General features: G+C 39.0%; 1 protein-coding gene across 11 annotated transcripts; it reads right to left on the bottom strand.

Annotated features, from left to right (window-relative positions):
• Positions 1–61583: 61583 nt before the first annotated feature.
• Positions 61584–118207, bottom strand: CYRIA (CYFIP related Rac1 interactor A). Of its 11 annotated transcripts, none has more exons than XM_036379494.1 (13): positions 118088–118207; positions 102109–102159; positions 100232–100300; positions 81156–81235; positions 73171–73292; positions 72156–72261; positions 70998–71134; positions 70836–70913; positions 70444–70560; positions 70271–70350; positions 68650–68776; positions 64927–65048; positions 61584–63798 (listed from the first exon to the last, which is right to left on the bottom strand). In XM_036379494.1, exons 4-13 carry the CDS (start codon positions 81223–81225, stop codon positions 63735–63737), a joined length of 1023 nt encoding a protein of 340 aa, XP_036235387.1. In that variant the 5' UTR covers positions 81226–81235; positions 100232–100300; positions 102109–102159; positions 118088–118207; the 3' UTR covers positions 61584–63734. The 11 variants fall into 11 exon arrangements, 10 of the variants coding, with proteins under 10 accessions (XP_036235387.1, XP_036235384.1, XP_036235390.1 ...); XM_036379491.1 differs by lacking the exon at positions 81156–81235 and adding an exon at positions 80890–80969; XR_004979873.2 differs by lacking the exons at positions 81156–81235; positions 100232–100300; positions 102109–102159; positions 118088–118207 and adding exons at positions 80890–80969; positions 83036–83286 and having other exon boundaries at positions 61584–62016; positions 62063–63798.
• Positions 118208–144179: the final 25972 nt, after the last annotated feature.

Raw genomic sequence — 144179 nt, 5'->3', positions numbered from 1 at the left:
ATTGATCTCCAAGGCAACTGGGGAGGAGTTGGGATAACTGGCAGCACAAAGGAGGGAGGGGAGAACCAGGGCAGAACCACCACATGATAGGGGGGAACAGAACAGTCCAACTTATACAGACACAACACAACATGAGGTGTAAACGTGAGCAAGTCACTTCAAAGGAGGGGAATATAAATTAGACTTTTATTTAAAAGCAAAGAAAATTGAAAGCTTTTGCTTTGAAGGGTGAGCACTGAAAATCCAGGGTGATTGATTCTTGGAGGTGATGTGAAACTATTTAGTAGATAGACAAATAGTCTTGCTTCAGACTGACCCATACCTGTGTCCATTGTGTTTGGGCATATTCAAACAATGGGACTTCATAGACAAACTGAAAGGACAGCAGCAGTTTAGGTCATAAAAAAGGCAAATAAATTAGAAGGGGAGTAATAAAATTACTTGAAAATGAAGAGTTGCAAAACTTTATTGTTGTTTCTGTCTTTTCTCCAATAAGTGATTTCCTCTTCCTGGTTCAGTCATTACAGATGCTGTTCCACTTCTCTCAATACCCTGACTCTCTCAATGTCCTCCTTGGTCCCCTGCCATGTATACAGCTTCTTCACGTCCTGGCTTTAGGATGCACCTGCATTTATCAAATAGTTATCTTCTAGATATGGTAACTGCTCCCAGGTCTGGTCCTCAATTTATTTATGTTTGATATATGCCAGGTAATGTCTCGAGTCTTCTGCTGAAATGAGTCAATCAGCTTTTTCCCAGATGAAAGATAGCTAGGAATGATAAAACTGTGCACAGCAAAGCATGTTCCAGCCAGATAACATGAATATTTTAATTATGCCAGGTTTAGCATCCTCTGATTAGCAAAATCCTCCTGGGTGGGTCTTGTCCTCTCAAGTACCTCACAGTGCTTTTTTAGCATAAGCACCACATATGCTCAGAAATGCTATAACAAATTAATTCTGGCAAAATCTCATATTATTTCATGCTCTCACCCAAAATAAGTCGCCTGGAATCCAGAGAAAATCCACAGACCATAGAACCTAGACCATAGAAAATCTATAGGACCATAGAATGGCTTGGGTTGGAAAGGACTTTAAAAATCATCTCGTTCCAACCTGCCTGCCATGGACCAGGTAGCTCAAATTTGGCCTTGAACACTTCCAGGGATGGGGCATCCAGAACGTCTCCAGGCAACCTGTTCCAGTTTCTCATCACTCTCACAGCCAAGAATTTCTTCCTTATACCTAATCCTAACCTATCCACTTTAAAACCATCAAGAGAGCTAACATGAGACTTCCCATACCAAATGAAGTTTGATCAAATAATAAAGCAAAGCAGAGTCTAAAAGACAATGTTGCCTAAAAGACAACTTTATCAATTAAGTTGTTAACTGAAGTCCTACTGTATATTAAAAATGGTTTGAAGAAGTAGGACTGAAGAACATTTTTCTCAGGACATTTTTCTCTCTGAAAGCAAATAGAAAGAAGAATGCATTTTGTAAAATTGAGCATAACACTCAAAAATGTGTTTTATTATTCAGATATTTATTATTCAGATATTGTGTGGTGGGTTCACCTTGGTGCTGCCAGATGCCCTCTGAGATGCTCCATCTCTCCCCTCCACAACAGGACAGGAGGAGAAAATACAATGGAAAAGCTCATGGGTCAAGAGAAGGACAAGCAGATCATTTACCAATTATCATCACAGGCAAACCAGACTCTAAGTAGAGAAATTAATTTATTTTCACTTAATAACAGAGTAGGATAGTAAGAAGCAGAAACAAAGCTGAAACCACCTTCTTCCTCACTTCTCCCTTCTTGGGCTCAATTTCCCTACTACTCTTCTGTCTCCTCCCCCAGAGTGGCACAGGAGGATGGGGAATGGGAGTTGGGGTCAGTCCATATTGCTTCATCTCTGCCACTTCTGCATCTAGATGACCTTCTCCATCCATCATGGGTGCTTTCCACAGGGTGCAGTCCCTCAGGAACAGGCTGCTCCAGTGTGAGTCCCCCATGGCCCACAGGTCCTGCCAGCAAACCTGTTCTGGTGTGAGCTCCTCTCCATGGGCTACAGAAGCTTCAGCAAGAAGTGCTCTGTGGGCTGCACTCTGCTCTGGCATGGACCCCCTCGGACTGCAGGGGCACAGCCTGCTTCACCATGGTCTTCTCCAAGGGATGAAGGGGAATTTCTGCTTCAGCACCCTCCTCCCCTTCCTTCTGCACCTCCTTGGTTCTGTTCCTTCTTGGCTCCTGAAGGCCTCTTTCTTTCCCATTTTCCCACTCCTTTCATAACTACTGTTCAGGTTCTCTATCACTTAGATGTGTTAGCATGTGGGTGCTGCCAAAATCACTGATGGGTGCCTGTGGATCTTTCTGGATCTTTTGCCAGTGACTGGTCCATCTTGGATCTGGCTCTGTATGACATGGGGGAACTTGGGTTCTCTATGGTCTGGAGTAGACGCAGTTACAGCCACCTCCTCACTACCAAAACTTTCGTACATAACCCCAGTACAAAGAGTATAGGTTGATATGATGAAAAGCAAAATTAATCCAGCCAGTTAACCAGCATCAGATGTTCACAAAAAGCCTGATAAATTTTAAAAAGTTTTAATATTTTCACAGCTTATTTCAAAAGTAACAATTTTCAATAGGAAAAAGATTTTGTTGTTCTTGCTATTTTCTAAATGTTTCTAGTATATGTAAATTTTTTTAACACCATTAGCACATAAATTGACTAGTCTACAAATGAACTATGAGGATTTTTTGTTCAGAATTTTTTTCTTGATTCATAGGACTGGTTATCAGTTAACAGAGATTAGAATTCAGATAGAGATTATTTATCTTCTCACCAAATTATTATATTTAATTTTATTTAAATTATTCAGTTCTTCTTCATAATTTAAACATTCTGCTTTGTTTTTCCATTATGTATTGCTTGTTGTGTTTTAGTTAATTTACTTTTAGCTTAATAATAATTAATTTTTTTGTGATCTCTCATTTCTATTTGCCTTTCTGGTTCAGATAATTCTAGTAACTGACAATGGTGAGATGCATGCAGTATATCAATACTAAGTAATTCCAAAATCTCTAATTTAGTTGTATAAATACTCCAAAAAATATTCCATTTTGCAAGCATTCAAGTAAAAAAATAATAGGAGAAATCAGTATGAAAATACAGATTTAATTTGAATTACTGATTGATCTTACTGGATTTGTAATGTATTGTTAATAAAAGCATGGTGTATCCAAAACCGGATCTCTTGAACTAACCTTCTATGAAAACTTTACTTCAAAACATTACATCACAAAAATTCTGACAATGGGGAAAAGGGCAGAACCTCCATGCATAGAAGTGTCTGTTGTCATGTTCATAGTAATGACTGATAATTAAATTGAGTTTGCAACAGATGGGAGGAATGTAAGTCAGTTTGTGGCAGAAGGCAGACATGCTAGCTAATGAGAAATCACAAAATTGTACTGCAAACAAATGCAAACTGAGGTGGGTAAGGGAGCTGCGTCTGTTACCCAAACTGTATTTCAGTTAAAGCTATGAATATTTGAACAGGAGGATTAGCAGTACCCTGCAGTTATTCAGGCATAATAGTATGTATAACTATTATGCACCTTTCTGATGTCCTCCAACATATCTCAAAGGGACTAAAGGAATCTGCACATGAAAAGTGATTAAAAAAATGCAAATTATACTCTCCCCAAGTAGGAGCTATCAAAGGAGTGTGATAACAGGTCTTCAAGATTTGATTGAAAAATAACGATATCTAAATAAACTTTATGATTTTGCCAGAATGTGAGCTGGTGATTGATTTGGTCGCTTATATTTGAACTCTAAAAAGTAATGGCTATTCTGTGGAAACAGTGAGCCTATTTCTTGAAATGATAATTAAACTATATGTATTTGAACAATGGAAGACAGCTCTGTAATTCACAAATGACTTTATAATGTAAATAAGAAAGAACTGTGGATTTATTTCTGTATCTACATAGAGATGATATTGGAACAATTCAAGAGGATGTCATAAAAAAAAAACCTCCTTGACAATGAGATGTATTTGATCATTTCCTGATTATCTGGCAAATGCCCTATTTCATTTGTGGAATGGTATAGGGAAGAGGTCTGTGAATGAAAGTTAAAACACTTGGAAGTCAGAGCCATCTCCAGCTCAAGACAAGGAGACATCAGCCTTCAGCCTGATTTATTGTGGGGACCAATGGTACATTTGCCTCTTACCACTCCTGCCAGAAGAAATATGTTTGCTCAAGAAAAAATACTTGACACACCACACACAATAATGGTTCTGATCAGACTGTTTGACATTCAGAAACACCAGAGTTGCTCATCAGGCATCTTCTGGTTGTGGTGGCCAGGCCTACTGAAAGCCCAGAACACAGTCACCCTGAGATCATTGCCCACCCTGATGCCTTTCAGGCTTGGTGGGATCAAATGCACAACAGATGATGCAAGTGCCCAACAAAGTGAGCTCCTCACATCTGTGCCAGATGTTCTGTGTACACTCTGTCCGAAGCTCTCTCCAGATGAGGTCCCTCATCACCTTACAAGTTAACAGCTCTTTTCACATCCCATTTTTTAAGTAGTTTGCTTTGGAGCTACACTTCAGGAGTAAAGAAGGAGATTTAGAAGGTCTACTAGATCCATGTCTTTTTAACAGTGTGAAGCCTCCTGGGTGATTTTTCAATTTTATTTGAAGACCTGACTAAAAAGAAAATATCTACATAGAGAATGATGGTAGGATCACTCTTAGCTCTGATCTGGAGTCTGGCATGGATTTAATTGACATTCCTTCATTTTTGCTGTTTTCTATATGTGGTAACGGGGTGTTGATTGAAGTGTCTCATATGGACTCTTTTGAATTTCTACAATGACACAATTTCCACAATCATACAGTCCTGCATGATTCTAACAAAATAAAAAAGGGTTGGAAAAATCAGTTTTCCCAAGTGAAAAGCACAGTGATTGTGATAAGTTATATACATTTTAAGTCAGAATGTTCAAAAGAGAACAAAGAGCAAGACAGTTGCATTTTGGCATCTAGAAATGTTCAAACAGAGGACAATAATATAGGACAAATGACAGTCGAAAACATTTTGATTCTGCACCTCCTATTTCTAAAGAAATTTGCTACTAAAATTACCTAAACTTTAGTATTACTCATAGAGTAAAAACATTTATCTTTTAAAGATAGCATATTATTCAATTGCTTTATCAGACATATTCATCAACTATATGGATGTGAAATGTTCTTTTTCCATACAAGTTTTTCTCTTGGCAAAGAGCTATCTATGAATTTGCCAATGAAAATTTAACTTCAGGGTTCTGAGAAAATTAGTAATAACTAGGAAAATTCTAAATGATTTAGGTCAACAAAGGTCTTCTATACCTAAATCTAATACAACATGAAGTAAAAGTTGACTTTATATTTATGAGACAGACTGTAGACAAAGGGACCATTGCTTACCAATACCATAAAGAAAATTATAGAAGCATTTGATTATAAACTTCAATGAGATGTTTAAAATATGAGTTGAGTGGAGGCAGAAGCCTACATGAATCATCTGGTGTTCCTGACTTCCCCCACTTCATTATATTTAAGCAGCTTTACTGTGCCTTTGAGATGGGAAAATACCAGGAATGTATATAAATTCCAGACTTATACTCATCTCTCAAGATCTCTGGAACTATTGACTCATTATCCAAGCCATTATCTTGCAGGCTTGTTTTCATGGAGGTTATTTTTAATACATAACTGGTTTAACAATACAAGATTTAAAGGCAGCATTGTTAAAGCAGCTGACCAAAGTTCTACTGATCAGCTTTACAGCTTTCCACATTGCTGTGGGGTTGTTGTCTGATCTGTGTGGGGAAGGTGGCCAGCAGCACTTGTGTAAGCACAGAGACTCCCATCACCCTGCCTGAGTCCAGCCCTGGGAATGTCTGCCCCTCCCAAAGTGTAATAGAGTTTATTTTATACAAGGCAGTGAGGAATGTGAAACAGAGAGTCAGCATCTGAAAGTCCATTTACTAAAAACTTATAAATAAGAACACATAGCATTACACTCAGACATCTTTCAAATGAATTTAAAACAGTTTTTTCAGACATGTATTTTTCCAATTAGTCTTTTTTGAATGTTTTTTATGTTAGCATTTAAATCATATAAGAAACAGGAGATGTTGCATTTATTAGAATAACAGACTCAGAACAGAACAGCAAAAGATTTCTTTTAATGTTTTACCCAAAGAGTATTAATATATACAACATTTTGAATGTTTTATAAAGACCAAATGGTTAGTTTTAAAGAATCTTTGAAAAATAACCAAAGAGCTAAGGAATCTGTCTAGACTTTGTCTGGTCCCCATCTCAAGTGTGTGGCTTGGCCTTGCTGGCAGTCAATGGTTCTTCCCTCCCATCCTTGGTTTCTTGGTTCCATACAAAAGAAACACAGGTGTGCTGCTCCATTAAGTGCCATCATGACCCAAGCATCATATGAATGAACAGGAGACCAGGATGAAGGGATAAGGGTGCAACATAAATTCTGCCTGCAAAGACACATGACTTGCCTTTCCTAGTAAGGAAGACTTCACTTGGTTGGGAGGTTGATTTTTTTTGTGTAAAGATTTGTAGTTATTACATTCCCTCAGAAATATCTCTCTGCCCTTCTTGTGCTGAGTTGTTTCTCTACTTTTTTTAGTTACATCTTTCTTTTGCTGTGAACTGGTGGAAAGAGGCCTTCTTAAAGAATTGGGTTTTATGCTTTTCTGTAGTAATAGGAATGCAATAAAGCAGATGGGACCAAGCTCTCTGTATCACAGAGCATGTTCTTTGTTCCAGGTAAATAAGTGAAAAAAAGGAGCTACACCAGTTTTTCTCTCTTTCTGGGGTTTTTCTCTCTTTCTTTGACCCTGCAAGGAGAATGGACAACTGGAGGGTGTCAAAACCCAAGGAGTGTGCTGCCTTCCAGGTCAGGGAAGTTTTGGGTGAAGCAGGTCAGCACCAAGTTTCCCAATACAATTATAGCCCTCAAGACCCTTGTGTACATTCAATGAATCCAATAGGCCTCCATTTGAGATGAAAGCTATCTCTTGAAGACCAGGCACTGGTAAGATTCTAGGTCTAGTTATAATAGTGTTCTTTTGCATGCCAGCCCACATTTTTTCCAAGAGATACGAATGAAACATATGTCTTCATGCTCCCAGGAAAAGAGTTCTCAGATTTACTCAGGCGGGATAATTTTGACTACTCTGTCACAAAAAGTGGGTTTTTTTCAGGTCAGCTCTGTATTTCTTTGTGAAGAATAAAAGGCTTGACAAAAGACATATGAGAAAGAAATGGAGACATATCTCTTTTGAAATATAAAAGCAGAGTGTTTTGAAAGTCATGTTTGAGGCTGTTATTGTGTCTGCTTGTGCATCTCCACAAATGAAGCCAGAACGCAGAGGAGTCAGCATTAAAAATTGTCTTCAGAGCCCATTGTACTGAAGTGTTCCATTGTAGATGAAAATAAAAGGAATTTGCTGTACTTAAAGCAACAAAGTGTATTTTTTTTTAAATTGCAGAATCAGATCACAAGTTTTTAAAACACTGCAACAATTCAATCCAATTTGAAGCCAATGTGTTGCTATAAAAATTAAGCATGTTCACAGCTATGAAAATGGTATTTTAAAATTAAGAACCTGGGACCAGTCTGCTGGCAAATAATATTCTGTGTAGCAGGTAACTGAGCTTTAACAGTTTGTTATCTGCCTCTGAGTCTCGACTGCAACACTGTTCAACACCACTTTGAAGTAACAATACATGCAGTGAGCAAAGTCAGCATGTTAACCATTCAGGCTTCTTTTTTGTTCAAATTCTGTACCGTGCAATTATATTTTAATTTTTATGAACTTTTATCAAAACTACTATATTTTTCAAATCTGGAATTTTCCTCTATTTTTAAGTACTCTTTTTATCAATGTGTTTCTTCCATTATGATTAATTTCCCCTGTATACTTAGTTTTCTGCATTGTTTGATTTCCTTCTCCCTTTTTTCCCACTGTGAAATATTTTTACATTTCTCTGCATTTCATTCCTTTGGATGGTTAGCTTGAACAACTACAAACTCCAAGTGGTGCTTTTTGAGGTTGTCCTCCCTACTGATGAGGTAGAAAGCAGCAGTGCTTTGGAGGGGCTGCTTTCAGTATGGTGCAGCATTAAAGAAAGACATTTCCCCTTGAAGGATATAAGTTTACTTTAAAAGTGGGAAGTGAAAATTTAAGCAAGACCTCTTTTTTTTTTTTTTGTGAAGGAGGGAAAAGTAAAGGCAAGGTGAGCTCATTAGGAGCATCCTGAGAGGAAAGCACACATAAAGCTGGCACATCAAAATTTTCCCAGCTGAAGGAAGCAGCTGCTTTGGTAAAACATTTGTAGAGGTGTCAGTGCATGAGACAGAGCTCCCTCAGTGCTGACCCAAAGTAGGAAATAAATTCCCACGGGAACAGAGTTACAACAAACCTCACCACCTCCTGCAGGAAAAGCAATCTGCACATCTCTCACCCTACCTGGAGCAGCAGAAGTACATGGGTGTGTTCTAAGTTGCTGCACAAGATTACTGCCTGGGAAGCAGAGGAATAAGCAAATCTATAATAGATGTTAGTCATGCCTTAGTGCACCCTGGCCTTAGATGCAGCAATGGTGAGGCTGAATGCTGAATGTACAGCACAGAAGAGCCTGTGGGTGCTTCACTTTTACAGGCTTAATCACAATAAATGCTTCCCATACACTAAGAAATGGCCTGGTCAAATTCTTTATTAGCTTACAGCACTTCAACATGAAGGTAGTTCCTTTGATGTCAGGAGAATTTTTTATCATTTTGACCAAAATGAGCATCAGTCTCTGTTCTTGCAAATACAAAAATAGAATAATGATGGTATTTATTCATTTATTTTTAGTAAATGCCATTATCCCGAGGGTTAAACTGAATTAATTCCATAAAGAAAGAGCTGCCATAAGGAGTCATTAAATGCCTTTGTTAAAGTGGTAGCCAAAAAAGCAGCTGTTGCAATGGCTAGGATGTACAGTTTGGGTTTTAACAAAGGTTGGAATCTAAGTTTTCTTTGTTGTTTGGTATATGTGTATGGATGTGCCCTCATGAGGGAAAAGAGAGGTAGAAATCTGAGCAGCAAAACAATACAGCAGGACAGACATTGAGAAAATTAAAGTCAAATTTCAGCTAGGCCTTGCAGCATGATAGTAAAAAAAAAAAAGCTTTGAGGGAGATTCGGAAATGTGAACAGAGAAAACTCCTAACTCTATCCTCCATCTCTTTCTTAAATCCTCCCTGCAATAACACAAATATTAGCTAACTGGGGCACTGGCATTGTGCCAGTGTCAAACCATGACACTGCCCAAAACAAAAATCAACTGTAATGGTATAAGTGTGGTCTATGTGATGGCTACTGCATTGACCTTATCAAAATCAGACAGGAGAATAAAAACCTGTTTAAAACTCATTACTGAACACTAGGTTATTCACATTCTTGTTCTGCCTGGAAATATTTGCAAGAGAATATTTCAGACAGGAACAGCGCGATTCTATTAATAAAATTGCTGGCAAGATATGAAAAAGCCCAAAGATTACGTGACTGCTCTGGTTAGGTGAGCTAAACAAACACTAGTTTAAGTAATTGCTTTGTATATAGAAAAATTCTCCTGAAAGAACAAGGATTAGCCCATTAAAAAATTAAATAAGCTACACCTAAATGAATGCTCATAAGGTCTACAGCATTGGAAATAAAGACACACTGTATGGGTCCATAGCTCCTACAGAGATGCATGTTAAATACACATTACCCTAAAACTCACAGATCATTCAAACACAGTTAAACTCAGGAAACTGAGGCTGTAGATTTTGAAGTTAATCTTTTGGTGAACACGTCCAATAGGTGCACAGTTCCCCATATGACTGAAATTCTTACGAGCTCTCTGCTGGCACTGCTGGTGGTGTTAAAATTCCTGCATGGTTTCCATTATAGACTCCTTTTCATCCAAGCACTATTTTCAATTTGACCATCACAATTCACTCCAGAGCTGCAATCAGACAGGAACTACTTACTCATTCTGTATGTCTGTGTTCCTGAAACCATCTTTTATTTTTAGAAAGAAATAGAGTAGTTTTCTGAACTGGGTGTTTTTCCCCCAACAGTAATAGTGAAATCTACCCCCAAGCTAAAGGTATGTACCTCAGTCTCACTTTAGCCCCACTTGGAACAAATCCTACAAACTATTATTCAAGACAGAGATTTCCAAATGTAAGTACTGTCAATGAGATGGATAGGTTTACTGATGCAGAAAAATTTATATTTTCAGGGTCAGACCATAGGCTCAAGACATTTGGATTGTCCTGCCTTTTAACAAAAAAATAAAAAACAGCTCTCCACTTATCCAAGGACAAAAATTCCTGAAAATCGAACAGTAAAAAAATTCCAGTTTTAATTTTTTTAACTTTTCCATTGCCATCTAAATAACCTGTCACATTTTGTTTGGTTGGTTGGTTTTGGTTTTTGGGGGGGGGGTTGGTTGGTTGGTTTGGAGGGGGCAGGGATTGGGGGGATTGGTTTGGGGGTGTGGTTTGGTTTGGGTGGGGGGGAGGGGATTGGGTTTTTTTGTTTCTTGGTTGTTTTTTTGTTCTTTTTCTACCCAAGGGAAACATTTTCTCAGATATTGTGTCTTGAGAAGAGGAGGGTATGTATTGGTGGGAGACCAGAGGCCTGAAACAATTTTAGAGGAGATTTTTTTTTCTGTTTTATGAAGAAAATGTAATTAAACAAAGCCACTGCTCATTCAGATCCTGCCTTTGACAGAAAAATACATGCAGTCAGTGAATGATCATGTGTTTTCATCACCACACTCACACAAGGTTCAAGCAATGTCTGGACCGCTGAAAAGCACCAACAGGAGCAAGACAGAGCTCTCTGCATTTCAGGGCTTTCCCCTCCTGTCCAGTCTATGAAGGACACAATTGAATTTTGGAAAGAAAATTTTCTTTAGGTGTTATGCAAATGAAATCATATTTATTGATGGCTTGGGTGTTGTCACATGTTTGATTCAGATTATTTTCTCACATCTCATCACAATAACTAATATTTCTAACCTCATTTAATTGGCTACCTTTCTTGCCAGCCTGAGCTGTTCTGTTGGGGGCATGTACAGAGGCACTCAGTTATGGCTTTAGGCTCCTTATGCTTCCTCTACAGTCACAAGAGAGCAATAAACACCTCAGCAAGGCAATTCAAAGCATCAAAGCAGACCCTTTAGTCAGCTGGGTCTCTCTGTAGACCTACAGGCTTCCTGGGATGAGTCTTTGCTGACTACAGGAAGAGTTTAAACACTTAACTCATGTACAGGCACACAGACTTACATCCATAAGCACAAGTGTCTTCGTGAATCTCCTGCTGAATGAGTGAGGTGAAGCAGCATAACTGTCTTAGACCCCCTTAAATTTGCAGTGTATTGACATAAGGAAAGATTTTTCTCAGTTTAAGGAAAAAACAAAACCCTACAATGTGTCAATTCTGTAATCTGCTGTTTTATTGTAATCCTTTGCTACATATAGGTTATGGATTTAAAGCTCAAAGAAATCTTGCAAAGCAAAAAAAAATTAAGTAGTGGGGAGAGATCAGTGCACAAGTTCATTTTCTCTTTATTACAAACCTGATTCAGGGCAAAGACACCCTTGTTCGTCAATGCAGAGTGTAAAGGAGTGAAAAGTTTCATGTGACACATGAAAGAAGAGCTTTTTTCTGGGGAGATGAATGTTTCTTCTCCTTTATTTCTCATTTAATATATCCCTGGACACTTTCTTCAGAAAGCAACTTTTCTAGGTATTACTCAAAATCTGCCTGTTAACATTTTTTAGGCATAATTCCTTCAGCTTCTCTGTTGAAGGCAGTGATCCAAGTCATGATCAGACCCTTGGTGTTCAAACAACAGGGCTGGGAACTGACTGCAAGTTCCTCAGGGCTTGTGTAGAGATCCATGGAGTGAAGCCTTTCTGCCATGTATTTAAGCATAGATAGCCTCCATCCCAGATGCCACAAAACCAATATTGGGACAGCCTGGGGTTTGAAATACTGAGGCTTGCTGAGAGCTACAGTATGTTAGAATGAGCACAGCATGGTGCAGACATGGCTATATGATTTCTACAGGGGATATTAACTCAAAAGGAGCATTCCATTAATGCAGCTACTTGGCTTCCCAACAGGAGCTTGCCCTCAGATTAATAAATAGGTATAATCTGTATGTGTCACTGGTTTCACAGGACAGTCTGCCTGTGCAAACTACTAGATAAACTCTGCCATGGATGAAGAAAATTTAACAAGTGTTATTAAATGTGCTCAAAAGATTTTTTTTTCTACCCATAATTATTTGAAATGTAAAATTACTGCATGCTTCATGTACAAAGAACATTAAAGAGAATTTTTAATATTCTTCAGGAGCTTTCCAAACTTGTCCACAATCCTTCAGATCTGAGATAAAAGACAGTCTGTACCTGCTGGCTTCACTAATAAATGATCTTCCATCCCATAAACTCAGAATGTTTTGAGGCATTTTACCTTTACACAGAAAATATTAAACCTCATATTTAATGATATTGGCCTCGTTTTCAGTGTCAGATCCTCAGCTAGTATCAGCTGATGCTGGATTCATTAGCTTCTTTGAATGGCTTAAATTTACACCAGCTGAGGATCTGGCTCCTATTCTTGAAAATCCAAGCCAACACAAAAGGACTTTCCTTCCTGCTTCTTATAGGTCTTTCCAGCATTACAGCTACTAATCCCAGATGTAGCTTGTGCTGCTGACAGATGTCCTCAATAATTATATTGTTGGGTCTTCTGCTTACTATGTTTAGCATGATACTGACATATGGCAGGGCTGCGACGATAGTGGGGCACGGAGCCAATGTTGTCATTTCCTATTTACAAAGTAATATGTTTGGGAACCAACACGAATTCAAATAGGAAGGAGCTTTCTGATGAGGACCCCACAGTCAGTGCTGGTTAGTGGGAGGCATAATATGTAAATGGAGAGATTAAGTGCTTTATTTTAATTAATCAATTACTTAATTAAAGGGGCAGGGCTGACAGCTGCATAATCACAGTTGGATCTTTGGAGGTTGAAACATTTTCTTTCTCTTTTCAGGCTTTCAACCTTCATGTCACCTTTCATTTCTTTCACCCCTTTTCCCACCCTAACGTCCTGCTGCTCCTTTTTCCACAGTACCAACAAAATCAGTCTCGCCCTCAACACCCCTGCTGCCCAGACATATTGCCCATTTGGCATAATTTCTCTTCTAGACTATATGACCTCCCTTCTTCCCTTATTTTCCACATAATTTCATATACAGCTGTGGTTGTTTCCTGCTTGTCTTGCCACTGTTGTGGTGGCTTTCCTGCTCTTTCATTTCTCTATTCTGCAGTGCCATGATTTTCCACAGGGAAAATTTAGCTATACCCTTTTCTGTTTGATGCTCAAGGATTTTGTGTCTCTTCTGAATTCCATTCCATAAAGGACTCTCTACAGTTCCTCTTGATATTCCTGGTTAGAAAACAGTTGAGCCTTGAAGCTAGTTGCACTTTACAGGAGGTGTGAGTGCTCCGCTCAGGTGTCTTGCCAGTCTCTTTTATTGACAGATTACACAAATTTCTGTTCAACTGAATTTAGGATGAAGCAAACAAGAGGAGATTTTTTCCTGTTAGAAGAGTTTCATGCCTTTTTCATCTAGCACTTTATCCCCCAGAAAAATCATCCTTGATAAGCTCTCTTTTATTTGTTTTGAGAACCAGGCTCCCAACACTTGTTTAGAGAGTGACCAGTGTTTCTCTCCTAAATCTTGTTTTTTGCACCTCAGTGTCCTGGACATAAATACATCTCTCCTAAGCCAGTATTCCCCCAAATCCTTTGTCAGCCTGAACATCACAAGGGCACTGTTTTTGATGCATGTACTTTACAGGAGGTTTTCTACAGATTTGGCCACCTGTTTGCAAGGTGTTTAACTTCATATTGTCTAAAAAGATCTTATAGGCTTCTGGTTGTGAGGCTCAGCTCAGACAATAGTTCTGAAACAAAATGTCCAAAGGCAAAGATTCTAGTTGGACAGGTCTAAGAGAAGGATCCCTTGCAATCAGATATTGTTCCCCATTGTTTGTGACTCACAACTACTGACAGCGTAGACACTTTTGTGGAACACAATATTCTTACCTGGTATCACCTAGGTTGTTTTATCTCCAGCTCAGGTTTAAAGGCAAACACAACACAGAAGGCTTTCTGGGCCTCAGTTCTTTTCTTGAGGGAACAACACAGAACTTCCCACCAGCCCTTTGTAAGGATGGTGATGCTCAAGTGGAGACAAGGGCATGGTTTGAGTCAGAGATTCTGCAGCCCCCAAACCACTTGCAACCTGTGTTTTATATGCAAAGAGACAGATTAATTCAACGACTTTTGACAGAATAAACCAACCATAAAATCTGTACCAATGCTTTTTCAGTTGTGCTGGTCCCAGCGTGAATAACTGGGCTCTCAGGGCCTGAAGTTGGCAGCCAATTAGAAGATGGAGCAGCCTGTCTTGCTGAGTTATTAACTAAGCTCCCTGGATTTAGTCCAGAAAATCCTACGTACCAGACTCCAGCTGGTTCTCTTGAATCCTGTCTCATTCCAACAGCAAATCTGCTGCAAGAGCACCATACCTAGATCAAAGAGTCTGAGTTTCATCCATTTATTTTTCAGGTCAATCAACCACACCAGTCAAAACTAGAGCATTAGAAGTCTGATAGATCACCCTGGAGAGCACAGGTACCACAGATCCTTCAGTGACAACCTGAAGGAACAGGAGATTATTGCCCTTGTGCTGTCCAGATTTGTGTGCAGACAGATTTGACAAGCCTAGGTATATTACTGGGGCTGTGGTTAGTTGGTGCTTTTGTGGTTAGCAAGGGAGAGAACACCTAAATCAACAGACAAACTTATAGACCTGAAAATGTGAAAAGAGATGCTTTCTGTCACATCCACAGAGTCAAAAAGGCAGTAAAGGACTTGGGACAAGGAGAGGTGGAGGGGCAATGAAAAAGACCACATGGGTTGGGCTGCCACAAACAGCTGTATCAGACTGAACTGGCAAATGTGAGGGCCAAGTGCTGCTCACAGACCTGGGGGTGTGTAGAGTGCAAATCAATGGGTGCAAATCAATGGGTGCAAATCACTGCCTTAATGAAATATGGCTCATATCAGCAGAGATTCACCACTTTCAGTCTGCTGAATTGCCAGTCCTCCCAGTTATTAACGGTTCTCTCCTGGAGTTCATACACTTTTGAGGAATCATACCCCTGGAGTACCCTGTGCCTCTGTGTGTATGTGTGTTCAGGCTGAGAACACAGCTGAAAAAATGGCTCTCTGAGTCCATTGTTCACAATGAATCAACTTTGGAATCAAAACAGTCTCCAAAGTTTGGTAGTGGCAGTCAAGTGTATCCTTCCCGCTCAAACATGAATTTAGCAATGATGGTGATCTTTATCTTACTTGAAATTTTTTACTATGTCAGGTATTTCCAGCTCTGTCTGTTGAACACTCAATAGTGATTTCAATGTACAGTTGAACCTCTATTGCCACAGACACGACTCTTTTATCCCAAAATCCTACCAGCCATGGTCTGTGGACTAAAGGTTGATTGAGGATTTGCATGAATCAAAAACTATAATTGAATGAAACATTGATGTTTTAGGCAGAAAATCAAGAATATCTCAATGACTACTTTGATGTCAGCTCACTTGTTAAGTTCATGATTATGGAGAACCCACACACTATGAATAAGAGTTTTTTTTTAGCTTGCTGTTCTGAAGATGTATTACAAACTGAACTGTGAAGAAATTTTTTGTTTAGGACCTTCTTTTCTCTTGCTTAAGAGAGCAATATATAAGCTGAGGGAGAGTTGACTGAGAGGAGACAATTGGTGCTCAGGGATGGGTTGGGCATTGGTCAGTGGATGGTGTCATGCATCACTTGCTTTTCTTGGATTTTTTCTCTCCATCTCCTTTTTATTAGTAGTATTAGTGTATTTTACTTTGTATCAATTATTACACTGTTCTTATCTCAACCCATGAGTTTTACTTTTTTGTTCCTGATTCTCCTCCTCATCCTGCTGGGGAAGTGGGGAGGACTGAGTGAGTGCCTGCACAGTGCTTAGCTTGCTGGCTGGGGTGAACCCATTATACCCTATCTTGTGATCCCTAGCAAGGCACTTCCTCCAGTTTAATGGCTCCTTCGAGCTTCTTGAAACATATCTCCAGTGGTTCCATATCACTAGGGGAGCCAAAGTAACTACAGCCTTTGAAACAATCAGGTTAACATGAAATGTGCAGAGAAAAGTCATGCAAATGTGTCTGTCTTTTTATCTCTGTAATATGAGAGGGATGCCAAAAATTGAGGGGCCTTTTCTTCATCCTCCCATGCCCTTTATTCTTATGCCCTCTTACTCTGTGGGTCTAAAGTTCACAATGTCTTTACAGCAAAGTTCCTTTCTGACAGAACAGGCAGGGGGCTTGGTGAGACCTGCCCTCTGTGATGGAGGCAAACTTCCCTCTGCAGGCTGCACCAGGACAAACTGCTTGGGAAGAACTGGAATCCCCTTTGCCAATGATGTAACCCCCTTGACTTCAGTGACAATAAAGATTTTGGCTACAGCATCATTTTTATGATGTAGTGGTTAAAAACCCTGTTATTATCATATAAAGAAATCAATTTAAATCACTCTGTTTCTTTGGCAAAGTCCTGAGCCCTCTGGATCTGATATTTCTAGGGCTTAGTATGTAGGCTGGTTACCATGCAACTGGAGCTTTTGTTTGTTTTGGAAATACAAGATTTCTTTTTTTCAGTGCACAGATTGGATGAAATTGCCAAGTGCAATAAAGGAAATCTGACACAATAAACAAAAAAATTATCCCATCACATATTTTCCTTTTATGAACCTGAAATAAAGGCATAAAGTGGGAAATGTCTGTGGACACTACTGCCCTAGGATAATCTCCCTACTTTCTTATCCTTTTCAGAGATCACAAATTAATAGATTAAATGTGCTATTATTGTAACCTCTAAAGTATTTTTTCTTTCAAAACTGTAATTTTCAGAAAAATTCTGTTTTTCCTGTCTAGAAACAGATTGATAGTGGACTGTTGCTTCTTCCTCTAGTATGCAGAGGAAGGCATTAGGCAATCATTGAAATTTTAACATAGCATATGCGTGAAATACATTGGTAGATAGCACATCCTGCTGACCCCATTGCCAGAAAGTCCTATGATGCAACAGTCTAAAATCTAGACAATCTGGAGAAGGGGTGGAAAACACACATGGGAGAGGAAAGTGCTGACAGCAGCTGGCTGATTCTTCCAGATGGAAATAGAAATGTATCTGAAAAATGTTCATCTCTCTTTGTCTCAAATTTTGCCATCCAATGTTTTCATCTAATTGATGTTTGCTTCTCAGTTAAGCCAGAATGCAGATCTTTGCTATCCTGTTTGTTTGTGAGCAGCTACAAAATCAGGTGTTTTGCTACCAATAACCAGAACAGAAGAAAGCCCTTCTTAGCTTAAGGGAACAGAATTCATATCTCTACTCTAAGAGGATAAACACAAGCTTATAGGTAAATTCACCACTCTTCAAGCAGTTCACATGGTAACCACAGTGTGGGACCAAAAATACAGCAACTGAGACAAGGTGTAATATCATTTTATATTCTGCTGCTGAGGATTGCTTCTGCATTTCCGTTGAAACAGACAAACACACATAAAATAAAAATATGTACAGAGCAGAACCAGCTCTGTTCTCTTCCAACAATGCTTAAATCACTGGGCTATAAAATTATGCTTTCTCTTGCCTGTTCTTTCTTTGATCTCACACCTTTTACATCCTTTGCTGCAGAGTTGCCCATTTCCAACAGCAAAGAAAAAAAAAAGATGCAGTTTGAAGTATGATATTTTAAATTAAATATACAAGTCAATTAATGCTCTGGAACCGCTTTTTGTTGTGTTTCACTGTGAAACTCATTGTTACTTTTATTTTATTTTGCACTTGGTGCTCTCAGCATGTGTTAAATCTGACTTAAGGGGTAGAACATACCCCTTAAGAAACATATACATAAGAAACTGAATACATTAAGAAACTACCAATGTCTAAACAGATTCAGGGCTTTAGATTAGACTGATGTCTTGAATTTAGAGGTCTATACTCTGTTTCAGAAACGTAAGTGGTATTTTGGGATTTTCACAATAAACTCATTTTCAAACTGTGGCAAGTATGAAATGTTATTTCATACATATTGCATGTTATTTATGGTCTTAAATATGATATCTTGGTTTTAGCAGAGCTCAGGATCTTCTCCTGGGTGTCATTAGAATTTTCTGTCACATTGCATGTCAGAAGAATAATTTTTTTTTATTTAGTTCTTAAATGAACTTTCAGGATTTTTAATGCTCGGAATAAAAATGGACATTTTGTCCTCAAAGCCCCTAGCTCCCAAATGCTGAGGAAGTGTCAGTGATGTTTTACACCCACTGACACTCTGACTCCAGATAGCCAGCTCACTGCTTTCAGAGCTTAAAATGACCATTTAGGCATTTAACCTTAGACATGCAACTTCAGGTCTTAACTGCTCAGTACTCATCTCCATAAGAGAAACACCTCCCTCAGGAAGATTTCACATGTTATCAGGTCTGGTTTTCATTTAATCAACAAGTAGCATAGCAACTGCCTTGTCTCTTATTAGCTGTGAGAGCCTAAGTAGATACTTCAAAGCCCCTCTTGAAATTATAATGAAAAACAATTTCTGGCTGAGAACAGTAGAATCATTTGCTTTATGTTCCCACGGCACCAGCAAAGACAGAAGAGCACAATGAAGCTGAAGAGTAATGTGTTGACAGAGAGAGAGGCTGAAGGCTATAAAGACATGTAAAACAATAAACAGTATATGTCATGCCAACAAAATATTTCACAGAGAAAAGCAGTTCAGGAAAACAATCTGCTTTGCAGCCTTACAGTTTGCTTTTTTCAAATTCTATTTATTGCAGTAAAACTATACTGGATGTCCCTTAAATTTCCATTGTAGGAAATGGCCAGCAATCAAATTATGTTGTTACCAAAAAGGCTACCAGAAATAGTTATTTAAATTTTGAAACATATTTTGCAGAACAGCCTTTATTACTGCAGGTGTTTAAGTCCTTCTTTTTTTTTTTTTTGCTTACACATTCATATTTTATGCATTCTGCAAGAATTGGTTTGGTTTTGTGCTCAGAATTTTCATATTTTCTTCTCATTAGTCCTGTTTATGTTTATTGTGATATTGCAGAAACCCAGAGGGAAAAGACAGCCTAAAGCCAAGCTAGAGAGTCCATCTCTCTAAAGCTGAGAATGCAGCTCAGTTCTCCTCTCCTCCCTGCATCTCTCTCCTGAGAATGCAGGGAGGAGAGGAGAATAAGGTCCCAAACATGAAATCCAACTTCTTGCTTTGCTGTGCCAGACATATGGCTGGGTCTGTGATGCCATTGCTCACAGATAAATCAGGTTTATGCTCCATCCTCTAACCTGGATTCACCAGGTGCCAAAACAGGCCTTTGCAGGACTGACCGCAGCACTTGAGGAAGCAAATGCTGTGAAAACTTCAGGAGAATTGGGGTGACACAAAAGAAGACCTGGAGACACCAACACTGTCTGAAAAGGCTGAGGAAACCTCATCCAGGAGCCATTTACTGAGTACATCAATCCTGCATCTTACTACTGAATGGAACACTGAGGTTGTAGCAATAGCCAACCCACATCCATGAGACCTCCACTCACTAACAAACTGGTGTTTAGTCCTCCCTGTGCCCACAGAATTGGAATATTTTGCCTTTTTTATATTCCTGTCATATTCAGACTTTCAGCATTATTCATTACTGAGTCTACACTTCACTTTTCTCCCGTATTCTTCACTTATCCAAACAGCTGAGAAACATTCTGCATTATTGTATTTCTCAACAGTTAATTTTTCAGCAACTCAAGCAATGGAGGAAAAAGGAGCTTCTATAGATTTTTACACAGCTAATAAAGATGTACTGTTTCTACTGTGTGTAGAAATAAGCACACCTATGCCTTTTCTCTCAGTCTTTGAGCACACGGTGCACAAACTGATGCTCCACCTTTATTCAATGGCTAATTACTCCTCACATAATGAACTCATTTACTTATGTCATGAACAGATGTATTTGCGCAGTTGCAGACTTAGGCTACCCCTCTGCATGGGCTGCAGGTTCCCCTGGTGGCTATGCCACTTTATTCAAATTTAGAATGAGATTCTGCATTTCCACAATAAACAGATCTAAACAGGCCACTAGGGAGTTAGGAAGTATGTTTAATAATTACTAACACTCTTTTTAGTACCCTTGGTAATATAAGTCGACAAAGTTTATTCATTTATGTGGGCCTCATTATTTATTTATCCAATATCTGCTACTTTTTAAGTTCTTAAATTTATCCCTTTACAAACCCAGAAAAAAATTCTTCTTTTTTCCCCTCCCAAGCACTACCCATTTTGATGTGATATTTCATTATTTCTATATTTCACTCACAAAATTCTATATAAAATCTCATTAGCATTTTCTTTTCTTTCTCACATTTGTATTTGACATGCTCAGTTGCTGAAGCATTTGTTTCTGGGCTGATAACTGGTCAAGCTGTTCCCAGGTCTGGAGCCAATCTGTAGGTCAGCCAGCTGGAGCAATGACAGAAACACTAAACTGTGTTTCATCCTTCAGAGGCCAGCCGCTGTCCTCTCAAAACGTGTTAATTCTTTTCTCATGTTCTGCTGGACAGTGGCCCTTTACTTGACATCCACTCCTTCACCTTCTGAGCTGGCAGTTCTTTTTTGGTTCTGCAGTAGCTACATCTGAGTAGCAAAGCCCATAATAGGAATGTTCTATGACAAAGTATTATTACAGTGTTTAAATAAATATTAAATGAATCCAACGTGTCGCGTTGGGTAAAGTTTATGCATTCAGGACAGCTGAAGTCTGCACATGTATGAAAAATCACAGCTGAAGCCTCTAGTCTTTGTACTTGTGCATTGCACCAAAGAGAACTCGTAAGTTCAAAGAGTTCTGCAAAGCTGAGTGCAATGAGGCAGTTGGGGGTACAGAGGAAAAGCTGCCATTCTGCAGCTATACCACCTTTGGCATTTAATGGTTCAAGTTAAAAATGCAGGGTTAATTCCTGCCCCAGGCGAGAAAGACAACAGTACAGTACAGCACACAGTGCTTTATTGAGCACAGAAATCTACAGTTCCAGGCAATGAAGAAGTGCTGTATGGAGGTGTTCAGATGAAGGTAGCCAGCAAAGACAGAATATGCTGCTATTGTTCACTCCTGTAAATGAATCTGCATGTGAGTTTTTGCCAGAGTAACTCTTTAGAAAGTTACAGCAATATAAGCCTGTGCTTATAGTAAAACATGAGTAGTGTTAAAACAGTAGTGTTCCAATTATTAAGGACTCCATTTTAGAAAACCTCTGAGACAAGAAGCAGAGCAGTTAATCCAATCCACACTGCAGAAACTAAGAAACACATTTGCTGAACACAACTTGAGGCAGCTTAAAGGTTTTTCTTTAAGGTCTGTCATAATGAGCCAACACATTCTCTTCCTTAAAGCAAAGAGAAATTCAGTGTCCACATCAGTAACACAGTGTAACAAGGAACCTTACACACAGTGTAACCTAGAACCTAAGTCTATCGGAATGCTTCAATCTTCTTCATGAAATCTTTTGTATATTCCTCTCCTCTGATGCATGAGGTTCTAGAGTTTAGCTTACTTGAGCAAATCAAAGGAGGATCTGACCTCCTTTAGAGAGACTATATAAATACCTCTAATTTGTCTTTATCAATTTCATTTCATAAATTCAGACTCATAGAATCATAGACTCATAGAATTATAGAATGGTTGGGTCTGGAAGGGACTTTAAAGATCATCCAGTTCCAACCTCCCCATCATGGGCAGGGACAATTTCCACTAGATGACATTGATCAGGACCCCTTCCAGCCCGGCCTTAAACACTTCCAGGGATGGAGTATTGCAGGTGTCTCTTCCACCTGTGTTTACTAACCTGAGGAAGACAGACTGGTAAACCCACAAAGAAGCAGAAGTAATCCCCCACTGTCATGGGAGAGGCTATTTTGGCTGCTCTCCATCCTCCTGATCAGCAAGCCTTGGAATGTGGATAGTAAACATATAATCCCCTTGGTATTTCTCATCAAGCAGTGCCTCCAGCCTATGACCACAGAATTGAGCGTATTGGCTGAGATTGGCACTGCAAAGCCAACATTATCCCAAAGGAGATTACTTGTGATGACCCTTAGAGGAAGAAGCACTAGGAGACACAAGCTGCTGCTGTACTGACTTTGGTGTTGGGAGAAACTGGCAATGTCATCTCTGTGATCTGAGTTTGAGCAGAGGTCTACATGCCACGTGTTGACTGTTAAAGCTACATTCCCACCTTGTATATAAATATCTGCTAATGGAAGGACAACTGATCTGGTGTTCCACTGGTAATTCCCACACATATCCCTCTGCTGCATCTGTTGGTTTCTGCCAACTTTCACTTTGGGCTCAACTTTTTAGATCTTTTAAAACTGAGTCAGGCACAGTCTTTTCATTGTGTGTGCATCACACACAGCATAAGAGAGTCTGTGAAGCACTGTGATGATGTCTGTAACGCTTGCTTGAGCAGTGTCACATCAAGCCAGGGCCTGAGCCAACCCTGCTGCACAGATGCATGGCCAGAGCTCCTATGTGAAACAGGATCCCCTGCCTGCAGACCTCTCCACCTGCCCTGGATAAGAGCTGGTCCATCAGGGACTTGGGGATCCAAGCTAACTTGACAAAAGAGACTTCAAGTGTGGTTTCACAGCTGCCTTGAGGTCACCTACCCTTCTGCTGACAGGCTAATCCTACTCCCTCCTTACCCCAATGTCTTCCCAATTAATACAGGTTCTCATACAGGTGCAAGTGCTTTAAGATGGAATCTACACTCCTTTTCTCAAAATTTGTTTTCCCTTAAAACAAATAAAGAATGTAAAAATTAATTTCAATTTCTTAGTCCTTGTAAACTCAAAACCATAAGTTTCTGTGCTGACTGGTGAAAGGATCCAAGGGAATGGCCTGAAGTTGTGTCAAGAGAGGTTTAGGTTGGATATTATAAAAAGGTTCTTTATTCAGAGGGTGGTTGGGCACTGGAACAGGCTTCCCAGGGAAGTGGTCACAGCACCAGCCTGACAGAGCTCAAGGAGCATTTGGACAGTGCTCTCAGGCATGTGGTGTCCTGAGCAGGGCTAGGAGTTGGAGTCAATGATCCTTGTGGGTTCCTTCCAAGTCAGCACATTCTGTGATTCTGTAAAATATATTATTCTTGACAGACACCACTGTGATAGTGAGTGGGAGCAGAAAGAGCCCATGGAATTCATAGGATCATAGAATGGTTTTGGCTGGAAGGGACTTAAAAGATCATTCAGTTCCAGCCCCACTGCCATGATTAGGGACACCTTACAGTGACCATGTTGCTCAAAGCCTCCTCCAAACTGTTCTCAAAACTTCCCGGGATAGGGCATTCACAACTACTCTGGGCAACCTGTTCCAGTGTCACACAGCTCTCACAGGAAAGAAATTTTCCTTAATACCTCATCTAAATGTGTCCCCTTTCAGTTTGAAGCCATTCCCCCTATTGCAATGCACACTTGTCAAAAGTCCCTCTCCAGCTCTCTTGCAGCCCCTTTGGGTGCTGGAAGGTGCAATTGGACCTCCCCACAATCTTCTCTTCTCCAAGCCAAACAGCCCCAGCCCTCTCCAGCTGTCTTCACAGGAGAGGTGCTACAGTCTTCTGAGCCTCTTTGTGGTCTCCTCCGGACTATCTTTAGGTCAATCCTTGCTTATTAAAATTGATGCAGGGCTATCAATTCTACATTTCTTTATCTCTTCGTCCGGGATTTGTAAGATATAATTTGAGTAGATTGTGTCAATCACACACAAGTGACAGTTCAGATGTTCCCAAAGCAGCTGTATCAGTGCTTTTTTATTTCTTACATTATTTTGTCTAGAAGGAAGGAGGATACCTCTTTCAATATTGTGGTCAATTGTTGCTGTTCTATTTCTAGAGTCCCATACTGTTGTTATCAGATTTCTAAAGTCCCATACCTCCCCAGGGCGCTCTCGTGGCTGCAGATCTTCACAGCACAGACTCCTTCTTCTGCACGTTGTTCTTTCTCAGCTCAGGGCTCCTTCAAGTCTCTCCCTAACTGGCTAATCCACTCCCTTTTATCCCAGTTATCCTCATTGGTCACAGCTGCAGCCCAATTAAGGACATCACAGCTGCAGCCCATCAAGGGCAACCGGGACCTCCTGGGGCAAAGCCTATATACAGGTATTCAAGTACAATACATTTCCTCTACTATATTTCCCTCTTTTCTTTTACTTACAGAACCAGATTTTACATATAATACTTCAAGTACAACACACATATTTCTCCATGACTCAAAGGCCATGTACAACACACATAGCTCCTTGCTCAGAGGCCATACTCTTTCACAGCTGCTTGACCCAAAGGCTACGTTCTCTTGCAGCTCTTGGCTGTCTTATCTTCTACCAGCTATCACATCGGGATCACCAATGGTCACTGTTCTATTTCTAGAGTCCCATACTGTTGTTATCAGATTTCTAAAGTCCATACCTCCTCAGTGCATTCTCATGGCTGCAGATCTTCACAGCACAGACTCCTTCTTCTACATATTGCTCTTTCTCAGCTCAGGGCTCCTTCAAGGCTCTCCCTGACTGGTTAGCCTGCCCCCTTTTATCCCAGTTATCCTCATTGGTCACAGCTGCAGCCCAATTAAGGACATCACAGCTGCAGCCCATCAAGGACAACCAGGACCTCCTGGGGCAAAGCCTCTATACAGATATTCAAATACAATACTTCTATTTTGCTAGGACTCAAAGGCCACCTCTACTATAGTCAATATTTAAATATTTGTATTCAAATCTTTAATGGGAGAGGATCTACATCCCCAAATAATTCACGGTGGAAAACGAACACTACCAGCAGCATGCTCCCCCAGTCAGCCCATCTTACAGCAACATTCCCTAAATGAAATTTTACTGAAGATGTACAACTATACACCATCTAAAAAATACGGAATAAGCTGTGATTTTTAAGGTCATTTTACCAAGAAAATATTTCAATATCACTCTTTCACTGCAAAGTACTGTCATTTTCCAAATCAATAATCTTTAATTTAAAGATCCCTGACAATTTTTTTGTCAGTCAGGATAAGTGATTCTACAGGAACTGAACTCCAGAAGGATTAGTTTCAGCCATGGGCAGAAGAAGAGTTACAAGCAAGTTAGGGTATTGACTACAGAATCTTTCTATGAAATTGAATTTAAAACAGGGAGTCTTTTCTATTTTGAGAAGTTTCATCACTTGGAACAGTAGTTGATCTCACTCTTCCTATTTTGCTGTTGAAATACAACTTTTCACACTACCTGGACTTACTCAGGGTCAGGGCACTCTTTAATCTTTGACTCAAACTATTTACAATACACAGATTTGAAGCCTGGAGTCTCTGAGAGAACAACACTTTTGGGGAATTTTATTTGGGGAATTTTAAGGATTCTTCTGGAAGAGTCCAAACATTCACAGGTTTTATGAGAAGCTGCTGTTATTTCCTTGCAATGCCTGGGATAGGGGGACCTCAGTTGGATTGGAAGTCATTTATGTTGTTGCTGGAAGGGCATTTTTTATACCTGTAAGTTTAACATTACTGGCATTTCATTTTTCTCTTAATCAGCTTTCAGTGGAGTTGATCTTGACTTAAGATAGGGGATGACCTCTGAAGGTCATACCCTTTCTGTCATCTGAAAAGCATTAAGCATGAGCAATCCAAGACTTTTTTCAATTGGCAGGCTTGTTGCCTGAGAGCAGAGCTTCAGATTTAACTTTTAGTGTATTATATGATTAACTTCCTTTTTCTTTACAGATTCTTCTGTACATATTATGTACTTTGCCTGTAAATATAAGATTTCAGCCCTTTCCCCTCCAAAATCAGTGTCAGCAAGCTACCTGTTCTAGCAATAAACAGAACTTGCCACCAGGTCTCTGTTTTTAAAAAACAATAATGAGAACGTTACACAGTCCTTTTTTCACCTAGGTTTCATGGATTGCCACCCCCTTTCACAAAATTACATGCTTCCAAAGGCACAGGCTTGACTAAAGCTGGACATTCCCCTGATAATTTCTTCCAGTGATGTGTATATAGGAACAATAATACATTTTAACTCAAATGAGCATGTCTTCAACTCCCAGACATTGGTTCTTGTTACTTCCTTCCTCTTAGATTGAAGGGTTATTTAATACCCATTACATTCTCCCTATGAAAGTAGTGTGATTGTGATCAAGGGCAAAATTACATCATGCTGGCAGAGGCATCCAAGGCATCTGAGCTGCTCAGTTCATAGAAACCAGCACAAGAGGAAGGGCAGAGAAGCGCAGCACAGACACCCCAGTGCTGATTGCACACTCAAGAGCCAGGAGCCAGAGAACAGCAGAGCTGCATTTGCAGGTAGACTGCAATTACAGATAATTACCAGCACTTTTGCCATGCTGGGACCTTCATTTTGATCCCTAGGTCTTTTTCAGGCTCCTGTTTATGAAAAGATCATCTTCCCTCATTGCCTTATCCTTGTGTACTATTTTACCAACTTGCTTTTCTTTTCTCAGTTTTAATTACAAATGTTATCATAAGTGATTAATTATTTACTTTCAAAAATAATTAGTGAAGTCGTTGAATGGTATCAGATCTGCTACTGATCCCCATGAAACTCCATTATAAGTATGTTCAGCTGTTGATAATTTCCTGGAGACAATCTCTTTCTAAGATCTATCACTTAACCAGTTCTTAATTCATAAAACATTTGCTTTATTAATAGTATATGATGCCAATGTTTAAATCAGAACATGCTGTGCTGCCAAATTCAAATACTTTACAAAAATCAGATTATTCAAACAAGCTTGCAATTTCATCAAAGAATAAAGTGAGATTTCTTTGACATGATCTGCTTTTCATAAAACCATGTTGTCTGGAAATAATTTTATTTCTATCCTTTAATTATTTCTCAGCTGATCCTCTTCCCAGCTTTTCTGTTATATTTTCTGGAACAGATGTCAGACTAATTGACCTACACTGAACTCCAGTCATCTTGTCAGATTTTTTTTTAAGTATTGGCTCACTCCAAACTCAATTTCAGTCTTCTGGAATTTTCCTGGTGTTCCAGAATTTGTTAAAAATGAGGATTAGAGATTAAAGATTTCCTAGAGCAATTTGTGTGCAAAACATCTGTTTCCAGTGAATTAGAATGTTTAATTCTACTTAAAGTTGTTTTGTATTTTCCTTAGACCATGACAAGCCGCAAAGAAATTTGTTGTTCTTGTATGGTAGAAGTACAGCATCTGTATTTTATTTCTAGGAATCCAGCTATTTTTATAGAATTTTAGAATATAATTTTAACTATTCTATGTCTTCTAAAAATAATTTGATTATTTGTTTCCAACATCATGACACTGATATTTTCCAACATCACTCAATCTTCAGATATAGTTTTATACCAGCATGCATTACAAACCTACATTTTACCATGCTAACATTTTCCTCCCTATTTTTAGTTTCTCACATTATTTTTTTCAGTATTTTTTAGCATGCAATTTACATATTGTATATTGTGTTTGGGGTTTTTTTCCTAACTGCTTACTTCTTAATGTAATCAAGTTTTATTTATTTATAAACAAATGAGAGACTTGGATGTGCATCATTAGAAGGTTTAGATATGTAGCAAACATGCATTAAAGCAAAATGCATTATCAGACTAAATTTCCAATCCAATCCGTCCTCACCATCAAGCTGGTTTTGCCTTTATAAACTGAACCCTTCTGAAGACACTTTGAAGAAAATACTAAATAATATTTGAGATATATATTCTTCACCTTAAATATTGCAATCACTGGTTTTTAAGCAGCATGTTTCCAGTCCAACACCATTCTTATCTTTATTGATCACTTAACACATCCTATTACACCACTATGAAAGCTTGAAAATGTAGAAAGAAGCTTCACTTGTTTCTGAAGAAATTTATCAGCAAAACTGACTTTTATGATTACATTAGTTTCTGTCCTGAAGACTAAAATGAAATTGTTCCCACTTCAGTGAAGTGGCCCTCCTCATTTCTTTACTAATTGTTCTAAACATGAACTCTTTTTGCAGACATGTTTGCCATGACTGACCATACAGCTAAAAAAAAAAGGGCAAATTTGGAAAAAATATAGCAACTTCACAGGTAAAGAGCCATTGAAAAGCGTCACAGAAAAAGAACATCAAGCCTGCCTGCAAAAGCTTCAGGTTTCAGCCAAAGCTGAGTTGGGTAATTTGCAAAATATTACAGTTGTTCATAAGATGTTTAAATGAACTTGTTTTCTGAGCATGTCATGACCTTTGCAACACTCCTGCAGGACAGAATTGTTTCCATATCTAAGTGCCATTTTTAGCTAATAGGAAATTTCAAGTGAATTATTGAAGATCAAAAAATGAGGGGGAGGGAAGAGAGATCAAAAAAAGAAGAGGAGGGATTTGAATCCTCTTCTCCAAAAACTTATGAGACATTAACTTATGGACTGAGCTTCCTTTCTGAAAAAAACTACAGCTGTTCTTTGGCTGAATGTACTTCTTGTGCAGTCAATTCACCCCCCAGCACCTCTCAGATTTACTTTCCCAGTTCTGTTATGCAGCTTTTTTGCTCCTAAACCCAAACAGCAGATAGAGAAATGGGCAGGTCTGGAAGGAACTTTGCGATGAAATGAATAATATAAATGTCAGCTAGCTAACTAAACTTTCATCAGTCTACAATGACAATAAGCTCACAATAATCTATATTCCCATCTTCATCTTTCATTGTTCTAGTTAGGTTGTTTGTTTAAGCCTCTTAACCTAATTACTGAGATTCATTGTTCTCATTAGTGCCATTTGTTGCCAAACAAGAAAACAAAAGAGTTTTCTGACAGAGCTGGAAAACTCCCAAAGTATGTGGCTGGCTCCAGCACTTCTCTCATTCTCTCAAGCTTAGGCCAGCACAGAACATCTTTGTTTTGCAGTTGTCAAGGCTCTAACCAGTTGTTGGGGTCTTTGCACACTTGTCATCATTTAAGGACAATGTAAAATATATTGACAGCAACATGGGTATAATTCCCATAAGGAATTACTGAAGGTAATCCTTCAGGAAATGGAAATACTGTGAACTGGTGCTAGTGTAAAGATTTACAAGAAGAGAACACAAACAAAGACTTCACTGTGTCAAATATCATTCTTGTATTGTGATAAACCTAACTAGATGTTGCCAGAGGACTTTGCAAGAATTACAGCTTGCATTCCTGTCCATCTCATTCCAGTTCATTGGCCAGACTCATTTTCCCACAGTATATCTATACTCATGACTGTCTTTTTGTACAAAATTAGGTTCATCTAAGAAGCTCATCCTCTACTTAATTGAAAACATGGGAAAAGTGAGGGTCTGTGAAAGCATTTCTTCAAGTCCCATCCTCAGGCTCTTGTGTTTCACTTTTCAGTTGCAAGCCAGCTTTTAGTACAGAATGTGGACATGGTATAAAATTTCAGTTGGCAGTGCAATTTTCATTCATGTAACAGGTGCACTGGAAATATGTGGTGTAAACCCTTGGCAATTATATTGGAGTGAGTGTCATTTTTTTGCATGTGACACAACTGAAAAAATGTGTACTTGTTCTTGTATACATTTTGAGAACTCCCTTGTAAAAAAATCTGACTTTTCAGGATGACATCACAATTTTCTAAACTTGTTGGATTTCAAGAGCTCTAGGACATGTTCATTTAGGCATCCACACCATATGTGAAAACCTGTTTCTAAAATACAGAATTGCTATGTTCTCTGTGTTTGAACACAGAAATGTGTTGCACCTCTATTTAGCAAGTCTGTGTTCTTTAAATTCTTTTTCTGAAACTACACTTTTGGACTCTTAGTTTTGAATCTATATTAATAGACACATTGCAACTTATTCACAAACAGAAATAACTGATCAAAAATTATCTGACACAAAATCATATCCTCATTATTCAAAGTTATTTTAATGAGGTTTAAGGAAACAGTTTAGCTAGGAAGTAATGTTTTAAGTAAAAGCTTTACCTTAAGTCATGAGAGAGGGAAGGGAAGGGAAGGGAAGGGAAGGGAAGGGAAGGGAAGGGAAGGGAAGGGAAGGGAAGGGAAGGGAAGGGAAGGGAAGGGAAGGGAAGGGAAGGGAAGGGAAGGGAAGGGAAGGGAAGGGAAGGGAAGGGAAGGGAAGGGAAGGGAAGGGAAGGGAAAAGAGAGAGAGGAGTTTGTTGCAAGTTCTGTTTTGTTTTACACTTCTGCCTGTTATCACTCAGCAAGGAGGGCATAGGTTTAAGAGTTAGAAAATCAGGTTTAACCTCCAGTCCTGCCAGCCTGTTGTCTGTCCATAGACAAGTTACTTCAACTTCAGATGTTTCTTCCCCTGATATTTGTTCATCTAAATTATAGATACTGCTCTCTCCAGCAGTGCTTGACACAGAAATAGTGCCAAGTCCCACCAATAGAATCATGTCATCCAGTGGGCCATGTGCACTCTATTTAATGTAAAATTACACCTTGGTCCTGCTTGAAAATGGAAAGGTGCTTGTGCCACACTGGTAGAATGTACCTAAAACACCATTGCTCATGAGATGTCCAGCACCAAATCATCTTGCAATGTAAATATGGACTAAAAAAATACAGTAGAGTTCCTTTTTTACCTCTCCTTCTCTTTCTCCCTTCCCTTTACCTCATCTTGAGCTTAGTAGTAGACACAATCTCTTCCTTTCTACCTTTCAAAGCTTCTATTATTCAGATCACAGGTCATAACCACACATTTCTTTCCTGAATTTTTTTCTTCTGTTGTAGTGAACAACCTGATCAGTTCTCACAGAAACATTCCTTCCTGACACCATGATGGATCACAAATCCTTTAGATACAAAGGAGACTTGAGTCAATTTCAGGGAGAGAATCCAGAGACTCTAACACTTCATCTTGTGAACAAGACCAGTCCTTCTAGTGTTTAAACCAAATATATTAGAAAAAATAAATTAGGAACCAGTTTAAATTAACTATACCTATAGAATATTCTTTTATTTCCTTTGTAAGAAAAAAAAGCATTGACTGCACTGAATCATGATCCTGAACTATTGTTATTTCAAAGTGTTAAAGCTAAGAGATAAGGAGATAGAATTCTTCAATATGATGAACTTAAATCCTAACTTCAGTGGATCAAGGGGATGGCAGCATTTATTTCAATGGCTGAGATTTCACCTTCTGTAGCAAACTCAGCAATTCTCTTTGCTTGCAAAGTGCTTGGATCTGGCCTCTAGGACATTGCAAAGACCAAAGCATTTTCCTCTTCAGAAGCTTTTCAGAAAGCCCTAGAAATAAAAGGTACCTTTTGATTTGGATGGATCTGTAGGGTGGACTCCACTGGAGCAGGAAGGTCACCCCTTCTTCCTTCCTGCAGCTCAGGGGAATGGGAAAGAGAGGATCCCCAGAGCACATGTAAGTCTCCCTCAGTAATGAACCACTAGCTTGTCACTAAGCAAGCATAGTAATTATATTATATCCGTCTGCAGCTTTTCATATTTGAATTAACTGACTTTTATTAGCACATTATTTGATTAATTTTGCAGTATATATAAATAAACCTCATTTTTTCAGGCTAGTTTTCCCAAGTTTTAGTATTTTATTTTGAACATTTATTTATTGCAGCATAGAAACAATGTTTGCACCAGTAAATTAAATTTGAGCCAAATTTAATTTGGCTGCCACTGAGGTCAAAGGGCAAAGTAAAACCTGAATTGAGAACATTGCACCCAGCATGAATACACAAATGGAAGCCATTCACCCAAAGGGTCTCCTGGAATTGGTATTTGCCCTGTGATGGCTTCTGAGGCATTTGAGATAGGGAGGATGGCTCTAGCTAAAGCTGTGCCAGGGATCTTCCTGAGTTCAATACCACAGGTGATGAAGTTCCAGTCTCTGGAACATCCAGTGGAGCTTCTCAATGTACATTAATACAAGACACAACCAAACAGCAGCAGGACTGAGCAGATCCATCCACTGAGACCACACAGCAACACACTCTGCCACTTTTCTCTGCCTTCTCCTGCAGGATTTGAAGGTGCTACCAAGTGTGGAGGAGGATGATGGCAGAGGACATAAGATAGATGCCCCACGAGAGCCAGCCAAATGACTAATTGAAGTGGTTCTGTGATTAAACACGGAGTTGACAGCTGATCTCCGACTGCAGGATGGGATGAGGTGTATTTAGCACTCTGAGCTAATTTCACCAAGTAGGTGCAAATCCTCTGCAGTTTTCTCTTCTGAGCTAGTTCCCTGACCCTTGATTAATAAGACTTGGTGGAAATTAGACAAGCTTAGAGCATCAACACAAACTGAAAATGCATTCTAGCCTCAAATCAATTGAATCAGCAGCTTATCTACATTTCCTGCCTTTTACAAGTGCCAGTATTTAGCTCACCACAGTGACTTCAGAGTGTCAGTATATTTCACAATTCAATTAGTCATTCCCAAGTGAAGTATTGTAATTGATTCTTTTTTGGTCTCCACGGGTGATAAAGGTAATGGATGTTTTCGTGAAGCAAATGGACTTCCTCTATATATCTGCTTCTCCATGTCACTGCTCTGAAGTAAATGATGAGATGTATTTCTATAAATAGGCAAGTAGCTGGCAAATGGGGGGAAAAAAAAGAAAAGGGGAAAAAAGCGTAGAGAACCATATATTTCCTGACACTGCACTTCCAGGACGGTTTAATTACCACAAACGTACATTCTTGAACCACTCTTATCTTAGGGAGCATGGCAGGAAGCAGAGAATAATATGAATGCTAACAGTTATTGCTTAAAAAACAAAAAGAAAATGAATCAAATGTGTCTGTACAGTGTCCAAGGTTTCAGTCTGGGGGAACTCATGCTCCCAGAAAAGGCTGAAGTAGCACCTTAGACTAAGAGCTGTGCCTTAGAGCAAGAATCGATGTAACATCTTCCAACAGCTGGTCTGCACTTGGAAAACAGAGCAAGCAATGCCTGAGAAAAGCAATCAATCAGCTGCATTTGCCACAGCTCTCTGAAGTCCCCAGCTATGGATATCATTAACTGAACAGAGTTTCCCTGCGTGCAGTGAAGGGCAATGCGCCAAGAGCAGGGGTAGGGTTACCTCCAGAAACACCCTGACTGCCAGGTTTTAGGGCTTTCCTCCTCAAAACCCTTCCTTTCACCACACAGAAAATACTTACAGATCTCAGAAACATCCTGAATCACATCAAAACCCCATCACATAGAAACTCTGGGAAGAATTTTTTCCTCATGGAAACCAAAACTGCTGATTCCTTGGCTTGGTGCCAGTGCTGCAATGTAACCAAACAGGAATACCTGGCATCTTGCCAGGAATATGCACATCTGTCAGTAGTGGCCATCTCTTTCCTGATATTCACATGAAGATATTAAAGTAAGAAATTATGGTATTCTATGGTTTCAAAAAATTCAAAGGTAATAGGAGTACTGTGGTCCCATCTTTCCATTTAGCTGATTTTATGAAAGAATATCATGCATCACACATAATGGAATATGCTCCACTGTAGTCATCAAACCTGTCAGATCTAACATAAATCAAGGACTTGTAGAACTGTACCTAGAGATGAAATATTTCAGAAAATTCTGATGATATTTTCCCTAAATTCTGTTGAAGCCCTCTATGCTTGTCACATGGTGCCCCTGTGTGACATAAAAAATGTCATGGAAGCTTTTGCATATTGCAGGGCCTGTTTTCCAAGGCAAAAAGATATTAATCTGCAGCCAAACTTGTTTGGGGATAGGCATTTTTCTCAGTTTTTTCAGCTACGTCAGAAAGTTTCAGCTGTTCTCCTCTAGCCTGTCCTAAAATCTGGAGTGGTACTGTCATGTACTTCCAATATACTGTAGGATTTTACTTTAAAAATGGATAAAGACATTAGTATTTTTTATAATTTTAAGAGCTATATATTACTGAAGGTAACTGTAGTACTGAAAGTAATAAAGTATAGTATTGAAAGTAATCTGAATCAAAAATCCTTATATGTTAATATAAAACAGGATTTATTATAATTAAAGATGTAATGAATTGATTAGATCCCATAAGGGTAAGATATAATTTTGAAAAAACATTATCTGTTGCTTTTCTTTGTAACCTGTATAAAGGGCCTGAGCATTTAGAGGACTTTGAGGGCTCATCTGATTTGAACCTGAGGATGACAGCTTAAGGGTTTTCCTCCTTTCATAGGTAAAGAGCACTACAAATAAAACATGACGTGGCCCCTCATGCTAACACCTGTATGAGTCCATTGTCATCATGGAGGATTGTGTCTTGTTGTCCTCTCTGGGGTGGAAATAGACTGACTTCACTGGCCTCTTGTCCATTTGAGTTGTCACTTTCTTGTGTGTCAGCATTTCTTCCCTGCTGATAGAGATGGGCATAGATAAAGTATGGCTTTGCTTGGCTCTTCTCAAGGTCACAGCTGCCTCCCAAGGGTTTTCTATCTAGTGAAAATAAAATACTGTTAAGTCCACTTCCTTAGTTGCTGTTTTATTACATGATCTTATTGATTTTGATGGCTGCTGATGTCAGTTTATTTCAAATGAGGATTGGGCTGTCACCAAAAAAATCACTTAATTTCCAATTGAGAAAGGAGGTTTGAAAATTATGTTCTGCTTTATGTTATGTGTGTGACAGGTTATAGTCCGTATATTTGGAGTAATATTTTGTGACATTTTCAACCCTGTTCAAGTTTAGATACCCAATCAAAGCTATTCATCAAGAAACTCCCCTCCTGCACATTAGAAATATGCACAGGCACTGTGAAGAAGTGCCTACAATATGTCCTAAAAACAGCTGGCCTGAATGTCCGCCTGCAGAGTTGCCTGCCTTTCTCTGTAGAGAGCAATCCTTTAAGCAATTCACACAGAGACGAAAATCTGCAGCTTACAGAGACAGGAAAAAACACTTTATTGATAAAAGGAGGTCGTACCAAGCTTGCTCAGACAACTGGATTTAGTTTAGGGATGAAGTACATATGCTCCAAAACCAACTCACTGTCTCCATTAGCAAACATTGGCATACTGGAGGTGGTCTTTTTGGAAAAAGAAGACAAATAATGGAGCTGCAGACATTTTTTTCCCCTGTAAATATAAGAGGGCTCTCTGTTAAACCTTCACTGATCCACAGCTGCCCTGTGATATAGCTCAAAGTGCTCAGAGATCAGAAAGGGAGCAGATGTGGCAGAATCACTGAAATGGCACAAGCCAGGTTTGCCAAGCAGCAGTCAGGGACCACATACATCCGTTCCTCAGAGCTCAGCAGGCCAGCTGTGATGGAGAGAGATTAGCTCAAATGAAATGGAACATGAAAAGTCTGATGAAATTGCCACAAATAAAGTAAAGGGTGGTTCCTGGAGAGACAAGCAGCTCCATCTGCAACAGATCTAATGAAGCTTGGGGTTTTTTAATGGATTTGTGCCTTGTGGTTGGATTCTTTGGTGTGAGTATCAATTAAAACTCTTCCTGTGGTTGGGGTAGTCATAATAGTTGTCTTCTGTGTGAATTCTGCAGTGGGTGGAGAGCACACTGCAACCTCACGATCAGGGAAGGTCTGACTTGATTAGACCACTAATAACACCTCTTTTTCCTGCTCTGCCACCTGTTCCTACAAAACTGGATACTTAATTCCTGCTCACTACTGCTATCCTGGGTTGAAACTAGTTAAGTGATTCAGAGTTTTTGGGATTAGATGAGCAGTATGGCAGAGCCACATGCACAGATTCCTGTATGTGCACAAGTGGTGTGTAATCTCACACTGCTTACTGCAGGAACCATCACATGGGCCTAGGATATTATCTCCTGGGTAATGCTGACTTGTGATTTAAATTACAAAAGCTGAAACATGCCTGTGTCAAGGTGATGATGTCTGCTGAGATGACAGTGAGTACAGATGTGTTCTTGAAGATAAACACCTTTTGGCTTGAGTCAGTCCAGGCTTGTGGGTAGAGCACTATGTGGGACAAAGGGAACATGAAATCTAACTTCATGCTTTGTTTGGAAAAGCAGCTACAGCTCCTGTTTGTAACAGAAAATATTAATTCCTTCCATCCACATTGTTAGCCTCTTAATTACTTTCACATCACATTTTAACTGTCCCTGCAAGCTGAGGAGTTCTCACCTTATACGATGATGATGATGATGGCCATGACTGTTGATTGCTGGTTATCCCACTTATGTGACTGTGGAGCAGATATTTCAGGTGACGGTCCTTTCATTTTTGGGAAGCAGAAGTCCCCTTTAAGAGAAAGTCCACAGCTCTAATGTAAAGGTCTGCAAAATTAAAATTAATTTTCTTTGCCCTCAGTTCTTCTTGGCAGTGAGACAAGTGGATCAGTTTCTTGAGCTACTTACTTAACTCTTATTTTTAGTAGTCATTAAAGAGTGACAAGAAAATAGAAAAGATGGTGTTATATTTGGCACTACCCTGACTTAATTTCCTGACTTGGTCACAGTCTTTCTTTGTGACTTGAAATCTTGTACCATTTTTTACCCTAAAAAATGGTCCTTCCTCTTTTTAGGTATAATGGTACAAAAGCATAAAAGTCCATATACACTCATGTAAACCTTCAGTCAAGATTAATATAATTCCAGAGCTATTTAGTCACTCACAGAGATAGGATAAACAACTGAGTTCAGAAAGAAGGCTAACTTTTTATAGACCACAGGAAACTATTTGCAGAATTCGTATTTTGTTCCATTACTTTAAACCAACAAAACAAATAAAAAACCTTCCCTCAGCTAGAGATTTAAACATTAAACAGAACATTTTTGTCAGGACAATTATTTCACATTGTTTCCAATTATTATTTTAATTATAATGCATTGCTCCAGAACTATGGCTGTGGATTTTGTTATAATAAGACTCTAAGAACAAGACCATTTCTTAGATCTAGTCAAAGTGGTGTTCTGGTTGCTGTCAGAGCTGGAACATAGACTGGAACCAACTCTTCTCAGGTGGCAGCAGAGAATTTTTATATATTAGTGGATTGTACTCTTGAGAAATATGCCAAGAACACCCCCACTTGGTCAAGGAAAGAAATGGAGTCAGAGAAAGACTGCCACATCTGAAATATATTGTACAAAAACCTGTACTATTCTGTGCTTATTTTTTGAAAGCTGCTGCCCATGAATGTCAGCATGAATGAAATTCTACAGGTCAATGAGAGAAAAAATAAAGGTATAAATGAGTTATAATAAATGTTTTTAGTGTTTTGGTATTGTTCATTGAAAATTTCTCACACAAACTACATATGTCTGTAGTGTAAATACTCAAGCCAACTTGCCTGGCATCAGCACCCAGGCTTCAACAACATCATCCTAAGTACAAACTAATTTCTTTTGTTGTTAGCAGAGAACACTTTTTCTAAAATAATCTCAACTCTACATGAATTCTTGTGTCCACAGGAACTATATCCTACTGTACACAGCCCAGACACAGTCATTAAAAGAATGCTGTGAATGTTAGCACCTTTTAAAAATTTTATTATCATTTTTTTCTTTCTTTTAGCATGAAGTTTTCAGCAGTGTTGAAGAGTCACAAGGAGAAGCCACCTACATACAGCCACATGTAAAGCACAACACCAACACAAACATTTTTTCTGCAGCCACTCTCAGCTTTCCCAGAAGAGTAGAAAAGAAAGTCAAGAATGCCTATTTTATTTTCTGTAGACAATCATCCCTACTTCATCCAACTTTGAATCATCCCTAATTAGCTTCCAACAAGATGTCTGGTTCCAGTCCAGAAGTTCTTAATTAGTCTCTATAGCCATTGATTTCAGGGAGTTTTACCTGAGTGAGGATTTTGAATGAGGTCATGAGGTGTAAGTGAGCCCTGAGGAAGAGAATGGAGCCTCACCCTTGTGCAGGTGTGCAGGTGAAATTTCAAGGAGCTTCACCACTCCTTCTAATATTTTTAGTTCCCTATAGGGAAAGGCTGCTGTTTTAGCATGGCACTACAGGAATTTAGAAGCATCCAGACAGGGTCAAATGTGCCTCAGAAAAGGAAAAGATCCCAGAAAAACTGAAGGAAACAAATGTAGGGAAAAGGAATCCACAATAAAGTTCACAAACAGCAAAGCTTTAGGAATATGAACTGAGGGTTTGAACTTGGCACTGTGTTTCTGTGAGAAAAAAAACAAAAAACCAAACAACAAAACAACCCAATAATAATAATAAAAATAACAATAATAATAAAGCAGTTTGTGGCAGGAGACGGGGAGGAAATTGTGAACAGGATGTGAGGAGCTGAGGCTGGGCAGAGAAACAGAGGTCAAAGCAACTTCCTGGGCTGGGCCTTTGGGAGGTCTCTGCCCAAGCTCCCACTCATGCACAAAAAAAGCCTTGGCCTGAGAACATGTGGGTCTGTAAAAGTGCAGACAATGAAATGAGAAAAGGAATGACTTTACAGGAAAAATGTGGTGAGACGTGCTGCTGCAGGGGGAAGATGAAGACCAAAATGTTGTAAAATGCACAGTCGCCCCCTTTTCCATATTTAAAGTCTCATGCATGTGGGTAGCTCAATCACTTAAAGTAAATCACCTCTCTGTAACAGCTATAAAAACATATTTTTCTTAAAACTCATGTAGTAGTTTTCAGAAACAGCTGAAGAATTTTCAATAAAAACTTCCGTGCATATGCACTGAATCCCATACAAGACAGACTCTTGAATTTAAAAAAAATAGCCAAGAAAATAGGAAAACTTCTAAACAACTGAAATTAGTTTCCTGTATGCAGAAATTCCTCTAGCCTTAATACCTAGTAACCTTAACAATATCCTTAAATTGGTCCTCCTCTAAGACTGAAAAAGGAAAGATCTGGCAGACTTGTGTGTGCATGTAAGAGTAGATAGATGATGAAGGTCAGTAAACACAATTGCAGCAATCAATAGATATGTATTGGCTTTGTAATTATCTTGCTCTTAATGCTAAATTAGCTAAGGTATATTTCAGGCATCTGTTATAATTTAAAGGATTGCCAATAATTCTTATCTTATTGAAAAATAGATTACTCCTTATTGGAAAGACCATAAAGCAAACCTGAAAATCTTTATTTATGGAGTTTGTCTCACAGTGTGTGGTGTCATCAATAAAACATCTCATGGTCCACTCACTACTGCTGTGCAGACTGAGGACCATTAAAAGTACGAGGTGTTGATAATTTTCTGTCCTGACATAGCCTAACACATGTTTTAATGGTGGTATTGCTCTTGCATCCTATCTCACTCCTTTAGGACATGTCAGTTCATCAGCCAGCCGACCTATCCAGCATTCCTGGCATACCTTCAGTCAAGTGCCATGACCTGATATCCATAAAAATCCACTTTAGCTGACAGGTGAATAATATCCTGAGTTTAATAGCCTGTTTTTAAAAATATGCTTAGTAAAACTTATTTTTGACTGCCTCCCCACCTTACCCCCAGCTCAGGGTGTTTTTGACACTTCAGGCAGCTGCTTGTATCTTCCCCTCTAGCCCTTACTAAACAATCTGAGGAGGACAAGGCGTTGGTTAAATATCTCACAACCCAAATGTTAACTCTCACAAATCACCTGTGGGGGGAAGAGTCTGCCTTTCCACACACTCTTACATATTCTGTGCATGATGCAGTTTCTCTCCTCTGCAGCCCTGGCAGCTTTCTCAGGATTATGTGATTTACATTCTGCACAGGCCTATGTGGATCCATACAGCTCAGCAGGAGTGATTTTTACAGATTTACTGCAGCAACCACAGGCCAGGGTAGGATTTGAATTTTTTTCTGACTTAGATGTGATTCACAGCAAAATCTCAAGAGCAGAACACCCTCCAGCTGCTGCATGCTTAAACTCCTGGGAAAACCATACCTGTCCAAGGTGGAAGGTACTTCCCAAGGTACAATCCTTGCCTAAGACTTTTTAAAGGAGCTAAAGAAAATAGAAGGCTCTGACACATGATCAAGTTACTGAATATTAATGAATTACCTTGCATCAGCTGAACCACAGCAGCTCCTGTGTACTTAATCACAGCCCATTGCTGCCACCAAGGATAACACACAAGTATTACCTTTTTCACTGAGGTCCAGTGAGACTCCTTTTACACTTGGTACAAACTAAATGCACACACAAAATATGAGCTATTGACACTCAGCTGGCAGGCACTAAGCCATGAAACTCTGGTCACAGGGGATACATGGAAATCAGGAGTCAGGTTCATCAAAGTTGCTCATACACTTCTGAAATGCAATGTCAATTGTCAGTTTCATAGAAAAAGCACTAGCAAATATCTCCTGAGTTAAAAAAGATATCCTTCAGCTGTCAAGAGAACAGCCTCTTGATGCTGAGCATTACTTTCTCAGCATTTCTTAATGCTGAGCATTACTTTCAGTGGCTCTGTTTCTAAGCTCTACCTCCACCTAAGTAGCTTGTATATCACACCAAAAGACCTTGTTTCTCACCAGAACATCTGTTCTTCTCCTATTCAATATGCAGCACAACAAAGGTTTTACACAATAGCAAGTTTATGCACACAAAGAAGTCTTGAAAAGTGGCTCTTCTGGGTTTGGGTGGATTAAATTTTTTCTTTTTTTTCTTTTTTTCTTTTTTACTACTGCAGAAAATGGTACATGGAGTCTATCCACAAGAAATATTTTGATTTTAGATAACACCAGCCAGCTGGGAGCAGGAGGGGAATACTACCAGGTAATTGGCATTTTGTGTGGTCTCAGGGGGCAGAAGCCACTGAACACTCTTAAAATGGTATTGCTAAGGAGGAAAAATATGCTCTGCTACAGTGATCATCAAAAGTTTATGAACACACAAATGCTAGGAGAGGAGAAGTTTCTATGGGCCACCAGGTGTAAGAAATACTGGATCCTTGCTTTCAAAATTCCTTCCCTGAAATACGTTTAATGGGTGGCACTATAATGAGACTTGGAGCTGTTCATATTTGTTCTTATTTTGGTATTTTGCAGTTGCAATTCAGCCTCACTGTTCTAAGGAACTGAGTCTTCTTATGGGCCAAGAGAAGCAAAAGCTCACCTTGAGCTAAATTTAAGCTAGCAGCATACAAACACAAGAGTACAGCACATGTGTTTGTGACACCTGTGCATCCAGACCTCCTGTGCATTAATGACAAAAATTACCTTTGGTTGGGTTAGTTGCACTGAGCAAACCTGCAGTGTAGAAATCTGTTTGCAAGTCCGTTCTTCCCTGGTTCTTGTAAAAACTGATTGAAAATGCATCATATTCCCTTATTATATATGCATTACTTGCATTCTGTCAACCTTATTGATTGTTTCCCACTAAAATCTGATTTTTCCAACAGCTTCTAAATGAAAACTCTACGGTGGGATTTCAAAAAGCATGTCATTAAGTGAATATTGCACAAACTGAAGTCACTGGAAAAATTCCAGAAAGAAGAATGTCAAAGGTAGCAGGTTTCTAGAGAAAAAAAAAAAACAACAACAAAACGATCCAAAAAATCATTAACCAAGAACTCCTTTGCCCATTACTGCAAAATGACAAAGTGAGACAGAACCCCCCAGTTTTGACTGGTGATGAAATAATAGTAAGAGGCTAATGTTAACATGAAAAAGACATTTCTTGCTTTTCATAGCTTTTAAATTCCAGTTTGGTTACCATACCATGTTGGTGATATGCAGGTTGAAATATTGATTGAAAACATGATTGTATTTTATTTCCAGAACTCTTAGCCCTCTCCTAGAAATTTATGCTTTTCCATACAAGATAGTTCAAGACCTTATAAGAAGACATGAATTTTGCAAATAGCCTTTGCTTTTTGTACATTGTTATATCAATGGACTTTTGCAGCCTCACTTTCTCCTCTTCACGTGAGCTCCTTGGAGACTTGAATCCCGGGAGCATGAAAGAGGTGAAGTCCTGTCCTGGGCTCCCAGGTCAATCAGCATGAGCTGACTGTATCCACAATATTGAGCTCTTAGCACCATTGAATAGTTTGGGTTGGAAGGTGTCTTTAAAGATAATCTAGTCCAACCCCCCTGCAAAAGGGCATCTTCCACTAGATCAGGTAGCTCAGGACCCTGTCCAACAGGACCTTAAATGCTTCCAGGGATGAGGCATCTAGAACCTCTGTGGGTAACCTGCTTCATTGTTCCACCATCCTCATCCTTCCAGCCTGACTATACACTCTATTTTAAAGTTTAAAATCATTACCCCTTGTTCTGTTGCTACAAATCCTACTAAAAAGTCGTGTTCCCATCTTTCTTAGCAGCTCCCTTTATGTGTTGAAAGGCTGTATTAAGGTCTTCCCAAAGCCTTCTCCTCTCCAGACTGAACAATCCAATGCTCTTAGCCTGTCCTTACAGGGGAGGTATTCCATCCCTCTGATCATCTTGGTGGCCTCCTCTGAAAGTGCTCCGAGAGGCCCATGTCCTTCCCATGCTGGGGACCCACGGCTGGATGCAGCACTGCAGGTGGGGTCTCACCAGGGCAGAGCAGAGCAGAGGGGCAGAATCCCCTCCCTCCCCTGCTGCCCACACTGCTTTGGATGCAACCCAGGGCCCATTTGTCTTTCTGGGCTGCAGGGACACATGGCTGGGTCATGTCCAGCCTCTCACCCACAGCACCCCCAAGTCCTTCTCAGCCAGGCTGCTCTCAATGAGTTCTTCTCACAGTCTCCACTTGATCCTAGTGTTCCATTGTACCAATGAAGATATTAAACAGCAGGGGTCCCAATACAGACCCTGAGGGACATCACTCATCACCACTCTTGATGCTTCCAGAACAGGTTGTCCTTGCTCAGATTGCTACTGGGACAAGGTGCTCCTTGCAGAATGGTGGATGCAGACTCTTGTTCCTGTAGTGCTGAGGCACCACTCCTTACACTCCACTAGCACACGTTTAATAGATAATTTAAAAATTCATTCTGTGCTGAACGGATAACTAAAGCTTGCAGGGAGTTGTGTGTGGCTTTGCAGAGTCCATGCTGTCAGTGATCCCACTGCCAGGGCAGGGGACTGCGGGCACAGCCGAGCCAGACGCAGAGCCCTGGCTACGATGGGGAAATGCTCAGTGCCTGTGGCAAAGCTCCAAAGCCACATGGCAGTGAGGGAATTGCAGGGTAGGAAATGTAGGGAGATAGAACATAAGTAAATAAAGGGAGTATAGAAAGTAATCTTACCCCCTAAAGAGTTGCAGCTGGGTTAATTATAAAAGACTAGGAGCAGGCCTGATGTTAACAGGCCACAGCTGTAGCCAATCAGAGAGTGTTATAAAAGAGTGGATTGGTTGGTTGAGGGAACTGGAGTCAGGTGGCTGCTGTGAGGACAAGGAAGAGTCAGTGCCTGGAGGAGCTGCCTACAAGAAACACCAAGGAGGTATGAAACTCTAGCAATATGGAACCCTTGCAGTATAACAGCAACAAGGAAACGTAACAGAATCTGCCCCAAAGCAATGGGTGTGTGACACTGCTGGGAAGTGTGATGCTGCTGTCTGGGTGTCACAGTGTTCTGTGTATCTGCTGAGGGCACCCAAACCTGTGGAAATGTTGTTGGTCCACGTCCCTGGGTGTTGGCTGCCATCAGCCCCTCACACTTTTAGTCCCTGCTGGCACTGGATGGCCTTCTCATCCATCATGTACTCTTGTGTGGCTGTAATTGCCAGCAGATGTGACTGCTGCACAAATGTTATGGACTGTACTCCTCAAGGCTCCTGAAGGGCGACACTTGGAGAGGAACAGGAGAACAAGAGGTGGATTACTCCTGCTCCGTCCTTCACTGGACCGTAGAATCCAGTCTTTTGCAAGTCCCAGCTCAAGAAGATTTTAGTCTGTGAACATATATGGTTCTTGTCCAAGAGACAGAAACTATCTAACCTCCTTGGCAGGTCAAGACTTTCTGGTTCAGTTCATATCCATACCTCTACAGCAGCTTGTTTAGCTCTCCAGTGACAGAAACATTTAACTCTGTGATTCAATCACTTTCCTCAAAACTGTCTAAGATCACAGAATCACAGAATAGTTAAGGCTGAAAGGGACCATTGGAGGTCATGTCCTCCAACCTCTCTGCTCAAGCACGGTTCCCTGGAGCACATCATTCAGAGTTGTGCTCAAGTAGCTTTGAACACCTCCAGTGAGGGATATCCACAGCCTCTCTGGACAATCTGTTCCAGTGTGTGGTCACCTGCACAGTAAAGAATTTTTCCTTTTGTTCAGGTGAAACTTCCTGTACATCAGTTGTCTCTCATTACTCGGTAATACCAAGGAAAGCCTGGTCCATCCTCTTGATATCCTCCTCTCAGATAATTACAGACATTGAGAAGATCTCCTCTCAGTGTTCTCTAGGCTGAACAGGCCCAGCTCCCTCAGCTGTCCCTTTAAGAGAGATGCTCCCCTCCCCTGATCATCTTTGTAGCCCTATTGATGTTCTGAAGTATCTAAAGTTCTCTTGGATATGTACTTCAAACTCATACTTACTAAGAAAAAAACCAAAACCTAAAGCTTTAAAAATTCTGTTAGCACAGCAGTAGTGCCACTTTTAAGCTAAAAGAGATCTCTAATTAGAAAGCAGGAGCTACCCTGCGGTTTAATCTGAGTTTTTTCACTCACTTTCTATTCTATTTCAGTTAATGAGACAAGAAGGGTTATGAATGATTAAGTACAAATATTTTAAAGGAGATAATGCGATTAATTAGCCTTGGTACCAGATAAGGACAGAATAGAAAAGAATTGATCTTTAAAAAGAGTTGAGCTTAATGGAGAGTTATGTGTGCAAAACTGAGAATCTTTCTGGCTGTTGTCATTAAAACAAGTCTAGAAATACCATATCCATGGCCTTTTTAATGCACCAGCATAAGGGTGTGCTTTCTCTGCAAACAGAGTTATTGAACACAGCTGATTTGGCAGGAGGAGGACTGGGCTTTAGGGAGAGGACTAAATGCTCATCTTCGATGTGCACATAGGGTGGAGTAGTTGCACCTGTAGATGATGATTCAGAGACATAAAAAACTTGAGGAAGCAACAAGAAATGGTCTGAGCTTTCTCCTGATAGACCTTGCCCAATGTAGCCAGTATTGCCCAAGTAGCAGTCAGTACCCAAAAACACTTCAGTGAAACACAGGAACACTGACTGACAGAGGTCTCTCAGACTGCAGTGTTACCCAGCTCACACACTCAAACTCCAGGTGAGCAATGAGGAATGCAGGCTGCTACATGGGTAATAACACTGAGACACTGAGCAAGAAAGCTCCAGTGAGCAACAGCTACTGGACTGAAAAAACAACAAGATTGAAAGCTGAGGTGAGCTGCTCGGCTTCTAAAGGTGAAAGGGAAACCTGGTGTCAACTTTTAGCTCCTAAGTCTGGCAATTTCCTCACCTCACAAAACACACAGACCTGCTCTTGCTAATTTCATTAAGCATTTCATATTGTTGATGGTCAGGTTTTATTTAAATTTTGTCAGCATATAAACAGGCCATTTAAAAGCAGTGCAGTAAAGTCATTTTAGGCAGTGATACTTTAAATTTTAAAAATATTCAATATGGTATTAGAGAGACTTTCAAAAAAAATCAAGTTATGATTGGCATTGAATACCAAATGCTACACTTCTTGTTGAATAAATCAGCTGCAAGCTGTATGGATTTACATTAAAAAAAATAAGCCCCCTAATTCTTTTATTTCTATAACTTGCAAAGGATTATTTTAGACTGCTTGTTCTCAAACCATTGCTGGCATTTCCATGCTGTTCAATGAATTTGATGCAAACACTCTTCTGTGCTCAGTTTAAGGCATGAACTGGTGATATCTATGAATAATTTTCTGTGATACTTTGCAGAAAGTGAGAGTGGTTCTAATTAATTTATAAATGGTTTAAACAATTTGTATTTTACTGATTAGCTAATACAGATAGTTTTGGGACACTGGTGAAGTTTCTTAACTGCTGCCTTACAGGTTCCTCCTGCACCTCCCTTTAACTTGCTCACTTTCTGATGCTGGATTTCTGCATTCCTGAGATCAGCTTTAATGAGGCTGTTGGGGTGCTGGAGCACAACTGTTTGCAGGCACATAAGATTTTCTTTGAAATCACAGGTGATCTTGACATTTCCAGCAGGCAGAACTTGCACTGGTGTAAAGTTGCTGGATCCAGTCCAAAGGATTTGACTTGGATGAGTGAATAGAGCTGGACAGAAACCCTGGGAATACCTCTCCTCACTATGACTCAGAGAAGCAGTGCTGAGCATAGTCAGAATATTAAATTACAATAAAACCCCACTTGCTTTCTCATTCATGTGTTCCTCATGGCTTTAATGAAACTATGCACATGGTGGAATTGTGAAACATTTATCCCATTTTCTGAGGAATACTACCATATGGTATAACATCATGCCATTGATGTTTGGCTACCTGCATAATAAAGTTATTTATTTTTAATTGCCCTGATAATATGCTCCCATAAATCATAGTACCTGATCCTTCTGTGCACAGCCCCTGTCCATGTGTTAAAACTCCAACTTGTTCCTTACCGTTCTTACTGATGAAAAACTTTGCTATGAGTAATTTTCTATACATATATATTAGTTTTAGATAACAGAGATTGCCTAATGAGATTACAATCAGCTGTTAAATATTTCTGACAGAAAATATACAGCACGGAATTTGGAAAACATCTGTACCTCATGATGAAATCAACTTCTAGAAGATTTTTTTAGAAATATAAGCCTTTATACTTTGGCAAGAAATTATCCTGCACAATGCTAATAAAGCAGAATTAGTTCAGGTTGCTGCTGACAGCAAAAGGTTCTCCATTATTTCACCCCATCAGGCACACTTGGAAATTATTACAAGCAACTGCTAGAAACAAGAAGATGAACGTGAGAAAAAGTAGAGAGAGAATTTGGGTTTTGGCCCCTTGGGATGATCATCCTAAATAGGATCCCAGCTCAGTCAGCTGGGTGAATTTGCCTCCAGTGAAGCACACTTCAAGACATGGGAAAAAATTCAGACTGGTTTCCTAGGAATTCTAGGTTTTACAGAATGGTGGGACTATATTACTCAACACTGCAACAACAGAATTTTAAAGGGAAGTTCATTTTTATGAAAATAATTTGGAAGTAAGCTGCTGAATAGTAGCATGCTTTACTCACTGACATTCACAGGCAGGTGTTCACCTGGTTGTAGGCAACTGGACTTTGCTAGTTTTCGGTATAATTCTCTGTTACATCTTCCTGTGATTGCTGAGAGATCAGACAAGTGGCTGAGCATTTTACCACCATGTCCAGTTGATTGTGGTAAAAAGCATTGTAATAAGTGTATACTAAAGCTCTGTTCAGTGTTAAATAATAATGGATTTGACCCAATTTTCTTTTGGGGCTGAAAAGGAGTGAAACTGTAAAGCAAAATTCATGGTGCTGACATGATGTCCCTGTATGCACATTTTGGAGGTTTTACATAAGACCAGATCTATTATGGTGACATGAAATGAATGCTCACGAGAAGCCAGAGTTGTGAAGCAAACTTTTGAAGCACATCACCTGGTTTGTTATCAGGGCAAAGTAGTTTTTTTGTGTACTCCAAGACTTCCACCATATGGGTCAGAGACCTGCTTCAAAGACTCCAATCCCCTGATATAAATTTAAAAAATTAAGGCAGATACACCCAAATATGTTGCTTAACTATTACCATGGGCCTGCTGTATATGGATGCAAACTCTGCCATGTCACTCTCCCTCTTCTCAGAGCCAGCCATGCAAAATGCTACATTATCTTGCCTATGCAAAATAAGCCACAACAGTCCTACCCCCACCACACATATTTCATTTGATGGAGAAGAAGGGGTAAATGCAACTCACATTTCTTCAACTTGATCTGCAGATTGGACATTAAAGAAGTGGGAAATATGTGTCTGATGACCTCAGGCTATGTCTGTGCTTGTAAATAAACCATGCCAAAGATCACAGCTTGGCTCACACCCATACATGTAAGACCTCTCTCCTCCAAAACCAGGGTCTTCTCAGGTAAAAGCCTTGTTTTCTTGTAGTGAAATTGCACATACCTCTTACCCATCTCCTGATTTTTCTTGTTTAATTTTTTTGAGAGTTGAATAAAAAGTTTCCTCAGAGTCAGATAAATCTCTCTCTTCAAAAGAGTGGCACTGCAGCTTTTTTTCATAGCAATGATAAAGCCTTCTGGATTTGTTGTCCACTCCAGCAGAGGCTGGTGAAAGACGATGTGATGATGACATTTCTATTTCTGTTTGGGAAGTCAGCATGTTGTACCCATCCCTTACCATCTCCAAGAAGCAGAAAGCAGAGTGCATGAGCACACTTAAGGTCTGCAGCACCTCCCACCTGACCTCAGAGACCAATGCATCCAAAATCCTCCATGCTTTGCACAAAACTAGTACAGCTAAAACCCATTCTGCAGGTTCTGTGTGTGTAGCATTCCTGGCATTGATGAAGGTGCTGCTGATATCCAGGGGTCCCAGTCATTATCACTTCTAGAGCTGGTAGTTCTGTAGGTGCTGTGGAGTATTGGGTAAAACTTACATTTTATCCTCTGCTCACACTGAAATCTTCCCTGTCTTCTATTTTTGCCTTTTTTATATAGTTATATAACTGAAGACCAAAAATGGGAGCCTGTATTTCTACAGACAACATAGTTCCACAGGGTTCAAGCATAAACTGTCCATATTTTGCCTCAGAATGCAGTGCTAGGTAAGTTCACATCCTGTACTTTGATTAATTGGAGACACTCATTAAATAGAGCTATTCTGACTTCTGCCAAATTAGAAGATGTTTTGATATGGAGAAAAAGTTCCTAAAAATTAGACACAGCATCCTTGAAGACTGATGAAGGAATATATTCCTTGCAGTTAGCAGGGACAGTTTTTTGATTTAACATCTCTGCACATATAAAGCTCCTGTCCAAGGATACCCTAAAAGTGCAAAACAATACTTGTCCTTGGAAATTACCAACTTAGCATGAACATTGTTGCAGGCATATCTGCCTATAAAAATAAAAAAAAACTCAACAAAATAAACAAAAAAATCTATATTAATCCAAAATAATTAGCTAAAATGAATCTCTTAATGGAAAAATCAGTAATCAGTAGTTCACTGCCTGAAGGAAGGTGTGTAACAAAAGATTTGTAGGTGTCAATTTCTTCTCCTGAGGGAAAAAAGTCATGGCAAGTGGACTAGAGAATACTTCCAATGCATTTGTAGGTAATAGCAATGTAGGAATGACCGAGAATGCAACAAAAAGGTTCAGGTACATCTTGCTACTAAAAATGGTGCTGTTTTCCCCTGTTTTCTCTCAGACACATTCACGCTGGAGTTGACATTGCACATGGTATATGGAGAAGTGACATGACACCTGGCTCAGAACAGTGAGTCACTTCAGCCACAGACTTTGTAAAGGCACCTTGCAACTGCACCCCAAAAACCACTGAGAAACAGAAACAGAGGTAAAAATCTTGACAAGTGGGATATTCACTGGAAATAGGATTAAACAGGATAGGAGTAAAGTACTGTACTTAAGAAATACAGATGTCCATTGTAGGTGACTTACAAGATTGCAATTCACCCTTTGAAGTTGGGTTTTTGTTTTGGGATTTTGTTGTTTTGTTTTGGGGTTTTTTTGTGGGTTTTTTTGTGTGTTTTTTTTTTCTTTTTTTCTGTTTTGTTGTTGCTGTTTTTTGGGTTTTTTTGTTAGGGTTTTTTTTTGGGGGGGGTTGGTTTTTTGGTTTTTTTTTTATGCCCACGGTGACTTCTGATTGCACCATCTTGATCCTGTACTTCTGTGCTAGCTGTGTGGTTTTGGGTTGTCTTTCCATTTTGGTTATGATTAAGTAGTAAGGCAAAGCAGAGAGAAGGCTGTCCCACAAGTCAGTGAGCCGATACTAAACCTGCTGCCAATGCTTACTGCACATAACACCTGTAGCAGTCCCTGTGTTCTATATAATTGTTTCACCTACAGCCTCCAGCTTCCGCCTTTTCAAACAAGGCAGGAGACAAAACAAGCATAAAATCTGCTCTCCCAAGCAAAAATCACAACCTAAATGACATGGTTGGGTGGTTTCACATCTCTCCTGCTGTTTATCCAGACTTAAAGCTGACACTGATCTCTCCTCAGTTTTCAAGGAGACCTTACTCAGGTGTAAAACCTTGTGGAAGGGTTCAATTCAGCAGACATCTCAGCTGCCTTGTCTAGATATCATTCTATCTTTATATGAATTTGCTTTCATAGGCAGACACTCAAAAACTGTACCTGCACCCTTCTATGCTTCAACAGGATACAAGGAATATATAATTTCCATACTGCACTTGCACTGCCTTGTTACCTTCCCACTATGAATGGAGCAATATTATGTGTATCTAACAGGTGAGATTTCTCTTCTTAGGCTTTTACCAGAGGGATAATTTATTTTCCTAACTTTTAGATGAAAGAAAATGCTTGTTGTTTTTTTTTGGTTTTTTTTGTTTTTTTTTGGGAATTGCCTTCTGATGGGATTTAAACTAATAGAATTACATAAAAACATAAACAATATGCAAAAGAAGAGACTTGGGCTCCTCAGCCATGTTCACACAGGCGTCTGAGCAAGGAAACCCTTGTTCTGAGCCACACACACATCATTCTCCGTGGAATGTGGTTTGTAAAAAGCTGTATTTTTCCCTCTTTCAACTTACTCTGAGGTCTTTCTGTGTTTTTGTCTGCTTTCCTCTCCTCCAGTTCTGTTCACAGCCCATTTTTCTCCTTTTATTCTTTACTGCTGCTGTGTTCTGCTTCTTTCTTTGGCCTCTTTGCAGGGTGTATGAGAGCTCGGATTCCTGCCTTCCAGCAGGAAGGCCAGCCTGCAGAGCAGAGGAACACACTGCAGGGTGTGCCCTGTGTGCCCTGCCGGGACAGAGAGCTCCTCCAAGCAGATCCTGAGACCTTTGGCTGCTGGCAGCAAAGGGAGCCACAGGGTGGGGAACTCCACGGCTCAGCATTTAGCCAGGGTCAGCTGTAACTCACACGCCCCTGGTTTTACTCACATCCATACTGAGAAAAAAAACGAAAAAAAAGCCCAACAAACCAAACCTAACCAAAGAAAAAAAAAGAAAAAAAAAAAAAAAGGAAGAGATCATAAAATGTGTTACTACTTAAGTTTGCTGCCAAAACATTGTCCTCAACAGTTTATGCTGAAAAGAGAGGAGTCTTTTCATCCCCAGGTAAGATCAAGCACTGATGGAAGTGAGATAAAGAATGGGTCACAAAATTTTGCTGTTTTTTGGCATCTATGTTTATTAAATCTGTCATTATAACAATTAGATTTTCATTTGTTCTTGTCTTACCTATTTTGTCTATCTGCTGATAAATATTATACAGCAGGAATATAGGAATGTGAGTAACATTTTACCCATATTCAATTATGCTACACTTCACCTTTCTCAGATTATATTTAATTAAAATTCATGGCTTTCACAAACCACTCATAGTTAAAGGGCAGTCAAATAAGGAAGAAAAACAAATGTAATCTCTGACTCCAGGGTATTCATGCAAGCCCTGTTAACCCACTGATTAAATTATCCAGCCTTGCATAATTATTCCTGTTCTATGAACTTGTAAATAAAGGCAAAATGGTGGCTTTCCTCGTGAGTCCCAGCACAAGGAGATCTTATCCATTAATTTCTACTGAAGCTTTAAAAATATTATTGTTAGAATGTTAGTATTTTGCCTTAACATTCATAAGTTCAGTCAGGACTATTACATTTTAAATCAATTATGGTGTTCTGGCAGGGTACAAGGTACAAGAGATGACATCTAAGTGCTTCACATTTTAGACTCCATGGGAGTGGCTGTATTTCATCAGCTAGCTACATTTTTATTTAATATCACCTAATAATTAACCACTTAATTGGACATTTTTCTTGATACATATGAACAGATTTTGGTGTTTGTTTAAAGGAATAACTACAGAAAAAGTATAATGGAATACAAAACCTGTTGGATGAACAATTTTTTCCCCCACCCAACAGCTCTGTCTCCTTGAACCACAGTTACATGGAGTAAGATCCAAAGTGTCTACACGAAAAGGCTACATCACTACTAATAAATTGAACATGCGCAGTCTCTGGCCAGTGGGCTGACTTGCATGATGCGGCTACAGCCATGTCCTTGCTCCACCTCTGCCTCCAGAACAACCCAGTCCCAACTGGCAGAGCAAAGGCTCAAGCTGTACATAGACCTTGGTGGGTTCTCAGGTCACAGGTTGGGAGCATGGCTGAAGAGGCTCTCAGTCCTCACCCTGTGTCCTGTAGGGCTGGAATGTCTGCATTCCAGAAAGGCTGTTTGTTTATCCTGTCTAGATTTATCTAGACCACATTCCTCTAGCTGCTTACAGGCCATCACTGTGGGGTAGTATCAAAAGCCTCATGGAGGCAAATGAACTTGATATTGCTGCTTCTTCTGTGCTTCTTCCTTCTGTTAAGGAAACTACTGCTTGGACATGGCCTGGCACAGTCTGTTATCTATGCAGGCTTGTTTTCACACTCCTACCTGACTTCTGAGGAAGGGCAGGCACATGACATCTCCCCTTTGGAAGTAACTACACACTGCGCTAACCCAGTTCATCAGATTCCTTACAATGAAATTTATCAGGCCCAATCCACCTGAAGATATTGCAATTAGCTAAGGCTGGGAAGCATGGAATCAATATTTAAGGATATTACTTGCAGTGTATGAGATCAGCTCAGCTGGTCAGTGCAGGGTGTTAATAATACCACAATTGTGGGTTTGATCCCCATATGGGCCTTTCACTTAAGAGCTGGACTTGATGATCCTTGTGGGGCCCTTCCAACTCCAAATATTCTGTGATATCTCCTACTTGCTGTGGGATAACAGTGAATAAACCCTAGCTAATGGACTGAGCAGCAAGTAGCACTACAAAGCTCTTCTGATACCAGGGTTCTGTTTTTTCATCTCAGTATTGTGCCACTGGAAGCATAATTCCTTTCCTTTCTCCATCCATTTTAATGCTTCCACATTTTTAATATTTTATGTTGAGAAAGTTTATTTCTCTATAAATATCTCCACTACTATCAATGTAGAAGTAGAGTATCTCTACCAAGTCAATGCTTATAGGAAACAGTCTCTGTTTTTAAGCATTCCAAAGAGCTGAACTGCTCTGCAATGTCTCAAGTTCACTGCCTAGTTCTAGAGGCTTTTTGTGGATCTTAAATATTTCCAGGTCTCCCTGTCTCTGGTTGTTTGCATTCACCTCTCACATTCTGATTTCACTGTTTAAAGGGCAAGGAAAGTTTACCAAATGGAAAGACCTTGGAGTCTACAATATCAAACAGCAGAGTGACCTCAAAGGAAAACATATTTCATTAAAAAGAAAAAAGAGTTTCCTTGCAAATCCAGCTTGTTTTACCCACCCAGATCTGCCTTTTTGCTGCCTCTGTGGTGACACATGTTTTATATGAATCTATATTAAGATGAATTTTAACCTACAAATAACTAGATACAGCTATGCAGTAGGAGGGAATTCCTACAAGATGATGTAAGGTTTTTTAAGCAGTAAAATTAAAAATAGCACGTAAAACCTGACCAGTAGATTTGGATTTGAACCAAGGCAACACATTTGGGAAACATTATCAAGTTTATCAGGGGTAACATATCACAGAAAATCTGCTTCTGTTTATATGCCATTTATTATTCATTTTTGACATTTCCCTTTTTTCCTCAACCTTTTTTACCCCTAAGCAAATATATGTTAGACTTAACTGAAATGTGAGATAACAGACCAGTCTCTTAGTCTTCTTTCTCTATAAGACAAAAGCAGATCTGAGTAGAAGTAAAATAAAAAAAGTTCTATGAAATCTAAGTACAGGGGGAAAAAAGTTGCCAGAGTAGGTCTGGTAATAAGGGAGAAATCTGTCTCACAATGAAACCCCAGAAAAGATAATTGCCTAATAAGATTAAACTCAGGGCCAAACTGTCCTTCCCTATGCTGTCTTGCATTTCATAATGTATAAATAGCACATGAAAGCCTTTGCTTCATGTAACACACCACATGTGTGATAAAGGCTATTTTTTATGTCTAGGACACTTATATTAATGGGATTATGCCAGCAGAGAGTTCTTTGCCCAGGGTTGGCAGAATGTTTGCAGTTTATAGTAATCGAGTCCAACCCAGGGAAAAATACAAGCAATAAAAGCAATTTCACTCTTATGAAACAATCCAGTCCCCCAACTTTAGTTAAAAAAATTCTCACACCATCACAATAAATTTTGAGAATGTGCTGTACGTTTAGCTGCACCTGATCTGATCAAAACAAAGGTAATCATTACAAGTCAGCTTAAAGCTGGTCCAAAGTCAGACAAGATTCATGCAGTCTTTCTACTGAATGCAAGTTGAAGCTCAATTTTGAATTCTTTTGTAATATTTTTCCCATCAGTCATAGTGTGTAAATTTCTTGGATTCCAATGCAAAATATCAATATTTTTGAAAGCTGTTATTGAACAGTGGTTTGTTTCAATGCTGAAATCTCCAGCTGAGCTGAATGTTTACTATTCTTTGTTATGATGAGGAAAAGTTTTGGAGTGGTTCAGGAGCAAATCTTTTCTCTGTGTTCTCTAGAATTCACACTTAGACTTTGCTCTATCAGCAAACACTCCTTACATCTCAAAGAAAACAAACACAGTAATGGGCATAAAATGGGGAATATATTTGTTTTAAAATGCAAGCAAATCCCCAGAATATAATAATATAAATAGATGTTATTTATATTTGTTGTTTAGTTTTATTTTAGTAAGTGCTGTTGTTTCTAGAATCTATGTGATAAAAAAGCTCTGCGATTTTATGAGTTGCTGCACACTGTGGCTGATGTAAATGCTTTGATTATCTATTGAATAGTTCCATTTGAACAATTATTTGTAATTAGAATTAAAAATTACTTGTAATTACAATTAAGATTCTTGTTATTAAGACGTACAATGAGAGCAGAATTGCACCCAGACTTTACTAAAGAAATGCTGGGTAACTCTCCACTACTGCAGCAGAGCAAAAAACTTGTGTTTTGGCAAATGTAAGGTAACATGTCTTAAAACGTGGTATTTAGAGGACATTTATTCTAAGTGGATACAGATGGAAGAGACCAGAGAGAGTAAGTCAAAGGAGTTCCTAGTAACCCAGTAAGGTTGAACTGCTGACCCCTGTTGAGGAAATTAGCATTGCTGGTGATGCTGTCAGGTAGCTGAGTGCTACTAGACAGAGAAGATGATTTATAAGCACACATGAAGAAAAAGGTACAACTTTTAAGAGTGAAGAAGTTTTGCTTGACCTTTTTAAGGTTTATTTTCAGCTTGGCAATTTGAAAGCTAATGACTCAAACAGACTTTGAATCAGATCCTCAAAGATAAACTAAATTAGAATGAAAACCATGTCATTTATTTTATAATGCTGCTTGTGTTGCCTCCCTCTTGCAGAAATCCCAGAACAGGATAGCAACAGATACTGGTCAAAGCAAAAAAACTTTCAGATACTGAGAACACTTAGATGCTTTGATGCCCCTCTTGAAGATGAGTGTAAGAGCTGGTATTTCATTTAAGGTAATAACCCAGGTTCTCCACAGGCAACAGTGGAGAGACAGAGAATGGGGCTCATGCGAATCTCATGAGCTGCAACAAGAGCAAGTGCTGGTGCTGCACAAGGGTTGGGGCAACCCCTGGTGTCACTCCAGGCTGGGGGATGAACAGATCCAGAGCAGCCTGGCTGAGAAGGACTTGGGGATGCTGTGGGTGAGAGGCTGGACATGACCCAGCCATGTGCCCTTGCAGCCCAGAAAGACAAATGTGTCCTGGGCTGCATCCAAAGCAGCGTGGGCAGCAGGGGAGGGAGGGGATTCTGCCCCTCTGCTCTGCTCTGCCCTGGTGAGACCCCACCTGCAGTGCTGCACCCAGCTCTGGGGTTCCCAGCACAGGAAGGACATGACCCAATTGGAGTGAGTCCAGAGGAGGCCACTGAGATGATTTGAGGGATGGAGTGTCTCTTGTGTGAGGAAAAGCTGAGAGAGTTAGGATGGCTCAGCCTGGAAAAGAGAAGGCTCTGGGATGATCTAAATGTGGCCTTCCAGCACCTGAAGGGAGCCACCAAAGAAGATGGAGTTTTTACAAGAGCCTGAAGTGACAGGACAGGCAGGAATGGCTTCAAACAGAGTAGGTTCAGTTTAGGTATTAGGAAGAAATTCTTTAATGTGAAGGTGGTGAGACAGTGGAACAGGCTGTCCAAAGAAGCTGTAGATGCCCCATCCCAAGTGTTCAGGGCCAGGCTGGATGAGGCTCTTGAGCAGCCTGGTCTAGCAGGAGGTGTCCCTGAGCACTGCAGGGTGGTCAGAACTGGATGAACCTTAATGTCCCTTCCAACTCAAACCATTCTAAGATTTCTAGGGACAAATTAGTCTACCCTAACACAAAGAACAAGGGTCTTTAGAGGTCTTTCTCTCCATACCCTTTGGAGGACTGCAAATGCGGTATAATTTGCTACCTCAAGCATTTAAAACCTATGGGTGTTCCAAGTGCTCTGCCTTGAAATATCACATGAGTAAGTTTGTAACACCTATCACCTGTATTTTCAAGATTGTGTCAGGCAGGATAAAAAAATCCGTGCTTCAAACAGCGCATCAGGTTAGTATCTATATAAGCAAAGCTGTGGAAGAACTGATCTATTTCAAATGGAGGCAAAAATCCATTTTCTAATTTTGAAAAGAGAATTAAAAAAAAATACTGCCATTAAAAAGAAGGTGAGAGGATGACATTTTAGGAACTCTGATACCAGTATTATGACCATGAATTAGTTTCACTTTGCTCTTAAGATCAGGGAGGTAAATGACCTGACACTGCCATGTCTAGAACACTATCTTTCATTTTTATGCTTTTTGACCCATAAAGTCAATAGAAGATGTCCCAGAATTATTCCAGCAGAAGTTTCCAATACAGTTGCGATACAATTGAATGAAAGCCCCAGGAGAATTGAACTTTTCACATACATGCAAAACCCCACGCTGACTTTGGCAAGGCCAAATTTCTGCTGTTTCCTGGGCCTTTTGTTTCATGTGGTAATGTTCTCACTAGTACCTGGCATGAAAATAATCTGAGTTAAATGGAAGCCAGTGCCTTTCAAAGCTAAACCCCACAATGTTTGCTTGTTAGACTGGCTAAATTTTATTAAGTATGGCATTTCAAATTGTACTTGGGGTCAAAGACAAATGAAATTTTTTTTCTTCTAATTTAATCAGTATGAAAGAACTAAGAAATCTCTAACTTTCCAACATGAACAGAGATCAGTTTCTTGGACACCTGTATCAAACTCTAACAAAATTGTTGTCTTCTCAGCTCAGTTACACTGCACCTCTTGATTTAAACTACTCACATACTCAGGCAATATCTGTAACAGTAAACCCTCAGTTTCTATTTGAAAAAAACAAAATACAAAAATACTGTTACTTGTTTATAAAATAATCTTGTCTCAGAAGTAATATTTTTCAACAAAATAATTTAAAGTAATTTTCATGTAGCATGCATTTACTTTTGCTGATTCTATTTAACCTAAACATGTATCATTTTAAACTCTGGTCAATTATATAGTAAATGACAAGAATAAAGAAAAAAATTTGGTCTTATCTGTGTATCTAAATTAATTACAATTGTACAACATATAATCAGAACAGTGGGTCTCAATGTGACTCTGAAATCACTGAACAAAAGGAATCTTAAGCTTCAAATTAAATAAAGCAAATGCCAATCTGACAGGCTGTGTCAAACAAATGTGGCATTCACTCTGTAGTTTCAAAACACAGCTGCAAACAGGCTAAGTCAGTGGTTACAAAAAATCTCTCATTGTATAAGTATCACAGACATTACTATGAATGTATACCTGAATATGGGGAATGCAAAATTAATCAGAACAAATATGTTCATTTAATTTGATACACAAAAAAACTCCACAAAATCCTTTAATTAGGTTGGTTATATACCACAACTTTTCTTTCCCCAAACTAAAAATTTCCTAGAGATGTAATACCTCCTTCAGTCTTATATTGATATAATTCAGTATCTCAGCAACTAGAACCACACTTACCTGTTCAGTAAATGAATCTTAGACACCTAATTCAAGTCCCCTGGAAGGCATCTTATTTGGGAAGGTTTCTATTAAAGAGCATTTGAGCTCTGCTGCTGCACATTATTTAAGCCTGAGTTTAATAGTCAAAGTGCCTGTAGTTAAACACAGCCTCGTATGCAATACAAAAAAAAAAATTGCCTAAACAAAACCAAAACCAAACAAAAAGAAAACAAAACCAAAACAATCTCCACCTTACATGAAATGGATCCTCACAGGATGAGAATTATCACAAGCTGTAATAGCACTTTTGATTCAAGCCACATACAAATAGTCTAGCCTTAAAGTTCTGGGAGCAATTTTAAAATGTCAAAAGGTATGTCAAATTCTTAATAACCAAGTCTACATACTTAATTGTCAACAGCCAAAATACGCAAGACAAGAGGGTTATATTAATTCCAGCTCGAACCCAAATTAATATGTGCTGGAAAATAATATTTCTTCCTCCTTAACTAGGGAACAGTGCTTGGTTGGCCTGTACTTTAACTATATACTTATTTTCTAGAACACCTACTACATTGTTCATTTTAGCTTTATCTTCAAAGCAGTTCAGCACAGGAGATCTCTGCAAGACTATCATGTTACGCCATTGATCCTCACAAGGAGAAGACTCAATTTGCTCAGTAATAAGCAACCTGGGTCAAAGGCCATGACTGAGAAAAGACAAAGGGCATTGTTTACACCTGTGTCAATCAGAAAAAGCTCTACTGAAGTCCATTGAGTTATATTTGACTCAAATCCATATGAAAAACTTCTGTGTTTGCTGAATCTGAATTATGTGGCAGCCAGGAATTCACATTTATTAGTCTGTACCAGGAAGCATCACAGACTGCTACATTAAAATACTAGTTTGCTACACTGGCTTTTTAATCAAAACTGGGTTTTATTCTCTTATTGGCAATTCAAATTCATGTCACTGCTTCAGCCTGCTCACTTGCACTGTGTTACCTAGTGTGCTGCACAGTACGAAGTAATAGATTCTGTAATTTTGGATAAGAGAATTCATCTTAGGGAAGGAAACAGTAATTAGTGTCCTACATTTTAAAGAAAAAGGACCGAAATTCTACCTCCTCCAACTATTTGCAACTACAAGCAAACTTTTGGATATGCAAGACTGTGTATTTCTTGACCTTTGATGTTCAAAGAACACTTCTAACAACTAAAAGCATATTTCTGACTACACAGCCACAAGATGATTTACAAAAAAGGCTTGGGAATTTCAATTTAGCTTGTTCAGGGAGCTGGCTGGAAGCATTGCATGGAATACAACTCCAGAGATTTGTCCAGGAGAACTGGCTTCCTTTCAAGGACCATCTCCTCCAACTTCAAGAAAGGTCTTTCCTGACAAGCTTGAAACCAAGTAAAGATGGCATGGTTGGACTTAGGAAAGCTAAGGCCCTTCTGAAGTGAAATTTGGTGAAGGACATGAATGTCAATAAAAAAGGGATTCTATAGGTATATTGGCATCAACAGGAAAGCTACAGAAGATGTCTGCCTGCTGCTAAATGAGCTACGGGATCAGTGACAAAGAATACAGAAAAGATCAAGGAATTCAGTGTCCACTCTGCCTCAGTCTTTTAATGGTAGGATTTGCCTTCAGGAATCCCAGGCCTCTGAAACCAGGAGGTCTGAAGCAAGAGAGACTTAATTCTGGGCAGATCATGGATCAGGGTGGGAACACTTAAACAAGCCAGACCTACACAATCAGTGAGACCTGATGGGATGCACCGTAAATGTGGAGTGAGCTGGCCGATGTCTTGTTTATCTTGACTTTAAGGCTTCTGGCCCTTTACCTTTCTCATAGGCAAACTGGTGAACTCTGGATGAGATAAACTGGGGTGTACTGAGAACTGGCTGCACCCTAAGCTCAAAGGAGATGTCATCAGCAGCACAAAATGCATCTTGACAGTCACTAATGGTGCTCCCCTGTGGTTGGTACTGGGATCAATACTATTTAACAGCTTCACAAATGAGCCAGAGGATGGGGCAGAATGACTCTCAGGAATTTTGCAGCTGATACAAGACTGGGAGGAGCTGTTGAGACACCAGATGGTTGTGCTGCCATTCAGAGGGACCTTGACAGACTGAGAAATGGACATCTGTACTGCTTTGGTTCAGATGTGGCATGAAAATGTGATGAGCCATTTCCCAAATGGGGATCTACTGAACTGACACTGTATTGTCATAGGAATATATTGATTACACCGAACTGATCAAGAAATAAATGGAGGAGGGTGAGGACAGATCATTTAATATGAAGAATTTATGTCCAACATTGTTTAATTCAGTACCAATGTAAGAATGCAATCAACACAGAGAGGACTTCTTGTTGGTTTGTAAATTTTAGTAGACATGGAAAATGTAAGACAATTTATCTGAGTGACGTGGTCTACCAGAGACCTGTAAATGCAATTTCAGAAGCTATCTTTCCTGACAGCCACTCAGTAGCAGCAGAAAGTTTAGAAGTCATATATCATGTTTCAAACACATTCTATTGTTCAAAGTGACAAATCATAGTCTTTCAAATTTATACAACCTTAAAATAGTATTTTCTTCCACCACAAGACTAGCAAAATTTTTAGGGCTCTTCTGAATCAAACTATTCACACTTATTTATGAGCATTCTGAAGTTTGAATATTATGAGGCTTAAATATTTTTCATACAAACATTTACTCTTACATAACAATGAGACAAAATAAGAAGAAGCATTGACAAAATGGAGATCAATAACTTTGATCTCCATTAGTCTATATGGAACTTCTTCCAAAAGGTATTCATTTGAATTTATCTTACAATTAAATGAATAATCCTCTGGTAACTGTATTGATTATAAACACAACCTGAGCTGGCCCCCACAGGTCAGGATGACTAATGTGAAGATATAAAAGTCAGAGAAGGGATTCATGCCCTCAGCAGTATCAACAATTCCCCTTGGCCATGATGACAAACAAGTGCTAATATATGTCAGAAAAACACAGGATTTTTTAAGTGATGTGAGGTTATATTGCTGTAGCACACAAGTGAAACAAGTGCTTTTAGGATACATAAAGGTGAACCTACTATATACTATATGATCCAAAACTTTAAATGAGGTATTTCTCAACCTATTTATGTTGTCACTAAATATAGGGAGTCCCAAAGCTTGCTGTACCAAATTTTTTATTATTTCAAACAAACTTCTGTACAAAAACATCAAAGCAGGCCAAGAAATCCCATGACTTCACAAACAGCACATGACAACTCACAGTATGCTTTAAGGTTTACATTTTTATTATACAAGTGACAAATAGTTTTTCTCTGGGCTACTTAAAGATAAGACTTCATTGTTTGACAAAAAATTGCAGGTAAGCATATATTAACTTCAGTTACCAAAGCTCAACAGAATGGCCTGTCATCCACCTAATTTACCTAACTGGAAGTGACTATGAACAAAGCAGGATTTTCCCTAATGTACATTTTTTTTAAATGTCCCCCCATTAAAAATGGAGCCTGTAAACAGTGGATTTGTTACTGTGAAAAAAAGTGTGGTCATTGCTTTCAGAAAAAGAAAAAGATCTAATGTGAGTGAGTTCTACCTCTCTCCCCAGAAAAAGAAAAAGATCTAATGTGAGTGAGTTCTACCTCTCTCCCCAACAACATCATAGCAACCAGCTGCTGCACCTGCAGGGGTGTGACATGAATGCTGGAGTTGTGGTGCTGTCCAGCATCAGGACATGCATGACATTGGCACCTGTGGGTTCTGATCGGGTCTGAGAAACCTCACAGGGGTTGCTCTGCTCAGAAATAAACTCTCAAGTTAATCCCTACTCCAGAGAACTTGTGACATTAATACTGTTTAAGGACTGAGTTCAATGACACAGTTTGTCACAGTGCAGCCGAGTTCCAGCAGACCAAATGCATCTTCAAAGTCTTAAGGTAATTTTTTAGAAGAGATGTGCATGAAAATTCCAGTGAAAGCACACAAACCCTGATTTATCTATAGGGGGATAAGCAAATGCAAATCTGAATCTGTGCACAAGCACTGGAGTTTCCACACATACATGCAAGCAAAGTACACAAAATCAAACACATTTTCTGAACGTGACCTCTGCAAGAATATGTACAGCAACTGCAGACCACCCAGTAGACACACATAACAGAGCATGAGCACTTTGCTGCTTTTGGCAAAGTATTTCTATTCCATTAACTGGAAAATTTACCAGAAAGTAAGAACAAACAACTCAGCAAGGAACTTAACTTTTTGAAGTACCAATCACATCTCAAAAGCCAGTGAAGAGCAGTCAGCTGATAAATATTTCTGTGTTGATTCTGAGTCATCTAATGAATAACACTACCAGGAACATAACGGAGTTCCTAAGAAAAGATCAGCTCTTAATTTTAAACCATCCCTAGTCTGATGCAGCCGATATGACACCAGGGAAGTTTGCTACAGAAGAGTGTACTAGTTTAGATCAGCCAAAAAATTACTGGCTAAAGCTGTCTGGTAGTTAATGTTCAGTGTGATATATTTACACTGACAAACCTTTTCCAGTTAAGTCAAGGCATTAGTATTTTCCCTTTCCTTTCTAAATCTAATAAAATTATACAGAGTTTTCAAAATCTATCAATGATCTTTAGGCATATTTTCTCTTCATTTATACTGCATCTGAAAAAGGATATTAATTTCCTAGGCTGTTGAAAGGTATGGGTTATACTTAATTAAAAAGGTAAAATTACCTGTTTGAAATACATTTTTGGATGCCAGACAGCACATAATCCATAAAATCAGGTGGATCTCCACTTAATACAGGAAAGACAATGCATTTTATGAGTAATGAACATTCAGGTATTCTCCTATTCATACTAGTTTGACAAGATCCTAAAACTGACCAAAAAACTGTGCACATGTTCTTCAAAACATACCAAATGAATTTTGCTTTCTCTTATAGTAACTTTCTTCTTCTTTAAAGTTCCTTTTCTGTGGTACCTTTGACATTTCAGTTTGATTTCCATTTTGTCTTCACTACTACTTCTCTGATAGAGAAGGTGTTTAAGGATTAAAATGCACAGATAAACTGTCTTAACTGAAGTATCTAAGTAAAAAAGTATTTTAAAAGTCAAAAGATAAAGGCTGGAATAAGAACTTAGGTTGCACTATATAAAGTCAGTCAGGTTATGAACAGATTTATATATTTTAGCAATGTGAAGAAAATGGTTATGTAAATACACACAAGTATTAACATCAAACTGTATTAAATTATGTAAACATACACATCTTCTGTGATCAATACAAACATCTACTTGTCTGTGGGTACTACTGCAGCATAGCTCGAATTTGTTTTGAAGTAGATTCATCATTCAGGTGTTTTGTAGTGAACCTAGAAATTATAAGTTAAAACAATAATTTATAAAATGAACAGAGACAGGAAAAGTCTGAACACTTGAGCCTGTTTTTGAAATCAGCACAGTTCAGTTACACAAAGAAGGAATTTACATGTTCCTCTACTGATCACTGGAATTTAACTGGCAAGAATCTGGTGCTCTTTATCTTCTAAATACCCTATGCAATAAATTATTCCCTGCTAAAAGGTGGAGAACTGTGGCTAAATCCTGTCTGGTATCTGCCTATGACATTGTCATAATCTTGGGTCAAAATTATCTCTTATTTTTTCTAGTTAAAAGCCTCAAAATAAGCAAAATAATGAAAAGACATAAGAAATATGGTAAATACTAAAATCACTTAGGAATTTAGACTGAATTTTGGCATAATCTATGACTTTAAGCAGTTTTCTTAAATATTCTGAGAGGACTGAAGAGCCTTAGTGTGTTTTTTTCCATTTAAATCCAAGCATTCTCCACTGTTTATGCTAATAGGGAGACTGATTATAACATAAGCTTGAAACACACTTGATACCTGTACATTTAACTCCACATCAAAAGATATGATAAGCAAGTGTGGAAGTGCAGCTCTCCCTCTATACAAGCATTCAACAGCTGCAGAACTCAAAACAGCTCTGAAAAACTTGGGTTTGACAACATTCTCAGCTTCAGAGAAGTATCAGACCCCTCTGTGTCTTCCTTCCCAAGTCAGCACCATGAACAGGATTGGGATTTAGGATGCTGTTTTCTTGAAGCTGAGTAATTTAGCAAGATTAAAAAAAAAAAAAGTCTTACTAAGATGGAAAGGGAGAGGGAGAAGGGAAGTACTTAGGGTTTGAGAAATAGAAACCTGACAATCTGACACTTCATTTCTAAAATGTTCTATAGATTCTGGGGTATTTTATATAGTAAATCTTAGCTAGGATATACTGTTTAAAATATTAACATTTATTGTTTATTCAAATGAAATGAAATGGGAAGAAATTAATATTTAAAAAACCCAGGTGATGAAGAGGAAACCTGAGATGATAATCTTATTAAAGCAATGTTCTAAAGTGAAGAATCTTAAATATAAGGAGATTGGGAGAAAAACAAAGAGGAATTTTCTACGGCTGAATCACACATACCTGAGAGCATTCAGAAGTCCTTCCACAGAGTCAGGTGGTTGTTCCTTTAAAACTTTTATGCATCCCTTCATCTGGGAACAGAAGCATGCCACTATTGAACAATAATATATGAATTGCACTAGCTGAAAACAAGGAAAAAATTCACCATATACCGGTAGGTTTCTTTTCTTACTGAGTTTTAATGCTGCTTTACATGACACAATAAAAGCATTACAACTTATTAAAATTATCTCCAAGTTAAAAACTTAACTTTGGAGAAAACATCTACTTTAATAAGTGTTTGTAGAGAGTAAATTATATATCAAGTGTCTATATTTTAACTTGCACACGTAAAGTAAAAAGCCAAGTAAAAATTACAAAAATCAAAACTATCTGATACAAGCTGAAAAAAAAGAGATTTTGTGAGTTCTGTGTCATTGCTGTTAACTCTAAGAAGAGATGTTTCAACTCTGACTTATTTTTATGTTTGCATACAAGGAAGTAATTTTCAGTACTCAGTTTTTAGTTGTAAACCTAACCAGTGACAACTTATTCTTTGTTTCATAACTAGTGGTTAAAAATTTAATCTAAGAAGTCCATGGTTCCATGGTGTTGATTTTAACACCACACTGAATGAACATCTTTGTGGAGACTGTAAAAAATAGGCTGAAACTCTGTCCAAATTTACAAAAGGGGAAATGAAGCAGAGAAAGCAGGAGTAGAACTCATTTGACCCATTGTACAGACTCCCTAGCTAGTCAATAGAAAAATAAGGAATTCTTCTAACCTTTTCAGAATATATCTTCCCCAGTAGTACTTTTTTCTTCCCACTGCTATGAAGACATTGAATCTAGCTATTCAGAAATTAACCTAGATTAATTCCATCTTATTCAAAATGACAAAGACACAGCTGAGTCAAGATTTGAATCCTTTAATTTTCCAAGTCACATTGGAGAGCTAAATCTACATGTAGAAATTTCTTTGCAGCTGAAGAGCACCTCTGCCTTATTAAGGAAGCAGATGACGAAACACTTTAAGTCAGGGTCCCAGCAAAAATTAGTCAGAAAATGTAGCTCAGCATTCCTGACAGGGAGCAGCCCAACAAACACTGCTCACTGCTCAACTGGTTCATTTCTACCTGGAAAGTGTAACTAGCTTTGCAAATACCAGATCAGATGAGATTGTCAGGCTAGCACAGTTATTTTTCCTAAATTTGAGAAGCTCAAGTCTATGTGCACATCACTCAGTACCAGTTTACATGCCTCAGCAGGTCTGATCAGACCAGACCAAGCCAAAGGGCATAAAAATTCAAACAACTATTTTTCATTTCTGTTAGAATCGGAATACCTAAACCAAGTAGGATAATGTTGGGGTTTAGGATTCTTCCTTTTGTTTCTTTCTCTCAAGGAATTTTTCTCCCATATGTGTTGCTAGGAGACAATAACGACTGCATACTCAAGAGAGACAAAAGTTGCCACAGCTAAGGGGAGGAGAGCAGCTGGCTACCCTCTCTTTTTACTGGGTGTTTCTCTGGGAAGAGCAGAGACACAACGAAAATTGGATTGGGAAAAAGGGGTTGGGTGCAGCCCCCAGCTCTCTTGTACTCTGGGCATTCAGAGGGGAGAGAGGCTGCAGTCGCTGTGAGAATTCATCACCATTGCAAGGCTCCATCTCATGCTGCCTTTCTTCTACCGGGAGCGGCTGTTGCACTGGGACCTTATCAACACCGCACCTTATTAACACCCCACCTAAGCAAAAAAAGTACTCTTCCCATCTGCTGGGGTGCCTCAGGACAAACCCCAGCATGCCAACCCTGCCTTTCCCCTGCCCTGCTCGGAGCCAGGCTGTGGCTGCCCGGCCCCTCTGTTCTTTCGGCTGCACTGTAGCCCTGCATGCCCTGCCTATCGGGGTGCAGGGCGGTTCCAGCTACAGCTGCAGAGTTTCTGATACAACTCCTCCCTCCACCACCCCAGGACTTGCGCTCCTTCCTGCCATTCCAGCCTGCCGCTCCCGAGGAGCCACTGGGGCAGTGGGATCGCTGTCCCTGGGGCTTTGTACAGATCGCTTTTTACCCTCCCGCCATTGCCGTGTGCTCCCGAGCCCGCGCCACAGCGCCCCCTGCAGCCGCGGGGGAATCACCGCACCCGCCCTGCCTGCCGGGAGCCAGCAGCGCCCCTGCCGGCCGTGCCCGGAACTGCACCCAAGGGAACAGCGCTTGGAAAGCGGGAACTGTTTGTTGGGTTTTCTGGGATTTTTCTTTTGCTTGTTTTTGCTGCCATTGTTGTTGTTTGCTTGCCTTGTTATACACATATACACTAGTAAAGAACTGTTACTGCTTTCCCCGTATCTTTGCCTTGCACTTAGTTTCAAAGTTATAATAATTCAGAGCGAAGGGGTCATATTTTCCATTCCAAGGGAGCTTCCTGCCTTCCTTGGCAGACACCTGTCTTTCAAACCAAGACAGATGTCTAAGCTAGGAGACTGCCATTGAGAGCTTAAAATACAGACTCCAGTCTTGAAAGAGTAAGGAAAGGCTAATATACTCCACTGTCCCTGAAATTATCTTGAAATGGCTTGAATGGCTGAAGTGAATAATTTGGAGAAAAGAATTGTTTACCACAGTAAAACAAACTCATAATCTGAAATGTTAGGAGATTTTTTGAATTAAAAAAAAATCATGGAGCTAATCACACAAATCAAGATTTGGGACCATGTACTCATTTTTTAAAACTGAGTCGTACATCCCCTGCCTCCCATTTACACCTACGTAACTTTCCTGCATGATGACAGGGCTTTAGGATAAATGTGAGAAACAAAGTACACACAATGTACATTTGATCCTATCAGAATTTCATTTGTGTTGCCTCTGTAGGCAAGAGACTGAACCACCATTCAAGAAATCTGCATTCAAGTCCCAGGCTCTATCTGTTTCATGACCTTGAGCAAATCTATTCACCTCTGTGAAAAATCTTTCCCTCTGTAGAGAGTCAAAGAGGAGACGTGGCAAAATTCTGGTATCTACAGATGCAAAGTGCTAAGGAAGACCCAGTGTCATGGAGAGCAATAATATATGGTTTTTTTCTTCTCTTTTGAAGAAGTCTCTCATGTAAATAGAAAGACTTGGCATCTTTTTCATTATTAAAAGCTTATTTCTGCTGAAAGAAGTGGTGTGTGAGATTTAGGTTTGTAAAAACATGTAGAAAAGACAAGAGTACTCTTTTCATGTGTGCCTGCAATTTCTCAAATGGAAAAATAAGACTGATTTCTCTGTGACTGGCCATGCCAAAGATAAAACTGAAGGGTCATTATCAACATTACAACAGTAACATTTCAGTTCTGTTACTTCAAATCTCAGACAAAGCAGAGACAACATTGAATATCTACTTATTTACAAGAGAACTACTGCCAAAGATGAGCATTTCAGCATCGATTTACTACATGATTTAAAAAAAAATTATGGCCACAGAACATATTCCAGGCTAAGTGTAATTATACAGTTGGCAAAAAAGCAGAGGTAACTAAGAAAAATTATTATCTGTGTCTGTAAAAAAATAAAAAGGAAAAAAGCTGGTCCTTATTTTTTTTTCAAACAAACTGATGTATTCAAGAGCACAGGTGAAGACAAATTCTAAATTGCCATTCAAAAGTAATTAAAATTATTTCTACCAAGAATAAGCTTGTGCTGAAAAAGAGCTGCAGACTAGTACTCAAACCTACAGAGTATTAAAGAAAGGCTTCTCTTACATCAATCTTTGATGTCTTTGAGAAAGCTCCCACAGGATGAACGTGGTCGTACAGGATAATAACTCCCACCATCACTCGCATGCAGAACATAAGGGTCTCTTCACTGGTGAATCTACTCCTGTACTCTCTGGAAGAGAGAACAAAAGAAATAGACATTCCAGACCTTTTACTAGACAATTTTAAAAACTATACTGGGAGTGCGTGAAATCTGAACCAAAAGTAGAGTATATTTTAGGGTTGCAGACGCACATTAGTAAGACTCTGAATATCAGTGAATTCTGTAAGCCTGTGCCAATTTACAAGAATGGTTAGAGAGCAGATAGATGTAAACCTCTCATCATACCCATGCACAGCTGAGATCCTCAAAATATATGTGATGATGGCTACATAGAAAACTTAATGAAATATAATGGAGACTGATCTGAAACACTTCAGTTTAATCTCAGAAACACCACATGCCGGGACCTCAAAGGAAAGCCACTGCTTTTGCTTAAATTCCTACTTTGGAATAGTCCAGTGGGACTCAAGTTCAGCAGCTGGGAAGTTCAGGGCTTCACCAAGATTGATTGCAACAGTCATGCTCTCTCTCTCTCTCTCTCTCTGTGTATTGGAGTACCTCTCAGTCTACAATGACTTCAACTTTTATTCTTCCACAGCATTGTAACATGAACAGACTTAAAGGTGACAGAAGTTTTGATGTGAAAATGCCTGATTAACCCACAATTAGAATTAAATATCAGATAATCTTCTAGATGACTCACAACTTTTTTCTCTCCTCTTGCCAAAAAAAGAGCTGAATCGTAAGGCTACTTTTCAATTACCACTTCTATGATGTCTCAGGATTGTGAGATGAGTCCTACCCCTACAGACACTCCTCCAGAATCTTCATGAACAAGCACAAACCTCAGGAGTTCTACCCTTTACATGGCTCCATGAACAAATGACTCATAGGCAGAAAGACTACCTTGACTCTATCTTCTATGTGTTTTCCAGTTGAAGAGACACCTAACCTAAAATATACTCCACTAAATGCATAGCAAAATAAAGAAACCTACTGGCTATTATTGCCTACACTAGCAGATATGAACACAATTGTACAGCTGAATACATTTATATGAATGAAAATTCATACAGCTGACTTTTTTCCTATCTAGAATAAGATGGCTGCATCCAAAAAAAGATCTATTTAAATGATCCTTGAAATAGCCCCTGTGTATTTGCTAAAGTACTGCCTGGAAGAGCCAAAATCTTGCCCTCTGTGTGTTAATAATTGAGCAGCATGGGCAAGCAGGAGGCCTTTTGCCTGGTTAGACAAGACACAGACACTGAAGCCTGCGAGTGCATAAGATTATTCCACTGTATTTTAACCTTTTGTGAAATGCAGGCTGACCATGTAAGCTCTCCTCAACAGAACTCAACACTGACTAATGAAATATGTCATAAGGTGATAAGAACAGGAGGCATGGCTTTCTAACACCAGGCCATGCTTTTTATACAAAAGAAGTAACAACTTAAGGCAAAGATACAGGAATTCACCTGGAAAAGAATGTATTATCCCAGGTGGCTAATTAAAATATAAGTTCTGTCATACAAACCCCCCAAGATTTAAGATAAAACTTACGGCGTTTCCAACATGACTTTACATACACTGGCCATAGTACTAAGACAGTCCGTTGTATTTTCAATTGGTAATGTTTTGTTCTGGAAGAGTAAGAAAAAGGCAGTGTTCAGTAAACTATCTTGTAAAATTAAAATCAAGAATGTCTGTGTTAGACCTTTTCCCCCTTTACATACTTCTGATACAAAATGTGTTGTTGCATTACTGAGGGTTTTCAGCATTGGTGTGGCCTCTGCATAGAACAGGGACATCCTATTAGCCATTTCATTGTTCACTTCATTCTCAATGTCTAGCTGATAAAAACAGGAGAAAAAATAGTCAGTAAAGCTCTTTAAAATCTTGCCAGTAGCAAGAAAAAGATGCAGTACATGCTCATGTCAGAAAGCAGATTGTTACTTGAATAGTCCTCTCTAATCACTTCATCCGGACTGCTGATTAACACTCAGTGTGAAGGAAAGAACATGACAGCTACTGAATCAAAAGCAAAAACTTTACCAAAAATGGCATAAACGCATCCTGATAAATAAATACCTCACTGCATGCAGCACATCAGAGTTTATTTACTTACATGCATGTTGTTTATTCTGTTGCGACTTATTGTCCGCCTGTAATAACTGAAGTCATTCTGAATTGCTGGGTTTCTCATCTTCCAGGAAGAGAAACAGGAAATAATCAGTTTTGGTTCAAAATACACAGCAACAATCAACATATACTGAAAGACTTTATTAACCTTAAGTTCATCAAAACGAAGAGTAAAATGTAAGATTTCTGCAAACTCTTTTGCTAGAGCCTGTTCCCGTTCCAGGTGCTGAGTTGGAGTGTAGGGAGGGCATGTCAAGGATTCCAGTAAACTCTGCAGGGCTTTCTCTGAATAAAAATCAGAAGCATAAATTGTAGTCAGTCCACACCAAGTTTTAGCTACATATCTAAAAATACTGCATTTGAAGGAAAGAAACCCTCCAAACATGCCAAGCCCTAAAGATGTTTTTTCTTACTATTCTGAAGTGAGAAACATTAATTAAAGACACCTGCCTCTTCAGGCACTGCCATTTTCTCTCCATTTTGTATCATTGAATTATTTTCCATTTTTGTCAGCCTTTATCTGGGATCCTTATCAAAAATTCTAGAGGAGGCATTTTTCTTGCATTCAGATATTCAACACTTTCATCCTCCTCAATTAGCCATTAGCTCAGTATAAAGATTATTCTGGCATCTCTGTTACTAAAAGTGTACTCTTAGGCACTGATAGCAATATAAATCAGCTTCTGTGCCTGTAATTACTAGCATAACTCAAAAAGTGAAAGATATAGTTAGAGGATGTTGTAGAAGAAACCCCTTGCACTAGGAGCCCTCTCACTTCATACATGTATTTTCATTCCAGTGTCCTAATTCAAAGAGTAATTACATCACCTTCTGTGTTTGTTGGGATGAAAAGTGAGTGTACAACACATCCAACTTTGGATTTTCACCCTGTAAGAGAGTTTATTGATACACTTTCCCCATTATCCCTGCTTTTAAAAAGTCTCAAAATATGACTGGCTTACATTCCTTTAAAGCTCCAGGTGATCCAAATTACAAAAAATAAATTGCATTAATCCAACATGGACCAGAGAAGTGCAGAAATGTGACAGGAAATAGAGAAAAACAGTGTAGTTTTATAATGTTTTTTGCTTGTATGCTATTTAGGTAATATAGACAAACTAACAAAGTATGAAATTAAGATTAAAGAGATGCCTTGATAAATGCAATTACTGTTAAATGTCCATTGATATCAAACAGAAATAATATTAACTCTAAAAGTCTTTTAAAAAGTTTGTGGAAAGACAAAATTTCGTCTTTCATTATATAGAAGAAACATATAAAATGGAGATACTAAAACAGGGCTCACCTAATCTGAGTGAAAACTCATAAAAGCGCTTTAGCCTTACAACCAGGGGGCAGACTGAATTCCATGCTTTTTCTTGCAGCTGGATATCATTGGGATTTTGTATTGCCTGAAATGAAAATATTACTGTAAAGATCTGTGATAAATAAATAACAAGCAGGGGATGGTTTGGAATTTTCCTATATTATTTTAAAAAGTATTGTAAAACACAGAAGAATTCTGAAAAATTACATTGCATAGGATTCAAAAAAAATACCATGTTTTTCACCTTCCCTTTTCCCCTGTAACATACTAGTTCAAAATAATTCATTACAGTGAACCACTGACATATAGAATTATGTTCTAGCATATTCTTTTGGGAGCAAAACTACTGTAAAAGCAGCAGGTAAAACCTTTTGTGTAACTAGTGGTTGCAAAAGTAGCCTTTTTTTTTCAGGTTTTAATGCTTTTGAAAACTTCAACATGTTGAGGTTTTTAAGTAACCAGCACCTCTCACTAAGTGTATCTACAAATCTGATGCAGGAAAAGTTTTGATCACCTGAGAAAAATTTTAAGTTACAGTTCAGAAGTGTACTTCAGGACCAGTTTCAGAGAATAAGATGCCTCTAAAGTGGATGTGAAGTTATAATTTACTGAGGTTCATTATTCCACTTACAGAATAGAACTATCTGTATCATGTATATCTGACACCTGAGTATTACTTTTTCCATGTCCTCAAATTTGACTTCTACCATGAGATATGTGAAACAAGGTATCTGAAATGGTGTTTCTTGAAGTGAAAAATAGTAACTAATTACTAACAGAAAACCTGAAAGAAGTTCCAACAGCTATCATTCAATGATTTCAAGCTAGAGCTTTATACTGAATGTTATGTATAACCTGGCATGTATTTTATAAATACATTTTATGGAGATTTTCACTTCAGCTCATAGAATGTGCTTGGACAGAGAACAGAAGCAAGGAACACATCGAGTTTTGCCTGATTTTGCTTCTAAAGAACTGTCATTAACAAACATACATCTCTAATTTCTTGTCCAGCTCCTTTGTAAGCCTGAAGGTCTGCAAGCATGCTTTCTGAGTCCTGTAAAACTGCACTGATCTGGTTCCAGACCTCCCTTTCTCCATCCGTGGGCTGTGCATCTAAAAAAGAGAAAAGCAAAACACACAAAGTCAAAAGGAAGCTGCAGTACAAATGGCAAGATTACACAGTTCTACTTAACAATACCATATGCAGCTTGAGTATGTGTAACTCCATTCTGATGTAGCTTTTTTCCAAATATACAATTATACAGCCATTCTGCTAACATCCAAGCTTCTGCTTTTTATAGCAAGGAAGGAAGAACAGTACAGTTTTTGTATGCTCTGGCTCATAATGCCTCTTCTCATAATGCAGCATTTTAAAGAGCAGCAGTATCATAAAGCAATGTTATTAGAAAATAGGATAATGCATCAGTCCCTCTCTTTCATGAGCTCCATGGCTCAATTACAAAGAATTGCTCACTTTTCTTGCAGCTTGGGGATAAAATCAGGCCTTTCAATGGATAGAGCAGTAGGATATTGCTCCACTTTGACTTCCCTCCAGGCTTCCTCAACCAGGGTAATTTATTTCTCCTTTTGTAAAACAGATACAGTACTATTAAAAATAATTTTTTCTTATGTATGTCAGGGATCATTCCTGTCACTAAAATAAATCCAGCTCTGCCAGTTTTCAGGGTGTGAGTGACCTGTAGACCTTTACTGTTGAGAGAAATGACATTTGAAATTAGATCAATTTTCCTATTCAAATCACTTCCTATGGGATTTACACAGCAATGTGACACCAGGGAGTGATGTTATCCCCAGAACACTGACACATTAGACAAGGTAGAGATCGTCTGTCTTCTTTTGCTTTAAAACATAAAGATGACAGGCACTGACCAAAGACTGGATGACCTACATATGGGATTGCAGTCTATATGTGAAGGAACAATGAGATCTCTATGGAGACACAACTATTTTTTCCCTTAGATTCTTTTTAGCTTCTAAAGGTAGAATGTTAATTTTTATGAAAGAAAAAAATCACCTTGAAGTTGAATCTTAGAACTTAAAGACGATTTGTTTGAATTAAAAGCAGTGAGGTAAGTTCAGCTCAAAACTCACCAATTAGGATGAGCTACTGTATTTATGTCTACATTAATAGACAAGAAATAGTAAAAACACCTATTCTATTTAGGTTGCCTCACTCTCCTTAAGAAAACTGACAGAAGTTTTCTACCCATGTATCAGTATGGGATTAATTTATCCAGTCCCCATTAGAAACAAATGAACTGGTTCACACTGGAGTATATGGGAAACAGGCATTCTCTCCATGATGTTTCAGGTTAGGATAATTTGTTTAAATGTATGAAGTTACCTATGGACCTTGCACAAACAGGATACAAATGTAAATTAGATTTAAATGTCTGTAGCTTCAAAGCAACTCATACTTAAAAGCCTTCCCATATTCCTATGGTACCCTGAGTTCCATGAGACTGGGCACATAATACTGATTGGACTTTCCTTTTGTTCTGGAAGTTTTCCTTTCTCTTATTTAAAAAGTTAAAATAAATATAAACTGGGCTTACTTAGCTGGGTTTTATAATAAAAATATTTCATCTAACTAAAAAATTCCACTATTCTTCAAAAAGTGAGGGAAAGGAGCACCGAAGGGAAAAACTCCCCACAGGAAAATCCCATCTGGGACGTGGCTGTTGAACTGACCCATCAGTGACTTTAAATTTACAGTGTTCCAGACTGGTTCTTTCCTCAAGCTGCAAGAAATTCTCAGGTACACACTGTAAGGGGTTTGCCATCTTGTGATAAAGAAGCAAAACAGAAAACTCCTCTGACTTTAACAAGGAAAGCAGTGATCCTGAGAAACAGTTACACACCATACAACAACAGAGCAGGGGAAGGTGGGAGTCACATAAAAATCAGTATCCATATTTTATTAGTTAAGATCATGAAAATAATATTTCAGTGAATACTAACACAAAAGAGAATAAATAACTTGTTAGTGCAGTTCATGAATGTCAAATTTGCATGTGCAGGTAACCTGAAGCATCTTGTTTAACCTTGTTGGTTAACAAGATACTTCTATGTTAATTTTTACAATTTATTTGCTTTAAAAGTACTAGTGCTTAAGGGGGATGCAAATGCCATAGAATGCCCAGCACTTTGGGACTTCAAAAAGGCCTTTAGTAACATCCTTTATTGTAAGTCTTTTTCACAAGTTCCAAATCTATCTTTTGGAAGTTGGTGGAAAGAGGAATATTTGAAACTCATTGAGCTTTCTGTAGTATCCCAGCACCTGGAGAAAGAGTAGGAGCAAGAGCCAGGTAGGTGTGTGGAAGAGGGAAAGAAAGGGAAGGGAGAGGAAGAGGGGTGCAAAGGCTCCAGAGCAGCAGGCTTAGCTTGCACTTGCAGAAGCAGTTTATATTTATGTTGGAAGTGTTTAGCTTAAAAAGAAAGGTAGGGAGGATGATTCAGGCTTCTTTTTTTAAAAAAAACATGCATTTATTTATGAAATAGAAGCTATGCAAACAGATGTTCTGATAAGACCATGGCCATTTTTCAAAAGGGATTTTACAAGAAGATCCTGCCAAAAATGGTCAGCTAAAATAACTGAAATGGATCACTTTGAAAACAATTTCACCTTACTGTCAACAACAATAATAATAATAGCAGCAGCAACAACTAAAAGGAATTGAGACTTCTTCATGACATATTTTGACTTTTAGAACTGGCTTGCTATTTCAATGAAACCAAAGCTTGTTTCTCTGCTCTGAATTAAACAATGCCAGTCCTGAACCATGGTGTGGAATCACTGGTTGGCCGTACTCACCTCTTATCCCCACACTGCCAGAGAACCAGCACGAGCTTCAGAAACCTGAGCCCATTTATAAATGAAACCACCTCCACTGGCCAGCCCATGTGAATGCAAACCCCCTCAGTAGCAAGTTACCATAATGGCCAGACTCACTGCATTTCAAGGCTGAGTTTTTAGGATGCTCAGGATTAGCAACCAGAGCTGTCTTTAGACAAAACAGAAAACCCTTTTACCTCCCTCTGGACAAATGTTTCTGATGTGAACCCTAAACCAAACAACTACATGAATCCTGTATCAAATTAATGCAAGAGTCAGATGAGGCCTGAATCTCACATATACAGATTCTACTAGCGAAATGTGAAAATTTTAGATCTGGTAAGAAATATACTTCCACTGGCTCCATCAGAAATAACCAGGACATGATAATTCATCCATTCCAATGAACACATGCTCTTTTTCACATTTACACATGGCCTATGCCATGTTTTGGATGGAACTTCAGATTTCACAAAGAACAAGAGGATACCTGGACTCAATACTGTTCATTTGTGGATGGATTAAGAATTTCAGGTGAATGCTGGGGCATGAAAGTGGGGTCATGATTATTTTCTTAGCAAAATACTTGTCATTTGTTTCAGAAAACCCTCCTAACAGAGTTAGTTAGGGTTAGTTATCTACCTCATCCTTCACCAGATGTGCATTAGAAACAAACAGAGAAACTTCTAGATAGGTAAAACATTAGTGTTCATAGGGTAAGACTAAATATAGAAAGGATGTGATGCCATTACCAATACCAAATGAAGTACAAAAATACTTCAGTAATCAATTTTAATGAAGAAAGAACAGTACTATGAAGAGTACTAACAACAGGACTAAGGAAGCACTTCCAACTCACACACCCTTTCTGATCTGAAATGCAGAACAAAAGCTGAGAACTTTATTCCACCCTTTGGTGGTTAAGAAGATTCCTACTGAGGCTGGTTAGTTCTTCCATTTCAGTGAATGTAGAATCGTATTTGTTGTAAAAATACCATGCCCTTCTGGCCTCCACAGCATAGCAAAAGAAAGTGAGTAAAACAAGAGCTTTCATGGGTTCTGCTTTCAGCTTTTCTTGTCCTGCCCACTGCTGAACATGGCAAATAATTCCTCAGTCAGCAAGTTAGAGAGGAGTATACATATTTGACTGCATAATGCTAAAGTCCTATTTCAGATTTGTCACCATGACAATGATTTTTTTCCATGCCAATCTGGGACAAAATTAAAAGAAAAGCTCAGAAATGAGCAAAGGCATTATAATTACAGCAAGTAATGCACTTTTGAGGATACCAGAACCTGCTCCACTCCATACATTAACGAATCCTCAGTATTTGTTCATGTATGGAGCGGAGCAGGTTCTGGTACCCTCAAAAGTGCTGGATAGAAACAGTACCCTATCCAGGCTACATGAGATTTTTAAGTTTCATTCTGTCTGAACTAGCTAAAATGAAGTGTAGCTCCCAAAATTGTTAATACTGGCTCCAGGCAGGGTGCTGTGCCAGGGAGATCAGTGCCCAGCTTCAGCTCTGTGGTGATGGGGGATGGACACACAGCACCTCTCTGACTGAGCTGCAGTTTCTGCCTCCAGGCATTCCACAGCTCGGGAATTGAGTGCAACCTCCCACAGGCTGGACCCAGATTATATCCTCAGCCTTGCTGCCTATGCAACAAGAGTATTAATTAATAGCCTATTATGTGAAAAGTGGGCAGTTGCTCTGCTGCCAGACACATTCTAATAATACACCCTTTTAATGGTACATGAATAATAACTGAAAATTTCATTAATCTTGCTGGGGATGTGGGGAATCCTAGAAAATAAGATTCTTGGAGGGGATGAGAGAGATTTAACTAGGCTCAAGTGAAATCCACCTAGCTAACAGTAAAAAAAAAAAAAAAAAAAAAGAACAAAAGAACCTGCTCACATTAAGGTTAAAAACATCTTATAAAAAGTATTTGAGGAGAGGATGGGACTGTAGGTGTCACTTAAGGACATCAAATAATCTATAAGCTTTAGTCTTTTAGATTCAAGGTAAATTGTTGCTTCAACTTTCAAATAATTTCCAAGAATTCACGTGGAATTATTTGTTTACTTTGCCTGAAAAAGGCAGCTGTGATTTGACAGTAGATTTTCTGCGAAAAAGAGCAATTTTAAGATGGTATAGGAAGAGCTCAAACACCCAGAATTAATTTACCTGCAACTAATTTAAATAAGGTCAACATTTAAAGTACAAAACAGTTCTTGAACTGACAAATCCATTTCAAGAGAATTTGATGTGAAATCCTGAAAGCCAAAGACTCTCAAGACTTGCCACTCTTAACACTTGCCAGGCACTCTCACTTTTCCTAACACTATTTTCAAGATGAGCACCAAGAAGGAATTAAAGTAAATGATATATAACCAAACCAAGAGGTAGTAGCTTGATTAAAAATACTCCCATCAAGATCCAAGTGTAAAAAGCAAAATGGTGCACTTTCTAATAAGGATGAAGTTATTTTTCTCTATTTAAACCTTTCAGTAGACCTTAAAAAAGAGTAATTTGGCTGAATGCATTAAGTCTGCAATACCCCTTTAAGAAAAGGCCTTTCTACCTACATGGAGAATGTTATTCTCCACACAGACCCAGCATAACTGCCCAACTTTAAAATGAGTACTGGGGAGCAAACAGAACTGCTTTTGCTATACAACATTAAGTGAAATTAATGCTGGATTCAAGTTTTTTCAAGTATGACCATGGAGTTGCAAAACTTGATTTCCAGTTTGGATTGAAGAATAATGTTAGGTGTCAAAAAGAATTGCAAGTGGACAATGTGGACACCTCCATGAAAGTAGGGGAAAAGAGATGATGAAAAACTTTTTTTTTCTTTTTTTCTGTTTTTTTTTAGTAGCCAGCTAATGAAAAAGCCCACAGAAACTAAAAAGCAAGATGCTGATGCAAATAATGAATACAGTAAACACATCAGCTCAGCACACCTGTCATCCTCTGAATGGCCAAGTGTAGTGACCATGTTCACCCATGAACTCAAACTGACAGCTCAGGCCACACAAAGCCACATGTCCAGCAAGGCCACACCAGACTCTGACCCATGTCCACTCAGAGTCTCCTTTTCTACTGTACAATAGCCAGTTACAGGAGACCAAAGCACAAAACCACAGCCCTTTTTTTAGTCACATCCCTTTGAGCCAATACAGATTTTGTGCCACTAAAAACCTCTGGGACTTACAAGCATGAAATTCTCTGAAATTTGGAGATGACAGTTTTGTTCCTCCAGGTAGGTGTGCCTGACTAGTGTGCCCCTAACCACTGGCACCTCCTGTGGGAGAGGGTACTTCATTCAGTTCTTGGCCACGTGCTTTTGGAACGAAAAACAACCTTCACTGCCAAGGCAACAAATTTGGTATTTCCCCTCTCACCACCACCTCTACCAAGGCTCCCCACTGCCAGAGCAGCTGTTTCCTGCCAAGCCTGCAGCCTGGGTCAGGAACACTTTCCTGCCAACAAGGACACAATGGGGCTGATTAAACCTGTAAGCTCAGAGCAGCTGAAAGCTTTCACAATAGCTTGACAAAGTCACAGAGCACTGCCAAGGCCCTCAAAAGTTTGGTAGAAAAAAATTAAGTGGTGGTTTGGATAGAGGTTTGACATCCTGGGGTGACAGCAAAGTTTTCAAATTATATACACAGAGAAGAAGGGACAGGGCTCCTCCTAAACCCAAACTAACCAATTAACCTTTTTTTCATATTTTAAAACTATTTTTTCATAATGAGGTAATTAAGCTCTAGATGCGAAGATTAAGGTTTGTGCACAGTTCTAGTCATACATTCTAGCTCTCATCTAAGAATGCATGTTTGAACAATTTCATCAGATTTAAGTATGTATTTAAATGACTTTTTGAAGTAGTGCTTCTGAATGCACACAGACATACATGCTTATAACATGCCAGTTACTTCTTTCAGAAAATAATTCAGGAATAAATTATTAAAGAACAAAACTATTTCAAGATGACAAAATATGTGTCTCATCACCTGAAATGCTCTTTTAAACCATGCTACAAAAGGAAAATATTTTAAAACCACTAGATTTTCTCAAAACTTTTTGGTTGGCTTATTTTTTTTTTTCTTTTTAGAACAGAGGTATTAAGAGAGAAAACGTCACACACTGTTTCTGTTTCAAATAAAATACATTTCATGTATGTATTTAACCAGACAGATTTAACCCATATTAAAGGATTTGGTGACAGTGTCTAGAAGTAGATGCAGGGAAACTGTAGTCAGCAAAAGTGAAAACAGCTTTGGATCAAATATAGATGTGACAAGAGAACTGGAATGGGAAACACTGTTCTGCAACTGATAACCATGACTGATAACTGATAATCATTTAGAGAGATGCAATCAAGCACACACACTTTAACCATTTCACTACTTTTTAGAAACTATGAACCCAGCTAAATCATCACCGAACCAAGCAAAAATAGTTCCACCTCCACTGCTTTTTTCCCAGCTTTTTATTTCCACATGTATTTCCATTCAAGAAAGAATCATAATTTTTTAACCCTGATTTGTTAAAGAAAGCTGAGGTTGAGTTCATTCATATGCAAGTTTAACAACGGCTCATAAATGTTTTGAATTTAATTCAAGATAGGGTTTTACTCTCATATCTGCCTCTCTGCCCTTTTCTCTGCTCAGAATGAAGTAATTTTTTATGGATTTATAAATATCAGAAAGTAATGTTCTACTGAAGTGTAATTTGATTTGTTTGCAAATCCCTTTTGAATTGCTTTATAATGCATAAGCACATGCAGTTTATTAGGAAATAATAAGCAAAGAAGGCAAGCCAGGCAAGAAGCTTTGCTCACTTTCAAAGTCAAGGAAAAAATTTGGCCCCTGATCAAGCTCTGTGCAAGTGAGAACTTTTAAAAGATTTCCCATTTGGTTCCTGAAAAATAGAAAAGGAAGAGAAAAGGAGTCCTGAGTGAACAAATTATTTTAGAGACAAGGACTTGGACAGATTGGTTGTGCTGGAAAATACACACTGCAAGCAATCAGATTTTAAGTTTTTCCTCAGTTTGCTGCTAAGTCAAGGAAAAAATTTTCTCATTGTCTTGTAATTGTTTGAACTTACTTTCAAAATCCAGGAAAAAATGTGGATAGTTTTCAATTTCCCTGGTAAGGACCTTAAGAAGATTACCCATCCCAGCAAACCTAGTAAATGCAACAAAATCATAAACAGTTATACATGTAAACTCAGAATACTACAGCTAAGAGCTTGACACAGTCTGCATCATAAATTCAACATTTTGGCAAGTTCTGGACCATGAGAAACATTTTGATGGTCAATTCTGTGATATTTATGTAGGAAGAGGAAGACCTCAGATAAACACAGAAATAATTCTGTTCAACAAATTGGAATTTAAACATCAGGATAACATCCTAGTGTATAAACAGATATTTATGAATTTATTTACTTAGCAAGAGAAATAAACTCAGAGCTATATCTCTATTTGTTAATTCACTAAATTGCTGGACTCCAGATTACTTAATACCATTTCAAATTAAAAACTGACATCTTAACACAAAAATCCATGTCATTTTAAGAAAATAACTCACTATAAGGAAAAAAAACTAGTTGTTTCTAGTCAGTAAGATTTATAACAAGATTACTACAAAAATCTATCAAAAAGGACAGCTAAAAAGCTTTTTAGCTTTTAAAACTGTATGTATGCATTTTAAAAAAAGAAAGAGAGTAAAAATGGGAGGTTTGAACCCTATTTTTTATCTGTTATTCCTATATTTTATCATCTTGGAATTCTTTGCATTTCAAGTTATGAACAACTTCCAAAAGGAAATGTGACCAGTTCTTAAAAAAGCAAGTCTCTACAAAAGATAAAAAGGAAAGAGATTTGAAAAAAGGTTCTTTTGCCAGTACAGTCTTTAGGAAGGTAAGTTATTCTAACACCGTGTAGAAGAAGAACTTTCTTGGTCAAACTTAAACTTTCTCTCAGAAGACAGAAAAATTAAACCATGAAAAGCACGTATCAGGATAAAGACATCTGCCTGGAGGGATGTAGAGAAATGTAATTTTAGATTTAAAACACAGATTGAAAACTGGTTTTTGCCTCAAAGAGAAATATTCTCATTGCTTTAAACCATGGCTCTTGGGGATCACATCTGATGTTCATCTGTGATTCAGTTTAACTCTTTTCCCACTTAAGAAATCAGACCACAAAAAATTATTCTAAGCATGTACATGGCTGATACTCCACATAAGGAGACAAAGCTTTTCTCAAGTTTTCCCACAAGCATTACAGTAGGAAAAGAATCATCAACCCCAATTTCTATGTGCATATAAAGGATGTATTTCTGCATCAGTAAAACCTAGGAAAGTAATGTGAGGCTTGGAGATTTCAAAGCAGCCACAGTCATAACATAAAATGATACAAATTTAATCAATAGTCTGTTCAGAACATGCAGTTTCATGTAGGCAAGGCTTTTGTTAAATAAATGCCTTTGTTTTGCATTAAATACTTCTTCAAAGTTTTCTCTCCAGAACAAATCCAGTGAGCAGACTGTCAAGCCCTTCGTAATTAGCAACATCTTGCATATACAAAATTGAAACACAAAGAAACATTTTCCATTATTCATAAAGTTACATTCATTACATGCAGGAAAAATATTTACACTTTTACTTTCAGAACAAAATCAGCACCTTATACACTGAGTTTGACTTTCTGATTAGCCTACAAAGGAGAAAAACATGCAAACAGAGCAAAATAGATTTTATACAGTGTTAAAACTTATATCTTCAATAATTTAATACTTTCATCACACTGGTATAGTACATTTTATCAGCATCAGCTAGGAGAAACACGATAAAGTACACACATTTATTTTCCTTTTCATAACCTTGAAAAAAAAATATTATATTATGTAATACTATCACAATCGACACGACTGACTCAGCTTGGATTCTTCACTTTCAACTCTTTTAAAGCCATAACTTACCTCATCGCCTTCAATCTTCAGAGAGTACCCAAGCATTTCTTCTGCTGCCAAAGCTTGCACTGCATCCAGAACTGGTTTAGCTGATAGCATGCTTCGAACAGCGAGGAACCCTTTGTGCCAAAAACCTGAGGATACGCTCCCTCATTTGCATTGAGTCGCTTGGGGTCATGTGCCCAAGCTCTGCCTCTGATCCTTCTTAAACAAGTACAGCACATCTCGGCTTGGGAGATTTCTGAGTGTTTTTCCAGAACTTTTGTTACATTTCCTAGCTTGTTTTTCACTTTATTCCGTCTCCTTCAATCCCTGTGTAGAAACTGATCCAGCTATTCAGGTCACAAGTATGGAACAGAAGCCTACCACAAACTTATTATACACACACATGTTCATGCAGGTGACATTTTCCAATGATCCTGGAGGCTCTGGTTTGACGCTACCCATTTTCAAAGCACACCAACCCCAAAAATAGTCATATTCAACATCAACATCCAGAAAAATATGGTTGAGGCAGCTGCTAAACATGTTTTAATTATTTTTTATAAAATTTCTTAATGGTTTCCTAAAAAATAAAACTAAAAGCAACATCTGGTTCCATGAAACTTTCCCTTTCAAGTGTAATTCATCATTCAACACTAAATTTTAGCTTCAAATTAAAAGGCAAAACTTAAAGGAAGTGCTAATAAAATGCAAATCTTTGCCTCAAACTGTATTATTTTATTCTGCATAGCCTGCTGCTTCCCAGTACTTGGCTCTTTCAAACTGTCTTTCCTCAAAAACTCTAATAACATATTCCAAACCTCAGGAACTGAAAGTCACCTCCAGGATAATTTTAATGAGATTTCAAAGTAACTAACAGCACACATTCTGAGCAGGTCTATATATATAACCTGTGATTGCAAGAGAAATGCAAATAACAGCTGATGTACAGAAGCAAATCATAAAGGTTTAATGTAGGAGCATAAAACTCTATTTCATTAAACCGGAAAACATTTTGTTTTACTTACTGTAAAATCAGTTTAAATGTTGAACTGAGACTCAATGCATACATAAAAATATTGCTGATGCTGCACTACTAGATGCTAGCAGCTTCTCTTTAGTGTTTTAATCCCTTAAAATTCCAACTCGTAACTATGCTTTAAAAACTATGACATGTTGACAACGATGTCTGCATTTTTCCCTATTGTTTTCCAAACCATTAGAGCTTACCCTAAGATATTATGTAAGCACAAAGAAAATAGTTTTTAAGCTATTGTTGACATTTTAAAGCTCATTGCTTAATTTTTGATGCTCAACATTTAATTAGTAGCACAGAGACATAAATAAAACCTAACCCAGCAATGAACAGGAAGGTACATTTAGCATTTTGCATTTTATTTACCATTATCCAATAGCAGGTTTTAAACTTGAGCTTTGAACAAAATATCACAGGCTGGTTTTGCAACAAATAACTGTGTTCCTAAAATTCTACTGATTTAGTTTCAACATTCTAGAGGTATTACCTTGTATAGGAAAATAAATTCCTTCTACCCCACTAAAGAAATCAGTTTATTTCTGAATTGTGATATATAAAATACTATCCCCCCCAAAAAAAATCAGAATTCAACCCCACAAATCTGCCGTGGATTTTACATACATATACTGAAAGTATACTGAAATATATCTATTATATGCTTGAATCCACTTTCGAAAATATAGTAGTGTTCCCAAACTGCGTATTACTGACTGAAGACTGAATATCGTGTTATTCAACACTTCTTGAAAATTTTGGTTTACACACTGTTTTAAGCAACTACCCAATTCTCAAGTGTGGAGTTTTGCACCCCTTTCAAGTCACAGCTTCAGTACTATACAAACTGCTGGAGAAGTACTGATTGATTTCTTCTCTTACAGGACTAATTTAATCAGTACCAATTCAACACCAGCAGCAGCACTGCAGTACACTGAAGATGTAACAAAGAGAAAAAGCTCTAAAACTTTGTGTTAGTGAAAAAGGACACATTCACCAGCTCAAGCCTTTGCAGCGCATCAGTGCTCCTTTGCCAGATAATATTTCCTAAATCTGTCTGCTCAGATAAACATGGTCTGAAAGGCTTTTGTCAAAATGAGCTGGATCAGCAAATACCTACTGCTTAACCCCATTTAGAACATCCTAACGAAAGCAGGGCTTGTGCATGTTTTCATGAGCAGCTCCACTGGGAGTTTCAGGAGAAAGGCTCCCAAGCTCAGGAGTGGCAATGGATGATTCAGAATGATGACTTCTAGTGGCACACCTAAGTGGGCAAAGACAGGAGGCATCCAGTCCACAGTCTGAGGGAAATGTACTAAGCACATCAGCATCATTAAGATACTGGAACTGACCTTACTGCATGAATAATTAATCGTGGCTTCAAAAATATACCAGAATCTGAACAAACTCAAGACCTCTCAGATCAAAAGCATGATTCCAAATCACTGTGATATTCACTCATACAGTTTGTCGAAGTGCTTGTAAGGAAACAGCAGAAGTGCAAAATTCAAAAAATTATCTCGGGGAAACTGGCTGCTAATGGCCTGGACAGGTACACAGGGTAAAAAACAGTGGTGGTGAATGGAGTTAGATCCAAATGGTGGCTAGACACCAATGGTGTTCCCCAGGGCTCAGTACTGGGGCCAGTCCTAGTTAATATATTTACATGGGATCTGGACAAGGGGATTTGTAGTCGTGAGGCCACACCTCAAGTGCTGTGTCCAGTTTTGAGCCCTCACTACAAGAAAGGCATTGAGTGTGTCCAGAGAAAGACAGGAAGCTGGGGAAGGGTCTGGGCACAAATCTGATGAGGAGCAGCTGGGGGAGCTGGGGGTGTTTGCCTGGAGAAAAGGAGCCTCAGGGGAGACCTTAACACTCTGAACAACCACCTGAAAGGTGGCTGGAGCCAGGGGGATTTGGTCTCTTCTCCCAGGCAACTGGCGTTAGGATGCGAGGACATGGCCTCAAGCTGCATCAGTGGAGGCCCAGGTTGGATACCAGGAAGGATTTCTTCACGGAAAGAGTGGTTAAACACAGGAACAGACTGGTCAGGGAGGTGGTGGAGTCACCACTCCAAAAGTGCTCAAGAAACAGCTGGACATGGCACTTGGCTCTAGCTGCCATGATGGTGTCAATAAGAGGTTGGACTCGATAATCTTGGAGCTCTTTTCCAACCTCAATGATTCTGTGATCGACTGCACTCTCAGTCAGTTCACAGATGACACCAAGTTGGGCAGGAGTGCTGACCTGCTGGAGGGCAGGAAGGCTCTGCAGGGGGATCTGGACAGGCTGGACTGATGCGGAGGCCAGTGGTGTGAGTTTCACAAGGCCAAGTGCTGGGTCCTGCCCTTGGGTCACAACAACCCCTGCAGTGCTACAGGCTGGGGAAGAGCAGCTGGAAAGTGGCCAAGAGGAAAACAACCTGGGGGTGCTGGTCAGCAGCAGCTGAACATGAGCCAGGCTGGGCCCAGCCCTGCCGGCAGGACCAGCAAAGTGGTGATGAGCAATACGACATGAGAAATGGCCTCAGGTTGCACCAGGGAGGTTTAGATTGGATATTAGGAAAAATTTCTTTTCTGAGAGGGCAGTCAAGCACTGGCACAAGCTGCCTGGGGAAGTGGGTGAGCCAACATCTCTGGAGGTATTTAAAAGACTTGTAGATGTCGTGCTTAGGGACATGGTGGATTTGGCAGGATCAGGTCAACATCTGGACTCAATGCACTCAAAGATCTTTTCCAACCTAAATGATTCTGTGTTTCTATTACTTATCATCAAATTCCACAGTAGGTTTCTTTTTAATAATCCCTTCAATTTTCTTATAGTTGAGAATATTTGCATGATGGTATTATTACTGTCTTCAGCTGTTTTACTGCTAAGTGTTTAAACCTTATAAACGGCACTTGCATTGATGAGAAAAATATTACACCTGATATTTAATATTTAATATTTAATAGTCTCAGTTGTGCAAATACTGTTAATTTTCAAAAATGGTATTGCTTCTCTATGGACTTGATTCTAAAAATAAGTTTAAAATGACTTTATTCTAAAAATAAGTTTAAAATGTATAATTATACTAAGAAAAAAGTAAAAATAGCATACATTTGTGTTGAGGTGATAATTGCACAAAACCTCCAAAGATATTTGATAATGAAGTATGTACTGTATTGTCCTGAAAGGCATAGTAAGACAAAAACATAACCAAACTCTTTTCAGAAAGCAAGCCATATTCGTTTTCCAAAAGAAAGAAATTGTCCCCAATGCTGGCCTCTAAACACTGGATTTTTAAGGTTTTCATAATACAAATAACATACATAAAGAGCACTAAGTGGCAACCTATACACAAGCAAAGAAAAATCAGTGCCACACATTCCTTAGGAGGTAAGTATAAACACACAAAAAGAAACCCCAACAAAACTCAAAGCCAGAAAATAGCTATAAAGAAGTGAAAAGTAGAATAAGAGTAGAAAGTTGCTCAAGGTGAAAGGAACTGAAGATAAAAGAATCATTCTCTCTTTGAACAACCATTTTATTAAAATTCCTAGTTAAGGAGCACTTCCAGCCAAGAGCTTTTGCTGCTAACTGATATGCAGATTGCAGGACACAATTAAAACCTAAAAAAAAAGTGATGCAAGTCAAAGGGATTTAATAAATGGGTTGTAATGACAAATATGTTTTTCAGTAATCATAAAATGTTTAAGAGTTGGCCAACATTAATACCTGTAGCCTCGAGGATTACAGAGCTTGGCTTGTGGTTTCTCTAAAATTAAAAGTAAAAAAAGAAAAATTTACCTTAGATGAACCTAAAACTTATCCAGCAGGGGGATTTTTCTATATGCCAACCCTCACACCTGAACTTACTTTGAACAGAACTCCTGTATATTTTCAGAGTCTATAATGTCAGAGCAGCCATCATGAAAGAATGAAAACCAGGCATCCAAAATATCTGGATTTTGACATATGTCATAATAAAAAACAAAACAAAACACGAACCAGACAAACAAAAAAACACCAACAAAAACATAGAATGGAATCCAATTAAGCAATTAGATTAAAATTGTATTTGAATTTAAGAAAGCTGCACTTTGATCCTTCTGCCTGAGCAGAGAGTAACTAGAGTAGCCTAGTCTGAACAGATGCTTTACAGAAACCAGGGACACAATTCCTCTGTACACAACAAATGGAGCCTCTATCAATTTTCACAGCACAGAGACACCTTTAGAAGACACAGGACAGGTTTGGATAGTTTTTGTGTTTCTTCCTTCAGAATAAAATCACTATGTTTTCTTCCAAGTGGAGTTTTACTCAGTTCCTCCAATATCTTGTAAGAGAGCCACACTAAAATTTTCCTCTTAAAAGTTTTCTTGTCCTCATCATCTCCCACCAAATTCATAGTGGGAAAAGAAATAAGCCATCTTAGAATCCATTCAATTTTGGAAATCTAATGATTTGAACATTTGAGGAGGTATCTGGTTTCAATATTTGTGAATATAATGAGTGAAAAATCTATGCTAGATCTAAGAATTAGAATCAGAAACAGGACTTTCGGGTGAAAATTCAGAAACAGAAAAAAAAAAAAGTTTCTGGTCCTTTCCACCTATAAAGGACTGCTGATTATTCAGTCTTTCGACTATGCTACACAGAGTATTTTTATTATACACAGAAAATCCAATGCAAGTGTCTGAGAGACAAGATGAAGACCATCATATTCTAGTTCTCTGGGCAACTATGGTAAAAACTTTCCTCAAAGTGATTTTATGTTACAGTTATTTCTTGTGCCAGTTGATAATAGGAGTAAGTCTTTGCATGCTAGCTTTCTTTTTCTATTTTACTTCTCATTTTAACACATAAATGCCAAAACAGCACATCTAATCTCAGTAAGTCAAACATAAATCCTACAGGGACTGGATTTCTTAGTGAATACTTCCTAGTGATCTGCTCTGAATGTGTCACTATGTAGGATATAATGCATTTTACCATTTTGTATTTATGGTTTGGAGGGTAATAATTTAGAAGATATGGATCAGAGCAGTCTTTACAAGTATGGTTTCCTAGGAAAGGGAAAAGAAGTTAAAGAATATCTTAAAATACTAAAAGGACAATTAATTCAATCAAAGATATCGACCTTAGTGGAATTAAGACAGCTACAGCTGGCAATAGCTACCAAGATTTGAGGAATTAGAGATGAAATCTGGATCTTTCTAGGGATTTCCTGCTTTTAGTTTAAAACTTTGTCATAGTGGTCCTATTTAATATCTCCTTACAAAAATAAGAAAACTTGCTGACCTATTACAAGGCTTTTACAAGGCTGCTGATGGATAACAAGAGTTCCGCTAGAAAAAAAAAATCAAAATCCACTTTAAGTAAACTGGAGGATAATGTATACTTTTAAAATGTACTTAAAATTTCAGGCAAAGGTAAAAGAAAAACTTCTATGTGTGTCTGGGTGAGAGGAAAAAAAGAAACAACAGGTAACATCCCAAAACAATAACTTGAGAGACCACATAACCCAGAGAAGTGTTTAAGAAGGTTCTGCTGAAGTATGGAGGCATACAAGTAACAGAATGGGGCCAGAAGCTTCAGGAGGATTAACCATGCATCTCCACAGGCTTCTGGAGTAATAAATGTCCTTTTGAGAGGCTGTTATTGACTTTTATGGTAGTTATGGGGAGAATTAATTGAATATAAGGATGGAAACATGAGAAATTAAAAATAGAGGAGGTTACTAAACAAGGAGAAAAACCAGCAAATTAAACTGATTTCACAAAAGCAGTTTCAGTACTCTCAGGTACTGAAGGACAGTTCTCTTGGAAAGTTGATTTAACGGATAAGGGAGTGCAAGAAACTTAGCAGAAAAGAAAATACACAGCAGGTTATTTGGATGGACAAGAGAGACAAAACGGAGGCTCAGGAATCAATACACCTGCATAAGCATAGGGCAGAATTGAAGAAATATACAGAGGGAACTTGGACAAAGCACTGGAGATGAGGAAAATGTTATTTACTACCATAAATTTGCTAGAACTCCGAAAATCTGAAAAAGTAGCTGTCAGCAGTTCACTGGCAAAAAAAAGGTGATGGTATTTTTAAACAGTATTTGTTGTATAGATCTGGTTTTGTTCAATACTTTTTAATTAGTGATAGGCAGAGAAGAAGAGGATACCCTTTTAAAATATGCACTAAGCTAGAAGGGAATTAAAATATTCTGGAAAATAGTATTGTAATTCAAAATACTTTAATAAACTAGAGATACTATCCAGAAGACATTCCATAAATACAAATGTAAATTATTCCACTCAATGATAAAACCAAATCAATCCCACAGAGACAGACAGACTGGTAAGCAGAAAGACCAAGGAAAAATATTTAATCATTATACTGGACTATAAATTAAACATAAGGCAGGTTAGAAAGGTGCTAAACTCTGGAATTTTTCAATGACTCCTCTCACAGTCAAGTTAAGGGAGGAGGAGACTGACTATTAAACAGTAAAAGGTTTTCTCCAAAACATTAGTCTAACCTGTAAGTATGCAGGAGCTACTGAAAAGTATAAATTTCAATAAAACGCCTCCTTTCTTTCTTAATTAATTCTGTGTCATTTTTTTAAACCCTCCTGATATTATTTTGTTAGTGCACATACTTTCAAATTAAAGACTCAATTCATTAAGGCATACAGAGCAGAATGGGTGTGTGACATTTTTCTGCAAAAGAGCCTGCCTTGAAAATTGTGTTAATAGACAAGCACATTAGCCCTCCTAATGATGCAAACACAAAGAGATTCTTAATTTTGCATTGTGCCTAATACTTTAAGAAGCACATTCCCAAGTAAATCTATTTTCAAATAATGTGTTTTACTTACACTGATTGGCAAACAAGCCTTGTGCCTCAACAAGAGCTGCTAAAACCACTGTAACTTTTCTGAGTATATTAACAATTCTGTTATTTGCCTGAAATGACAAACAGGGAAGGACTAGTATGGATGGTGCAGAATTAAAACCATCCTTTTAATTAAAAATTAGATTTCTTGTAAGCGTAAATGAAAATTGAAAGCATGTACTGACCCTGGCAGGCTCTGCAGTAATTAATTCTAATCACTCCTGGAAGCCATTCCTAGTATAGTAATGAAATCTGCACAATAACTTTTTATTAAGACATTAAAATTGATGCACAGTAGTAGTGACTTTATACCCTCCTCTCACTTTCCTGTAGCTATGTATGTACTGCTGACTGACCAGTACAGTATGGCGGCTGGTCCCAGACTCATCCATGCCCATCGGTTCCCCACCCTGGGAGGCGCACAGGCCTGCAGAGGCTCATTATTCCTTAGCCATTACCCACTATCCATTATCCTTTATCCACTATCCATTATCCATGGAACGCGGAGCGCGGCCGTGACGGCGTGGGAGCGCCCCCTGCTGCCGCACGGCCGCCACCGCACCGCCCCAGGCTTTGGAACCGCTCCGGCGAGTCAGATCAACCCCACAGCCCGCCCGGGCCATCCACAGCCCCTCCGGGAGATTCACAGCCCCTCAGGGCAATCCATAACCCCCGTGGGTGATCCACAGTCCCCCTGGGCGATCCACAGCCCCTGTGGGCTATCCACAGCCCCTCCAGGCGATCCACAGTCCCCCTGGGCAATCCACAGCCCATCTGGGCGATCTACAGCTCCCCTTGGCAATCCATAGCCCCTGTGGGTGATCCACAGCCCCTGTGGGCTATCCACAGCCCCTCTGGGTGATCCACAGTCCCCCTGGGCAATCCACAGCCCATCAGGCTGATCCACAGCTCCCCTTGGCAATCCATAGCCCCTCGGGGCGATCCACAGCTCCCCTTGGCAATCCATAGCCCCTGTGGGTGATCCACAGCCCCTGTGGGCTATCCACAGCCCCTCTGGGCAATCCATAGCCCCTGTGGGCGATCCACAGCTCCCCTTGGCAATCCATAGCCCCTGTGGGCTATCCACAGCCCCTCTGGGTGATCCACAGTCCCCCTGGGCAATCCACAGCCCCTGTGGGCTATCCACAGTCCCTCTGGGCAATCCATCGCCCCTGTGGGCCATCCACAGCCCCTCAGGGCAATCCATCGCCCCTGTGGGCCATCCACAGCCCCTCAGGGCAATCCATCGCCCCTGTGGGCCATCCACAGCCCCTCAGGGCAATCTGCTCCCGCACAGAGAAGTTCTCCTCATGTTTAGGTGGAACTTCCTGTACATCAGTTTCTGCCCACTGCCTCTTGTCCTACTGCTGGGCACCACCAGAGAGCCTGGTCCATCCTGTCCATCCTCCTGACACCCTCCCTTTCACACACATTGATGGGGTCTACTCTCACTTTTCTCCTCTCCAGGTTAAACAGCCCCAGCTCCCTCAGGCTTTCCTTATAAATGAGGTGCATCAGTTCCCTGACTGTCTCCATAGCTCACCTTCCCACCTAAAGAAAGGCCATGGAGCCCTCACAGCAGTTGGAATCAGCCCAACAGTACCACCCTGCCTCTGCACGATCAGCCAGCAGTTCTGCATGGGCTCCAGGGCATGACCTTCTCCTCTCCTCTTGCAGCTTAAACAAAACCCAAACTAATCCAGACAATATAATAACCACATTTCAGAACTAATACCTGTATTAGAAACCAAATCATACTGTTTTCCTTTTATTCCTGCTGAAACTCAGAATTTAGCATAAAAGTAACTGTGACTGCATCTGAAATTATCAGAACTGTCATTTCCATTCAAAGGCTGAGTGGAACACACACTGGGCTGCTCAGGCTTAGCACAGTGAGATCCCGAGGCTGGTGAGGGTTCTCAGCGGGGCATCTCTGCCTGGCATCTGCCATGTGCCACATCAGCTCTGGCACCAGTACAATTGGTACAGAAACACTGGCTTTATTTACACTTTCTCAAGAAGTATGGATTAACATTATTTCTTTTGAATTCAAGAGGCAGCTTAGAAGCTGAGAATGAAGAAATGGTTTTGTAGTCTGAATAAAAGAGATACAAATGATGAGATCTCTAATTTTAAAACGCCAGTTACCTGCTACCAAAAAAGGAGGGAAGCAGTCACATCCAAGACTTTCTTATGGTGTTTGCTGAATCCCATTTCAAAGACAAATCATGCCTTCTAGAACTAGGAACTATACAAGATATACTACATTTAGAGCAAAATTTAAAATTTTACTTTTGCATAACCCTGTCTCATTTTCACTTGTAACTAACTTGCCATCACACTTAGAGATGACAGAAGTCACATCTAAAATAATGACATCCTTGAAAAGGTATCATCCATTAGTTTCTGAGAACATTTCAAATTATAAATAACTATTTAAATAGGAAATGTAAAAACATTTTAAAACTTTGTTGAAAAACTTATATTTTGTAAAAAGTAAACATGCAGACATGCAAACACCTACTGTGTGCATGTACACAAGGACTTGCAAATGAGCTTGCTTAACCAAGAACTCAAAACTGGCTTCTTATTACAGAAAAAAAAGTTCGATATATCCAGATTACAACTGTAACCAAATCAAAAGATTAAACCCATTGACTTAACCAAAGCTTTCTGTTTGGTGACTGAGAGCCATCTATGGGCAGGAGGAATGCCTGGATGACTTCAGCTGCATTAAAAAGAATCCTAAAGCTCAGGCTCCTCTTACCTCATGACTTATGATGATATGAGTTCTCTGGAGGATGGCAGAAGGCAGATAAAACCGTGCAATTATTCCTAATTTCATTGTAAACAAATGGAAGATAAGAAATTTTCTAAAAAACTTTGTTACTCACAACACCAAAAGTCTTTGTATTGTCTTTCAATCTTCATCGTTAATTTAACCAGCCCGTAATACAGCAGTAAAACACGTCTGGAAATTGAATTGTGGTTTATTTTCCTCTGAGCCAATTACTATTTTAGTTGCAAAATATTCAACTGATTTACTAATAAAAAAGAGCATACAGAAAAGCCTGAGAGATAGGTAAAAAATACATAGTGATTGAAAATTATCAGGGTTGATGGAAAATAATGGAAATTTACTGAAGTAAAAAAAAAATTCAAAGAACAGAGTTTTCAGAGTTTTCAGCTTTCACAGACTAAAAAGAAATTGAAAGACCTAAATCAATACACATTTCAGAAGTCAAAAATTTTTTTCCATAAAAAACAGCCTTTAAATTGCAAAAAGGATATCTTTTTTGTATAGACTAGATTTTTTTTTAAACACTAACATTAGAAAAAAAATTATACAATATAGATTATGTATGTATATACGTATTGGTATCAGACAAAAGATGAAATTTTATACATTAACATTTTGTATCAAATATACCAAGTTATTAATATTACCATCCAAACTACTTAGCAAAAAAAGAATTTATATTAAAAAATATATTCAGGAAATGATAACTTTCACTGACAGTGATGGAACAGACATGTGGTATCTATCTCACCTTTCAGATCTTCCAAAGGAGAATTACAGAATCACAGAATATTAGGAGATGGAAGGAACCCACGAGGACCATAGAGTCCTGCTCTGACGTGAATGTCCCATGTGATTCACTCTGATGTAATGGCCCACCCAACCTGGGCATTATCAGCACCCTGCTCTCACCAGTTATTTGAAGTGTGAAGAAGTCCAATTACAGCAGAGCCTATCCCACTCCCATTTTGGATACATCAAACAAAAGGTACTCACTATCTTCGAATCAGTTCTTGAACTATCAGCTTGTTCCAGGTCAGTATTTGCTCAGTTACCAACCAAAAGGGCTAAACAAAGCATTTCCTACACCACCAAAATTATCACCTTACTATCAATTAATATTTCATTAACCTAAAGAAGCAGTGCAAAGTGACCAAGACTGTTTGTTTAATGTTTCAAATCACATTAAATATGCAATTAAGATCCTTATTTTTCCTCTAAGTTCAAAATTCTGTAATAAATAATTCCTACATTTTAATAAATTTAATTTAAAAAATGAACTAGCAGTAAGAAACTTCCTAAAATGTACCTGATAATTAAGTTTCTTGAAAATATGCTATAGTCAACATATTCTAGGCAGGAGGAATACTCCAATATACAAATTAAGAGAGCTGTCTGGCACCTGATTTGGCTTTGGAACAGGCTGCAGTTAAGGCAGATATCCACTAAGTGGCATTAGCAACCCAAACACCTAATTTTGACAAAAAAATAATACAGAACACTTTATCTCCCACAAAACAAATCGATGGAAAACATTTCCTTTGAACGATTCATTTTATTCAATTTTTTCATAAGCTTTGGCATAATTCCAAACAGCAGTGACAATTTCCTTTTCAGATCAAGACATCTGCAAATATTTAACAGGATGGTCTGATTAAAAATAAAACCATAATGACAAATGAATTAAACAAAGCAACAAAAATATGGGAGCTATGTGACTTCAAATTAAGACACATAAAACTACAGCAAGATATTTTAAAAGTAGTTGGGGATTCAGAAGTGCTGTAAATCAACAAGCCTGTTGTGAAGTGCAAAAGTACAAAAGTCACACCAAATATATACTTTACATAAACCTTTAAAAAAAATTATAATAATTTAGATATACTAATGCTACCTGATTCTAGGGAGTATAAAAGATTATGACAACTGGGAAAGTAAGAAAACAACTACACTAATTATTTAAGGATTTGTTTTCAAAATATTAATTAATGGTTAACAACTGTAAATATAGGGTTCTGAAAACTGTTTACTGGAAAAACGCCTTTAGGAACAATATAAACACCAGAGAAAAGTATTAGAACAGAATACTCATTTTAAAATAGCTTTCCTCTATTCCTATTGTTTGTCCCTGGTCTTTTATCACTGTCAGTTTGTTCATACATAAACAGCTCATGAATATAAAGGGGGTGGAAAAATCAGTACTACTGTATACAAGATTACAGAAAAATTAAATGAGCAAGTACTTCCAATCTCTCTGCCTCATCAAAGTATATATTTTAAGCTTGTGAAATATCCTATATATGCACTCAAAATTCTCAGCATACTTCAATGCTACAAGGCGTAAGACATTCCTTTTCCTTTTTTTTTTTTAAGTGATTTTTAAGTGATTTTTTTCTCCTCACTGGCCACAGAGGAATTGCATTAGGACATGGTATTAAAAAAAATAAAAAGGACATGGTCCTTTTTCCCTACATCCGCCTACGACAAACATTTGCTGCAAGTCAGCGACTCCAAAACCAAATTGTTTACAATTAACTCAAAAAGCCATTAAAAAATTGTTTCTTTGTTCCAGTTGGAAAGAGAGAGAGCCAGATGTGTGGCTTGTTGATCTTGCTCTTTGCTGACCTCTGAGTGTAGGAAGAACTGCAGCTGAGGAAGGAAGTCAGCAAGTTGTGTTAATGAAGGTGAACACTGCAAAAAAGGGCTTGTAATTTTTTTCATTAAAAAAATATATTTGAAAGACTTTTTATCAAAAAAGAGATAATACAAGGCCTTATTTTTTCCTGTGGATGAAGAATTTCAGCCTTTGTTTCAGAAGAATTAACTGAGTTTGTGTTTTTTGCTACTTTTGAAAAATGTTGCCCTTAATTTCAAAAGCTTCATGAAGTTTCACTGAGGTGCCTGTAAATTAGCAGACAACTCATAATTAACACCTGCTGGAAAACCATCATTCTTTGAGAATGTAAAACTCAGGAAAAGCCTTTTAATTTTAGGTTCTGAGTCACAGTCTAGCACTACCGACCAAAATCTGGCATAAAGCTGAATTCCAGATTGAGAGTGTGCCCAGTTCTTGGGAAAGCACATCTGCCCAACAATACAAGGCAATCCCGACAATTACCACAGTGCTTTTCTTCACAGTCCTCCCTGAAACACATTTATGCATTATATCTGTAAAATACCTGGCAATGAATTAACTAGAGGTCTGTGTTAAAAACTTCATTACGTGGTACTCCTCATAACCGTACAGAACATGTCTGTACAAGATACTCTGTGAGATAAAAACAGGCTCGAAAACTGAACAGCAACAGGTGTGAAACGTTATCAACTTGTTTACAAACTTTTAATTACTTTCTAAAATACTGTTTGAAATGCATTCTGAAATTCTACAACCACAGTGCTTGTCATTTTATCAAGATACCTGAGATGTTAGTAAGTTATCATGGCCTAAGGTAAACTAAGGACACATTTGTGTGTGAAGTACAAATTCACTTCAGAGATTCAACTTCAGATATTAATTCTGGCACTCAACATCAATCCTTAAGCAGTTAGTGAAGACGGCTTCAGACATCCAACTTAATTGTCTGGATTAGGCTAAATGTTTGATCTTGTTCTCCCTGCATCGCTAACTTGATCTTAAACACTTCACACTACTTTTGGTGGAAAATGATGCCTAATTCTTGTCAAGCAGTTACTGCTTTAAGAACATACTTACCATGTAAAGACCTGAATATAATCACAGTTCATCTTCCAACTGTCTATTATGATATTATTTAATTAAGAAACTTTCCAAAGTATTCTTAGAAAACAGGAAATTGAAAATGAAAAACAGTTTACTCCCTTCCCACCCCATATTCTCCTGCTCCCAAGGTCATTTAAAAAAAACCAACAGTAATAGATCACCATATTCATGTATACACAAAACAATTCTGAAAACAGTTATGCTATTATTTAATCTGATAGGGATATTCAAACTCTGGAGAACTAAAGCAATAATTCATGTCACATTTTTCAAAAGTAAGGAATACTGGCCATTTTAAAACCAGTCTACAAGATTCAGTTTTCCTCTTTGTACTGACAGAAATTAAAACCTTATCATGTAAAGTTCCCAGCACAGCTCAAACAGCTCACACTTGAGAACACAAAAAATTGCTTCTGCTGCATTAGTATTTAGAATTTAGTATTGTCTTTTCACTTTTATATTAAGATTTGATTTTCAGAACTTTTCCTTTTAGAAACAAAAAAAAAAAATCTTGTATTTAGTTAGTCTGAAAAAAAAAAATTAAGATCAGTAAAGTCATATTTGAAGGTTTCATTTTGAAAAAAAGTCTTAACTGTAAAAGGTCTAACAGCCAACAGTTAGGACTTCAAAATACATCAGGTAAAAAAGAAACAAACTAATTTTCTTACCAGGTGTAATTCCAACCAGTTTATTACTTTCTACCAGTAAACTTAATAAAAACAGTCAATCATGCTATAGTAGTATTAGCTTTATATGGAATAATATTAAGTAGTCCATAATTTACCAAATCTTTATTTCTTCCTTTCTCTCCCTTTTTTTTTCCTCTCCATTTCCTGTTTTCTTCTGTCTCATCAAGAGTATTCATCTTCACTCCTACCATTTTTCTTTTTATTTTTCCTTTTCCTTCTACTTGTCCTGTCTCTAAGATTTCCCTTCAACTCCTCTCAGTCCCAGACACTGGAGTGGATAAGTCCATGCTGAACACCTGGATTTGAGATTCTCTCCTCTCTGGATCAGGATCATCCTGGGCCATTAATCTTAGCTGAAATGCTATTATAAAATTTAATAGGTATGTCATTTGCATAATTCCTATTTCAACTCCCATATGATGGTAACCAAATAGGAGATTGGAAGCTCTTTTAACGGAGAAAGTAAAACCTAAAAATAAAATATGCAAAATAGGTTTGCTGGTTGTGTATACAGTCCTTACAAGTTCACATCAGTAGTTTAAAACACAGAGAATAATTTTCTACCCTGTAGAAATTGTCAAAGCTCTGATTGCAGTCTTTCATCTTAAGTCTCTCCTGCCACCCCTCCCATCCACCTCCTCCCTTGGACCTGGGTTTGTTGACCCATCCACTGAAATAAAACAGGAATATTGCTGTCTTTCAGCTATGCTGGTTCCACTCCTTTGTAACCTTAAAGTGATGAATCTCTACACCTTCCACCTCTGCAGGTGGCTTTATTTCTTTTGAACAAACCTCCACATGATCAGCAAACACCTTTATTTTGACAGACTGCCCAGACTCCACCTGGGTACTGTGAACCTGCTTTGACAGAAACCCAGTCAGGCTGCTGCTGTGTTGGGCTTGTTTTCACCTGCAAATGGAAGTTTTTGTGGTCTTTTGCCCACAGCACCACTTGCTGGATGCCCCTCACACAAGCTGAATTAATGACAGCATTCACTGTTACTTAAGCAGGGTTAACTTAGAGAATCCTTTCCATACTCAGTGGCTTCCATCTCTCAGAGAAACCACTGGATCAAAGCTACCATCTCGCACAGCCTTACTACCAACAGTACAGTTAAGATGCCACTGCCTTTCAGATTTTAGGTGTTACATGCTGCAAGCACTCCAGGTCAAATGTCCTGTCTGCTTCACACTTCCCAGGAATCCAGGAAGGGCTGGCAAACAGCACTGTTTGGGTCACAACCAGAACCAATGTCCGTGACTCTCAGGCCTGCAGCCCAGGTGCAGTGCTGACCACAACTCAGCTGCATGTGAAATGTGACAAAGATGTCCCTTCTGGTCCCTATAATCTTTGTAGAAAGCACAAGAAGCTGGACTGGCACAACCTCTAGTATTTCACTTAGAAGTAGTTTGTTTCCAGTGACAAATTTTCTTTTAATTACATCTACAGATCAAAACCTTCTAGTTCATTTCTATCACTCCGCTGCTTCCCCCTCAGCTATTGAAGTTTGCAGCTGTTCACAACCTCTTCATAGTCCTTCTCATGTATCCTTTTCTTGGAGCAGAGAGAAATAAGAAGTTTAAAGCCAAAAAACGATTTGTTACTGCAGGTACTGGCACTGATTCCCTTGTGTTGATACCAGTACTTGTGTGAATCTGCAGTGAGCTGATGCAGAGGCCTAAAGTGACAGAAGAGTAATCCTCTGGGAAGCCTTTGCAGTCCCACAGATTTTCAGCAGCAAATTCCCTTAACCACTACGTCCTGCTGAGTGAAGGTGTTGATGCAAGAGAAGGGGCAGACAGCACTCAGCTAACTCCTCAAGATGGCAATGAGCTAACAACAACTATACACCTGATCACAAAATAAACTCCTGTACATATATTGACCATACAGAGTGGCTGGTGTGGTCTCTCTCAGGGAACATAGACATTTCGGACAAATGAACACTTATCTCAAGTTACATTGGACTCATTCAACAAACACATAAACACTGCATAAGGCAAAGTCCAGCATACTGCACTCTTTAGCTTTCTCACAACTCACATATAAAAGGAAGAGGATACTTAACACAAACCCACAGTTATGTCTTACCTAGAAATAAAGTGGTTCCAATTCACATGCAAAAATCCAAAGAGGCGATGCTAAACATTCAACGTCCGTCTGTCATGAAAAACATTCAAGATTACACTTGGGGTCAGCTTTGCTCTTCCCTATCTCAATTTTGCAATAAAACTTTCTAGTTTAAAAAAGAAATTTCCATTAGAAATGGAGGTTATTCTATTGAAAGTGAGATTTGTAACATCCAAAAATTTTTGTAGTCAAACCATTAAAAAATGTAGCTGGGTTGAAATGATCAGGTATTCAAACTAAATTTTATATCATATAATTCTGCTGAATAGATGCAGCAGATAAGTTAGATTTTATAACGAGCTGTTGCCAAGACTGGTACAGCCCAAGGAAAATAATGTGCACTGATAGTGGTATGCATTATATTAAGAATTAAAAGATATAATCATGAAATCATGGAAATGGAATACACTTCCAAAACATTTAGCAATTTAGTATAAAGGCTATATTTATTTAAAGCAATATTTATAATGAAAAAAGTCCAGTTCTAAGCAGTTCTAAGTTCAGAAATTAATTTTCCAATCTTTTGAAACTACTGAAATAAAGATTGTAATTTAAATGATTTTAGTGATCGTTTCATTTTCCCAGTGTTGGGGCAGGGGACGTCACTAGAAAAACAAGGAGACCAGGTGCTTCATAAGGTTCTAGACAGACAGCTATTTTAATGTTACTTTTTCAACTCTCTAAATAAAATAACTTAAGAGATATGCAAGCTTGCTCTTGGAATAAAAGTGAAACTAATAAGGAAAATAAGTCCACTACAGAAAAGCTTGTAAGTGAACTTCAATTTCAACCATAACCTTAATAATGGTAATATAGCTCCCCAAACACTTTTCCCAAATATTGAGTTTCACTATCCTCATAGCCTCAGAGGTGAAGCCATCCAGTTCATAAATCAGCTTAATTCAGCTTCATTAGGTTTTGGCTTTGAAAAACAGATGGTTGTGTTTCTGCAGCTATATTTATAAATATGTGACTAAAAACTTGGTTTAATCTAATTATAGACTTTTATTCATTTAATTTCAAAACAGTAACCTTGATTGCTGCCTAAAGAGGAATTATCTCTTGAAACTCATGTGGTACAGTGCAGATTGGGTTTTTTTTCCCTAAAAACACGTTCCTTACTGCAAATTGTAACAATTCATTATAACAGCAGATTATATCAAAATGTAACACTAATTTCACAAGTAGAACACCCACACAGGGAACTAATTAGGACTTGCTCCTCTGTGTAAACAAATCTTTGTACCAATTAGTAGCTGGTCAAGTCAGGGAACTCCCTCTCTCTAGGGGAAAAACAATTTTTTTTTTTCAGCATTGATTTATTTTGCTTCTGGCTGCAAATTCTCTCCAGTTCTGCAGCAATGCATGGTATTTGCAACTTGTATTTCAGACACTTTGATGGGAACTCAGTCAAGATCTGGGAAAAAAAAAAGGTAGTAGAAGACCCATAAAAATCACAGAACCAGGACTTCAAACGGGATGTGGACAAATCCTGCTCTCTGCCTAAGCCAATTCTGTCCCAAGGGTTTAGACAGACCAGAACAATAACAGTGAAATGACTCAAAACAAACAGTGGAGTAAATGAAAAAAGTACATGGGAAGAAGAATTCTCAATTGTTGTTCTATAACAAGAAAAGCAAACAAATAAAAACCTCAAGGCGAGAATATTATGCCCAGATAGCATTGTGAAAGCATCAGTGAGGTGCAACAGTAAAACTGCATAAAGGATGGTATTCAATGAGGGCTGAGCATTCATTTATCATTGATGATGATCAAATCTGCTCCACAGCTGTTCTGTGCAAGTCTGAAAGGATGAAAGGACCAGAGTTGACTCTTACCTTGTTGAAGATGATCCAGAGCCTTCCCAATACTTAAACAGAGGCTGCAATCTGTGGATTTTAAAATTTATTTAAAAGGATCGTTATTAATGAAACTGTTTTAATTAACGAGTAAAAATCAGAAAGTTACTTAAATGCCTTCAATAGAGAATAACTTCGATTTTTTCAAAAGCAAAGAGTACTCTGCAAGGTGTCTTCTACGGTGCATTACTCCCAGAGCCAAAGTTCAATTAATCTCATACTAATGCACACCAGGGTAGTGAGGGACTGTTGCAGAAACACCTCAGGGCAGTGAAAGGACTGGCAGCACTGCACAGAACCCAGAACCCAGCCTTTCCCACAGAGCAGTGATGGAGTACAAGACAACTCCTGACCCTCCAGTGCTACAGGGCTGCAAAAATCAGGTCTAAATACCACTGTTTAGTACAGCATTTACTGCTTGAAGATGTAAGAAAACATGTCCCCTTCCCTCTTGACCCAACAACAAAAATCACAGGTCTGAAAGACTCTGGAATTCCAGCACTAATTACATTTATACAGAAAAACTAAATTTTGGAAAGAAAACCCCAGCAACTATCAAGGAGAACCTCCTGTTCATCTGAATTATAAAACTACAAAACCTTTGCAACTTATACAGAATAGCTATCCCTCTCAGCACAACTCAAGTAGTAGTTAGGACTGAACTAGATTTTCAATCAAATACAAAATTCTGGAAGTCTGCTTTTTAATATTTTAAAAAAATATCTCAGATATCTAAATTTTGTTCAGTATAAAACAAAATGAAACAAAAATCAAATGGGATATAAAAACGTCAGTGTAATTTACAGGGTTAATATTATTAGCAGGTATGAAATGGTCATTAAAAAAAGACAACAAACAGATGCCAGGAATCATTTATTGTCTGTGAGCAATAACTGCATGGAATGGGCTGCAAGGCAATTTCACTGAGGTATCACATTTGGATTGAGAGAGATGCCATTGAGTGAGAAAGCCAACGCCAATGCCATGGGTGGGAAGGAGGATAAACTACTGTGAAAAGTTTAGTTTCCAGTTTGGTATCTTTAAAATATTCCTTTAAAAGTGGAGATAAACATACCAAGATTGGTATGAAAGTTTTCCACAGGAAAGCTGAGGGAGGGAAGAGGAACAACACTTTAATGACTTCAGAAAATAACTATCCAGACACTTTCTTACAACACTGTGACTTAACCACAGTGTGAAGAAATGTATTTATGAGCAACCACTCTTGTTCTTGGGAGAACTGGGAGTCAGAAAGAAAGGAAAGTGATCATTTCTTAAACACCAGCCTGACAAAATGGACTGAAGTAAAATAAGGCACCCTGACACTTAGTAAAATGCTACTCGAAGGGAAGGACATTAGCAAGGAGGCAAACCATCATATACTAACACAGAAGAGAAAATTCTCTTTTACTATTTTGGGAAGCTACAGCAAGTCAGTTTATCTCTAGTTAAAATGCATTTATACAATGAAACACGGGAGTCAGTTCAGTTCCCTTAGCGCAGTAGTCTGGGGGACCTGCTGGGAGTAAAGCTTATTATCCTCCCAGGGATTTGAGCAGTCATAGTTCACAACCAATTTGACTTAAGGAAAAACACAGCTGCTATTTTGAAGGTTTCCTGCTGTGTAAGAAATAATTAAGGCTGTACGATCAGTATTCAACAAAGCATAAATAGCAGAGATGCTAAATTAATTCTATTTGGAAATAAGGAGTTAAGTGAAGCTACATTACAGACTGGACTACATAATGTTCAAAGGCAAAAGAGGAGAGCTAAATGAGAGGAAGTGTGTGTCAGAGGCCAAACTCTCTATCCTAACTATGCAACCACAACATTATTTCATGTTTTAGAAGTCCTTTACTCAAGAAGTAGAAAGTACAATTCCAAAATGAAGCAATGAGTTTTATTCCGATTTAAAATACAAAACCAAAAAAAAGGAGCAGCAACTGAACACACTTATCAATGTAAAAACTGAAAAAAGCACAGACTCATTAAAAACTCTACTACAATCCTGGTACTATTTATATCTCATGCAGAAAAATGCAAGAGATGGCAATGGCAATCCCAGTAATTCAGGGCAGTTCATCCTTAGAACAGCCTGACCTGAGTTTTGATGCTCTCCCCACACAACCCTCAAAGCACAAACTGCAGCAGAATTCCCAGCCCAGGAATGGCACTGTCCATGTGGGGACTGGGATGTTAGTTTCTGATTGCTGGACCACAGCCAGCTGGAGGAACTCACGACAAGAAACCTATGCCATCCCAACAGCTATTCCTCATGTCCTGTAGAAGCGAGGTGGTGAGACAGATGGCTGAGCCCCACGGACTAGAGTCAACCCCTGAGTTGTCTGTCGGACCAGACACTGTTAAGTCATTAGGATGCTAATAGCTTTAACACTGCTTAAAGAAAAAAAAACACCCCCACAGAAAACTTCACACCCTACAGTTTTTGCTAAATATAAGGTTAGACTTGCATCTCCTAGACAGGAGGCAAACAGATAATTAGAAGAGGGCTGAGACATCTGCTGAAGACAGGAATTCTCCAGGGAAAAGCTAAGGATCATGACAACTCAGGTTTGCACTAGCACTGCTCCTTTAGCTAACAGAAAGCAAAGCTTAGGTTAGGGATAAGTTTTACTCTACTGCCAGGATTTACATCCTCTGGTTGAGGACATTGTAGATGCCATCTGCTTAATACTCAGGTTATTAATTTTGATTTAAAATGCCAGGCCATAATTCTTCAAATATATATATATATATATTTAAACAAGTGCTTTCAAAATGGCTGATTATACTTGTGTATTCTCTGGGGCTTGTCTAATAAAACAAATATGAAACTTAATTATTCCATGATTTTAAGTTGCTCTGGCTCATTTTTCCAGCTTCCCAGACAGCTTCTAACTTCCAGGCTTGAAAGAATTGTTCTTCTACCTTCCTAAGCACACATTGACAATGCTGCTACTGCCTCCCTAAAGAAGCTGCTGAATCCCAGCTTCCTGGAAAGCAGGATCTGTGGCCACATATATGTCAAAAAATAAAACAGACCAGGGCACACAGCCACGTTCTGGGCTTGGAACCAGCAAACACATTACAGCTTGTAGCTGGACAACTAAAATCCTGCTCCTCCATACAGCCCAGCCAGATACAAACAGACTTTTGGAAACAGTCCACCGTCTCTCCCAACCCCAGAACTATGCTTGGGCATTATCTGGGAGAGTGTAAGTTGGCATAGAACAAAACTGTGTCATGAGCAGGACTAAAAATGTAACAGTAGAGTGGCATGCCATACCCACTCCTTATTTAGTTCCTGCTATGAACATGCATCACAAATACAGTACTCAGTTGCTTCTGGAGAACATCATTTTTATTAGTTAATATGGAAGTTAATTCCATAACTGGTCAAATGTGTTTCAGAATTAACAGATCACCTTGCCTAGGTGGCTGTTGCTTTCAAATCAGGGAAACAGAACCACAAAATCATGTAATATCTGAGCATTTGTGTTTCCACAAGTATCATATGCAGCACACGAGAAAATCTGCACTCTCTAGGTTTTGGAGCTTTTTAATGTGTTCAGATGGACTGAACATGAGCATCTGATTTCTTAATTTTGGCAAGCCTGGACTGCTGCCAGTACAACATTAGTCCTGATTGTCAGCTGGTATAAAATGGGCATAGCTCTATCAACTGCATTCCAATGCATAGCTGAGATTCTGCTTCTCCAACTTCACCCACATAGGAGTAATGGGCAAGGAAGAAATTCATCTTACAAGATTAGCATTTTAGGAACAAATCTGTGGGTTTATTTCAATAATTCATAAAGTTATATATGTCTTCATAAATTTGTTTTTTTATGTCTAAGTCAGAATTCCCAAATTAATTACTTTTTAAAAATTCATGCAAACCTGAATTGAAAGCATTTACCCTTATTTTGCACAAAAAGGAACACAAGCAAGAAGTTGTTGTAAAGACAAGAGAGGCACATAAAACTTTCCAAAGGAAAACACAACTACCTTGGTGCAAATATGGATGTAAATATTGTACTTGGCAAGAATTACTATATGTAAAACTTTGTATAGATGTGACTGTGTAGTGTCATAGGGGACTGAAAAATCATTCTGACAATACAAAAACATACAACACTTTCACAACTGCTGACCCACAGATCATCATCTTCAGTGCCAACTCCTCACCTTGGAGTCTTAAGTGCAGTGGCACTGTGTATTGGGTTTCCATGGCCAGGTTTTGGTAGTGGGGAGGGCAGTGAAGGGGGACAGGACGGGATGATACAACTTGCCACAGGCCAAGGCCGAGCCATCAGTGACGGTGGCAGCACCTCTGGCATAACTGAGTTAAAAGGGGGAAAAATCTGCTGCAGAAGAGCAGCTGAAGAGAAAGTGAGAGCATGAGCACAACAGCCTTGCAGACCCAAGGTCAGTGCAGAAGGAGGGGCAGGAGGTGCTCCAGGTGCTGGAGCAGAGATTCCCCTACAGCCCCTGGTGCAGCCCATGGAGAGGCAGCTGTGCCCCTGCAGCCCATGGAGGACCACAGGGGAGCAGAGATCCACCTGCAGCCCAGGGAGAGGCAGCTGTGCCCCTGCAGCCCATGGAGGACCACAGGGGAGCAGAGATCCACCTGCAGCCCAGGGAGAGGCAGCTGTGCCCCTGCAGCCCATGGAGGACCCCACAGTGGAGCGGTGGGTGCCTGAAGGAGGCTGTGACCCTGTGGGAAGCCTACCCTGGAACAGGCTCCAGGCAGGACCTGTGGCCCATGGAGAGAGGAGCCCACACTGGAGGACATTTGCTGGCAGCACATGTGACCCCATGGGGGACCCATGCTGGAACAGCCTGTTCCTGAGGGACTGCATCCCTTGGGAGGGTTCACACTAGAACACTTCATGAAAAACTGCAGGCCATGGGAAGGACTCAAATTAGAAAAGTTTATGAAGAACTGTCTCCTGTGAGAGGGGGCCCATGCTGGAGAAGAGAAAGAATGTCAGGAGGAAGGAGTTGCAGAGGTGGGCTGAACTGACTGCAACCTCCATTCTCTTTCTTCTCTCATTTTTGAGGGAAAGAAGTAGAAAAATTGACAGTGAACTTGAGCACAGGAAGAAGAGTGGGGTGGGAAGAAGGTGTTTTAAGATTTGGGTTTTTTTCTCAATATCCTACTCTGATATGACTGGTAGTAAGTTAAACTGATTTCCCCAGGTGGAATCTGTTTTGCCCATGACAGTCACTGGTGAAGGATCTCTCTCTCTGCCCTTATCTCAAGCCACAAGCTTTTCATTATGTTTTCTGCTCTCTGCCAGCTGACGAGGGCAGTGACAGAGCAGCTTTGGTGGGCACCTGCCATCCAACCAGGGTCAACCCACGACAATATTGACAAAACTGCTTATTACTCTGTAAAATCTTGAGCACCCATTTATAACTGTTGCAATACCAGCTGCCAATCTGGTCCAGTGAGTCCACCTAATAATCTACCTAATAACCATCTGCTCCAACCTAATAGTCCCAGATGAACTCCCACACTCTGATTTACCCGTGAATACTTTAACTGTAGTGCCTTCAACCATAGGTACAATTTCAGTCTTCCAAAGAGATGAAAAGCTGACAAATACATCTCAACAATGACATCAACACTCAACTAAAGACCATCACTCCAATAAACCACAAAACTGTCAGATCTTTCAAGAAAAACAACCAGAAGTCTACAACACAATAAAAACCCACCCATATATGTGAACTAACAAATTTATTAAATCCCAGTGATGATAACACTGCAGGCATGAGACAGACATCTGTTTTTCACAGATCCTGGCCTACATCCTAGTTCTGATGTAAAAAAAAAAAAAAAAAAAAAAAAAAAAAAAAAAGCCAAAACCCAACAGCTAGAGAAAAAGAGATTACTTTAGATCCATAATTAGTATGCCTTTTGCTCTCTCCCCAGGATACCTACAGTGATAGTAGAAAAGGGTGATGTTAGGAAATGTAGGAAATGACTGTTCATTAATAAGATCTCAATTTTCTCCAGATCCCTTTGTACTCCTTGACAAAATGCTTCACTTCGTATCCTTTGTATGAAAGTAAAGGTTTGGGTGGAAGATCTCCATAATTGTCAAAGAAAAAAGAGTCTGGTTTGCACAGATATTCTGCTGTGATTTCTAAAACTTTTTGTTTTGGACTGAGCAAGAAAAGAGACAGCTGATTTGTATGTTCCCATGTCAAATCACTACACAGCATCAGTAAATAAAGGGAACAGCAAGGCTGACTAAACCCAAGCTGATCAATATACTGTGAATCATTGACTGAGAGATGGCTTTGAACACACACAGGACTTTAGCTGGCAGCATGGTTGGGAGTTGACCATCCTGGTGCTTGCTGTGCACTCTGATGCAGAATCAGTAGCCCATCTAGTAACCCATGCCAGAAAATGGGTGGAACTTATTCAGAACTGCTAATTGCCTTCGCTCTGTGGAGAAACTGTGACCCTCATCAGTGGGAGGGCTGTGCTTTTTGTCAGAATATGCCAAAGGAAGGCAGGCAATTCTTGCTTTATTGTAAAAGAGAGTCACTGAGAGACTGCAGAGTAAGAGAGCTCAAGGACTTTGTGAAAAGGCACAGAGTTGTCCAGATTTGATCTCTGAGCAAATCTTCAGAGAATCACCTAATTAGTCTGCTTTCTGGAAAAACTGGAGAAGAACCTTTTTAACAGTGCAAAATTAGGCAATGAATTCAGGCATGCCTACCTACAGTCACTGGCACAAGATGGGAGAATACCACATACAGTCATTCCTTAACAACCAGCAGGAAACTGTCTGCAAGTTTGGAGGACAGCCTAATCCCTAAGAAGTTATCTCCTTCCAAACTCATTTATATCCCTTCCCTTCAGAATCTCTCATCCATGGAAAAGCAAAAGAAAAAAAAAAAAGAAGTTATTATAAGAATTAAATATCTGATTGCAATGTCAGTTGAAGGAAATACTACAACATACTTTGCTAGTAATACCACAGAAATAAACACAGAAAGCAGAATGTTTTGTATCATGTACAAGAAACAAAGCTACCTGAATAACTTCCCCCCCACCACTCCCTCCCTCTGGCCCCAACCTCATCTTGTGATTCTCTCTAAAGAGAGTCATATGGCAGCACTTTTCTCCTTTTATGGGCAAAAAAAAAAGGATAAAGGAAGTCAGCAGCTGAGCGGGACTGCAGTGCCACATGAATTAAGCAGATCAGAGCTGGGCTGCTCCTCTTGCATCCCTACCTCAGTGCATTATGGATAGGTACTCTCAGAGAGGGACACCATGAATCAACATCCACTTGATGCATATATAATTACATGTCACTGAGTGTTTCACACTGAACTCGTCACCACAGCATGTATTAAAAACCAAAGGATAGAAGGCATGTAATATATTTGCATTTGCTTATCTACCATCTCCTTTCTTTGTATGAATGTCCTGTCAATAGCAGGCAAACCTCTTCTTTGGGAAACAGCTGTAGTGATAGTATGACACTGAGCAGCAATTAAAATTATAGTACTTTCTGCTGCAAGAATTTCTACATGTTCCACACTGCCCCAGTGCCTACCAGCCACACCCACCTTGGTGCTTTTCACCAGCAGCTCTACAAGATGGAATCAGGGAAAGTTATTAATAATCCAGTTTAGCCAATTTGGTGCTTTTTTTGAGAGTGAGAACTGTGTAAATTTCATTAGCTCAATGTAGGGAAAGGTAAATGACACACAAAATTCCCTATGTATCAAGAATAAAAGCCTTACTGTTATTTTGTCAATGGAAAGAAAAGAATCATTGTTTCTGCCTCAATAACCAATACTAGACAATATGAGGACTCACATCCATAACAGCTACAGTATTGAGAAATTATATAGAAACCCACCTCCTCTCCATGAACAGGTGATGGGATCAAGAACTTGTAAGTACTCCCATCTCCCACCCAAGCACAGGCAGCAGGATCCATCAGCCAGAGATCCACAGTGTGCACATGGCCACGGACAGAATACCTGCTGTGGGTCTTGGAACACACCTGTCAGCCTTACAGGTACCACCACTGAGTCAGAGCCACCCTGCCTTCCTCCAGCTTTTTATGCATGCTCATTCTGACTTATATGTGACTATTACAACTTAATTTGACGACTAGAACTCGACTACTTTGTTTGGAAGTGATGCTGAAAACAACTGAATTTAATTACATGAGCTAGGCTTGCTGGGTCACAACCCACACACTTCAAAGCTAAAATGTAGATAAGCATTTCCAGGGTCACAGGCCCTGTCCTTAAGACTTTTTTTGTGTTTTTGGTTTTTTATTTTGGGGGGGGGGGGGTTTATTTGTTTGTGGTGGGGTTTTGTTTTTGTTTGTTTTTGTTTTTTTTTTTTTTTAGGGAGGAAGCAGTCTCCCTGGTTATCAGGTCATTATCAGGTCAGATCAGAGGGCCAAAACAACAGAGTTCAGTAAGGAGTTTAAAATAATCCCATCATTTTTTGAAGTCTAGCACTGCTCTTGCATGGAACATGGAATTTGTTAAATACATGCATATATATATATATTTCTTATTGTTAAAGATTAACTATTTACTCCTTAGAAGTTTTCAAGTGTTAACTACAATGTATTTAATTCTCTATTGACAAATGTTATTTCTTTATAAACACTGACTATTTCTTTAAAAAGTAGTATTTAAAATCTGTAGGTGTCCCTTTGCCTTATGAATAAATTAGAAGACACTGAATAACAGCAACCGACAAAGTACAAACACTTTATTACAATTGTGGTGACTCAGACTGTCAGGATTTGGCAGCCCACAGTGTTCCTCAGCAGCAGAACAAAAGGGGATTTTTTTTGGCAGTTTTACTTCTAGTTCAGTAAAGGACAACATGATACTGTCTGTGCCTTAATGAATCAAAACCTCTGCAAAACAAAGGCATAAGTAGTCAGACCCCAATCATTTTCGGTCTCACAGTATAAAACTGGACAAACATATTACCTATACATCTAGGACCTCTACTATGCGTGCTATGACCTTGTTTTTCTGGGAAAAAATAAAATAAATAAAAGCAAGAAGATTATCTAGCTACAGAAATACAAATCAGTTCTACAGGCAACACAGTCCCAAAATACTTCAAGATCAGAAAATATTTTCTGTTTTCCTGTTGAATACAAGAGACATTGATAAAAAATTCTAAGTGGATTTTTTAACACCTTCACTAACTAAAAACATAAACCCCAAAGACCTAAGTATTGCACTACTATAACACAATCTGTAATGTATTCAGAGCATAAAATACATTTTAAGGGAGACTCATTTTCCAGCACCCCCATCATGATCTCATCTGCAGTAATTGGTATTACAGAGCCCTGCTGCAGCACAGCCTTGGGAGAGGGAAGCATTCCAGTCAGTCCTACAGGGCTTTTATGCTTTAATAATAAAAAAAAATAAGGAAAAGAGTTACAAGATATCAGAACCCATTTCCTCTGCCACCATCCCATTCTTAGGGAGAGGATAACAGACTTATTTCCAGAAGCTTCTAAAGATGCCAACGTCCATCATGAAATCTGTATTTGAAGAAGTCACCAACTGCCTACAGATGATCCTTGAAGCAAAATAGTGTAATTACAGAGCAATACAGTACAGACTGTGTGTATGTGGGTGGGACAAAGTACAACTGAGACAAAATTAGACTGTTCCTGGAAATAAAACATAACAAATTTAACAATCTAGCCTTCTCAAATCTAAACAGATCTCAACAACTCTGAGAAACGTTATCGAATTTTCCCCTTGCCATTACTTCCCCCCCAGTTTCCACAGTATTATAGCAATCTCCTCTGAAAAATTAGGACCAACAGATCACCCATACCAAATAAATATTCCTGTATGTCTCCCATGGAGGCTATTTAAATACAATTCTGGAATCAATTTACTGGAGATAGAATCATAAGGACCAGTTACCAGAGAGAATTTTTCTTCTTCTCCAAAACCAATTCTGCTCTGTAAGTGGCACTATCACTCAGCATTCTGATAACAGCTAAAAAAACCAGTAATGAATTTTTGCCCCACAGCTCCACACCATTATTAACATGCACGAGAGAAACCAGAAGATGAACTTTCTCCCCTCTTTCCAGAAAGCCATTAACTCAAGCTAACCTTCCAGATTTTATCTGGGGCAGCTGCAAAATGAAAATTATAATGATCAAGCTAGGTATTAAATACACTCACAATAAAGAAAATAAAACAGAAACCATGTTTGCTCTGAAATATCTTTGAAAAACATGAAACAACCCTTTCCTCCCACTTCTCAGAATAACCACATACAGCTTAGGCAACAATAGTCTTAGGACACTACTGGGCTCAGTTCAGTTGCAGAGGCAAATAATACTGAGCTGTTTTGAAATATCCCAGTAGGTGCTCCAGGACATGGGTCTAATGCAGGACATGGCTCTTCTGGCCTCCTTGTGCCTGCTAACCAAGTACAGATGCAACAGTTGTTGCAAAGCATTTCATCCAGGACAAAACATTTACACTGGACAACTGAATCAAACCAGACTCAAACTGCATCCTAAAACCAAAAGACTTTCTCCAAAAGTCCTCAGTCTTGCCCAAGTCTGGCCTTCATCCCTTCAAAATCTACACTCTTCCTAGATTTACTTATCCATATAAGTCTAGAAACCAAATTGGACTCACAAGAGAATTTTGAGCATGGCTGCAACAAATTTGGTTATAGAAGGGAAAGTAAGAGAACTGGGATAGCAAGCAGGAAGCCACCTAACCTAATAGGTAAGAAAGTTGTGAAGGCTGTACCTTAAACTGATGTCACCTATTCCTGGAAGCTCAAGAGGTACCTGTGTTATTAAAAAGGGTTGTAAAACCCTCAGGCCTCTCTAGAAGCAAGATACATTCCTTTCACAAGCTCCTGAGGAAAGGAGTCATGCAATTTTGAAGTTTCGGATGAGAGGGCAGGAGCATGCCCTCAAGCACCACGGAGCTATTTAAAAGCATCAGGAAAGCAACCACAGAGGAAGTGGAAATGGGTGGCAGGCTCCTCTCAGGTTAAGAGACTGCCTCCCAACCACATCCCTGCACACCACGGTAGAGCCCTAAACCACAGGCTATTGTCTGTCCTAAGACTATTCCTGCAGAAGTTTTGAAATGGAAAAATATTTACTGGATTAAAGAATGAAACACCTATAGAAACCAGATTTCCCTCACCTGAATGCCTTAATCACAGGGCACGAGTTTAGGCCTCTGGCCTAATTACTGTTTTTTTTTTTTTTTTTTTCCCAGAGGTTGCAGGTGAAATAAAGGACAGCTTATGACACTCTGCTTGTTTCAGTCTCTTGGGAAGGGGGTGATGTGAGCTCAAGGTACTTAAAGCTAAAAAGGACAGAGAATAAAGTGTCCCACTTAATGAATGTGTGATACAACTAATGCACCATAAAACATGAAGAGAAGAGAGATTAACATAATTGCAAATGCTTTTACTCAAGTTTGAGTAAATAGATTACACTTATTTCTTAACAAAACAAGCTTTTCTAATCCTGAGGGAACATTCCCATCTCTGGATGCCAAAGGCAGTGAGGCAGGAGAGAGATTCCACTCTCCAGAACAGTCTCAGTGGTTAACAGCTATGGATGGATGCAGAACTGCGCATCTCATCTTCTTCACAGTAAAAAATGTAGAAAAGTGTGCTTTCAGACATGGGTTTTAGGACCACCAACCTCAGCTTTGAGGCATCTAGTTGTAAAATAGGCCACTCAAATAATTTATGAACTCAGGCAGTAATACAGCAGAGAGAAGAATTTCCCCCCCTCAACAAATCCCATAAATTATATATAAGAAAGCTTCTAACAACTATTTAAACTTTAAGTTAAACCTATGTGTATCAGAGAGATACAGGACAGTACAGAATGACTTTTATCTAAAATGTCAGTTTAAGTCTACCCATTCCCTTAAAAACACCAAACCACTTCCACAGTGTTTTTATATTGTGAGAACTTGCACTCTGTCATCCTGAGCTCATCACAGACAAATGGGATCAAACTGAACATTTCAGTATGCTCCATGCCATATTCTAGTCACGACAACTCCCATGCTGAATGGATGTTATGGAGGCTCTTCACCAGGCCTGAGGTTCATTAATCACATTTAATAACCCAAGACTTGAACCAAACCAGACTAGCACTTTTGATAGGCACACTTAACACCACAATCTGCACTGCTACTGGAACCTCAAAATTAATGTCTCACACATTATAAACATTGCAAATTCCTTACACAGATTTACTCAAAGATAAAATTAGTGCATTAGCTTCACCTTTTGCACTGCTGGTCATCCAAACCATGTTAAAATCTGTCAACCTGTCCACAATGGAAAGCACTACAGAAGTACTGTCATGGACAGGGAAAAAAAAAAGGTAATATGCACAAAGGAAAAAAAGGTAAAGGTAATATGCACAAAGGGAAAAAAAAAGGTAATATGCACAAAGAAGCCCCTCAAAGCACTGGTTTTCTAGTCTATTGACAAGTTCATAAATTAGACAAGAGTGTTTCAGTTGTTAGCATGCCAAAGTAACCATTCCTGAGTTAAGGCTGAGTGATGTTTAACTAAATCTCATGGCTGGTACCTTCATGTTGGCATCATTTCTAAACATTTTAAACCTACAATACTAAATAAAAATCTTTCAAGCACTTGTGTGTCAATGCTGCACTGGGTCAGTCCTGAAAGGTTATGTCCTATACCTATTACTGTTATTTTTTTCTGTAGGATCAGCTACTGCTACCAGTTTAAATCAAGAACTTGTACTGAGCAGTATGTAAAGATAGAAAATAAGACACATTTTTCATTTTAATTGGAAGCAAGAATTGGAATTCTGTCTAAGTAGAAGAATGGCAAATTCCTGGTACTCCATAACAATTAGGACCTGTACAGCTCAAATCATTCAGATTGCTCTTGTCATCATTCACACGAGTGCAGAGCAGCTTCTATTACAATTTTAATTTAAACAATAAAATTCAAATTTATGACTGCATTTTTTTGCAGCTCTCAAACTGCCCCATATATTAAATATTTTAATTCATGCCTCTCAAACTGTTTTCTCTGATTTAGTGTTACTCTTTTGCATTCCTAGATAACATGAGTAGAAAGCACTGCTAAAAGAATGATTGATAATACTGAAATGGATCCAAATACAAACTGAATTCAGTACAGAGGAAACACTAAGATGTTTGGCTGCTTCAAATTAACATATATTGTTAGCATTCATACACCCCTATCCACTGACATTATAGGTCCCAATAAAATACCCTGTTTGTCTCCAGGGATTTTAGCGGGAGACTTAATGATGTCTGGATCATATACAGGGCTTAGACATAGAATAGCATTTTTCTAGTTTGTATAAAATGTGAATTGAATTATTAACTTCATGTGCTACTGCATGTAATATACATCTAGTGCTCAAGAATGCCAGTAATTCCACAAAAAATATTCTACAGTTTCTCCAAAAACTCTAATTAGAATAGCATTTGGAAGTAGATAAAAATATGATAAATAGATCTTACTTATAGTACCTGTACACCTACAAAATATTATTTCTGTCAAAGTACAGAAATGGTTATTCATCTACATAACATATAGCATTTAAGCTCGTTTTGTATATCACACAATGTGGAAATCTGCAACATACTGCACATGGAAATCCTCAATGCCTTTGTAAGGCTGCCATACTGCTGAGGACCAGATATTTCAGCCTGACAAAACAGCGTCAAAAGTGATGTCATGAGGACAAGCTAAGCACACTAACAATGAATTATCTTCTCAGCACTGTAAAATTCACTATAGACTCACTGTCATGGCAAAATGACATCTGACGACAGTAATTATGCAATAGTATCCAAGATGATCACCATTTTTCCTTTCTGACTTAACCAAGGGGGTTTTATTCTAATTACTGGTATACACTGTCTTTTCAATCACTTGTGGTTTGTTTATTTTCAATTTTTAAGAGCAGAAGTTCTTGGGGGAAAAAAAAAAGCATCACTGCAAAAGCAGCACAGGAGGGTACTGAAGAAGTACAGAACAGGATACAGTAAAATATTGCACAGTCTTTGAGAAACCATGTAAGTAACTCAGAGAGCCTTGCTTATACTTGCCATGGTTTACATTGAGTGAAACTTTAAAGACCAGCAGTTAAACTATACTACAGCAGTTTAAGTTGAAGACTAAAATTCTTAGAATTTTATTCATGGTTGCTACTCCATGCTCTTTATAAAATTAAGTCAAACCTTTCATGATATTCCCATAATCTTTAATTTATTTTCATTAAAACATTTATTTTAAAGTGTACCATAGGAAACAGTAGGAGTTTAATTTTTAATTTGGGCCTGGTGAGATGGAGGATTGGGGGTATTACAGAAGAGTAGAAAAGAGACTTAAATTTACAAGGTTTACTTTTAAAATTACTTTTAAAAAGTATATTGCTGATGTAACAGTCTTCCTTACATGTTGCAGAAATATGAAAGTTACCATAAGAGAAAAAGGAAGTATCAGCTCAGTTCTTCCCTGTGTAATAGGAGTTGGGGTATTTTTGTAGAGCTGTGCTGAGCACGTGAAAATCTTTGCCCACAAGGCAACCGCATGTCACGACAGCATTTCATTCCAAATCTCCCCCACTGCCAAAGTAATTTTGAATTTTTTATGGCCTTGCAGATGATCAAAACAGAAGAAGCAAAGCAAAGATATCTCTGTCCCCCTTAACCCACCCTTTCCCCAAACATATATAAACTGACTTTAGAACTCGTAAAAAAACGCAGTGTAAAGATGTTCTGTATGGCAATTAGAGACCAGGAACAGGCTGGAAATCAACTCACATCACCACCCTCGGCAAGTTATTAGCAGCACCACTGAAAGCCTGTGCAGTTAAGAGCCTCGCTGTGTTGCCAGTGAATAACGGAGCATTCGATTTTACACAGTAGCACAATGTATTACTGAGACCTTAGCAAAACAAACCCCAGATAAAGACAAATAAAACTAAACGGTCTTGGAATCAAATGACAAGAAAAATAGTAATAGGAATAATAGATACAAGCGTGCTATCTGTTCGCTGTAATACCTCCCAACATGGACAGCGATTTAAACGAGATGAATGCAGCATTACAGAGCCTGTCTTTCATCTCCTGTCTAGGTACATCCCTCTGGAAACACCACGCTTATGGCACCCTGCAATCACCAGCAGCTGGAATAGAAAGTTTTCCGTATAATCAAAGTTTGAAGCTTAATCTCCCTTTAACCCCCCCGCCCGCCCCCCCCCCCGCACTCAGTGCAGGCAGGCACAGCGACGCGCTGTCTGTCTGACCGACACCCCGGGCCAGCGCAGGGCTCCGCCGGGCTCCCCGGGCCCAGCCGCGGGCACGGCCGGCTCCGCCAAGGCGCTGCTCGTCCCTGCAGCCGCGGCGGCTCCGGCACCCACCGGCCGGCAGCGAAAACCCGCGGACTTCCACCCGGGAGAGCCCAGGGGCCGGGGAAGCGTCTCCCCGGCTCGGCGAGGCCAATCGGGAACCTCCGCTCGGGCTCGCACAGCACCCGATGCCTCTCCAAGCGGGGCTGGGGGCGAAGCCAGCCCATGGCGCTCCCCGCCCCGGGGACGCCGGCAGCGCTCCGGGGCCGGCGCTTCCCAGGCAACAGTTGGCCGTGTCCCTCCGGGTCCCTCCCGCCACCGCCGCAGCCCCCCCGGTGCGAGGGGCAGGGGCACCTCGGGAAGGGCGCCTCGGGGCCGGGGAGCGGGCACAAAGGCGGCTGAGGAGGCTCAGAGGGCGAGGGGAGCGGGGAGACTCCGGGGCTGCAGCGCGCCGTCCCCGCCCCGCCGCGATGCGGGGGCGCCGAGAGAAGGAGCAGCAGAGGCGGCTCAGCCCCCACGCCGCGCAGCCCCGGGCTCCGCCGTGCCTTCCGCGCTCTTACCTGGGCCGCCCGTCGCCGCTGGCCGCCGCAGGTACCCTCGTCCATCCCCCGCCGCTGCCTCCGAATCAGCCGCTGGCGCTGCGGCGCGGCCCAGCCCGCCCGGCCCAGCGCGACGCTGGCAGAGCCGCCCCGCCCCGCGGTGGCTGCGTGCGGCTCCCGCCGGCGGCCGCCCCGGGCGCGGCTCCCCCGGACCCGCCTCCCGCCGCCGCGGGGCGAGGCGCCCTCCGATGGGGATGGGGATGGGGATGGGGATGGGGACAGCGATGGGTCTCCCACCCCGTGCGGCCCGTACACGGGCACCCCCTGGCTCCCCAGCCGGCGGGTCGGGGCGCTGGGCTGTCCGCTCGGCGGAATCAGGGCCAGGGTGCGTGTGACTGTCACCCGCGCTGCGCCCCGCCCGGGGACATCGGCGCTGCCCCAAACCCTCCCCGTTTCGCAGTGATCCATTCCCCTCTCTCCGGTGGCCTCTGTTGTGGGGTGGGGGGAAGTGGGACGGGAAGGTTTCTGTGCGATTCTGCGACTCTGAACCCAGGAGTTCGGAACTTCACATACGTTTTTTTGTGTTTCTGGCTTTGCAGAAGGCAGCGCTTCCTCAAGACGTCAAAACCAGATCTGAGCCCATTCACAGCTCGTGAAAATACTTGGTACTTCCTCTTGCTGTGCTGAGGGTTAAATGAGGTTAGAGTCGCCAGAATGGCTGTGCAGCACTTGGTTTCCCCCTTCCCTAAAGCCAGTCTGTGCGTCATTTAGGGTGCGAAAGCAAGAAAAGAAAAACAAAACAAAAAGTGGCAATATTAGAAGAACAGTCTAGAAATACCTGCTCAATTGTTCAAAGGGCTTTGCTTGCTGAGCTCTTTAAATGTGAGAAATGCTGTGATGCTGACCACAAAGCCATCACAGCTCTGTGCCAGTGAACCCGAGAGTTCACAGCTGCGTTCTGCCTCGGGCAAATATGTTGAGGAGAGCTGTGTGCTCAGAGAGGTGTGATTCTCATGAATAAGGCAAGTTTTGGAGCGCTGCGAAGTGGAGTGGTTTGGTGGAGCTGTGAACATGTAGGACCTGCTGCTGCTGCTTTGACCTTCTGGCCTGCCACTCCCTCTGAGCAAGCAGTCCAAAGCAGCATCACTTTCATGATTTAACTTCTTCCCTTTACCCAGGCTTGATCCACATGTCCTTGAATTGTTCTTTTTTTAGTCTGAAAATTCCAAATTGTCTAGTTAGAAAATAATTCAAGTGACATACTTAGTCTATTAAAAGACTGTGTCTCTGTTGCTGTAGCACACTTAGGATAGCTACCCTTACAGCACCCAGCTTAGTAGAACACTGAGCTGCTGGCTTGCACTTTTTACCCACAAGTCTCGAAGTACCTTTTAAAAGAAGTAAATAGCATTGCTCCACTTTCAAGCGGGAAGAACAGTCACGTGGAAAACTTGAACCAGGAGAAAGAACTGAACCTCAGATTCCCAGCTAGCAACGTAATGTCCCCTTTTAATTATTTTTCTGGGGCATGCATTCTGACTGCTTTTATAATGGTTCTGTCTTGAACTAGATGCTTTTAAAAAAGGAGAGGCAGCTGTCACCCATCTTTTGGAAATATCCTAACTCTATGACTGCATGCTATGTATGCTCTCAAGTTGTCTGTACTGAATACATCAAGGACTTAGCCAGAAGAATATTTTTATTCTGCATACAGGTAATATTTAGGAGTTAGAAAAATCCAGCTTTTAAATCCTGCCAAAATAAAGGGACTGCTAGATATTGATGAAATGAACTGTAGAACATCTACATGTAGTGTCACATACTACCATAAGACTGAAGTTGATCAGCCTGTAGGGGAAATGGCAGACAAGTGATAGATTTCAGATTCTCAGCTTTGGACAATGACATTAGAGACCAGGAAACAATTATTTAACTGCCTACTGGCATAGTAGCCAAGCCACAGCTGTCTGTGTGAAACTGTTATCTTAGTGCTTGTGTGAGACAAAATCAGTTTGCAGCACATTGGGTAGGGATCAGATTCCTCAGTCAAGTGATTTCTTATCACATAGACTCTGTGAGTGATCTCACATATCAGCCAGTTTTTCTTTGAAAATATTCAGGATACCCATGATTTTCTGTCTTATCTCTGCTAGCCCCGTCCCAATACCTCAAGCACCCTAAACTTTCTCAGGTTAAAGGATGTGCTTGCATTTACACTGGCAAATTGTACCTCTAAATTTGGGTATACAGACACCTCTATTTCTCAGACATTATTTAGGTGTCTAATCTCCCATTACAGGCAGTACGAAAGTCCAGGTCTGGTGCTTTCATGAAGTAGTTTCACACATCATAAGAAGCAGGTAGGCATCTAAAATCAGTTCTCTGGTAAGCAATGCAATGGGCCAGCCAGAACAGTCTGGTTATCACAGCTTAAAGCTATCCCTGATCCATGGATGGGATAAACACAAACATCCAGAGATTGTGAAGTTACCCTTTGGTATCTTGCCTTATTTTCTACTCATCTTTCAGAAGCAACTGTAGGTCCTGTGACCTGTAGATGTAGGTCAGAATGCCCATTGCTACCTGAGTGAATCTGTCATCACTGCAGTGGAAATTTAAGTCACTTAGCTAAAGACACCTGCTGACAGACATCAAAAACTTACCAGTCTGAATCTCACACTGAATCCCATCCAAATTGATTTGCAGTCTGAAATCTGAGGGGATTTTTACACATTTTATTTCATGGTTATGACAATGTATACACAACCAGTTGCCATGGCTCAACTGGGACATAGGAGCATAGCAGCAATCTCTGGATTTTTTTAGGTGCTGGTCTTATAACATCTGCTGAAATTTGAATGATGACATAGATTCTTTTTTTAAACAGGAATGATTCATAAAAGTCATCTGCAATACTGGTAAATACTTGTGTTTTTATCTACCTAGAACAGTGTTGTTTAGTCTTTTGTAGAGTATGGTGCCTTTCAAGTCCTGAAACTCATTGCTTTATGCAGAATTGCATTCAAAATCACCTGGATGCATCCAGCAGTCTCCGAACAGATGGGCAGACGACTTTTCAGCTTTTGATGTTTAACTTGCCAAGTACAACTAATGTATTTATCTAGCACTTTTCTCCAGTATAACATGTGGGAGTTTATTTGTAGAATAAAGGGAAATCTTCCTTAATGCTCATTTTAGCTCTGTGCAGACTGAAAGGAAACAGGTTATTACAAAGAGCATTTTGAGAAAACGAAAGATTTAGAGCTCTGTTTAGAAATTACCAAATTCAAAGGAGAGGGTCTTTAATTTCAGTGCCCATTCCATCAGCCCCTTAATCATTTCCTCAGTCTGGAAGCCCTTTATTTTTGTGGTTAACAGAGAAAAAAAGGATAATTATATATTCTATGAGATAAATTATATGAATATTCAATACGGTCCTGTCATCACTTGTATAATTCACAGTACCACTGATATTGTTTGCAATGCCAACTTGTGAAGAGGAACCTCAGTGCTATTTTATAATTTAGGGACATGATCTTCTTTTTCAGTTATGTGACTGAAAATTAGGAATGAAGCCAGTAGCTTCCAAGACACAACAAATCAAAAGAAGAGAGGATGGAGTTAATCTATAATTTTACAACTCCGAATTGTGTCTGAAATTGTTTCGTATGAAAGAACAGTGCTGCTGTGGTTTTGTCAGTATTTTTCTCTCATATCAAAGAATCAGCCATTAGTAAGGGGGTAAACTTCCTCATCTCAATTGTCTCAGGTATCTTCAGCATGAAGAGTTTTTTTTTCTCAGAGCACACTGAGCCTTGACTATAGTAACCCCCAATTTCTCTCTTGTATCAAGTGGTGTGTGACATTGGCAGAGGCATGGGCAGCCAGCCCTTTGCTGACAAGGAACCAGCCATGGCAGGTCAGAGCAGCTACATCATTCACCAAAAAATACTGGAGTCTCATCTGAATGCAGCTGGAAGTCTGATCCCTGTTTATCTACCTGTTTGGAAGTCAATATAAGGATATATAATCTGCTTTTAAAGACATGTATACAACTTGAATGGCAAACAATAAAAATATAATTATTTTATGCATTAAGTATCTTCATTAGGCATTCAATGCAAATTAAACAAATTTACTCAAGAAAGTGATATAGTTTAACTTCTGGTACATGCTTTTAAAAATATTGATATGCATGCGTACAGCTTAAAAATTGGGATGTATAAAATATAATGCTTCAAATAAAAATAAATTATATTTTTGTCATTTTTAGCAAGTCAGAATAATATACATTAAATAAGAGTTTGTCAGTGTCATTGTATAGAAATGTGGTTAGATCCTAGGACTTTTTTTTTGTTATGGTTGTCAGCTATGACTACGCACATATTAGGCATGGACAAAGCATAATAATAGTGTTTCTATACACTGATAGATGCTTGTTGTTAAGGCTGTAGCACTGAAAATCATAAAAACAATTAAGAAGAAACTTACCATTTAAATTCAAAAGTTTATAAAGAAGCAGGCATGGAATATTCACTTTGAATGCTGCTTCTACAGTAAAACCTCAGGGTATTTTAGTAGAATTACATTGTACAACCATTCGGTCAGATTTGCTCGAAGTAAAATTCCTTTTGCCAAACAAATATTAATAATTTCAATAGCTCACTGGATATGTAATATTTCATTTATCACTATATGTAATAAGAAAATGTCTAAGTTCCAAACTACTTTAAGCTGGTCGGCACAAACCCATTTTCATTTGCATCGAGCAAGATGTATCCTGGCAACCGTATATTTTTGGATTCGTAACAATTTATTCTATTCATTTTATGTAAATGAGGTAACCAATACTGCAGGAATCATGAGAATACAAGACGGATAACTTCCATCGTTCAGAGCTAGAGATAGATGGTTAGGAACTTATGTGAGTTAGATTTTTTAAAAATAATCTGTAAGACATTTTCTTCAGTGTATTTATCTAGCTTAAATATGTATCTGGCATGATTCACATGTTTTTTTGCTCAAACATGGAAAGCAAGCAGCAAACCCACCTGAGTCCTATGCCATCATGATTATTCCAAACCACAGCCCTGCTTCTTCTCTGCTATTTTCTGTGTTCAAAATCCTGTATTTTTCACCAAACTCGCATAGAACTTAAGCAGAGAAGCAGAGGAGCAAAGGCTCTCAACATTCCCACACCTAGGAATGCTGACTTGAAAGCTTGAGAAGCTAACACAGCATCTACAGCAACATGAAGTGCTATATATATGTGTTATATCGTGTGTGAATGTCATTGAAAGGACGTTTTTCAGAGAGCTGTCTTCTGGTTTTGGTGGCTATGTGTCAGTTATTTTTTTGCATTTGATATAGAAGGCAGTTTACAGAAATCTGTGTATCTTTGGTATATTACAGTATTTCAAAAAAAATTTTAAATTTCTGGTAAGATCTATGGAGTTCATCAGGGACAAAACTTGTTTATAGAAATGTACAATGTATAATACCCTATAAATGCAGAATATTTATAAAAATTGATTATTCTTTCCTGTTTTTTATAAATTAGTGTTCCTCAAGAGCTCTCAGCCTGGATCAAAATCTCAGAGTCTGAATACTCTGACAGCTGGGCCTATGTGGTTCCTTTCAAAGCAGCAACAATAAATGAAGCTTTTTCTAGCAGCATGGCTGATAAGCTGAACCACAACCCTGCAGCTACTCCTCAGTGAACATGATAGCTATTGTTGTTCTACTCCTAAAATTATTTTCCTCAGCTGACCAGGACTCTGTTATACCCAGAATAAATTCAAGTTAGACAGCTGAAATGGTCCTCAGTCACTTTTCCTGTGCTCATGTCAGAGTTAAATGTACATATAGCAAGAGAACTGTTTCTGAAGCAACTCCTGAGCCACTGAACTCTTGGTGGCCTAGGACCCTTTCAATTTACATTCATATAGCAACTGACCAACACAATATTCGGAATATGCTTCAGAAAATAAGCAGTAGAGTTTTTCTTGAGTACAGCAGGCTCTTTCAAAGGAGAGGAGGACAGAGCTGATGGAAATAGAAGTTTCAGCCATTTAATTTTGCTCCATTGCTGCGTGGCAGTCACCAAACTTCAACTGAGCTGAAATCTTTGTAGGTAATTTAAAAGGCCAGGACTCCAATTTGAAGATGTATGAAGTGATGAGTAGTTGTTATAGGAAATTACACAAGTGTTTTGAAGTAACAGTTGGGTTGCTAAATTAGTCTTTTGTAATAGGAAAAGCCAGGCTTTGAATTTCCCATATTATATCAGTGTGGATCCAACTTTTGCAAAATACATATACATGAATGCCCGTTGTTTTTAAACCAATTCCCCAAGCCTCTGCTTTTCAGCCAGAAAGAAGGGTAGGTGTCCAACTGGACTATGCCCAACTGGAAATGTACATGAAAATCTTGATTCTGATATTTCTTAATTCCTAAAATCTTAACTTTGCAGCTTTAAATATAGTTTTAGCAAATGCTTTATGTATGTAGCACCACTGTTCAAAGACTATATCAAACCAAATATGATCTAATACCCTGTTTTGCATTAACTATTTGGAAAGGATTTGCAGGATCCAGACCCTCCTTAGCAGGAGCATTAAAGTGTGAATGGATGTCATCTTCTCAGTTCCATTATATTGGTACTATCACATCACCACTCACAGCTTGCCTCTGTTTATTGTCCCCAAAGATTTGTGGGGGTGATTTACTATTGTAGTCAAAATTAGACAGGTTGGATGAAACAGTTTAAGTAGTAGTTCTCTCCTGGGTCACTCAATTTTGACTGAGCCATATTACGATGTGCTCACCCTGTTAGCTGTAGAAGAAGATATGAGTAGATGTAACAGCCTCCAGCACAGTGTGGAGAGAGATGAGCTGATTTTTCCTGGGGTGGGCATCTGCTTAGTGCCCAGCAAACTCAAGGAACTTAAAAACTTGAGTTCTCCTACAATTCTTTGGCTCTTCTCCTATAGCAAATAACTTAAAGCACATGCTATAGCTCTTATCAAAGTCTTATCAAACTTGGATTTGTCTGTTCTTTGCTGTATCAGGATGTATAAAAATCACTTGGTGTAAATCTAATAAGTTTTTTTCTGCAGGGCCCTTTGTTCTCTTTGTCCATGTTTCCCAAAATGTAGAACATCTATACTACATGCAAGCCAGTAGGAGACTGACATTTCTCTTTTTTCTTCTTTTTATTTATCTGAGAACAAGGAAGATAAGTTTAAAACCGTGTCTTACGTGTCATTTGACAAAATAATCCTCACATTCCTATAATTATTTTTTTCAACTAAAATCTGAAGAATCAGGAATGCCACCTCTTTAAAAATGAGTGAAAAAATTCAAAGAAAATATAAGTGCATCAGTACTGTTAGGTTCCATTTGAGATGGTGCCAACATGAAAACAGTTTAAGCCCTCTACAATTTAGACTTTCCAAGCCTAGACTTATCATTTGTCTAGCACGTAATACAAACAGCAGAGCAATAGAAGTGTTAGGGACATTGAAATAATGCTTTCCTCACTTCCAAAAAGTTCATTATTCTTTTTTCTGTCTTATTAGAATTAGAATGATTATAGCTCATATACTATCCTTTGGCTAGATGATGTTAAAACTACCTAAAAATCCTTATTCTTAGTAAAGTATTTTGGCCTTTTCTGGTATCTGAACTAGAAAAGTTGAACATGCTCTTCTGTGTTCTCTTCTTACAAGCACTGAGTCTATATGTAAATGAAATAAAATCTCACTAAACTGAAAGGTAAATACGGCAGTAATTATGGAAAGTCAATAGTCAGCAGTCAAACAGATGTTTATAAAGAACAGTAGTGAATTCTGAGTCAATCATAAGGATAAATGGAAGGTTCATTTATATGTGTGGAAAAAGACCTGTCCACAAAAAATAGAAAAATCTTAGGCTCACAGGATCATAAAATAATTCCTGTTGGAAGGGATCTCAGAGAGTTTCTAGCCCAATATCCTGTTCCAAGTAGGGTTAACTCAGACCATGTTGCTCTGGTGTTTATCCAGTTGGATCTTGCAAACCCTCAAGGAAGTAAAGTGCCCAGACTCTTTACTCAGTGTGAAAGCTGTTCTGCCCCTGATTGTCCTCATGTTGAGGACTCTGCCTTCACTGTTTTCAGCGTACGTGTTTTGAAACTCCTCCACCTGCCACGTACCACTCAGGAGAGCCTGTCCCTCTCTTGGAATCAGTCACAGAGTGGTTTGGGTTGGAAGGGACCTTACAAAACATCTAATTCCACAAGGCCATATTGCTCAGGACTCCATACAATTTGGCCTTGAAAAATTCCATGGATGCAGAAGGGATGGTTCTTCTTGATAACCTTCTCAAGGTCATTAGAGAGCTGCTATTAGTTCCCACCTAATAGAGTTAAGCAACACAGTAAAACTTTGCCTCATTTTCCCCATCAAATGCTATGATTAACAAATAAATATCTTATGCCATCTCACTTTCTTCTGTTTACCCAATAACATCACCTTTCCTAATCTCATCCCCCTCCCTGTTTTACCATTGGAGATCCATTCATCCCAAAGCCCACAAAGCCATCTTCCATGATGATGTTGCCTTGAGCTTTCATTCTGGGGAGAGGAACTTCTCACCTCTGGTGACGAGAACTCAGAGGGTCTCATTGCATTTGCACTGCTCTTGCAGTGGTCCCAGTTAGACATGTTGCAGTTCTACCTTGTAGAGTGATTTCAGTTTGTCACTTCATTGCAAAATAAAGTGTTTTTCAGACAACAGGTTATGCAAACAGTCTGTTCTAGCTCCCTAATAGGTGGCAATAGAAAACTATCTCTCCCATGACAAAAATTCTGTTCATTCAGTTGTTAGAGGAGCAACTGAGCACTGAATTATAGAACAATTGATTTTGCATAAAACAAATGAAACTTAAAAATGGAATGAAGCATATTCTTTAAGTCTTTCAGTGTATTTTCTGCATGTCTTTGCGTAAAATAAGTGGTTACTGCTGCTGGTATCCCTTTAAGAAGGATCTATTAGAACCATAGAACCAAGAGCTCTGTCTCAGTGCAGCCTTAACAAGAAAATGCTTAACTGCATCCCAGCTTCCATCAGGATGAAAATTGAAAAAGGATTAAAAAATTTCCTAGAGAAGACAGCTTCTCTGTCTCAAGGATGGCACAGAAGAAGTCAAGTAAAATAGCTTTTCTTGTCATCATTACTAGATCAAATCCCAGGCATATCTATCTGCATCACAGAGTTTGAAATTCAGTCAAAATCTGGGGGAAAATGTGATTTAGTTGCATGCTAGTCTTCCTAGTAACACATACAGAGCAGAAAAGAGCCCTGCCTTTTTCTGAGGTTTAAGATGAGGGAATGAATTTCTTTTCTGTGTGTTCTATTTGTGCAGCCATGATTACAGATGGTATTTTCTTTATCTTGAAAGCTCAGCAATAATAGAGAAAGCCATGCAATTGACAACACTTAATGTGCCATTAGAGTTTTTTTCCTTCCCAAGCATTAGTTTGTACCACATTTTGTGCTGAATTGTACCAACTCCTTCCCACCAAGTAAAGCACAGCAAAAAGAGAAGGCTTAATGCAAAAGAGTCAGTGAGGTAATTAGTATTTTATTCAACAAGCAGGTTCAATTCATGCAGTACCAAATAAGCATTTCCAGCACTGCTTCCCTGACAATCTTCACTATTAATTGAGCACATCTAGCTTGCAGTTTGCTGAATAGCACAAAGATGACGCCATGGGCCACGCTGCTGCACATGGCCTGCACTCCATTGATTACCCTACAGCAAACAGAGGGAAAAAAAGGAGAAGGTTAAAAGTTGTATTTTAACCTCTTAATGGCCATGAAACCTACAGAGTTTGGTGTCTGTTACAGGGTTTCAGTATCTGGCAGTGGCAGCTTTCAGATCTCTAAAGGGTTCCTCTCCCTTGGAGGGGAGCTGCCCTGTGAAGCTCGGGGAGAAGCACAGATATGCATATTCAGTCCTGGGCACAATAGCTCCATTCTCACTGTCAGGTCAGCAGTCAAGTTCAGTGTAACTCCTCCTTCTGTTTCTGAATCAGGACTTTATGGAAATGCTGAGGATTTTTAATAAAGCAACTCTGCTGTGAAACAAATCTGCCCTTCGTGACAGCTCTTTGCTAAGCAGCGCCACTGCAAAGCTTATTAAGTCAAAATTTTAAAGTTCAAAGGCAGCATCAGGTTTCAGTAGGCGTCTCTCCTCATCTGCTCTTCACAGCAATATAATTTGCTACCACCCATATTTTTATTACACAAGTAACGTCTACAAGCTCTTGCTGTTGTAACACTTGGTCTATTTTAGTAACTAGTGAACCATTCACACTTTTTTTTTCCGAAGCTAGAACTTCACATCTTTATGCTGATTCTCAGCCTTTTTGTTCCTAAATTCAGGTGCACTCAATGGTTTCTAATTGGTGGCAAGCTCTTCCATAACCCTGGAAATGGTCATTTTCAGTGATCCGTACCACTGCACAAAATTAAATTCATGCATCACAGAGCAGAGAAGAATATTATTCCATGATTCTAAATTCAGTCATTCATATGAGCTGACTTATGGTCAAATCTTGCCTCACAGGATATAATTTATCATGTGGGTAAATGACATCCTTTTAAATTTTAGTGTTATAGCCTTTGCAAAAGAATGGTTGCAGGTGATTCTGGGATGAAATCCGCATCCAGAATTTTCATTTTTAAAACAAAGATGCAAAGCTTTCCATTTCTTGCAGCACTCAAATTAATAATTATTTTCTTCTTGTTTTTTAGAAAGCCTAAAAATATTTTACAAAAAGTAGTTTTTGCACCAATTCATGGGAATTTCTCCTGGTTTTATATTAATTTCAGTGTTTTGAGTTGCAATCACATTGAGCCCAGTTTTTTAGCGCAGAGGACTTGTAGGAGAGTTAAGTGCATGGAAAATTATTTCCCTTAAATTTCCAGTTCCTGTGGTGCCCATCTGTAGGCAGGGTAACTGTGAGCCCTGCAGTTCCCCCATTGTTATGAATCCAGCCACTGGCTTGCATGTGGTGTCTCCAACACAGTGATTGTGTCTCTGGGTCCATTTTATGAGGATTTATGAATGCAAACTTAGTGCTGTCCTTCTTTATCCCACAGTAATCCTATAGATAGCTGCTGAAAATCATTGTCCAATGCCACTGGATGTTACTTCTCTGTCCAGGAATTCTTCCTCAGCCACTGCCAGAAAAATTAATCTTAAGTCATAATTGAAAGGTTTTGGAAAAGTATTTTGAAGACAGCCAGTCTTCTCAGTGAGTAGAATGCAGTGGGTTTAAAAAAAAAAAGCGGGCTTTTTTTAATTACACCAAATAATTCTTCATAATCCTCTGTGATCAAGTTCATATGTTATCAGTGGGCTCAGTAGAAGCTGGGTGGGTAGATCTGAGGAAAGATCTCACTGGTACATTTTTTTCCCAGGGTAAACTCAGCCTTTTTTTTTTTTTTTTTTTCGGTCAAAGTTTCCATTTTCTGTGCAGGAAGTTTTCACTAAAAGAGCTTTGGTGTCTGAAATGGCATGTGGCATATCATGGGAGGTGACAGTAGAGTAAATAGGATGCCTGCTAACGAAAGTGAGTTTCCTTCTACACAGTCATTACTTTTGTCATGCTAACTTTCCATATCCTGTAAATATGAATCTCACCTCGAGCAGGAAACACATGTGCACACGTTCTTGTCATAGAAAAGTGATAGAAGCAAAGTTAGCTGGCACTGAACTTTTAGTCTGCAGTGTTTAGAAAGGTCACAAATATACCACGAGATTTTATTTAGAAAACATGAAGCATGAAGTTGTTAAGTAAAAACTGAAAATAAGCTACAACATAAATTAGATTTTCTTAAATAAACCTGAGCATTCTGATTCCCTTTCCTTCTGGTTGTAACCATTTCTTGTGCATATAACAGAACCTCCAAAACCCTCTAATAGCGAGAATTCATCTTTGAAGTCTTAAAATGTTATGATACTGTATCTACATAGAAACATAACTGTCAAGGGTATGTTTATGTTAGTGCAGGCTGATAAAACCCAAACTGCAAACAAAGTACTTGCATGTGTACAGTGACGTGTGTTTCTGTATATACAGAAATATTAAAACTACTTTAAAGCACAGTAAAAGCCCATCACTACACAAACAATTGTTCTCAAGGGGACTTTATACCTTGCACAGAAAAACATTGCACAGATTGTTTTTTAATAAAGTTTGGGAGTGGAACTTCAAGGAGCCATGGGAGAATCCAATGAAGAAAATCTCTGGTAGCTTTAATTACTACCTGCATGCAGTAAGGAAAAATGCGACTCCATCCCTGATTTCCCATTCACAGCTGGAGCATTAGTACTGTGATGTGCTATGTGCATCTCAGCAAGTCATAATGGCTATCGTGGCATGCATAAGTTGCTAAGAACAGCAATAAAGGGCTGGGATAATTGACATAGCTATAGCAGTGATAGGTGCCATGAAGGAAAGAAAAAGAATAAATTTCACAATGTATTTCACAAAATCGTATTGGGATTATAGAAATCTTTTTTTTTCTGTAGCAGCTGTCACCTCAAAACATATAGGTGATGCTCATAGTGATAAGTGCAAGTTTTATTTGTGGCTGAGGCTGAAATTAGACATCTTAATCTGTAAAGTAGTTCTCAAAATCCCCACTTTATTTCACAGATACCACAATATTTCATCAGTTGTGCTTCCTACGGCCTTGATTTAAACCTTTCCTTAAAATTACTATAATTTTAGAGCAAGCATCTACAAATCAAGCCCATTCTAGGAACCGGGAAGAGGCTCTCTGCTTCAGCCTGGTGATGAGCACAAACTGTCAGCACCTTCCTGGTGCACACAGAGGGTGGGAGCAGAGTTCTGCCTGCCAGCCCAGCCTCTCCTTGGGATCAAAGCTGCCCTTGGAGGTCCCCTGCAAAGGACACGGCATATTGAGCTTCTTCCTTTCATTTTCTGCACAAGGCACCTTGGGGAGGGCTGGGGGTCTCTGTATTTCAAATGAAGTGTCATGGAGCAGCAGGGTGAAGGCAGCAGGGGGTGGTTTGAGGAGCACCGAGGGTGCCCTTGCTCTGCCAGCACCACTCCCCAGTGCCAGAGCCCACGACAGGGGAACAGGGTCGGTCATGGCCCCTGCCATGGTGCCACAAGGCCAAGGCCAGAAAAAAGCAGTCCTATTATAATTATTTAACAGTATATTTCTGTTAGAAATATGAATTTTAATGGAATTTAATGTCTCTTAGGCTCAAGCAAAAAGTTTTCTAAGAAAAGCAAAGCTCCTAAATTCTGTCTTCCCACTGGTCAGAAAGTAGTAATTATTTTTCTTAACAGTTAAAAATCCAGTGGCTCTTTTTTGTATATGTCTGTTCTAAGTCTTCATCAAAGGCCAGTGTTTCTGTCAGACCTGCAAATGCCTGCAGGAGCATTTCATCACTTTTTGCCTCAGAGATCCATATGTGGCACTACAGATATTCAAATGTAGTGTGAGGTCTGTCACAAGTCAAATGTTTGTAGGCAGTTGTAAAGGCACAGATTGGTTCTTGATCAAACCTTGTTTGGCTTTTCTTCTTTATAGATACACACTTGCAGTTACTCTTGTTTATAAGCATACTAAAAGAAAAGGAACAGAGTGTAGGGCTGGTGGCCCAACTGCGACCAGAGAGGTCACTTGAGAGAAGGCTTAACTGTTCAAAGAACTGGCAAATATGGGTCTTGGCAGCTTCTGTGCAACCAGTTCTAAAAAGCCCTTACAAAAGATCTAGTGAAATAGGATCTCCTTAAAAAAAAAAAAAAAAATTACTGCACATACTAAATTGCTGATTGTAGAAAGTGACACGAGGAACATTAGATGTTTGTGCCATAGTCAATGAGGACATCCCTTAAGAGTCATCGCACGTTGTTAAATGTCGCTACTTTTTTTTCCTTTTTTTTTTCCCCCTTTGGGATGCCTTGTTACAGAGTCAGACCAGTTATGGTAGCAGGCTTAGACTGCAGGAGGTATTCATTCCAACTGTGACAATATTTGTAATAGAACATTCCTGGGAGGTCTACTGGCTTATTTCAAGATGATCTTTTTTATAGATACTGTCTTTCATATGAATTCATGTTCAAAGCTTTTTTTACCTTTGTTCCCTTTATTTTTTTATGAAAAAATCTAGGATGCAAAACTCAAGACAGCAAAATAAATTCAATATTCACAACTTTCCCAGAGACACAATAGTTATAGATAATATATAATGCATGGAGATGCAACAAAAAATGCCATGTTACAATATTCATCAATGTGCTTTAAAGGTAGAGACAAAAAGAATTCCTAAGGCACATAACATCCCTTTTAATAAAGACTCACATCTCTCTGACTACTGCAAACCACAGGTTATTTTTGCTATCTCTTTTTCCTGTCTATGAAGCTTTTTTTTTCTGGGTCTCTCAGTTTTCCATTGTGAAAGAAATAGCATGGTGTTAAACATAACTTAACTTTAATCCATTACTGTGGTGTCCAACTCTTGCAAGTTCCTGGCTTTGGGGATGTAGAACCAGGTTATCCAACTGGGAGTTGCTAAAGTGAGCAGCCTTCTTATTAAGAAGGCATATAAGCCTTCTTACAAGTAAACAATAATGCCATAGAGGCTTAGAAAACGCAGTTTTCATGTAAATACTGGTAACATTTATGTAACATTTATGCAATATTTAGATTCTAAAGGTTTCTCTCATCCTTTGTCTGACTAATAGATACTTCACAGTCCTCTGGCTAAGGATATGTATATACCTCCTTCAGTATTAAATCTCCATGCTGCACAAGAGCTGGCACAAATCTGAACTCATGAAGTTCTTCTGAACTGCCTTTGAAGGACATTCAGGATTAGCCCTCCATGTCTTTTCCTCCTTTAAGGATTTCTTGGTCCTCAACTCCATCAGGAAGGTATTTTCAACTTTCCTGTCACTTTGTGGTTGTTCAGCCCCTTGAGCCTTAGCAACTTGCATATGCATATGTCATGGCCATATGCAGTAATTTATTGCCTAGCAGTAAACATGTGGCATTTTCTTGACGCCAAAGCCAGTTTGACAGTGAAGCTTCTTCATTCCCTTCATCTCTGCTTTCTACTCTTTCTTCTGCTCCTGTTTGCTGAACTTTTAGATGCTGCTAATTATTTTTAACTTCCATAATTTCACTGATCTGTGTACAATCCAGTTTCAATAGGAATTGTATTTGCATAAAGGAAGATTTGATGAATTGGATCAAAAGTGAAGAGGATTATTCTATGCTGAACAGAACACTTGCTAAAATATTCATCACAGCAAAGCCTCATTCAACTCTGAGTCTTTGTTTAGAGGACAGAGTAAATTTAGGTCTAGGACTCCTAGTACCAGAACAAAATAATCACATGATAATCATAATTATTCTGGTATAAACCAGCTGTGTAAATTCAAGCCTTTTTAAATGATTAATTTATGTGAGGCATGGACCTTGCACTGCTAGGTTTTATGCATAGTAAGTAATTGTCTATCTGGTCCCCCTTGTGCTGCATTAAATGCTTGCTCTTCTCCTGTGTTCCGAATGGCAGAAAGACATAAAGCCAACACTTTTGTGCCATATGTTTGAGAAACATAATGCTATGAAAGCATGATTATCTGCTTCTTTTTAAACCAAATAATTTTAAAATGCTCAGTTGAATATTGATGATGATATACCTATTTTCCCACAGTAAAACTTTTCACTTATTGAGACTTACAAACAATAACATCCAAAATGATGATCACACTTCATACAAATATGCAAGTGAAATTAATCTTTCTGACTTCTGACAACACTGTGGTAACAAGTCGCTTTGGAAGGAATGCAGCTCCTCCCTCCAATTCTGTCTTGAGGGATACCACACTGCATGATTCATCTGACCTGACTTTAGATGTGTACACCTGACTTAGCCATACTGTATAAACAATCAGGAGAAATGGGCATGTGATTCATCTGACCTATTTTGACCACGTACTTTAGGACACATTTAATTGCAGTCTAAAAATGTGTCGTAGCTTCCTTGACTAGAAAATTATTCTATGAGATCAGATCATATAAAAGTGTGTAAAATAGGACAGATGAATGCCATTTGAACTATCTGAAAGCAGAGACCAGACTATGTAAGACATAGTCTTGCACAGGGGGAAAAAGGATACTAAAGCTACTCGGTGCCAGGAAAATTATAGATGTTGGGTGCTTGCTGAGCCCTTTTTGTTCTGTAAAGGGATACTGAAACTCAAAATGTCCTATGTTCACTTGCTCACTTATAAATATCCACTGTTTTTTTGGATGCCTTGCATATTTAAAAGCCTTGAAGAGATGTGTCAAATACAAAGTGATCCAGGCCATTCTGCAGTGGCAGGTAAGGACCAAATCAACACTAACCCCTGTCTAACAATCCCAGAAGTCAAGGTGTGGACAATCACATCAGCTCTCTAATGGTCTTCTAGAAATACATCTGGGGTGGAATTCAGCTTGAGATGGAGGCACCTATGCTTCTGTAGGAGTCTGTAAGTGTGCTTGGTGTTTATTATTGCTTGACAAGACTATCCAGTCCAGAGAATGTTATCAATGAAAGAGACTTTATCAAGTGAGGTACAGATGCTGAGCCCTCCCCAGGTTCCTGTCCAGCTGAGCTAATTTGTATTGTTCTATATAGAGTTATATAGCAAATTGTATTGACTATACATTGACCTCCAGTGTTCCCAGTCAGAATGTTGTTGCTAAACACCTACCTTGGCATATTTAATGAATAAATAAAACTCTCATATCTTCAATAACACCAACTTTATTATGATGGCAAAGTTCACACGTTTTACTATGTCATTTGAGCTGTTACTATCTTCTCTCTATCCAGTGCTATAGAATACTGTTTCTGTGCTGTAAAAGTCAATCAATTATAGTAGACTTATTCAGTCATATTGAAATGTTACCAGTTATCTTAATGCAGGTGCAAAAAAAGAAAAAAGTCCAATTTTCAAGTCCAATAAATACTGGTTTATTCCTAATCTTCAGAACATTGGTTTTCCATTTAAAAATATTATTTTGTTTCTTGTACCGTTTTTAATGAATGTTGTAAATTACCAGAAAGATTTAAATCTAATTTGTGACATTTTTATAAAAAAATAAATATAATTATGTAAATATATAAATATACATGGAATAGGCATAACATACTTCATATTTGCATGTGGCAATTTAGAAGTGTACTTCTAACAGAATTATGAAATGGGTTTTTTCCATAATTCAACTCAATTTATTTCTAGATTTAGAGTATGCATTTATTATCGTGTCATTTAAATCACAAGCACTGGAAAAAACATGTATTTTACATAAAGGTATAAAACAAATGAATATTCCATAATCCAGATATTTCTACATTCTGCCAGCACTATCCTCTGAAAAATATCAAGAGGTGCATTTTTCAGGTAAAGGGCATTGCCCACAATTTTGAGCATTACTCAGAACTCTGAATATGAATACTTCTAGATTATATGAATATTGAAAAATAATAAGCTTTATGAAGGTCTTAAAGCCATGACAATATTTATTCCCCTACTTACTGTGACAAGAAAGCAATCATTAAATAAGGATTCAGATCTGGCTTAAAATTTATGCACATTTGAGGCAATTTACTCTCTATTACTGCAAGTGCATTTTATAGATCTTGTTGCTTAGAGACATGACAAGGCTGGACTATCTGCAGAATACTCTCTACAAACACATATTTCAGGGTCCTGAGCCAATCTTCCAAACACTCTCTGTTTTTCCCCCCTCCTGTCTCTCCTCCCTTCCCAGCAAACACATAAAGATCTGAGCTGAGAAATCCTTTGCCAAGATTCACACTTATTATTCTCTTTCTGTCTTTAATGGATTTAAGTATTCCAAACCCCTGATGCTACTCCCCCTTTTTTGGTTTTTTTCTTTTTTTTTTGCTTTCCTTCTCCGTGAAGGCTGCTAAAATAATGCCTGAATCTTTTTTCCCCAATAGTAGAGAGGAATGGACTTTGATCAATGAAGTCATAGCTTTTCCAGACAGATTGTGCCAGTGCACTTCACCACGGTGGGTGGTGGTGCAGGTGTCACTCTCTTTTCCCAAGTAACAAGCAACAGGGCGATAGGAAATGGCCTCAGGTTGCAGCAGGGTAGGTTTAGATTGGATATTAGGAAAAATCTATTCACTAGAAGAGTTGTCAAACGTTGGGACAGGGAAGTGAGTCACCATCCCTGCAGGCATGTAGATGTGGTGCTTAGGGACATGGTGTAGTGCTGGCCTTGGCAGTTCTGGGTTGATGGTTGAACTCAATCCTAAGGTCTTTTCCAACCTAAATGGTTCTACTATTAAGAAAGGGCTGGGAAATGTTTTAGAATAGCAATTTAATACTTTTTAGAAAGGCTTCTAGCAATGCTTAACAAATTTGATGCTTCATACTTGAGGTAATATTGTTGTACACAGACATGCACATTTTGTAGCTAAATTATTTTCCTGTATGTTCCAAATACAGAGGTAGAAAAAAAAAATATGGGTAATATTTAAATAATCCAAAAAGGAAAAAAATTCAGACATCGCTTTAAATACAGCTTAGATTTTCCTTTTATCTTTGGCTTTATTTGAAGACACAGCTCTACTTGTGATGAATTGCAACTCAAAACTCAGTCAAAGGTCTTAGGCATGTTTTTTTAAGACATGCCTGAAAAATATTGTAAATTGACATTTTCCCACAAGAGACAAAGTTGCCCTCCCCTGCACTGACATAAAGACAAGCTGTACATTAATTGGGTGACATGCTCCTCAGCAGGACTTGTACACAGGACTTAAGACTGCTAACCAGGCAAAGATTTAATGGCCTACATTTTCCCAGTGAAGTCAGTGGGAATGAATGCCTTCATCCATAGGCCTTTGGGAATACAGTGTTCCCAGAGAAATGCAAAGAAGGTCTAGGACAAGACCTTCCAGGTAAAGTTGATCTTGACATTCACAAAGGAATGTGAGTAATAAAGCTACTTGACCTTTATGGAGCTGCCCACTAATAGAAGAGGTGCAACTTTTTAGGTCTGAATAAGCATCAGCTGTTTTAAGTTTCAACCAACAATACCAAACTGAATGTATTGGGTGTGCCCAAGAAGTTCTTTTGATCCACCTTTCTCCCAGCTTGAAACAAATTCCTATTCTCTGGGATAGAAACACGGTGCTCTGAGTCACGCTGTTTTTCTTGGGAGCTTGGGTACAATTCTTCTTATGCCTGTCAATAATGTCAATACACACACTCTGCACAAATGTCTAAGTGCCCATACTACAGAATTCCTTTCTTCTGCAAAATGCTTTTTCTAACCAGTGAAAGAGAGAGGTTTTGTAGAGACGCCAGTGTAGATGAATTTTATCTTTCAAAGGAAAGAAAAAGGTTGAGGAATGCTGTAAGGACAAATATTTCCTCAATCTTAAGTCTTACAATGAAAGCTTTAATTCTCAACAATCTTAATGAGTTCTTTACTTCCAGGCCCTCTCCAGCTCTGGGTAATATTGAGGCAAATATGAGGCATTGCTGAATGAGTTCTAGCCTATTTCTGTGGAACCTGCTATTTAGCAAACTTTTAATTTTTTTTTATTTATTACTATAATTTTATATTTATAAACCTATACATGTATCTTTTTGCTGGTTTTATTTTATCATCTCTGTTAATCTAGTAGTAGTTTTAGGACACATAAAATCGAGCCGATGGCATGAAGCAGTGCCATCTTGTGGCACTCATCACTTGTATGGTTATTTCCTGATTTTTCTGTTCTATTACTTTATAAAATGTTGACATTTTTAAGAGTGTTAATTTTTGTTGTGATACAATAAAAACCTCTAATTTTAAGGTCTTTAAGATTATTCTTGAAGTGTTGTCTAAGAAAACAATAAAATAAAATCTCCCTGTTCGCCCAGGAACATTTTTGAGATCTTTTATTTCACTTAAAAAAATTCATATCATTAAATAGAAAGAAAAAGTCCTTACAACTTCTAAAAGATATTTCAGGATTTGAAGATAAGCAAACTGTCTTATCATGCTGTGAAAATATGTAGTTGAGAAGGTAGCTTGACAGGCTGCCCTGATAAAAATGGTGTTCATGAGACATAATTTATTTGCAATGTGTGAAAAATGTTCTGGATACCAATGTATTGTACATAAAAACTAAATATCTGAACTAAAAAATGGTTAAAAACCCCCCTATCTACTATTACACCCATCCACTCTCTAGCTGACTATTTTTATTCCCCAGAATTGTGGAACTAACCAATTTTCCCCTTTTTTTACTCTGTGTTGCTCCCAATGGGAATGTTAGAATCTGGGTAGGAGGAATCTGATTCACTGCTTATGAGTATGATATGCATAAATAAATTAAAGGATTAGGAGTGGAGCTTCCTTTTGACTTCTGTTCTCTGCTTGACCTTGAGTTAGAAAAGGTAGCTTGAGATTTTCAAAAGCATTTAGCCTTGACCCAGTTCTCCTCTAATTAAATCATTCCTAAAACTCCCACTCAGTAAGAGGTCATTTAGGCCATAAATGCGGACTTCAAAATTAGCTCAGTTGCTTATTTATGCTTCAGTTCCTCCCCTCTGCATAATGTAATAATTATCTGCTCTGTAGGAGTTCTACAAACTTCATTAGTGTTGGATAAAACTGACTGCAGCAGTGCAAATGGGTGTGTGCTTCTACTGCAGTTGCATTTGCTGTGTCTTCCACATGGTATTTTGTTGTATAGCTCTTAGGAAGGATTCTCCAGCTTACAGAACTTTGTTAAGACATTATCTTTAAAATAGATAACATGGCTTACAAGTTATATTTATTAATTAAATAACAACTGCAGTTAATGACACATTTTCCTCTGGAAATTCAGTTACAGTCCAGCACAACAACATTACAATTATATTAAGCAACACAATACCCAGCAGTGTTTGGCTTATATGCAGCTGGTTTGTATGTATTGCAGTGAAGCCTAAGAACATCAAAGACTCTTCTAGTAGAGACCACAGGCACAGGAAGAGGGATGTGATTGCTGCTGGCTATTCAGTGTAGCAGTCCCAAGACTGCCTTGAAAGTACTATGTCCAATTTTGTGCTTCTCAGTACAAAGAAGACACTGATTAACTGAGCTGAGTATGGCAGAAGGCCATCAAGATGACTGGGGGACTGGCACATGAGACATGGAGACACTTGTAGAGAGATGGGTTTGTCCAGCCCATAGAAGAGCAAACTGCTTTTTTCTCCGACAGTTTAGTGACTGTTTACAGTGATGATGGAGCCAGATTCCTCTTAGAGATTCACAGCCTCCAGTACTGGGGGAAATGGGCACAAGCTGCAGACAGCTAAAATCCCAATTAAGAAGTAAGACAAAGCCAATTACCATAATGAGGGTGATAAATCGCTGGAATGGGTTGCTCAGAGGGACTATGGGATCTTGATCCTTAAATACAAAGTTTAGCTTGACAAAGCCCTGACCACCTTATGGTTTCAAAGTTGGATTCAGCTTTGCAGGTGGCTCTACTTTGAGTGGGGAGCTGGATACATGACTTCTGAAGATCCATTTCAACCTATATTATGGCACAACTCCCTGATTTTATCTCAGTAGATGTGTTTTAATATTGTCAGACATTGCAAGAACATTTTCAGGCAATAAGAACATCAGCTTCCTCGATCTTTCCATAAATCTTAAATATTTTTGTTTCTATTTCAGTTGGATCACAGTGGCAGTAGTGCTGTGCCATCTGGAGCAAATTATTAACAATAGTGCTGTTGATTTCATCTTTTGATGGTGGCATAAAATGATTTCTCCTTTTTTTTTTTTTATTTTGACTCCCAGCAATCTATTTCTTTGCTTATAAACCCCTGAATATTATCTTTTGTAATGCTAGATCAATCACAAGGACTAAGGAAGGAAAAAAAAAGCAACATTTTCATAATCTTTTTCCTTTCAGAAAAGAAAGTTGCTAAGGAAATTATAAGGGTGTTTTAACATACACAATGATGGTTCTTGATGTACCCTTTGCAGAGACATATTATTACCTAAACTCCCATATTCTTCATATAGTCCCAATAAAATCCATAGTAGAAGAAATTTATTTATTTATTTATTGTAAACGCTGTAGACAGTATATTTGATTTGGCCTATATATCCTGTGCTACCAAAGAAAAACTAACAAGTGGAAATTGTCCTGAAGTGGCTTCTGTTTGGCATGTGCTCTTTGTGGAGTAAGTGGCTTGCATTTTAGGGCACATGGATAGAATCCCTCTCAAATATGATTCAAGACATGTTCTGTTTTGCTCCTTCCCTCTGCACTAGTTAGTTTTGCCTTTGCCCTTAGCTACATCTCCATTTGCCACAGTTTTCAGGGAGAAATCAGGGGGTTTGTGGCAAAAAATAGAGGACATTTCTGGAAGAGAGGGTTCCTTCTTTAGCTCATTCCCTCTTCAAAGCATAGCTCTGTCAAGGATACTTTTCTGCTCAAAAGTGTTTTGTTCTCTTCATAGCTGTATCAGGTCCACACAGATAATGATTGTATTTTAGTGACTCAGCACAGATAACAATGTACCATATTGCTATATTTCCCCTAAGATTTTCATGAACACCTGCCAAAACCCCTAAAGTTTGCAAAACTAATGTAAAAAAAAATTAGGCAGCAGCTAATAAAGACCAGTGTGGACACTTTAATATCATGGCTTACATATACATAGTTTGAAAAGCTTCTAAAGTAGGTGTCTTGAGGATTACAAATGAGATCAGATTGTGTTTTCCTTATACAAGTCTAATAGGCTCTAATGGGGTGGTACTAGAGTCAGTGAAATTCTGGAGAAACATTTTGGAGAAATTCCGTTGGGATTTTCCAAGGAGCAAACACATCAGATTGTGGTCACAAGGCAGGGTAGTAAGCCTAAAACAAAAGTGGAAGGTTAAACTCCTCTTTTTACATCTTTTAGCACCAAGTAAACATGAGTCTGATAATTAGGATTAGAGCCTGTCTTTGTCCAGGCACACTCTGTGCCCGTCTGGAGGTAAGAGCAGATTAGTGCCTGACACAGGAGCACTCAGCTGTACCACTGACCACTGATTTGTTTTAGCACTTCCAACACTAAGGCAATCCATGACCTACTGCGTGCCTCTCCTGTGTTTAAAAATAAATTATAAAACATATGTCAGTTGCCTATGTTATATGAGGATTGGGAGGATATTTATACGAAAGGTGGTGTCTGTATGTGACAGCAGGGTCTACCTCACTCAGCTTGTGTGTGTGTGAATAAACTGTTCTCACTCCAGGGAGGGATGTCAGTGCAAGCTGGCAACATCCAGCAGATGGTGCTCAGAACAAACAAAATGAAATATATTAGGAGAAAAGACGAAGAAGAAGAAGAAGAAAAGGAAGAAGAAGAAGAAGGGAAAGCTTGTTGTTGTTTATATTTCCCTGTGACTAACAACTACTTTGGTGGGTTTTATGGGGCTTTTTTGGTGTTGTTTTTTTTTGTTGTTGTTTTGTTTTGGAACTTTTTACGTTTGTTTTGGTTTGGTTTTTTATGTTTTTGTTTGTTTGTTTCTTTTGTGATTTATCATCCTGCAGCAAATATTATGATTTCACTGACATTTGTTCATGATTAGTTTAATTAGTTTTAGGTGGTGGATGGGTGAGAGCACTGACCAGTTGTTGACAGGCCTTCTGCAGGCTCCTTAATGGCATCCTCTGGGGTCCAGACTGCTTTGAAATTCCTATAAATTCCTATAGGGTTCATCATAAAATGAGTGGAAAGGATTGTTAACTGCTGTGGAAAAGCACCAGATTTTTAAGGAGCATTTCTGCACATCCTTTAGAGATCTAGTCCTAGTACAGATTGTTAACTATATTATCTTAATTAACATTTGGCAGAAGAATTACATCTGTTAATTGCTTAAAGTCATTATTAACAAAACCCCTTGGGAATATTCCTTGAGACATTGATTAAAATAAAAATTAATTCAAATATTGTCCATATTTACAAGTGACATGTTTCCAGCCATATTATAAAGTAAAATCAGGGATATATCAGATATTTGTTTTGTTTTCATACAAGAAAGAAGAGCCTTGAGGTCTGTTGTCAATGGGATCTCACAATGGCTAGGAAACTGCCTAGTAGATTTTCAAGAGGCTGAAGCTGTGACATCTCCATGCCTCAGGGACAGTGCAGAGCCACTGGCAGCTGGGCAGAGTTGTGGAGTCCATGTAGAGTTCAGAGAATGGCTTTTCATGTCCCTGATGCCACTGTGGAGGGAGCTGTGCCCTTGCTGGCAAACCCAGTGAAAACTCCTGGCTGTTGCCCTGGTGCAGAACTGCCAGGACACTTCCTCAGGGATGGTCATTCCCTTTTTAGTGCACTGCTGTCCTGTCCCATGGCAGATCTAACTTCATGTTTAATTCTGACCTTTTAAACACATCACTGTGTTGACATTTGTTCCTCTTTTTATTTTCATCCTTCATTAATGCAGAAAATAACTGTTATAGTCCCAGGCCTAGGGAAAGATCAGGGGCAGATGTCCAAAGTTACAGTTAAAGATAATAAAACTACAGCTCCTGAACCCTCTCCCTTCAGTGGGAGATCAGATCTCACTACATTTTAAATGCAAGAAATCTTTATGTCAGTTTGTATCCTAACTATGTAAATAGCAGAAGCAGAATAAAAAGTGTGGAACAAAAAATATGATTTCTTTTGCTAAAATCTTTGGAAGCAAGAAGCAGCTGTATCCTCCTCTTGAACTGAATTGGGGCAAAGAGTGAGTGCAGAATCTTCATGACAGCTCCTTGCTTTAAATAATGCTGCTACTGCCTAGGACCCAAGCACTGCATGCAGTGGATACAGTGCTGTGTTCCAAAGCAATCATACAATGTCATAAGGTAATTTAACCTGTGCAAACCCCTAGAATCTATCTACTCTCAGCAAGTGCACTGGTGACATAAAAAAGCTGCTAGAAAAATGTGCCATTGTAAGAGCCTGTAGAAAATTGGGATTGTGACAAATTTTCCATTGACAATATGCTTTTATTTGCTAAGCAGTAGGGTTTCTCAGTTGCAATATATGTATACAAGCACATATGTATTTTTCAAACAAAAAGAAATTATAAAATTTCCAGGACTGGCATCAACAATGTATATAATTGCACTGATGTAATTTTCTGTGTCTTTAAGGCCAATTCTAAGAAGAGTTTCACTGGTAGAAATGGATAATAATAAATTTTTATTTGTTTTGGGGGGAGTGATGGTGAAGGAGTAAGAATATTGAGTAAATTGAACTCATCATTTAAAACAACCCCCAGTCGTGATCTATCTCCCTCTGTGACAGACTGCATGTGACTGTATAGCACAGCACTGAGCCACATGCCCACCTCTGATGACCTTAGGGTCACAAAAACCCATTTTTGCACTTTTCTCTAGGTGTGGTGCAACCTGCCTGCTGCCTTGCATGAGTGAGAGTAAGGGATGCTTGCATTTGGGAAATGGGTAGATTTAATGATATTGCCTCCTAGCAGGTAGCCTGTCCCCCAAGATTGCCCTAGGATTTGTCTTGGAGACATATTGTTGGAGATTTCCAGAAACAGGCAGGGAAAACAACAGTGCTGAGTGTAGGAAAAGGGTCTCAGTGCTGAGCGTCCCCCCGGGACATTTCTCATTCTGCAGTGCAGACATATCAAGACACCATGGAGAAGGAGGAGGAAGAGGAGGACAAGAATGAAGAGGAGGCAGTTGTGGATTCAAGATCCAAATAATAAGGCAATCCACCAGAGCTGAGAAGATGTCCAGATGAGGCAGCCTGCATGATAAAAGAAGTCAGAAATTGAGAGACAAATTTTCCTTATTCAAATCCTCCAGATTCCATCCATAGCCAATGATGTGGGAACCCCCGTGTTAGTGGCTCAAAATGATGAGAGGTACAACAAATAGAAGAAACATAATCAGTTAAAGAGACCATATTAATCAAATTAACAGTATTCACTGTAGAAGATCTTTGGACACTTCTGTATTGCAACGGTCATGCAGAAAGTAGAAGTCTATCAG

The sequence above is a fragment of the Molothrus ater genome, chromosome 3 (assembly GCF_012460135.2).
Source record: "Molothrus ater isolate BHLD 08-10-18 breed brown headed cowbird chromosome 3, BPBGC_Mater_1.1, whole genome shotgun sequence".
NCBI lineage: Eukaryota > Metazoa > Chordata > Aves > Passeriformes > Icteridae > Molothrus > Molothrus ater.
This window is presented reverse-complemented; position numbering and strand designations above follow the sequence as displayed.

Excerpts from the sequence above, each read along its gene's own strand:
- CYRIA (XM_036379490.2), bottom strand. Across the intron at positions 71,135-72,155 it reads TGAGTTTTCACTCAGATTAG|AGAAAGCCCTGCAGAGTTTA; the intron begins GTGAGCCCTGTT and ends ATTTTTATTCAG. Across the intron at positions 70,561-70,835 it reads ACAGAATAAACAACATGCAT|CTAGACATTGAGAATGAAGT; the intron begins GTAAGTAAATAA and ends TGTTTTTATCAG.